Raw genomic sequence first — 133,681 nt, forward strand, 5'->3', positions numbered from 1 at the left:
TCTGTCTATGACAAGCTCTTATGCTATGCCGATCACCATGGTGTCTGAGTGCCTCTGTGGTGTCTGACATGCTTAGTCTGACATGTTTAGCAAAGTTCTTCTATATGGGTTCACTTTGTGGTTCCTAAAATTTGTAATATAGGATTGTGTCATATGAAATATTTTCAGGGTTGCCTACAGCAGCTGTGTATCTACAGATGGCAAAACTCCCATTGATTTCAAAGGAGCCATGGCTTCACCCATTATGATTTGAGCTTCTATATGTTTGACCCCTCTGAGCTCCTGTACTCACAAAGTTCCTAAATAGTCTTTGGGTTGTATATTTCTCTAGATTTGTTCCTCTGCAATGTCAGATGTGCACTTACTAATGAATTCCAGAGGGTCAGCTGCTTTCGCCCTTTGGATCTTGCACTGTGACAGAACTTTTGATTTGGACATAACATTTCTTAGAAAATTCCCTGTCTCCATCATTAGCTCTGACTTGCACAGCTGGATGTTAGAGAAATGAGAGGATCTGTATCTCATTGCTGATCCCCCTAAACTAGCCAGTCTTTTGTGGCAAGAGGGCTGAGGCTGGCCTAAAGGGGAGAGAGGAACTTGTGGATGGCCTGTCACTTCCAGTGGCTGCACTGGGAAAGTAAGTCTGTTCCTTATGAGGTTCAACTGATGACGTTTCTATGATGCTTCCATAGAGGGTCAAATGGAGGGTGCTTGTATTAACAGTGGACCGTGGCTTTGGCAGATGAAAGTGAAAAGGGTGAGGCTGCACAGGGCCTTTTTCTGCACTACTATAATAGAATCATAGAAGTGTAGGGCTGGAAAGGATCTTGAAAAGTCATCTGGGCCAGCCCCCTGCACTGTGGCAGGCCCAAGTAAACCTAGACCATCCCTGACAGGTGTTTGTCCAGCTTGTTTTTAAAAGTTTCCAATAGGGGGGATTCCACAACTTCCCTTGGAAGCCTGTTTCAGAGCTTAGCAACCCTTACAGTTAAAGTTTTTCATAATATCTAACCTAAATCTCCCTTGCTGCAGATTAAACCCATTACTCCTTGTCCTACTTTCAATGGACATGACTTGTTCCTTAAGTACCCTACTATGAATGTCATCTCGCCCTGCTGACTTAAATAACTCTAACTTATCTAAATATTCTTTAACCTGTTCTTCTCTGCCTTGTACACAGGGAGAAGGTCTGCTACCAATAAATATTGATCAATGTCAGAGTGAATAATCCCCATTGTAGGCCTCACTTTCCCTTGCCATTCATTTTCCTGCTTATGCTGCCAGGAAGCCTTTCAAAATCCTTCCATTTAGGTACAATTAGATTTGTCTCCCTCTCTCCTTGCTTATATTCTCTGTTTTTCTCTCTTCCTCTTGATTACTGGTATATTTGCATGAAAACAGGGACCGTGTTTCCTTAACAGCCAGTCCACTCCTGCGATGTATTTCCCTACTGAAGTTTCACAGATTTTTTCCTATGAAATCATTAGTTCACCAGTGGACCCCAAACCTGACCTGAAGGGACCAGCGACCAACCCCTCCTCCTGAAGTGTGAAAAGAATCCAGGGCTAGAGAATGTTCTTATTGTAATCAATGGGAGTTTTGGCATTGGCTTCAGTGGGAATGAGGTTAAGCCTTCTGTCTCTGAATTTTGTTCAGTTCTAGCCTTACATACATATACGCTGCTCCTAGGGTGACCAGATGTCCCAATTTTATAGGGACAGTCCCGATTTTGGGGTCTTTTTCTTATATAAGCTCCTATTACCCCCCCACCCCCGTCCCGATTTTTCACGTATTCTGTCTGGTCACCCTAGCTGCTCCCTCAGTGAGGCCCCATCCTTGTGCCTTCTACTCAAAGCAGTTCCTGACCTCAAGATAATTCCACATCCCATTCACAAACCTCTGCCAACAATGGGCAAATGGCTTTTCCTTCTTTGCTGTTACTAGCTCTGCAATTCAGACATTAGCTCACCCTTGTCTGCAGCCTCCCCAAGCCGTTCTGCACGACACCTGGTTCTGGAATTTGCTTCCAGGATTGCATGTGTCTATGTGCTTGTGGGTGGATGTGTGCGGAAGGGCAGGTGTTTATGGAGGATTTGGTCAGAAGGGTAGGGGCTAGGAGTGGCTATGACAGGTGGATTTCTATGGGGTATTGGTCTGTATGTGGGTGGAGGGATTAGGTACATGTATGGGTGTGAAAGAGCAGGCAGATGGGGTTGTGCAGGGAGGTGTGCAAAGCTGGGTAGTCTGGGGTGGAAGCATAAGGAGGATTAGAGATGTGTGGGGTTCATGGCATGTGCTTTGTTTGTGCAACAGTGTGGGGAGGGTTAAATGTGCTGGTGGGAGTGAGGGAAGTGTTCTCCCCGATTGTCTTCACGAGTCCCATGCAATAAATCCGTGTGTGTGCCTCAGTAAGGATACTTTAGTTAGTCTGGCTGGAGTGACTTAGCAGCAGCCTGCCCTCTGTTAGAGCTAATGGGTTACATGCATTGATTTCTTTCCTATTCCTATTGATTAGGCAGTTGCTGAACATACAACACCCACCACAGCATGGAAAGAGGGAGAGAGGTAAAACAGTTCACATCCCAGAAAGCCAGCGCTGTGGAGAATTTGCCATGGAAACCCTGTCCATCTCCACTGCCTGTCTCACCCAGAGGAGGGACAGGATTTCCCTGTTGGAAGAAATCCACCCACAAGGTCCAAGAGGTGACATTTAGCAGCATGTAATTAAAAAGGGGTTAGAATGAATACAACACAGAAAGGTCTATTGGGGGAGCAGCGTGTGTGCACTTCGGGAAATTCCAGGACTGAGGGACCATTTAGACCAATTTTTTTTTTAAATCTCATCCCAAGAAAAGTGGAGAATCCACCAAAGAAAGGAATGTGTGTGTTTGCATGTATTTGTTTGTGTGTATTGAGGGGATACTGGCATTAATTTAACTTGGAGACTGAATTCCCCTCTTACTCTGGGAAAATACAGGACAGGGCGGGGTTGACTGGAAAGAATCAGGTGGAGGCAAAAAAATCAAGATTTAATGGTCATGGAGAAGAGGGACAATGACTAGGAGAGGACAAGGGAGGTGAAATGAGGGCGAAGATGAGAGGGAGGAGGTGATTAGATAAAGGGAGGAAGACAGTACAGCCTTTATCCCATCCAGAAGTCCTAGGTGCTGTTTGTGCACCATAGAACTCATGCATCTGAAGAAGTGAGGTTTTTTACCACTTTTTTTTATGAAAGCTTATGCCCAAATAAATCTGTTAGACTTTAAGGTGCCACCAGACTCATTGTTGTTTTCATAATACTCATCTTTTCCTTGGAGATTTATTTTGTTCTGTGATCCGGTAGAACAAACAGAGAATAGAATCCTAAAATCACAGATCAGTGAGGGTTTCAAAAGTCCCCACTTAAACTTTGGAGAGCAAGGATGGTCTTGGAGTTAAAGCATGGAAGTTGGGGTTCAGGAGATTGGCAGCTGGTCTGCACGACAAAGTTAGGACGGCTTACCTACATTGCTCAGAGCTATGAAAAATATCATGCCCTGCAATGTAATTAAGTCAACCTAAGCCCCGGGGTAGACACTGTGGGGTCGCCAGAAGAATTCAGATGAATTTACTACAGCAACACTTTCTGTCACTGTCTACACTACAGAGCAGCTACAGCACTGCAGCTGTGCCACTGTAAAATTTCTAGTGTAGACATGCTCCTAGTTTCAGTTCCAGCTCTGCCACGGACTTCCTGTGTGACCTTGAGCTAGTCACTTAGAACCTCATCCAAATCCCACTGAAATCAATGGAAAGACTCCCATTGACTTCAATGGGCTTTGCATCAGGCCCCTATCTGCAAAATGTGGATAATAATACTTTATAAGAGTGGTATGAGCATAAATGCATTAATGTGTGTGGGGTACTTAGATACTATGGTGATGGACCTAGTGAGGGAGCGGGTTATCTACGCCACCTTCCTTTGCTGAGATACCTAGTTGCCTCTGTCATGGTTCCACTCCTTCCTAACAAATTACCTTTTCCTCTGCCTCTGGAGATGGCTCTTCTTCTGCACCAACATCACTCCGCTATGGAGCCCTACAAGTTTTAATTCTTGACCTCTTTCCTACCCACCTTCTTCTTCCAGGTCATATTGGCCCATGGAGTTACACTACAGACAAATTTGGCCTTTTATATGTATGTTTAATCTTAAGTCACTTTTATGGTTAGACAAGGAGACTGGGAGTCAGGAATCGTGGGTTCTCCCAGCTGTACTAGTGATTCACTGTGTGGTCTTGGCAAAAGCACACTTAACTTTTCTTTCCTCAGCTCACTCATTTGTAAAATGTGTATAACAGTCCCAACCTCATTTAGATGTTGTGAGACTGATGGTTGTAAAACACTGTGAGATCTTCAGATGAAAGACATTAATGAAGTGTTGTTACTTATGGACTGTACATAGCTTTTGATACTGTTACTAACTGCTCTGTTCACCCTCTCTGCTGGTCTCACCCATATCCTTTTATGGCTTTTTTCCTAACCTCCAGCTAAATATCTCAGACTGCAGTGCATCTTTTGGATAAAAGGAGCCCTCTTAAGAACTCATCCCCTTCCACAACTCAGATCTCCCTCTTGTCTCCGCTGTCCACTTGGCATCATCCATGACTCTGAATTCTACTTTTCCCACATCTCCTATATCTGTGCTGCTGCCTACTACCATCTCCACGTTGCCTATGAATACAACTGCCTCAGCTCCATCACAACTCCAAGTTTACATCTCCTCTCAACTTTGACTATTGCAACTCCTCCCTCTATGGCTTTCCCGGATCCTTAGATTCCAGCATATGCAGAATATCACTGTCTGCCTTCTCACACCTACCAAAAAGCTCCACTGCATCACCCAGTCCTCAAGCACCTCCTCATCCCTTTCGTAATCTAATTCAGAGTTGCACTCTCTGCTTTTAATGCTCTCCTGTGAACTTGCTTCAGCCCACTTCATCTCTTTCTTTACACTTTCCCCACATCCTTCACTAACAAAGTATGATCCCTTTCTCTCTCCTCCCCAAATCACATCACTTCTGGCGCAAGAACCTTCTTGTCTTCTGCTTCTGCCACCTTAAACAGATTTCCTATATCTTTCTGTTTTATCACTCTCCATTTCATTTCAAATAGCATTCAGATCTCCTTTTTCTCCCATAGCCTATTGCTTTCTCTCCCACTGCTCTGTAGTTGTATTGCATAGTTCTGTTTAAAGCATATAGTAGTATCTTATTGTAGCTCTGTTATAAAAATCTGCGACTGTTGTTAGTCTGTAATGCATTTTGTATAAAAATGATTCTTTGTATAAAAGATGAACTCTACACTGTATCTCACCCAGCAGCTGCATGCACATTGAAGATTTTGAGTGATTATGTGATTTTGTTTCCTTTGCCTCTTTGCTGTAAATGGTTCCATTTCTCTATCACATCACTGCGGATGGTAGAGGAATTATTCAGAATTGTCCAAAGGCATATTACTAGGATAGTGGGAAAGGAAAATTGTGTCTGAATTTCAGGAAAAAGTTGGTAAGAAGCTATATTAGGTCCCGAGCACACTTAATTCCCATTGCAGTCCATGGGAATTTAGGCTGCTTGTCATCGTGCAGGAGTGGGCTCTAGTAAATTGTGGAATAGTCTCCCTGGGGAAGGATCTCCTATTGCTTGTGTAATTTGAAACTATACTGGTCAAAGCTCTAGAAAATGCAATGAAGGGAACAATCCTTTGCTGATGTAGGGAATTGCCTAGATGACCTGGTAGGTCTCTTCTGTCTCTGACTTCTATGATTCTTCTAATATCAATATAATTAGAAACATAATTCTGTTGTTTCAACTGCATTGTTCTTGTTTCAGTTTAAATCTATGTTTTGAGTTTGTTTGGTTTTGGGGGAGAGGGGGTGGTTCTGTTTTGTTGTTGTTGTTTTTTCTGGTCCTCTAGTTATATACTATGGTCCCAGTTGTGCAACACTTACAATGGTTAGCACTTAGCCAAGTAGTCCCATTGGAGTCAAATGCTCACTTGTATGAACAGGGCCCAGATCCCATTGAAATCAGTAGAAGTTAGGTACCTAAATACCTTTGAGGATCTGGGCCTAAGCTCCTTGGGGTGGGGCCTGTCTTTTTGTTCTGTATGTATAGTACCTAGCATGATGGGGTCCTAGTCCATGAGTAGGGCTGCTAGGGCTTGTCATACAAATAATAAGGGTTGTACAACTGGGCCCTAAAAAACAATCATAGCACCAGACTATCTTTTCCGCTCCTCATTAAACCACCCCTTTCTGTAATGAGAGCCTAATTTGCAGAGGTGCTGACAGCTGCAGCTCCCATTGACTTCATCTGGAGCTAGAAGTGCTCAGCATTTCTAAAGCACAGAAGTAAAATTTTCAAAAGCACCAAGTGACATAGGCACTTAAGTCTCATTGAAAGTCAATGACATTTAAGGCTCCTAAGTGACTATAATTTTTGAAAATATGACTTAGGATACAAAGTCATTTTAGGTGCTTTTTAAATTTTACCTAATTTCCCTAATATTCCAGAATCACATCCCCATGGATTTTCAGTGTTGTTGTAACCAAGTTGGTCCCAGGATATGAGAGAGAGAAGGTGGGTGAAGTAATGTCTCTTATAGACCAGCTGCTCTTGGTGGAAGAGACAAGCTTTCAAGCTTCACTGAGTCCTTCTTCAGATCTGGAAAAGGTAGCCAGAGTGTCACAGCTGAGTACAAGGTGGGACAGATTGTTAAGCATAAAGGGTTGCAAGAAACCACTTCAAATGAAGTAGACAATTAAAACCCATCCAATTATAGGACAAAGAAGGTTTACTAGGTTACAAAATGTTGTAATGAGTCATAAAACCAGAGTCTGTGTTGCAACCATGATTTTTAGTGTCTAGCAGAGTTATAAATTTAAGTTCCCTAGCTCATTTTTTGAAGGCATGTGGGTTTCCTTTGAGGACGAGGACTGATATGTCAGATATAGAGTGATAGCTTTGTGAAAAGTGTTCTTCCACAGGTGATAGGGTGTTTTTTCTCTTTTATCATTTTTCTGTGTGAGTTCATTTGAGAGCATAGTGATTGGCTGGCTTCACCCACATAGCTGTTGTTGGGGCATTTGATGCACAGGATGAGGTACAGCACATGTTGTGATAGGCATGCGTAGGATCCATGGATCTTAAAAGGTGTGTTGTGGAGGGTATTGATCATTGTATCAGTAGAGATATATCCGCAGGTTTTGCATCTGTTGTTCTGGCAGGGTCTGGTGCTGCTTTGAGTTAGTGTGTCCTGGCCTGAGGGGAGCTTACTTCTGATGATGAGCTTGGAGAGGCTGGGGGGTTGTTTGAAGGCTAGAAGAGAGGGTTCAGTAAAGATTTCTTTCAGGATGTGGTCCCCATCAAACATGGGTTGTAACTGTTTGATGATGCCCTGTATAGGTTCCAGTGTGGGATGGTAGTGACACATAGGGGGTGTGATCAGTGGGGTTTTCCCCCATATTGAAGCAGGTTCTCTCAGGGTATCTGCATGGCCTGTTCCATTACACAGTCTACTCTGATGGAGTGTCCTTGCTTGGTGAAGGCAGGTTTAAGTGTGTTAAGTGTGTAGGACCTTCTCCTCTGAGCATATCCTGTGGTATCTGAGTGCCCCAGGGATTATGTGTTAAACTACACCTTTAACTTTAGTCATCTTTCTTCATCAGAGCTCCTGCCTCAGAGCCCTTTGTACAGCCAGCTGCTCTGTTCTCTCCTACCTCCTGTACAGCGCGATTGAGGATTCTGGGTGTAACTGAACAGTCCATGATGGGCTGAGATCCCCAGAGGAGAAAGGAATTAAAAATGAATGCACTGACAGAGAGGAAATGGGTCAGAGCCACCACCATCCTCCCTCTCCTAGAACCTCTCCCTGTCACAGTAATGGAACCACCTTGGGGGAAGGGAAAAAACCTCGTTGATAATCCCACCAACACTAGTTCCTAAGTAGTCTTAGTCTTGGAGCTTCAAGCCCCCCAGGACTTTCCTCACAGTTATAGCCCCTCTCCAAAGATCCCTTTCTGGCAGACGCAATCTCTCTGGAGGGATCCCCCTCCTGTATAATTCTAGTGACTCCCCTGGACTCGAGGTTGGAGGAAGGGGTCTCTGAGGCTATTGGCCTTTCCAGTATCTATTTAGTAATAGAACAAGAGAAAACCAAGGGGGAGGGGAACAGCCCCATCCATCCCCTGCTGAAGACAGTGCAGAAAAAGCATCCGGGGGGGTGGTACCACCTGTAGCCAGCAAAACACGCTCTTTGCTCAGGGGAACCCCCCTTTGTGCAGAAAGAAACCCCCAATTCCCCTCCCCCCAGTAGGGAGAGAGCAGGGTCACCAGTTCCGTCGCTGAGACTAAGAACTGAGCAGAGAACACTCTCTGGCTCGTCTCCTTCGCTTTACGGTGTCATTCCCAACCTCCAACAAGCAAACCCAACACGCCCTGGTTAATACATCCCACATCAAGCACGTGTATTCCAGACAGATGCCCGCTGCGCCCAGCTGTGCGTGGAACCGCTGCAGCCCATGCCGCGTGTCAGGCACGGGACCGATCCGGGCAGGCTGGGGAGGGGGGGGTCTCACTGAACAGGCGAAGGGGTCCAAAACGAAGTCATGAAACCACACTCGGTCCTCCGATCCTCCCCCTCGCCCCCGCCAGAAGGAACGGCGGCTGCTGCGGAACAGAGCAACTGCTGCTATGGCCAGACATCAGCATTCAGTTGTTGACAAACAAAACCTCCTGAGGGTGTTTGCCATTTTACTCCGTCTTGGGTTACAGTTCTGTGCTCTGAGGGGCAGGGCCAGGTGGGAATTCGGGGGCGAGACAGCGAGGGCTGCTCTGCTGTGGCTGGGTTAGCAATTTACAGGGATAAATAGGATTGGGGCGGGGTGGGATCATAAAGACTCTTGGAGGAGGGCTGGGAAAAGCTGGGGTTTGGGCGTTCTCCTGCCCAGCCCGAAGGAGCTTGCCCTGCACACGTTTTGTTGTGCTGCGAGACACTAGCTTTTTGGTAGGGAAAATGGGAGTCTCCTGGTCCCACCCATACCCCAATGTAGCCACGTGGCTGCCCCGTCAATAAACTTTGTTTCCCTGCTTGGCCAGGCTGTTTAGTGCACTGAAAGTCGTTTGTAGACTTTCCTGGGTTTAAATGTGCTTATTGGGACCAAGAAGACAATTAGAGGTCGTGGGCAAGGAAGCCACACTGTTAAGAGGGAAAGAAGAAAAAGAAAAAAAGCAGACGACAAAGGAAGAGAGAATGTGTAATCTTCACACTACAGCAAACCTGTCATTGCCCGTGTGGGCAGAAATGGTTAGTCTAGAAAATTAGGCTAAAACCCAGGTAGTTTGGTAATTGACTTGCAAAGCTGAGAAGCGGGTGTTTTATTGTAGGTCAGTCAATTCGATAGCAGAAGGCAACCTTTAGAGATGAATTTATACCTGGTGCAAAGTGGTTTGTAATTCACTTTTTTTTTTTTTTTTTTTTACAAACTCTTTAGCGTTCAGCAGACCTCTGAGAGTTTGTCTTCTAAGCATGAGCTCAGCGGGGAAGGGGGGGCAGGGGGGAGTTATGAAATTGCAACGTGTCTCAAACGCTCCAACTGATTCAACTTCCCTGCACCCCCCTCTGGCAGAAAAACAGTGAACCCAAAGCAGCCCTTCTGGTCTCTTGTTCTCTGAACTATGAAGCTGATCAGAGATAAATTAAATCTGTAGCATCAGGAATTAGATGAAGTCATTTTTCTCTTTACTGGCGTTAGATTAAAGAACAGCTACACATGTAGAATGACGAGCGAGGTGAATAATGTAATTAACCGAGTGTAATGATACTGCTCGGAAAGGGGGAGAGGATTATGACATGATTTGATGTCAGCAATGTACAATGTTATATACATGATTTCGGATTCGGTACTAACGAGTTATGTCTGACACAGGAAACTTTAAATACAATTAACTATTCCGACTTTGATTCGAATGGATTCAATCAACGCTCTTTTCGGTTTCAAGTGTAGACATGAAAGGAGCATTATTTTTTGAGCGGAGAGAATTTAATTTGCAGCAACTCTTTTTTTAAAAAAAAAAACCCTTTTCATTACTAATCTTTTCAAAATGTCTGCTTGTTGGAGCAGCATTTGGGATTTCAAGGAAAGCTACAAAGAGAGAGAAAGACACCCAGAGATTCATACACTATTGGATAGGAAGAGACAAAGAAATGAGAGGAGAGAGGGGGGAAACCCCACTATGTAACTTGTAGCCAGCCCGAGAATAATGGAGATCAAGTGCTTTTTAAAATATATATATATATATATATTTTTTTTAATTACCCTTCCACGTTACATTTCCCCCGTCTCCCGGGAAGAGAAACGGCTGATTGAAGTTTTGTGCTGGTCTAATTGTGATGTGAGGGTTGTATTTGGAGCTCTGGGCACGTATAGCTGGAATGCGAAGGAGGCTGGGCTGAGAGCGAGCGAGCGAGATCCAGCTACGCCTTTCTCTCAGCTCCTGAAGCCTAGGGGAGTTATCGTTTCAGGGTTTGGAAGAAGAGGGGTAAAAACAGGAAAGGACAAGTGGGAAGGCTAATCAACCCCCTCCCCAGCCCTCCCTGCTCCTCCGAGCAGAGCAGGGTCACTCGCATTTGTAGACGCTGGGGGAAAGAGGATATAGGAAGACGAAGCGCTTGCCCCCCAGTTTCCCGTCAGCATCCCGGGCAAGAGGCACAGGAGCTGTTCTTCAGCACCGCGGAGAAATAGGTGCAGGGGAGCTGTCCAGATCAGCACCACCACGTTAATGCAGTAGGTGGGAAAGGAACTAACAAGGGAAGAGAGACAGAGGCAGCAAATCCTGCAGCAAGGCACCGGTTCCCTTCTTTTCAGAAGCTTTGCCAAGAGGAGGAGGGAAATCCGTCTCGAGTCTCTGGGAGAAACCCCCCCTCCCTTGCCCACTTTACCAACAACAACAACTGCTGCTGCTGCTGTGGGGAAAGCCATGGAAGGCAAGACCTCAGCACCTGTGCCGCTGAAATCAAGGGCTCACAGTATACTGGGAAGTCTGGTTTGGTGGTAGGAAAAAAGAAAGGACGAAAAGGAAGGAAGAATTTGAACCCCCCCAAAAAGCCAACCCCCCAAATCCCAGGAAGATCACCGAGAAGAAAAAGGATTTTCATGGCGCAGGCTGCAGAGCTAAGCAAGACGCCTGAAGGTTGCATCTCTGCTCTTACAATCTCTAACTGTCTAGGTCCAGAGAATGAGAGATTGTGCTGAGGATGCCGCTGCTCCCCTGTTCACTGTGGAAGCCATCTCCAAATTAGCCATTACATATGGAAACTGGAGACCAGAATTTTAGAAAAAGGGATTAAGGCATCTCATTTTGGGGGGGGGTTCTCGCTTTAGTCTTTTTTGTTCTTTTCTTTTGCTTTTCTTTTTCTTTCTTTTTTATATTACAACCGGAACGTTTCTGATTTAAAAGGCAAGCCTCTTCCCGTGTGGTCTTTATAATTTACACTGTTTTCCGTGGGCTTTCTTACCTCCCTTTTTGATATCTCTCTCTCTATATATATACCCATTATATTAGTAGTGGAATTATTATTTTATTAACACATACACCCCAAGAATCAGAAGGCGGTTGGGTATTTGTATAATGAAGAATTATGGGGCTCTTTGACAGAGGTGTTCAGATGCTTTTAACCACCGTTGGTGCTTTCGCTGCCTTCAGCCTGATGACCATAGCTGTGGGGACCGACTACTGGCTTTACTCCAGAGGGGTTTGCAAGACTAAAAGTGTCAGTGAGAACGAAACCAGCAAAAAGAACGAGGAAGTCATGACCCATTCTGGATTATGGAGAACCTGCTGCCTGGAAGGTATTTGATTCCGGATCTCCTCACCCCTCCCCAAAATAAATCTCTCCACATTCCACCATTTTCTCACTTCCACCATGGAACAAGGGTGGTTGGGTTAGTTGCTGAGGAAAGAAAAGGCAATAAGAGGGGTAAAATATGCTTTCTAATATGTTCCTTTATCCTTTCCTTTTTTCCCCTTCCAAAAAAACCCCTCCTAATTGGAGTAATCTATGCATTGTGTAAACATCCAGAGATCCTGTTAAAAGCAATTGTGTGATCCGCCTCTTTCCGGATCATTATTGCCTGGGAAAGCAAGCGAAATGCTACATAACTGGTGCACGGTTGGCTATAATAACAGAGTAAAATAAGTGCTCTCCTTTGCAAATTGCTTTGATGATCATAAGTCTGGAAACTGAGAAAAACGGCAAAACACTTCATATGTAAATATCAAGTTCCCTTTATGGGGGGGGGAACACACCTAACCCCCAATCTTGTTCTGTCTAAGCAGCCTTATTTGGAAAATCCGAATGATTCCAGTCAGCTCAAGCAGAGTTCAAGAGCATTTCGTAATGTCTCTGAGCAACCACACGCTGCTGGGGTGGGTTTTGTTTTTGCGGGTTCCCCCACCCCTTCTGAGTGTTTGTTCTCTTTAAAGGGTTACTGCAAAGTCTAAAAATAAATAAGTCTTTGAACAGAAAACCAGCGTAGGTATAATGTGGTGAAACTGAGCAGCAACTCAGCTCCCACCTACAGTGACATGTCTGATGGCCACTGGAGAACCAGCGATGCAGCCAGCCACTGGACTCAGACGTTGGGGGGAGAGAGGGCCGGCAATTTGCTTTTAAATCTGTGTTGTTTAGTATTGCTATTGCTGTATGTGTGCATGGGGTGGGGGGGTGGTCTTCAAATCACGTCCTGGAAGGAGAGGGCACGGATGCAAATGTCTGGTTTATGGAGACACACACACACACAGCATTTCCGCGGATCGTAAAATCGGTGTTCAAGACGAGATTCTAAGCAGGAGGGTCGATTGGGGGTGGGGTGGGGACATTCACAGATAATGTGCATGTATGTCCATGTCTCCATGGGGCCACCTTAACCGAATTAGCCTTGATCGCTCTGATGAGGAGGAACGGGAAGTGGATACCGCAGAATTGGTTTTCTAAAACCAGCCCTGGAGGTTTGGGGGTGGGGTGGAGGCGGGGAGGGAATAAACTGTGTTCTGTCCTAACGTCTCTCACCAAAGCAGGCTGTTTGGAAATGGTTGTGGTCCGGGAAGAAGCGCGAATTGTCCCCCCACCCCACCCCACCCCCTCCTCCCCAGTTCTTGGTGCAAACGGTTGAGTGATGGCTGAACATGTTTTGAATAGCTAAGTGACTTCATTGAGCGATGGTCTGTTTGACGCATACTGCATTTGGTGCCCTTTCTCTATCCAAACCGCTGCCTTTTTCACATATTCTGCAGAGGAGCTCTCCGCTGAATACTCGATGCTAGCTCCAAGCCAGAAAATCAATATCAGTAAATTAAGCGGGGAGGTTTTAAACACACACCTTCCACACACAAAAACCAACCCCACCACCCCAGCATGAAGAGCCTCTCAGGCAGCTTTCAGCCGACTCGGGGAACGAGACAGCGACTTCATTAAACATTGATAAGAGCCCTTCATGGGAAAAGCAAAGCAAAGCGAAATGAGTAGGGGAGCTTTGGGGGCAAACAGCCTCTCGGTGAGCTGTGTCCCTAGGCTTGGAGACCTAGCGGGGAGATGAAGGCGAGAGATAAGAAGGGGGAAAGGACATTAATGTAGGGAATATTGTGCATTCCGATTGTGGGTCTACCCACAGGCACGTAGCTATGGCTACAATGGGGCGGCGGGGGGGGGAGAGGTTGCATTCCTTCTCCCCCACATTGGACCGGCCCCTAAAAGCACAGGGACTGACATGGCCTCAGCTGGGACCACCCCTAGATTCCAAGCGCTGGAATATTTACATTAAAAGGTCAGAATTGCCCCCCTCTAGCGTAACCAGAGCTGCGGCTATTAGGGGCTTTGTCTTGTATAAGCAACTACCCCCCACCCGGAAAAGCTTCCCGATTTTTCACACTTGCTATCCGGTCCCCCTCCCCCAAGGAGCCATCAGCCTCTTGCACTCCCTTGCTAACGCGCTCCGGGGCTCTCTCCCTCGCTCCGGGAATGAGCTCCAAGGGTTGGGAATAGCAGCCCTGAGATGCAGACAGACAGCTGACTTGCCCCTGCAGGACCCTCTCCCCCTCAGCCTGCGCTGGAAGGGCTCAGCGGCTCCCCCCTCCCACCTCCTTTGTTTAATTGCTCTGCCGCCAAGCCGTGTGAACCTTCCGCGGGAGATGAGGCTTCCCATCCCACTACGGGGGAATGCGGAGGCAAGAGGGAGGAGGGTGGAGGGCACAGCTACTGCTCTGCTGCTAATTAACTAGCCCAGCTGCTAAAATCGGCCTCTCCCGAGCGGCAAGGCCAGGTAGAGTTTGCACTAAAACTTTGACGGTGGGCTGGTGAAGGAGTTTTCGCGTGGCAGCACAGCTTGCTGGCCAAGGGTGTGTGCAAGGGGGGGATTTTAGGGCATTAATACTAAGCGGGATTGGCCTTTGTTGCTGGGACAAGTCAGCATTGCCTCATGCTTCCCTGGCACGGGCCTTCCCAGCAGGGATTTCTGTGGGGTTGGATTTCTTTTCATTCCCCTTCCCTAGCTGACCATATTTCAAATCTCTTTGTCAAGCTGCTGTCTAATGGTTGCAAATGAAAAGCAACTTTGTGTTTGCATCTCATCTCTCTGGGGTTTTTAGTAGTGCGTTTGGCTTCCCTCCCTCCCCCCAGTCCTTTCTGGAGAGAGAATCAGAAACACTTATCTCAGGCACCCTATTTGAAAGCTGGCTGCTTGGGGGCCAGGACCTGTTCCTCCCTTCCCCACAGAGTTCACCAGTGGCCTGGCACCTGGAAGGACAGAAGGCTGAGATCTCACCTGGGGGCTCGGCTAGATGACCCCCTTGCAGTCCCTTCTAACCTCATGATTCTGTGAAGTGCACAATGAGTGGAAATGGCAAAGAGGGCCCTCCACCTGAAATCCCCCACGTCTGCAGGGTGGCGATAGGTTGGAGTTTTTCCATCAACTTCAGTGGGCTTTGGGTCAGGCCTGTGAGGTGAGGAGGGGCCATTGGTGTGTGAGAAGCTATACTGCTGGAAAATTGCTGAGGAAGTAGTCAATGTTTGTTCTCGGCCTATTGGTAGGAAGACACTGTCCAGGCCACTAGCATGGGGGGTTGCCTTGGTCCTCCAAGGACTCAGTGAAATCTGGGCTGGTGCTGGAGAGTGGTGGATGAGTAATGTAGTAATCATTTGAAATTGGGTTTTTCTTTTAGAAATATTTTTGTAGTTATTTACCTTTATATAGGCCAGGTGTGGCTGGGCACCCTGATAGATGCCTCTATTCAGGGTTCCTTCTGCTTCACCAATCAGTCTCAGTTATCACCTAGAGCTCTCTCCTTCCCTGGCCCCATCTATCTCTCAGGTACTTATCTGGCCCCAGTTACCATCCTGTCAGCCTCCATGTTTATTCTGCTTTTGGCTCTCTCCACCCATTCTGTTCCCTGCGGTGATCCACCTCCTCAGTCCCCCTCCTGCAGTAAGAGGGAAATTTAGTATCTCAGCCAAGATTTCCAAAAGTGATTAGTTATATGGGGGAAGGGGGAGCATGTTTTTCAGGGGCACTTTCTGAAAATCAGGTCCCTTTAAGGTGTCTCAAGTTAGGCACCAATACATTCAAGCACTCAAAGTCACTAGTCCCTTTTGGAAATCTGGGCCCCCTGTTCCTTCTTTGTGAGGGTTCCACTTCTTTCAGACAGTAGCTTGGCTCCCCACAGTGGACTTCCAACCTTATACTGGAGGACCTTCTGTACTGAAGTGAATAAGGATTCCAATCTCAATGCTCTTTCTTGGCAGAGGGTCCTTTTCCCTCTTCCTCCAGCCCACCAATGAGCTCCAGTCCTACACTAGGGTAAGAGGAGAAATGTAGTCTCTCTGCTCATGTTAAGTACCAAACTAGCAATGTTTTCTGATCTGCCTCCAGGTACCTCTCTCTCATCGAGCTGCACTGTCTAAGCAATTTCTCATGTCACTCAAGAATCTTTGTGCCATTTTTCTTAAAAGGGCAGAGACTGGCTCTTTTAATATAAAAACCGGCACTCTTTTTTAATTGCTCACCCACCCACCAAACAGCTCAGATCTGTAAACTCACTGCACCCATGGATCTGCTACTCTGCGCCTTTTCTGCCTTTAAGAAAGTTGCTGATCCTCCAAACCATTTCCCTCTTTGTATGGAACCTTTTGTATATTTATTATTATGAATGATACTTCTGGTCTAACTGTAGATTTCCATTACTAGGGACTAAGTTGAATCTCCTCTTATAGAATCTTAAAAACTGAAAGACAGTCGTTTATTGGGGCCTTATGAAGGCTAACAGTATGTTAAGAACTATTAGGAAAGAGCTAGAAAATAAGACAGAAATATCACAATGCCACTGTATAAATCCAGACTGTACCCACACCTTGAATACTGTGTGCAGGTCTGGTCACCCCATCTCAAAAAGGATATAGTGGAACTGGAAAAGGTTCAGATAAGGGCTGTGGAATGGCTTCCATATCAGGAGAGACTTAAAAAAATTAGGGTTGTTCAGCTTAGAAAAGAGAGAACTGGGGGATATGATAGAGGCCTACAAAGTCCTGAATGATGTGGAAAAAGTGAATTGAGAAGTGTTATTTACCCTTTCACACAATACAAAAAACAGAGGTCACCTGATGAAATTAAGAGGTAGCAGGTTTAATACAAACCAGAGGAAGTACTTTTTCACACAATGCACAACTCACCTGTGGAACTCATCATCTTGGGATGTTGTGATAACTAAAAGTATAACTGGATTCACAAAAGAACAAGATAAATACATGGAAAATAGGTTTATCAATGGCCATTCGCCAAGATGGTCAACAATGTAATCCCATGCTCGGACTGACCCTAAGCCTCTGATTATCAGAAGCCAGAAGTGGAAGATGGATGGATCATAATTGCCCTGTTCTGTGCAGTCCCCCTGAAGCTCTAGTACAGATACTGGGTAAGATGGACCCTGGTCTGACCCAGTCTGACAGCTCTTATGTTCTTAAATAGAAATGAACTGTATTTTGTATTTCTGTATTGTTATTGGCTCTGTCATGTCATTATTATTAGAAAAGGGACAGCTCTAAGAGGCTTTTTATACTGGAGAGGAGGGAGAAAATAGTCCAGTGAGAGAAGGCATGAGTGATGTGTGCAGGGTTAGACATCCCTGTAGATCTCACTGGTGTGAAGCAAGTAATTGAATGGATGTTGGTGCAGAAAATAATTCCTGCCTAGAGACCCTTCCTGAGGAAAATTAATGAGCTGAGCTGTTTCTCTTTCCAGCTTGTTATATCTGAACAGTGCATAGGAGTTTAGTGCAATTTCAGCGTTCGTGAAAAGGAAGGGTTGACAGCAAAATAAAGCAGGGTGCAGGCAGACATTGGGTAAGCTTTCTCCACACAGTTCTGGCAACATACCTCATCCTTGACCTGCATAGACCCCCTGTTGTTTCAGTCTCGCAGCTTTGTCATTGTACCTTGATCATGATCGGCCCCTCAATCTCCTGTTCTGGTCCTGGTCCCAGTACCGCCCCCCACAGCTCTGCCAATGCACTTCAGTTCAGCCCTGCAGAACTGCCTGTTACTCTAGTCCTTGGCTCACACAGCTTTGCCAGTGCCCCCCAGTCCTGACTAGTAGTACCCCTGGCTGTTCTACTCCTGGACCTCCTCTGAGCACATGTTGTAAGCAGCAACAAATTAACTCAGGGTCCTTGTACCTTCAAGGTCCAGGATCACAGAAGGCCTAGATGCAGTGCTTAGCCTGAATCAGAGCACCAGGCGATGGCCCAGCGCATAGCTGATTGCAGCTGGCTTTCCACCTGCTAAGGGGAGGGAGGGTCTGGGCTGGCTGGCTGCTTCTTCATCGTGAAAAAGATCAAGGACTCAAAAGTGAGGGAAAGCTCACATTTCATTAGTGTGAGGGACAGCAGATAGGAAGTTTGCCTATGGAGCCCTGAAGCTTTGGTGGTTTCAGTCCTCCTCTAGGCTTAATTCATAGCTGTCTGTAAATCATGGCAAGTTGTGCAGAGCTTTTATGATGTGGGTGAATATCCAACAGGCTGAGACCAGCAAACTCATTTCATTTGTGAGCTATGACAGATTTAGTGCAAATCTACAATGGTGAACAGCTGGGAACGGACTTCTAAATAGCTCTAAAAGAGCAAATATGAATCCTCCTACAGAGAGAGAGGGAGCAATGAGTTAATATTGTCCTGAAATGCACTAGGAATTGCCTTGTTGAAGGGAGTGGGTGGGAAATGTAGTGGGAGGGACACAAAGATGTAGTATGGCAGCAGTAACGCATAAAGAAATTACATGGGGGATATGATAAATGTTCTCTTTTCCAGGGAGACAGAGAGCTATTTCTGTTTGATGTTTCCATTTTAACCCATGCATTTCTCCGTGCACCCCTTTACCCATTCCAGTTTGGTATAGTCTAATCCAGAGTTCTTTAGTGGGGAGTGGGGACAGTAGGCAGGGGTGTTGGTGAGGTTTTACATCAGCACCATCCTATTCTAAAACAGAACCCAAAAGCAATGGTAAGCCTGGGAGCAGGGAACCCTTCAGAATCTCCGATCACTGCCCCTGTTTTAAGAACAGATTCCCAACTGAACATGCCCTTTTCATCCCTGGGGGAAGCCATCACGCCTCCATTCTGTGCCATTTCTGCCCTCCAGATTGCGCTAGTTGACAGGAACTGTGCTCCCGCACATCACACATGAGGTCCTGCCCATTCCAAAGGGGTCACAGAAGAAAGTGTGTTTCGCTAGAGAATTCAGCTCCTGCCCACCCCTTTCCTTCCCCCAAACATTCAGCAATTTAGGGTGTGTCAGGGGGATCATAGAACTGACATTACAGAAAATTCACCTCAAAGTTAGGGGTTTTTCCTTGCGTATGTGACCTTACCTCTACATCTCTGTTCCCAGCTTTTTCCTCTCTCTCCATCTTTGATTCATTCTAGCCATCCCCATTTTATTTTGTTCTCATTTCTCTCCATTATTTTCCCTTTTTATTTTCTTTTTCATCTTCATCTCCCTTCTGTTCTTTCTTTCAAAAGCAGCTGTCCTTTCCCTTCGTTGCTTCTCTCATCTTCACTCCCGGTTCTCTGTTGTCCATCCCCCTTGCCCCCTCTCTTGTTACATGATCTTGTCCTCTTGCTTTCTTTGCTCTGTTCTTCATCCCCTTTGCTCCTGCATTTTCCTCTTTCTGTCCTCTCTCCTCTCCTCTATTCCATTATCCCCCATCTCTGGCTCTTCTCTATCTCTCCTCACTGAAGGATCCCAACCCTTTTGAAATCTGTTCCTCCTTTTCCACTTCTGAATTGTCCCAGCTCCCCCCAGCTTTATAAACTGTCTCTTTTTTCCCTCTCCCCTCCCTCTTCCTTTCACCCTCATCAGCTCTGGCTATCCTCCCTTCCTCCACTAAGGAATTTGACAGCTGTTGCTGTTGTGAAGGGGAAGCCAGAGTCCACGCTTTCCTGCCCTCCTTCCCCCATTGCCTCCTCTTCTTCCCTCAGGGGGAATGCTGCCGCCACTGGGGCTGTCTGAGACATGAGTCCCCCCTTCTGCTCTCTTCTGATAGTTGCCTGCAGTTGAGCCAGTTCCTCCACTTTGCTGCCTCCAGCCCTTTGTGACTGGAGGCCTCATTGGCAGCTCAGCAGAGGATCGGGCTCAGCTGCAGGCAGCCAGCCAGTGGGCCAGAAGGAGCTCACGGCAGCCTTCCGACATGAGTTAGTCCAGGGTCCTACCAAAAAATAAAGGGTGCTGTGGCCACAGCCCTGGGCAACTGTTGTGCTGTGACTAATCTGTGACTGTCAGGGAGAAGTGCCATGGCAAACATTCATTCCCGGCAATCTGTTTATATTGGGGAGGTTTTCTTTGCAAGAAAGGAAATGAAAGCTGAGATTAGCACTGACATTTAAAGGATTTGGGGGCAGGGGCATAGGGTGACCAGATGTCCTGATTTTATAGGGACAGTCCCGATATTTGGGACTTTTTCTTATATAGGCTCCTTTTACCCCCCATCCAAGTCCCGATTTTTCACATTTGCTGTCTGGTTACCCTACAGGGGCAATGCCTGCAGGCTGCTGCTTGAGCCCCAAATGAATAGCTAAATGAAAGGACAATTGATAACAAATGAAATTCAGTGAGGATAAATGCAAAGTAATGCACATTTTGGGGGGAAAGAAACAGGACCACTCGTACACCTTTACAGTGTTCTAAATTAACAGCATCAGCTCAGGAAAGGGACTGGGTAGTCATGGTAGATAGCTCAATGAAAACCTCTGCTCAGTGCGCAGTTGCAGGCAAAAAAAAGCAAACAAGATGTTAAGATGCATAAAGTACAGGTTGGAGAATAATATGGAAATGATAATGCTTTTATATAAATCAATGGGGTGGACTTCTCTGGAATACTGTGCAGTGCTGGTCACCTCATCTCACTAAGGTTATTGCAGAACTAGACGGGATTTAGAGAAGGGTGACAAATATTATTAGGGGCATGAAAAAAACTCCCATATGAAGAGAGTTTGAAAAGATTGGGATTGTTCACCTTAGAAAGGAGATGGATGAGAGGGGATATGATTAAAGTACATGAAATAATGATTTGTCTAGATAAGATAGGTCGGGAGCGTCTGTTCTCCCTGTTGTGACACAACAAGGGACCATGCAATGAAATTGAAAGGTAGCAAAATGAAAATAGATAACAGGAAATACTTTTTCACTCAGTGTGTAATTAGACTGTGGAACTCACTGCCACAGGAAGTTGTTGAAGAACTTGTAAGATTCAATGAGTGAATGGACATTAATGCGGATAACGGGAATATCCAGAGTTGTCATAATTAATTATGATAACCATTTTCCATGGGGTCTAAAACCTCTTGCTTCAAGTCTTAAGCCAATCTCTCACTGTTGGAAACTAGAATGAGGTCTTTATGAGGAGAGATTATGCCACATTTTCTTGCCATGGTGTTCTTACACCTTCCTCTGAAGCATTGGTGCTGCTCGCTGTCAGAGACAGGATACTAGACTAGGTGGGCCACAGGTCTATTTCAGTCTGGAAATTCCTATGTTTCTAAATGCTGGCCCTGCTCAATTGCACCCATAGGCTTTGAAGTAGCCTCTGTTTCTGCTACTGTCAATGATTGCCCTAATTTCACAAACTAATAGTGAGACTAGGTCATTTTTATCATATTTCCCTGGGTAGGATCCAGGGATCGAGGGCAATTGAGAGTATATGGAATTAAGGCGAGTCTTTTCCTTTGTACCCTATTGAATAAAATGAGTAGTCAGCAACGAAGATGTTAGATATGTGCAAAGAATTATTCCTATCAGACTCCTGGCTGCAAGAGAAAGCAGTAGGCTTTGGGCCTCTTTGATGCCATCATGACTGAACAAGAAATGAGGTTGTCTCCTTTCTCTTGCCTCAGTGAGAATGATTACTGAACTGGCATTCGATGCCGTACAACGCCATACTGGGCCTGATTCTCCTCTCACTTACCCTGAAGTAACTCTGGAGTAACTCCACTGAACTTAGTGGAGTTGTATTGCTTTTTACACCAGATGCAAGTGGCAGGAGAATCAGGCTCATACAATGCAGTACTTGTGTTTAGTGAGTGAAACGGGGATCTCCGCCACTGTCTTTCTGTGCCCTTCCCTTTCCAGCACACCTTAGGGACCCAGAGCTAATTTCGATGCGGGTGTAAGTGGCTGCAACACCAGTAAAGTCAATGGAGTTGCACAGCCCCTTATACCAGCAGTAAATTGGACTTCCACTACCACTTTCTGGGAGCTACTTCTATTTTTATGCCCATCACCCTGTCTAGAGAATTCAGAAGGAGACTAGAACAAACTGGCTTCTCTCAGGCGCAGATTCCTTCACTAGATTAGCAGCTTGATTTTGAGAATATGCAAAATGGCAGATGGGACAGTCTGGCTTTGAGTCTCTGACCACGAACGCTCCACCATTCTGTCTGTCTCCTTCCTTCCTTTGGAGCCTTCTGTGTTTCATTCTCCTTTCTTCACTGCCATCCCTCCCCATCTCCTGTTACACTCTTTCTCTTAAGAGCACAGTCTCCTCTCATTTTCCACCCCATGCACACAGAGCCCTCACACGGCACGTGTTTTCACAACAGGGCCCGGCTTAGGAGAGGCAGGAATCAGAATCAGTAGAATATGCTGACTGAAGTTCATACCCCAGCCCCCCACCAAATCTGTAAGCAAATACCCCTCAGAAGCATTATGGACTTTATCCTGAACCTCACAACCCTGAGGCCGTATACTGATACCTGCCAGCTTTTCAAAACACAAAATGAGGATGATCTTTGGACTGCGGTATCCAAAAGGGGTCAGATTTGGGCCCACAGTGTCACCTCTTTCCTGTCCAAAGCTAGGGATTTGTTTGTTTTTGCTAGAAGCAGCCAAACCACCAATAAATCAAAGATTCAAAATGTTGTATAAAGCAAACACTCTGTCAAATAAAAAAATAACACTAGCTGGCTACCTCCCCTGGATGGTTTTTTCCTTTCATTTTTCTCTTCCCATTCGTCACTTTCTCTTCTCCATACCCATGTGCCTTTTTTCAGTGTCTGTGTTTCCTTCCTACCAATTTGTCTCCACATTTTCATTCTTCCTAAACTTGCTCTTTCTCAGAGACCCTTTCTCTTTCTAAGGCCTTGTTTGCGCTTGTAGCAGTTTAGCTGCACTGGGATTGATCACAGTTTAACTGTGAATGTAGACAAGGACACACCCTGAGCAGCACCAGTTCAGCTAAACCAGGGGTAAACCACAGCTTGCTAAGCCCAGTGCAGCTAAATCAATTGCTGAGACCCAGCGGTTGAAACGGGCTATTTCCGACTGAAGACAGTGCCTAAGACTTGTTCTTTTCTGAATCAACTTTTCTCTACTCCCACCACCACAACCACCAATCCACAACTCATTTAAATTTAACTAGTTTCAGAGTAACAGCCGTGTTAGTCTGTATCCGCAAAAAGAAGAACAGGAGTACTTGTGGCACCTTAGAGACTAACAAATTTATTAGAGCATAAGCTTTCGTGGACTACCGAAGAAGTGGGCTGTAGTCCACGAAAGCTTATGCTCTAATAAATTTGTTAGTCTCTAAGGTGCCACAAGTACTCCTGTTCTTCTTTTTAAATTTAACTGTTTGTTCTCTCTGTCCCACTCTCTCCCCCCCATCTCTGATACATACCCTCCCACACACACACACAACTTTGGTCCTCTTGACCCAACATTTCTAACCCTTTGGTCCTTTTAGGGTGGGGGTCAGAGCTAGGTCCTGTTCACCCTCCAAATGCAGCTGATTAGAATGAGTGGGTGACAGCGTGTATTGGGGGGGGGAGTCCTCTTCCAAAATGCAAATGAGTTGACTGCCCTGCTATTAAGGTGGAGGGTTTGGGGGCTGAGGATTGCCCTCATTTCTTAGTGCACACGCCCCCCAAGAACTGCACCCAGCATGGGTGGGTTCTAAGAAGTCAGTCAGAAATAATTACCGCTGCTTCATTTAGATCCCGAGCATTACCTTTTCCCTTAGTCCAAGGAGAAACTGTTTGGGCATTAGTACCGTCATGGCTTTTTGAAGGTCAATAGCAGAGGGAGGGTGGGAGACATTTTTTCTCCATGCTTATTTCTGAGCGGGAGAGTGAATGAACTGTGATAAATGTTCAGCCGGGTTCTGTACATCGCCAGAGCTGCGTGGGAAGGTGGCAGGGAAAAGAGAGGCAGTCGTCTTCTACGGGCAGCTGCCTCTGTCCCTTAAGGTGTCACCAACTCCAGCACAAAGACAGGTGTTGGAATGGGGATGCTGGAGGTCAGGGGATCTCGGCAAAAAGAATGTATAAATAATGGTCCCCCTGGGCAAAGAGAGAGAGAAAAGGGGGAAAGAAGAAGGGGCGGCAGAACTGGAAGAAGCTAGGGACAGGAGGAGTGGTTTAGAGAGAGGATATATTGTAATGGGAAGTGGCTAAAACAGCCTGGCAGTGCCTCATTAGATGACGGCCCCCTTAAAAGGCAGATGCAATGGTGGGACTGGAAGGTTCCCTTGCCTTTGGGAAGTGACTTTGGCTCTCAGAAGAAACAGCTAAGTCGGGGGTGTGAGGCAAGGATTGTACCTGAGGCTCAGCCCACAGGGATGTGGAGAGGAAGCAGCTGAGTGAGGGAAAGACCCCCTCCCCCCCAAAAAAAAAACTGCTCTGGAAACACAGCCTGAGAAAGGGGGAAATTCAGGAGAGACCAAGGGGCTCTGGCCACAGGACCGTCCCAGTCATGTCACCTCCTGTCTTTGATGCACCCCAGCCTATTCCAGCCAGCTGCAGAAGACCCTAGTGCTTCTGAGGAAACAGCACAGCTTGGCACAGAAGTACCTGTCCAGTGGCCCTCCTGTATCTGCACAATTAGCCCAAGGGAGCCAGGCATAGGGCACTTGCGAGGTAGGCCCCAAACTGTCAGAGATGGAGAGATGTACCTCTTCCCACAACAACCTACTAGAGCCAGCCACTTGCATGTCTGCCAGACACGACAGGGTTTAACAGCATCCCAGTCCCCCAAGTCCCCCTCTTGCTCTGCCACTGTCTTCCAGAGAGGGAAGCATTTATCCCTTTAAATGAAGAGGAATTTCACAGGCTAGATCAGTGAGAGTTCAGAGTAAAGACTGTGATTAAACTGAGGGAAGGCAAAGACAGCGAGGGTGTGTGTCTGGGAGATCAAGGGTTCGGGATCATGTAATAGATCCGGGTGGGATTTGAAGATTAGAGTAGCTGAAAGAAGGGCCATTTGTTCTATCTACCAGGCGTATTGCTATGGCCTCCTTCTGTAGTATCTGACCACCTCACAGCTCTTAATGGATTTCTCCTCACAACAGCCCTGTGAGGTAGGGCAATGCTATTAGCCCCATTTTACAGATGGAGAACTGAGGCACAGGGAGACTGAATGACATGTCCAAGGTCACCCAGGAAGTCGGTGGTGGAGCAGGGACTTAAACTCAGGGCTTCTAAGTCATAGCCTCATGCCCTGACCGTTGAACCCTCCCCGTTCTACTGTATGAACTGCCACTTTGTTCCTGTAGCAACAGGAATATGTGATTGTGGAAGGACAGACATGGTTTTCCAGGAGTTAATCTCAGGAGCTGGAGTGAGATCACAGGACAGGTGTGTTTCTTTGTGCAGCGTGATTATAAGTAGGTGCACATGACAAGGACAGCAAGGGGAAAAAGTTACGAGAGAACCACTGTATGTATGGAGAAGCAAGCCCAGACATGGAGAGAGTTTCCCCCAACTCCCCACCCACTGAGTAGATCAGGCTTTTCTAGAGCTGGATTGGCTGAAACAGCAGGGGGAAACCTTGGCAGAGTGATGGTCCCTTTAGGAGGCAGGTGGCATAATGGGACAGGAAGACACCATGATCAGAGAGAAACAATGGGAAGGAGGCTGTGCCCCAGGTCCAGTTCACTGTGGGAGAGAGGAGAGGCACTTCATTTAGACACATAAAACATGCCCAAGGCAGCAGGATCTACCCTCTTACTGGAGTCTGCCATGGGCAAGGAGATTTTGGAGATTGTGCTCTAATAGGTGGGGCTGTCATTGCCCCTAGGTGCCTATTACAAGAACAGGAAAGACCAGAGAGTGGCAGAGAGGAAAAGTAAATCACAGGAGTTGAAGTTAAAATATTTAGGTCCTATCTTTTTCCTAGAGGACATTTACCAGACACATCCCCAGCCTCAGAACCTGGAGTATAAAGCGGCAAACTCTTTATTTCTCATCCCTTCCCTTTTGTAAAGGAGAAATAGTCCAAGTGGGGAGGGAGAGTGTGAAGGGAGAGGAAAGAGAGGAGATCAGAGTGGAGCAGACAGGGAAATGGGGGACAGGGACATTTGCAGGAACCATAGATTCCAAGGCCAGAAGGGACCCCTTAGATCATTTAGTCTGACTTCCTGTATAACACAGGCCATAGAACTGCCCCCAAATCATTCCTTTTGCATACATGTCCATGTAAGCAAACTTCATACAAACATAGCCACCTCTTGCCTGGGCTCTCCCCTGATTCGTTCTGGTGTCATTCTGTATAGTTTTGTGCTGGGAGACTGGGATGTAACTTCAGTGGCAGCTACTTAGGACTTTGATCATGCCGTGTCAATTAAACAGGGGAAGCAAAGCTTGATGTTCCCCTTCATGTGCTGCTCCTTAAGGACCAGAGGGCTCATTATTATGATTATAGTATCATTATTATTGCTACTTTTATCTCTATTGCAGCATGCCCCAAACGCGGTCGGCACACCTTTGTACTAGGTGTTGTACAAACATACAGAGAGACATGGACCCTACCCCAAAGAGGTTACAATCTAAGATAACAAGCACCATACCACAGGTGTCAAAGCAGGATACAACCAACATATGTACAACTCTGATAGACACCATATACATATTTATATACACTGTTGTTTTCTACATCAATAAAAAGAGTATTTCAACAACAACTGACTACCCCTCTTCCTGTGGGGTAGTGGGGAACGAGATGCAGAATCTTTTCCTACCTTAAATCTGAGAAAATAATCATAGGTCACTAGTTACTCTCTGATCCCTTTCCCAAGATTGATTGTGCTTAAAGTTGTTCCCATTTGACAGCTGTTTGGTGCCCTGTGTGAAATGAATTGACAGATCTCATTTTAGTTCCTAATGGACAGGTCTCTTAGTGAGGAGCCTAAGAGGGAGCTGAGCGCTTTTGAAAATCTGTCCCCACTCGTGAGTGCTGAGCACTTGGAAAATTGGGCCCCATGGGATGTTAATCCACCATCACAACTGGATCTCTCATTTGCCGTCTCAGCAGAGAGAGGCCAAGGACTGAATGAGCCAGAGAGCCCAGGCTCCCATATCGCCTCTAGACATTGTCCCTCTGGGTCAGGGCCGAGGGTCATTGGAGAGGCAGCGCTGCAGTGCTGCTGCCCGGGCTGTTGCTGCTGTGGGGATAAATTGAGAACTGCAGTCTCTAGGGCTGTCAATACAGCACGATTGACCTGTGTAAACTCATTCCGTTTATGAAAACTAAACAGCGCAGGAGTTACTGGCAAAGAAATGCTTTTCTGTGAAAAGAAACAAAACTCTGAGCCGGACACAGCCGCCTGTTCAGCTGTTCACGACATCGGTTATTCTGGGTCTCCTTGCTCATTCTCATTGAGCATGCTGGATCTACCGTGGCTCTTCATGCCACGGCACTGACATCATTGTTTCCTTGAGGAAAGGGTGGAATTAGACTCATGAGCCAGTTGGCCCCTCTCCAGTGATAAATCCAGGGAAGGGGCTCAAAGAGAGGAAATCCCCAGGGCGAACCCCTCATGGAGATGCCACCACATCGTTCCATCAGGGAGGGTGCTGCACTCACCCAGAGAATGGGCCGTGGGTTCCAGCCCGGCCGGCTCTTCCTCTGGACTTGGCGTGAGGAACTGGGCCTCCACTGCAGTAGCTTTTCCCAAGTAATGTACTCATCAGAAATACTAAAAATAGGTGGCAATGGAGTATCAGGTCAGCCATTTGGAAGGAACAGTGAAGGGCACTGCTTGTGTTTTATGAACTGAACCATAAAGTGAGAATGTCTTGGTTGGTAATCATTGGGAGAGTGATAAACACTTGATAGGTGATCAACAGGGAACTTTGCCTTCAATGTTGTGACTTTTTCTATCTGCCAACACTCCCTGGAGCGACCCTTGATCTTCCACTTGTGACAGGATGGGACCTCCTGTTCTTTTCAGGACCTAACTTAAGAATATTGTAATATCTCCTTTTCCCAGACTACTGATTTGCAGTGCCTGGGTCACTCATCAACTTTTCATGAGTTACTGGCTGAGGCCACACTAACCTAGGTCTTAATAACTGGGTTGTGTATATATAGGAGAAGAGGGCGAGATCAAAGAGGAGTTGGTTCAGATATGTGTGGGGGTGTATGAGAATGAGGGAGGGAGTTCAGGTGTGTGTCAGGGAGAGGATAATGGGGAAATTAAGATTAGAGCACATAGGAGCAGGAATGATGGGGGGTTAGGATTGGGTTAAAGAAAGCACAAGGGCAGAAAATGGGCAAGACCATGGGGATAAAGGGAGGTTTAGGTTATATGTGAGAGGACGGATGAGCAGAGTATTGGGGCATGGAAGGGAAGGTAGCAGAATTTGGGAAGGGAGTGTCAGGAGTGGCTGGAGGAGGAGTAACTAGATCAGGTGTACGGGTTGGAATTGTGGGATTGAGATAGGTTTGTTCACAACAGATCCCGTTAGTTTGCTGAGTCCCTTCACCGTATGGACTCTGGTCTAGCAGAGTTGCACTTGATCCAGGACCAAAAAGGAGGAGCAGAAATGGCTTTAAGCTACCTTTATGTTCCTCTGATCCTGAAGTTGGCTGGGGGGTAACCTAGCTGCCTCTGGGCACCAAGGAACTATTCTGGTGGCCAGGGGATCATTGTTTTTTCCTTTTCCTTGACCATCTCCTCTGCAGTGGGGGGTGGCACACGGAGTTGCTAGGATGGCTTAAGCCATTTAGGGATTCCCCCATACTGGAGGAATCCTCAGGTTGCAAGTTATACAAGTTTTATGGCTGCTCTGGGCCACTTGTAATCGTTTAAATAGCTGCAGTAATTCTCCATTGTACCAAGTGGCCCAGAGCAACTGGAGTGAACCAGAAGATTTGGCCCTAAATTTGAGTATCAGCTGGTTTACATTAATATCTGTGGGATTCTAATGGGGGGGTTGCCAAATTGTCTCATGACAATTTTTGAGTGTCTGTCCTATGTTCTGCAGAACATTATAAAGAAGGTCCCTATAACCTCACACTACCCTGTTACAACTGTTGTCTTATCAGACAGCCCTCTTAAAAGTGTCAACTTAAATTATAACTGAAACACCCAACCTGTAGTCAGCCAGTCCAGTTGCTGGATGATAGAACATTTATATCCTGATTAAAAAAAAATCAAGGAAACTAGGAAAAAGCTATTTTCTAATAAAACTGCAGCTCACCAAAGAGCAGCCAATCTACCAAGAATGATATGCTCATACACCAGGGTGATGAGTGCAGTGGAAAAATGTAAATGGGTTGACAGAAAATGCTACAATAAAATAGAGATTATTTAATTATACTTTGGTGGATTAGCTGCTCTCTAATTGGCTGAATCACTTAATGGGTGTCTTCCAGAAGCCAATCACAGAGGGACAGTTCAATAAAGCTATAGTGAGCAACACTCTGCTGCGTCATTCAGCATCCTCTGGTGAGAATGATTAACTCTGTATCATAGGCAATAATCGTTGTCACGGGGTCATTCTAATGGGTCACGCTGGGTTATACTGGTAATTTTGCCCTGATTATATCAGGTACTGTTGTGTCATGTCTTGGTTTATGCTGGGTCATTTGGTCATGCTAGGTTATCTAGATGGTCTATTCATATTCCCCTGAGATACTACTTCTTCAGGGTTGAACTGAAAATGTCAGGAATTTTGTTGGACTATCTCAAGGGGATAATGATAATGGTATGTTGTGTAGCATGTCTAGCTCAAACCGGTTGCTGCTTCCTACCCTGGATGCGGTAGCTTTTCAGGGATGTGTGGCCCTATGTCTGTTGCGTACCCTTACAAATGTGCATTTACCTCATTTAATCGTTTAAATAGCTGCAGTAATTCTCCATTGTACATATAGCGAATCCTGTCAGTGCTCTAAAAATGATAAATGTAGGAAACAGCATGGTCCTAAGGGCATCCGCTGTGTGTGCATCGCACACATGAAGATGATATCCATGTGATAAATTATGTAGCTGTGTGCTGACTGAACAGCAATGTGATAAATGAAGTTATCATGCACCTTTGACTGTTTCATCCGGCCTCTGCCCGCTCACTCACTACATCTCTCATTCGAACACTCTAAATCCCTGGGCAGCATCAAATAGCCACCATTTAAAAAAAAAAAACCTTAACCAGCCAAATAGATATTTTCTCCTTCCTCTTCAAAGAGTAAATTTGTCCCCCGTCCCCCCCCCCTCGTAAATTAAATTTGCCCAAGGTCCAGGATGGGTAAAATACAGTCCTGGGCCAGTGACCTTCTTATAACTAAAAAGGGCATGAGTTTAAAGTTCATTACATTGCCATGTGACTCCACAGAGTTAAAAACAGGGGCCGAGAATCTGTCCCCTGATAAGGCTGCTCTACATTGTTAGTTTAACTGGCTACCTGGAGATTGCCGTGGTGTAGAGGAATTCCTGGGTGGCATAGAGGTGCATAACCACACCCACTTGGCTTCCCCTAGTTTAGGAGACATGAGCAAGGGAAGAGTGTTGCCAGAGTGCCATAGTTCTACAATGATCCCTAGCAGCTGCAACAGCTTGTTCGGGCCATAAGTAACCTGGCCCAATTTAGAGCAGCCCTGTGGTTACTCTAAGTTGAACTATGGACCAAACCAGCCCCTGCTTTTCCAATGATCAGAAAAACACAAAGGCAGCATAAAGATACCTTTAAACCACCACACAATCAGTGCTGTTCCAAGTACAGCTCAGCCACACCTGACAATTAGGGCCAGGTGCTTTATACCATTGAGAGGCTGGAGGTTCCTAGTTTCCTCATAGGACCCAGCACCCACTTAAGATGATGGAATTTAAAATTGTGACATTTATATGTATATGAAAGTGAGGTCACGTCACTTTTAGAGGTATTTATGGCTTCCTCTGAAGCCTGTATGGTTGGATTCAGAGGAACTAAGATACCCAGTTTGGAGGGATACAAAAAGAGTTCCAATAACATTCTTAAAACTCTGATAAAACAGTTTTTTTTCCCCTGCAAAACGCATGAATAGAGAATGACAAAGGGGGGGGCGGGAGTATAAAGGTTTCACTGGCACCAATCAGGATGATCCCTCTAATACACCTGGTCAGAACAAGGAAAAACAAAGACTGAAATATGATTTTCTGAAATAAATGGCCCATTTGACATCACAAATGTCATTGAAAATGTTTTAGCTAATTATCTCTGTGAATGCTGCAGCTGCCTGCCACTCATGCTCATACAGCCATCTTCTTATATGGCCCTCCTTACCATGGTATCTGCGCACCTCACCATTTTTAGTTATTTACCTCTCTGAGATAGGGAAGTTTTATCAGCCTCATCTTATAGACGTGTCACAGAGAGACTAAAAGTGACTTACACAGGAAGTCAGTGATAGAACAAGGACTTGAACCCAGGTTGCCCAAGTCTCAAGCTAACACTCTGATCAGCGCACCAGCCTTCCTAACATGCTATGCTGCATTATGTCACCTGGTTCTGCAGTTTATCAATGTATTGCCTGCCTATCAACACGATATATGAGATGTATATAGATAGTCTATAAAGTGCTCCAGGAATGTCACGGATCACAATCATTCGCTTATTAGATCTCATTTGGGTTTTACAGTACTTCTCGCAAGGGCCTAGACTGTCTGAACATAGAAGGGCTCTGTAGGAACCGCAGCAGATACTGCTGGCCTTCTCTAGGAAACAGCCAGAAAGAAGTTATTCCCTCTGTGATTCAAATCAAACCCACATTTTCTTCAGCAGAGCTATTTTAAGTCATTCATTATCTTTTTGCTCTCCAAAGCAAAGACTGTTTGATACTCAGAGGTTGCTAGAACCAAAGCGGGAAGAGAGGACACTGGGGTATTATTCTTCCTGCAAATTCAGACATATTTGGGGCTGGGAAAAGATTTTATGTCTTGTAATAAAAACACCAAACATTTCACATTAGAAGAAGCCAAAAAGAAAAGAGAGAAAGAGAGAGAGAGAATCCTTCCCCTTGAAGTCTAAGGTAGTGGGGTTTTCTAGCACTAGCAGAGAAGTTAAACCTGCAATTGACAGAATGGGTCAGATCCTCAGATAGCATAAATGTGTGTTGTGACATTGCACTCCATATGTTTATGGAAATATGGTTAGAAGTGTAAATATAATGTAACTGGAATATGCTTTATGTAAAAGGTCTCTTGTAAGGTATCATTACAAATCTTATAATCTACTGAGTGTGGTCATCCTATCTTGTATCTAAAACTAGAAATATGAAGTTAACTCAGAGGTCCTACTGTAATTATGCAAAGTGTGGGCCATTAATGGTGGTTTAGAATCTTGATGGCACCCATTGACTAGGACAATTGGCTGTAGATGGTTTATTTACCTGCAAGCCTTCTTGTGGATGTGGGGGCCAATCTGTGGGTAACGAAGAATGAGGTCTTACAGTGACCTGTGACCATATCACCTAAGACTGGAATCTATTTTTAACCTGGTGCTTTTCCATTTAGAAGGAGAAGTGGGAACCCAGAGAGACAAAGGGTTCCCACCTTGTGCCAAAGCTATAAAAGGGAGTGGAACAGAACAAAGGGGCTGCAGTCATGAGAAATCCCCTAGTTATCACCTGAGCTGGAACAAGAACTGTACCAGGGGAAAGGATTGGGCCCAGACTAGAAAGGAGTCTAGTCTGTGAAAGAAGCGTATTGGACCATCTCTGAGGGTGAGATTTACCTGTATTCAGTTTCTTAAATGTTTTAGGCTTAGACTTGCCTGTTTTGTTTTATTTTGCTTGGTAACTTAATTTGTTCTGTCTGTTATTACTTAAAACCACTTAAATCCTACTTTTTATACTTAATAACATCACTTTTGCTTATTAATGAACCCAGAGTAAGTAATTAATACCTGGGGGAGAAACAGCTGTGCATCTCTCTCTATCAGTGTTCTAGAGGGCAGACAATTTATGAGTTTACCCTGTATAAGCTTTATACATAGTAAAACGGATTTATTTGGGGTTTAGGTTCCCAGAAAGACTGACTACTGGGTGCTGGGAAAGTCCCTGTTAACTGAGAAGTCCCTGGGCTAAATGAATCTTAGTTTCTCTGAACTGCGGGGGCCTGGCCCAACCTCTTGGTCTGTGCTGGAGCCAACTGGTGTGTCTAGCTCAGCAAGACAGGAGTGGAGGGAAGCCTTTTCTGACAGGAGGGTTTGTTCTCAGTGGTATCCCAGCACATCTAGTGACAGTCTTGAGGGAGTTTCTGTGACCCAACCCATCACAAGTGTAACGCTGGGGACTTTACTGGCGCTACTCCTGTTTACACCAGTTGAGGATCTGATCCAGTAGCTCTCGTTTGGCCTTTGTGATGTGAGCAGGATTTGGCTTGCAGGTATTGCCAGGATAAATGGGTGACAGTGCCAGGGTGAATTGGGGGGGTTTGGCTTGACTGGCAACACAAAACTACACCACTCTTCGGTGACTCAGCTTGTCTTTTCTGCAGGGTCTGGTAAGAACAGTTACCAGAGGTGTACCTTTGCATGAAATGTTAGGCCCAATTTTCCACCTCACTCTTCTCACAGGAGTATTGAACTTCATAAGGAGGCTTCCACATGTGATCTTCTGCTGCACCAGCAAGACACAAAAGGGCATCAAGATTATCTGGCCACAAAGGTCTGGCTGTAGGTGCATTGCACAGCTTAGATGAAGACAGGATTTGGCATCTCCGATCACCGCTCTCTTTCTCCCACACACTGAACCAACAACCCACCTGGTCCCTTGTCTATGTAATTTCTCTCTCTGTCTGCATGTCTTCTCATTCTACTCATTCATGCACCGTGGGTGCCTTTAGTTCTCAAGCATATCCCAGATCGTTTCCATTGTCAGCTGTAGAGCTAAAAAGGCACCTACTGAATATGACTGAACAGAATATGACTGCGCAGCATCAGGACCAAGTGATCAAAAGCGCCACACCTGGAAAAGAGCCATATAGGACTGGCCTATGCACCATGCCAGTCCAAACACTATAATAGTCATTGTGTAGGTCTAACAGCTATAGTGCCCAGGGAAGCGACCTGTAGCCCCATTACTACACTAGTAGTTGTTGGCTACTTGGCTAGCATTGCCTATTGGAACTTAGAGTAGCAGCCGTGTTAGTCTGTATCCGCAAAAAGAACAGGAGTACTTGTGGCACCTTAGAGACTAACAAATTTATTAGAGCATAAGCTTTCGTGGACTACAGCCCACTTCTTCGGATGCATATATTCTATATTCTATATATTCTATATGCATCCGAAGGAGTGGGCTGTAGTCCACGAAAGCTTATGCTCTAATAAATTTGTTAGTCTCTAAGGTGCCACAAGTACTCCTGTTCTTTTCACTGGAACTTATGCTACTTTTAGAGGTCAGCACTTGTCTGCCTGAAATTCTTCTACCAGCTCCAACTCTTTCGGAGTGGCGTTGGTAATGGGGAAGGGTGGGGCGAAGACACAGACTGGATTCTATTCTGGCAAAGAGGCAAGGAAACAAGGGGGGTATAGGATCCGGGAGGACAGTGTAACATGCAAATTTAAAAAAAGGAAATATGAAGACTTTACTGTCAGCAGATGTTGTGGCTTAGTTAATGTTCCATTCGCTTACTCCAGTTTCTGAGGCACTGTGAAAGCTTGACTTAGGTGCTGAAGAATAGAGGGCTGGGGGTCTATCAGAGACATAGGAGGCAGGGGGGGGCTTCTGGTGTCAAGTTTAAGCTACCAGACAAAACTCCACCTCACAAATACGCACATGAAATACACTCTTGGAAGGTGGACAGTTTGAGTGTGGTTTTATTATAAACAATCCTTGGTTCGCAATGGCGAGCAAAGTTTTTGTAATTTTTTCTGCCCTTCTGGATAAACTTTTGTGGGTTGAATCCTCTGTAAAGTCCTCCCCTCTGTTCTTGGGGTAGTGGTGTGAATCCAAGAACACTCTGGCTCTTAATATGGTGAAGTTTAGCAAGTGAAGAATAACTCTGAACCAAAAATTCAAGCTCCCCTAGTTAAACAGCGGGTTGTTGCAGGAAGTGATGGCACACTAACAGGAAGTAAACACTGTACTGTGGTATATAAGGCTGTAATGACGTGTCATTTACACAGCTGAGTCAATCACACGGTGATTATAAAGCAAGAAACTCTGTGAAGATGTAACTATTTAAAATCAGCTTAGGAGAAGGGAGTGTGGTTCAGTTTGGAAGGAAAATGGAGGGAAGGCTGTGTGGCAGGACTTCTATTGCTAAATGGATGTCTGCTCCATGGTGGCATTCCCCACCCCCACCCCTTTCTTGTCAGGACAGTGCCCAGTCAATGGAACTTCCTGGGGTGGGTGGAAGACATCTGGCTAATGAGGAACAGATGGACACCCACATGCTATAGCTGCTCTTTCCTCAGCTCCTTCCTCATTTGCTGAGTTTCTGATTCCTGTATTCTCCCCCATTGCTGAGCTTTGCCCTCTTTTTGCTTTTAAATACCGAAACCCACTTTTTTCAGAATGTTCATTCAGTTGGAAAAGTTGGAAACAGTTTGTTTCAGCTATTTTTTAATAAAAGCAAATGGAGTGAAGGGCTAGAGTGACAAAATGGAGGAGGAAGAGAAGCTCCTGTTTGCCCTTTGGTCCAGTGGTTGGGCACTCCCCTGTGATGTGGGAGACTTACCAGTTCATATCGCTGCTCTGGAGCAGGCACTTGAATTCAGATCTCTCCCCCATTCCCCCTTCAAGGCAAATGCCCTAACCCCAAGGCTATTAGGTATTCCAGGATGGGCCTCTCTCAATCTCTGCCATTGAAATTGTTCCACTTTGTGTGAAATACTTGAATAGTCCTTGGGCAGGGATTCAAACTTGGGTCTCCCACACCCCATGTGAGCGCACTAACCAAGCGGTTAAATGTTATGAGGGGAGCACAGCCACCTCCTCCCTGTTTGGGGGTGTGAATTTATCCCTAAAAGCAAAAGGAGACATTTTGGAAAGATCAAAAAGGTTTGCTTCCATTTTTCCACTTTCTTTATTTTTTTTTACACTGAAACAATTTGCCCAAATCATCACCAATGCACAAAACGTTTCAGTCAACCCAAATCTGCATTTTTTGGCGGAAAAAAAGTTTCAGGTGAAAAAATGTAGAGTAGGCATAGCGCCCCCTACTCTCCCAGTTCCAGAGCACCTACCCAGCTCTGACAATGCATGTCTTTTCTGCTCTGCAGGGGAACAAGGGGCATACGATGTACAATTAATAAAGAGTGTGCCCCAGGGTAGAGGAGTAGGCCGTGTGTAATGGAGATTATTATACTCTAGGGTGCTGTTTATTTAGTGCGACCTGTTTTAATGATTTGGGAAGGACTTTCCCCAGGATTTTCTTGATGCTGTCCTCTGGACTAGGCAGTTTATCCCATTGTGAGAATTTCCATGTCCATCCTCCCCACACTCTCTGTAGTACACTGGTGACTTGGTTAGAATAGGTGCATGTGATTAGGGCTGGTGACCTGAATTTTCCTTCCACTTCTCTGGCTCCCTTGCTGCCTGAGGATAAGATCGGTGTCAGTGTTCTTTTGTTCTTGTCCAGTACACAACAGATTCCAGTAATATGGGCTTGCTGGTCTTCCAATAATGGCCTTCAGCAATCTGAGAAGCCAAGTGCACGCTGGGCCCTGAGAGAAGCATGAATCCTCAAAAGATGTGTGCATGTCACAGCTCATAGGAGGGAGGCCAATGCCCCTAGAGGTGCTTATGCAGATGGCGTATTTCCATAAGTCCCTGCCTTCCAAACCATGATGAAGAGAGAAGAGTTACCTTCCTATCAGGCTCCAGTTGGTTTTTATTAATACAGTTGATTTTCCCCGAGATCTTCTCCCTGAGAGATTTGATGAGAAGGTCAGTCCCTGAGACTTTTCTCACTCCTTCTGATGACAGCTTTACTTCATCACTTCAATGCTTGCTCACAGGCACGGGGGTGGAACTGACCCCCGGGTTTAAGTTTGGGAAGGAATCTGTTCACCCTGAGACATTTGGACAAGGACCTTGGGGTCTTTTATTTTCCCATCAAGCACAGAGCAGAGACTGTAATTGTGGTTCAGAAGGGTATATTCCCCAGGATCAGTCCCTTTCAGTTGCAGTGGGCAAATGAGCAATCACTCAGTCCATCCCATCTTCTTCTGTCTGTCTAATTCTGAAGCTGTCGCTGTGTCCTGAACAGGGATTAGCTTTCTTCGCCGCTCTGGTTTGGATGAAAGGCCGCCACAGCTCCTTTGTGCTCTCCCCGCCAGCTCCATTTGTGACATTTCCTGATGATTATGTAGGGCACAGCTTCTCCTCATCACAAACCGCATGGATGAGGGAGGCTGGCTTCAGAGGTGGTTGATTTAGAGACCTTACACGGGGTGGGGAGGAACCAAGTGAATCCATTTGATTTAATTTAACCTTTTCAATGATATAAATAAGCTGGGTCCCTACTGCATCCTCACCAGAGCACACAGACCTTTGGCTAGCGCTCAAACCCAGACCCTTCCTGGGGTCTGGCTTTATTGGCAACTCAAAACTATGACACAGTGTAAATCTCGCTTAAGCCCCCTCCCTGATCTTGGCTATTCCTAGAGTTTCCCTCCAAGACTTTCTGTATGTCTCTTCTCTAGTGTCCCTTTCCCAGAGGAGCACTCCCAGCTCCCTTATATCCAGGGTCAAGTTAACAAGCTGCCCCTGCCACAACGAGTCAGCAGTGCTTTCACAGCTGTACGCAGGATTCTAACCCCTACTGGCAGTGGTGGGAGGGGGTGTCAGCTGGAGAACCTGGTACATCCCTTTTCCTCCCCACCAATCAACACCTACCTGCTTTTTTCCCTGTGCAACCCACTCAGCTCCTAAAGTATCATATAACTCCTAGGAGACCTAGTCTCCTTGCTGCCTGCAGCTTTTCCAAGGCTACAGCACAGGGTTAGGTCCATGACCAAACTTTGGAATCTAGGATGGTGGGAAGTGCTCTCAGTCTCTTCCCTCACCAGGTAATGAGCCTGACCCTCCTCCCATGTGGAGCTGGCATACATTTCCCCTTGCTCACTGGAAGATTGCAGCCCAGGGATAAGTCCAGGAATCCTCACGGACATAGGTTACCAGAATAAGATTTGGCATCTGTAGCAGCTCATCTCTAACTTAACATTCCCATACTAATATGTGGGTGTATCCCAAGTCTACTAGGCTGGACACAGTCTCCACTTTCTAGCTGCCTGGGCACAGTACACTTCTTGGTCTCTGAGTCTTGAACCAGACCCATGTCTCTCCTTAGTCACAATTATTATTGGAGCAAAATTTCTTCTTGTACCTCAGTTTTTCCACACAAGAAAGACACAAAAGAGCTGGTGATTTCCCCATAAATTTGGGACCAGGGTCTATTTTTGGCTTCTTCTCTTGTCCATTAATGTTTTTTGATCACTCCCCTGCCTGTCTAATGGAGCGTCCCTCTGATTTAGAATGCAGCTATGGCCATGATGACATCGTCAGTGGCTCCATCACCAGATATTCCTCCCTTTGCTGTACAGCCTCCACCAGTGTGGCAGGACAGTGCCAGTGCACCCCAGTCTGCACCCTCCCAGGGAGACTTTCTGTGTACTGCTCCAATATTATGAAGGCCATTCGTTCCCCTCCTGTGAAGGTCTTGGATTTGAGACAAGTGATCTAGTAAATCAAGGTGAAGGTGTGCAGCCACATTCCTGAGAGCCAAGGGCTGACCTCCAAACCATCCAAACCAAGATGTTACTTTCATGGCCTGTAGTAACATCTTCACTGAGGGACTGGAATGCAGTTTGTGCCTCTGCCATCAGAAAAGGTACTAAACCAATAAGCCAGGCCCACTGATCTGCAGGAGCTACCTGCTTGTGGGACAGCTTCTGATCACAGCGAGGACAGGGAAGGGCTGGGACTTACTGGCAGCCTAGGAAGTGCTACCAGATTAATAAGTTTCTGAATCAGCTGGTTTTTGAACTGTTGCTGCCCATCCTGTTGAACCGCAAGTAGGGCTTGCTTCTTCTTTATAAATTGCTGCAAGGTCTAGTGGGTTATAGCCTTGCCTGCTTGCTGCTGCTGGAGAACGGCAGTCTGCTCTGCTGTAAATATTGTTCCACCAGCCTTTTCAGGAATTCCATTTTCCTCCTTTGTCACACTGAAAGATCTGGCTTCTGGCACCAGCCAGAGTCCCCACCCTGTCTTCAACAGAGCATATGGACCCTGAGTTAATGCTCTAACTCACCCCCTTCCTGTGCTATGGCTCTGTTGGTAACTCAAAAACAGTAACACTTCATAAACCTCAGTCCAAGCTTGGCTGTGCCTTGGGTTTCTCTCCAAGAGCTTCCATCTTGGCTCCCCAGTCCTCTCTCCCCAGAAAACCACCTTCTCTCCATTATAATGTGCTATTGCTGCCATAACATAGCATGGCATGGCAGCAAGACCTCCGCAGCTTTATGCAAGGCTCTGTCCACTGCCTCCGGGGTGGATCAACACCAGCGTTATGTCACCTTATTACATGAGCATTTGGGCTAATCTGGATGATTTTCTTTATTGGTAAGGAAAGCATTTGTAATGCTCCAACAACCAATCTCTAGCTGTGGAAAGTCACAAGATATTTGCCCCTAGATTTGTCTCATTCTGATTACTATCTTCCCTTTTTTCATTTTAGCTGCAACATGAATTTAGCAGCTGATGTATCCTGAATTTGTAAAGTTGTTTGTTTTATAACTATCGGTGGTATTTATGGTCTACTCATCATCCTGGGATATACTTTTCAAGTTTGCTTTCTAAGCTTTCTGAGGGCAGAGTATTGACTTCTAGCTCCAGTTGTGCTCAGACTGAAACAGAGAAGTTGACGTTGGGAAAGAAACAAGAGAAACAACAGAATGTTGTGCTAGTAAGGTCTGATATGTCCCTTCAGAACTAGAAATGAATGCTCTATGTCACTGGAGAGCAAAGATTCCCGAATTTCCACAGCTTACACAAAATTCGTTTTTTAGTTTTGGTGGTTTGAGCATCAGGCCTTTAAAACTTCCTCTGGTTCCTCATATTAGCAGTGTTTAGCAGGTACTGACCCGTGACTGAAGCTAGCAAGTCCTAGATCTCAGACGAGTATAATTTTCAAACACTGCACAGGCTGTATATATGTAACAAGCAAGCCACAGTAAGCGGCATTATTGAAAGCAGCATAATGGAGCAAAGAGAAAGTGGAAGAGGCTGAGTCCAGAGAGAGCCCTGGGGTGTGTACAGTGCTCGAGAGATGACCTCTCAGTTCTGGGCTTTAGGAGTAAGGTCAGGGGGGCAGCACAGCAGCCTTATCACATGTGGCAGAGAGCAGCCAGTGGGGCTGGAACATAGGAAAATGGGGGGAGGCAGCGTGAATTGAAGCAGCAGGGTGTTTTGGGCTGCAATGTACGTACAAAGCACTTTCCCAGGGGAACCACCTCTTGCATGCTGCTCTCAGCTACTTGTGTGACAACGCCAACCAGCGTGCCTCTGGTTCCTGCCACCAAGTGTACATGGGGGTCTCCCTCTTCCATAGAGGGGGAGGGATAGCTCAGTGGTTTGAGAATTGGCCTGCTAAACCCAGGGTTGTGAGTTCAGCCCTTGAGGGGGGCCATCTAGGGATCTGTGGCCAAAAAAAAACAAAAACAAAAACAACCATCTGTCAGGGGTAGTACTTGGTCCTGCTAGTGAAGGCAGGGGACTGGACTCGATGACCTTTCAAAAATCCATGTCTTCCTGTAGGACAGATTCTTCATGGTTAGGTTGGAGGGATCACCATGCCCTTTAAAAAAAACCTAGGAAGGGTTGGAATGGAAAAAGCAACACCTAGTCTTGAGTCAGCTCAGATATTGGTTTGGAATTCCTGCATCTGCATGTAGTTCCATGGTGATTTCAGAGAGAGGGAGAGATCTATGCTGTCAGATCTGATTGGCTCCCATTGGACAACGGGGATTGGAAATTGTTAGTCCCATCATGCAATACACGTCTGCACCAGTTTCCAAACCAAGAGAGTGCAGGCATAATAGTAGCAATACTCAGGTTGTGCAGGAAGCGATAAAAAGGTATAAATGTAAATGTTAACTGTTTCTGAGCTAGAAAGGGTTAACAACAGCAACATGCTTAGATATCTCAGATAAAAGGGTCTTTTTGCCCTAACTGTGCTATGGCATCAGAGTTACCATGTGCTAAGGATCTGTTGCTGTACGTCACAGGGACATGTGACGGTCTCAGCCAATGTAGGTCAATAGTCCATTGGCCAGCTAGGGGAGCGATAGCAATAGTACTAAATGATTTGAGGTCACATGACCCTGTATCAACCAATTGGATTGTGTTGGGTAATCTAAGGGTGTAATTATATACAATAAATATTTCATAAAGTAATCTCTCCCATCGGGGCTTGTGTTAGATAAACACGGCTCAGGCCAGCCCAGACAGTGCTGCCAAAACCTGCTGCTGCAGTTCGCCTCTGGGTCATTGGTTCCCCCTTCTCCAGGGACAGGCTGAACTTCTGGTGTGAGCTTTACAGCTGACGCTCCAGAGCCATGTGTTGTGGAGTGCAAATGGCTTCATGCTAACCGAGCTCTCTGGGGGTAGCTAGGGCGTCCTGGAGGCTCAAGATTTCTCCCCCTTTGCAGCCCTGCCTAGGTGCACATCACTGTTTCCTATACTCCCTTCACAAACACATACCAGTTCTCTGTTAACTTGTTCCACTCTGATGGAGCTGAGTACCCGCTCCAGCTGGCATGGCATAGGAATTTCCGGCATGCTGAAGGAGGGTAATACTGTACTCTGAAGCTTGAGCTTTGCAGCCAGGAGCCCAGTCAAATGGCTTTGCAGATGGCCCCAAAGTTGCCTGAACCAGACCCAATGCAATGCACACTGGGCAGACTAAGCAGCACTCTCATATTCTCTATTATGCCCCCTGGCAGAACATAGTTGCTTTGTTACATATGGCAGATTATGTAACATTTATGGATTTAATATGATTTTTAAGTGTGTGTAGGATCCTAGGGGTCCATTACTGGTTCTCAGGGTTTTCCCCGTTTCATGGCTGGTTTCTGATCTGTGTACTAATTATTTCATTGCATACGGTAGTTTGATTGATCTGTAACTAGTTGTGTTGACAGTGTCTTCTCTTGCTATTAAAGGGTTCTCCCAGAAGTTTGCAAGATAGGCTTCATTACCATTGCAATAATCCCCGGCCATGTCTCTACACAGTGGTCATGTTTATCACACACATGTCATCAGGGAATCAAACTTCAGCATTTTCTCCTCTAGAAACCCAGGCCTTTAGCTGAGGAGATAAAAGAGCAGCTTCACTGTCTCTGACAGGAGAGAGGGAACTTTATATTTGATGTTAATACCAATAGGTCTTACATATCAGGCTGAATTAGGAGGTGAGTCTAAGTGAACCAAAGGCAATCTGAGCAGGTGTCATTTGCACCTTTCTTTATTCTGTCAGCATGCAATTCACATCAGAGAGGCACTTAAACTCCCATCTGAATCTGGTTCATGTTACCCTGTATAGGATAGTGGTGCACATGCTCAGATACACCACACACAGGGCCGGCTCTGGCTTTTTTGCCGCCCTAGGCAAAAAAGCCACCCGCCGTCCCCCAGCACGGCAGGGGAGGGCGCCGAGCCCGGCCGCGGGCCCGCAATCCCCGACCGGCCGGAGCGCCAGGAGGAGGGCGGAGAGCCCGGCCGGGGTTCTCCGCTCTCCCCGGGGGCCAGAGTGCCGGGAGCAGGGCGGAGAGCCCAACCGGGGCTCTCCGCTCTCCCCGGCGGCCAGAGCGCTAGGAGAAGGGCGGCGAGCCCCGCCGGTGCTCTCCGCTCTCCCCGGCGACTAGAGTGCTAGGAGGAGGGAAGAGAGCCCCCGGCGGCCAGAGCGCCGGGGGGAGAGCGGCGAGCCCGCTGCGGCTCCGCTCTCCCCCGCAGCTGGAGCGCTGCGGGGAGGGCGGTGAGCCCAGTCGCAGCCCCGCTCTCGGGCCGGAGCGCCCCGCCGCGCCGCCCCCCTCCAGGCGCCGCCCCAAGCACATGCTTGGTGGGCTGGTGCCTGGAGCCGGCCCTGACCACACACACAAGACTATCCCATACCTAAAAGTGTAGCATGCCTAGATCAGCCAGGAGAGGAAAATCATACACAAACTGAGAAGTGAGCCAGAGCTGATATATTCCCTTCAGTAGAGGGCAGTGATTCACACCCTGTACCCTGTTATACTGACGTAATGATTCTCCAGACACTTATTTTCTAGTTTGAAAGGGTTGCTTCATCAGAGGAACATTCTGTGGTTGCGCTCAAACTAGGGCAGAATTTCTGCACCTTTTTTTGGAGTGAAATGTGTTAGGGTTAAATTTTGGAGTAGTTCTGAAGAGTGAAGACAACTTCTTTAATCATAGCATCATAGAAATGTAGGGCTGGTAGGGACCTCAAGAGGTCATATAGTTCAGCCCCCTGTGGTGTGGCAGGACCAACTAAACCTAGACCATCCCATTAGGTGTTTGTCCAGCCTGTTCTTAAAAACCTCACATGATGGGGATTTCACAACCTCCCTTATAATCAAAGTTTTTTTCTAATATCTAACCTAAATCTTCCTTGCTGAAGATTAAGCTGATTATTTAGTGGCCATGGAGAACAATTTATTACTGCCGTCCTCTTTATTACAGCGCTTAGCAGGGGCCTGGACTAGATGATCTCTCGAGGTCTCTTCCAGTCCTATGAGTCTATGATATTTGAAAACTATCAGGTCCCCCTCAGTCTTTTTTTTCTCAAAACTAAACATGCCCATTTAAAAAAAATCTTTCCTCCTGTATTGGCCAGGGCATAAGCAGCCAAACCAGTAGTGTCTGCTGGGTTGGGGGTCAAAGGCAGTAGTTGAGACTAGTTAGCAAGCTGTGTCAGAAAACAGGTACCAAGGTCAAGCCGGGCCAGGTCAAAGGCAAGAATCAGGAGCAAGCCAGAGTCAGCATCGTTGCTCAGAGGCTTCCTGGGATAACTTCCTGGTTTAAATGGTTGGCATGTGGTTCTGCCACTCTGGCCTCTTCAGGTGATACTTCCTGTGATGCCGAACACTTCAGTAGTTTTTGGGTGCTGGTTCCTCAGTGGTAATGTAGAGTTATTGGTCAACCAGGACCCTCCCCACCCCAGGTTCTAGATCCAGAGATCTTTGTTACTCTTAGGTCGAGTTTTTTAAACCTTATAATTTGTGTTGCTCTCCTCTGGATTCTCTACAACTTCTCCATGTCTTTCTCAAAGTGTGGTGCACAAAACTGGACACAGTACTCCAGCTGAGGCCTCACCAGTGCTGAGTAGAGTGGGACAATTACCTCCAATCTCTGACATACGACACTCCTGTCAATACACCCCAGAATAACATTTGCCTTTTTAGCAACTGGATGATATTGTTGACTCATATTCAATTTGTGCCCCACTATAGCTTCAGCTTCTTTTCAGCAGTAATACCACCTAGCCAGTTATTCTCCACTTCGTATCTGTGCATTTGATTTTTTTTCCTTCGTAAGTGAAGTACTTTGCACTTGTCTTAATTTAATTTCATCTTGTAAGTTTCAGACCAGTTCTCCAATTTATCATGATCCCTTTGAATTCTAATCCTGCCCTCCAAAGTATTTGCAACCCCTCCCAGCTTGGTGTAATCCGCAAATTTTATGAGTCTACTCTCCACCTCATTATCCATGTCATTAATGAAAATATTGAATAGTAGCGGACCCAGGAAAGACCCCTGCAGGACCCCACTAGAAACATCCTCCCAGTTTGACAGCGAATCATTGATCACTACTCTTTGAGTATGTTTTTTCAACCATTTGTATACCACTTTATAGTAATTTCATTTAGACCACATTTGCCCAGTTTGCTGATGAGAGGGTCATGTGGGTCTGTGTCAAAAGCCTTATTAAAATCAAGACATATCACATCTACTGCCTCCCCCAATCCACTAGGCCAGTAACCCTGCATACTTGTCATGTTAAACCCCATCCTTCCCATTCTACCATTTGAAGAGTGGGGTCCCAGCGAGATGGGGTGGGTGTCAGGATGCGGTATCAGGCTTTGCGAGAAAAGTGAGCTGTTGTTACTGAATGTGCAAGGGGGTAAAATCCAGAAAATATGACATCAAATATTCAACAAACTTTTCAACAAATTTACTTCAGTTGTGTTCAGACCCCATTTCTGTTTGCTTTTTGTGAATATTCTAGCAAACAAACTTACTGGCAGGAATTTTCACTGAAACAGAAGATTTACAGTGTATATATTTGCAGAGAGCTAAGGTTGAATTAATAATCACAGATATTTCCTTGGGAAATCTGATACTAACAGTTATGATTAGAGCGGATTGAAAATTTTCACTCAAAACTTTTTTTCTCGATGAAAAACTAGGTTTTTAAAATATTGAAAATTTTTGTGGAAAGTTTTCCTCAAATATTTTCAGAATTTCATTGGAAGATCAAAATGTTTCAGGAAACTGAACATTTTCAGTTTTCGGTTGCTGAAAATAGAAAAAAAAAATGGTTTTCAGAATTTTTTTTCAACAAAATGTCAACATTTTCCATATAAAAATAAACATTTTTCTGACCAGTTCCAGTACCATTTGGCCTATGTGTCCAATCAAATCAGAACTGAATTTCCAGTCTCAAACACTTAAAACAATACTATCAGCAAATGGTTTGAAAACAATTCATATGCTCAACTATGTTTGCATAAAACGTTCTTAGAACAATTTTAACCAATTTGAGGAGATTGCGATTTTTCTTTGTAGACAATTTGAAAACAGAAGGGAATAAAGGTTAAATATGGCGAATAAATTTCTTATGGTGGACAATTCCCTCATCTCTAGCTGAAAGTATCCAGAAAATTTATTTTCTGTTGATCTTAGACAATAGTGTGTTTCTGTGTTGCTCAACATTTTAATTCCTGTAATCTCTTGCCTGGGGTATTTGATGCATCTCTATTTGAAGAACCCAGATTGGACTGACAGAAAATACAATACAACTGTATTTTGTATAGAAGCTCTAAAGCAACCTGTAGCTCAAAGCACAACAGAGAAAACAGTGCAGGAACAAAGTCAACATTTTAAATAAAAAGATAGCAGTTGAGATAAATTAAGGGGCATTGATTGGTAAAACGGATGTTTTCAGATAAGATTTGAAAAGATCTGGGGAGTCAAAGAAGAAGAGAGTTACAGGGAAATTATTCTGAGCCTGGGAAGCTGCCGAGGAGAAGGGTCTCCTGTCACCTGTGGCAATGTTATGAGAGGGGATAGTAAGGAGACTGGTGCAAGTTGGACTCTCTGAACGATGAGCTGAAGTAAAATCTGTAATGCAGGCTGGAACAAGTTCATGTAAGGTTTTAAAAATGAAAGAGGGGAATTTGAAACTTGACCTTGAAATGCATGGGAAGCCAGGAGAGGTGTCTGAGAATGGAGGTGGAGTGGGTGATATTGTCATGTTTTGTTGTATGTGTGAGAAGATGGCCATCATGTGAGTCTGGAGAGCTGGGATTTGGGAGGCTGTAAAAGGAAGTGGCAAAGGTCAAGGTAAGAGGAAAGAAAGGGAGGGATGAGGAGTTCATCAGAGGGAACGCCAGAACAGCTGCATTCATAGGCAATTGTGCAGAAGCGGTGATAGGCAGATTTGGAGTCACAGGAGATGAGGGAGGAGAAGGAAAATGTACAGTCAAGGATGAGGCTCAGGTTACAGATAGAGGAGGCAAAAGAGGTCTTTGTCGGGGATGGACATAGAAGGGATACAGATATATTTGATTAAGAATGCCTTTGAAGCATCCAACTGAATAAAGTTGAGACAAAGCCACAAATTTACATGGGCAAGAGAGACAGAAGGTGAGCAGGGAAGAGCCAATAAAGGTGTTAAAAATATTTACACTTGAGGATTATCGACATAAAGGTGGTAGCTAAGGTTTAAGGTAGGAAGAAGATGGGGACGAGGGGACACGTGTGGTTTAGTGGACTAAGCATGAGCAGGCCTTGATTCTGTTCCCAGTTATGGTACTGACTCACTGTGCCCGGCCTTGGGCAGGTCACATACAGCCAAATTTTCAAAAGTGCTCTCTAGCTTTGTGTGGCTTCATTGTTGGGTGCCCAACTTGAGATACCTTGCATCTGACTTGCAAGGGTGCTGAAGACCCAACTGAAGTCAGACTGAAAATCAAGCCCCTCAGGTTTGGCACCCAAAAATTAGTGAACATTCTGAAAATGCTGACCTTACTCTTCCTCTGACTCAGTTTTCCCATCCATACAATGGGGATAATAATACTTACCCACTCCTGTAAGATGCTCTGAGCTCTGTGGATGAAAAGAACCATACAAGTGCTATGTGTGATTATTATTTTTATTAGAAAAAAATCAGAAAGACCTTTACTCCATGGAGGTGGGCTCTTGGCACAGAGGAGGAGTCTCCACCATAAGAACTGTTAGACAGGTGAAAGGTTGTTAAGAAACCAAAGATACCTTCATAACTATTGATACACCCCAGAAGGATGGAATGGTCCACATCCACTGTGTCAAAGGCTTCCATCATGAAGCTCAGGAGAATGTAGGGAGGCTTCATAGAAGGAGATTATGAGATTTCAGTACTGTGGTCAGGGTGAACCCAGACTCAAAAGTGGCAAAGATAACATTTGTGAGCAAGCTAGATAAAAATGGATGACTTTAAAATTTGCTTTTATTGAAATTGTAGTTTTTTTATATAAATTAAATACAGGTTTATTTTTAAAAAATAAACCCATTTAAAATTAAATTTGAAATTGACAACCTATGTTAAGGCCTAAACTTATTATAAGCTATCAAAGTTTTTTCACTTAAATACAAAATAAATATTAAGTAGTACATATTTACTACCAACATTTTAAAGAAAGTCAGACAACAGAACTGGTGGAAGTCACTGGCTAAGCACTGGAACCAAAGTTGGTTGATGTGCTAAACCAGTTTTCGATAACAGTAGCCTCTTCTACAGGCGGGGAAACTATTTTTTTCAATTCAGTTTATTCAACTAGTACAGTTCAATCAATACTTTATTCAAAGTTAAAAAAACCAACTGGAAACTGAAGAAGCAGGATAGCTTGTTTTCCTCTTCCAATCTCTGAATAAAAACTAGGTGTGAGATCTACTAGTTTAATCTTGAAGGGATATGGTGACCAGAAATAATCAGTTCATTTCACTAACTACAAATAATACTTCCTTTGTTCAATTAATCCGTTTCAAATGCAAAACCTGTTTTGATACATTTTTTTCCTTCTACTTTCCAACACATTTAAGGTAGTTTTGCTTAATTTTAAAAATGCTGGATTTGTGCATTTTAAATTGAATTTGAATTTCTATCCAAATGGAATTTGACAGAAATCACAAGTAAAAAATGAATCATTTAGTAAATAAATGCATCAGTCACCATTTTATAAAATATTTTAAAAATGTAAAAATTAAGAATCTGAACAAATGTAAGTTAAGCTATATAATTGCTTAAATAAATGGGTATAGATATAGTGTATCCTCTTGGTTAGCACAAAGAAGCATTAAATTTAGTGTAAAGGCTGTATTTAGTTGCAAATCAATATGTTTTAATGATTACCAACCAATGAGAATCAACTTCTTTTTAGAAAAATAACTAAAAAGTACAAATACAAAACTTGATCAGAATCAATTATTTAAATCAAGGGTTTCTGTGTTTGATTATTTAAATCGGTAATTTAAATTGCTTCAATTTAAATCAATCCACCCGGTGTGTGAGAGAGAAGTTGTGAGAGGAGACTTATGTCAGAAGCTTTCAAAGATCTTAAAGTGAGTGGGAGGAGAGATATGAGGAAGGACCAGTGGAGGGAGGTGTTGAGCCTACACAAACTATTATCATATATTGGGTCCATTTTACATTGAAAAAAGGAAGCAAGTTTCTCGTGCTTGTCTGGAGAAAGACCAGAAGGCAAAGATAATCTGGGTGTGCTGGAAGAGAATTAATGGTATAGAAAAAGGGAGCAAAGATTACTAGGACCTTTCAAAATAAGAGTATCTCTGTTAGAGTAGCTGAAAGCTTCCCAGATCTCATAGTGGACATGGAGATGGGACATGCACCACTGTTTTTTGAAGTGACGATGAAATGTTAACCTGTGTGATTGAGGATCTGTAGCTGGTCTGTATATAAGAAAAGCTTGAAATGATGGAAATAGGGTAGATTTTTGTGTGGGAGAATAAAGGAAGTTAGCTAAGAGTGGGGAATAAGACAGCATTGTGGGTATCATAGATGGGGCAATGGAGAGAATGTTCCTACAACCAAAGAATGGTCAGTGGAGGTGAGATCATGAGAAGAATCGGAAAGAGGAAAGGGGGATTATAAAATCAAGTGGTGTAGCCATGGGTATGGATGAGAAAAGGGGAACATTAGACAGCATTAGAGGAGTCAAGGAAGTTAAAGGAGACAAAATTAAGGAGGACATCAAGGTGCACAGCGAAGTCAAAGGAGAAGAGATTAATCAGGGGAGAGTCACACTTGAAGTGGAGAAGTGGCAAAAAACCACAGACCGTAAAAGACTGACAGAATAGGGGAGGTGAAGGAGGAGAAATTCAGATGTACTCTAAGGAGAGAGAAGAGAATTTGAAAGAAGGATCCAGTCACAATTCCAGTATCTGGGTCCATCTTGTTTCATATCCTAAGAGTTCTGATGCCATCTTGAAAAAATGACTTCCCTCGCACAATGAGATAATTGTGCATAGAAATAAATTTCAAACATATATGTCCGAGTCAGGCTCTTTCCCTGCATTGATCTCATGTGACTATAATCTCCATTCCTGCCTTCCCTGGAGCCACTCCTGCAGCTGGCTGTCACCTTCTCTGCACCAGGGAGAGGCTCTCTGTTGGTTCAGGCATTAGATCTGTAATTTCGTCTCTTTCCATATCTAAAAACAGCTGTGAGTTGTTCAGTGCTGCTTATCCATGCAGCAGATCTAGAGTTTTCTCTCAGTGGCAGAGAGTGAGGAAGGATGAAGGGACTCTTTGTGGGGAATAGATCACCAAGCTAGCTGGGTTTCTTTCTCAGTTTGGCAGCCAGCACTAGCCCCGGGCTGACGGAGGGTTCCTTTGGAAGGACATAGCCCCAGTAACACTACAGATAGTAGCATAATCTGCTCAGGAATCAGCAGAGTTTGGAGGACAGCCTGTGTCTGTGACAATGCCTTCCTTATGCCTTTATGGGGATGCGCTGGGACAGCAGGGGCTCCACCACTGTTTGCCGCTACTATAGGGAGGATCTGTGACAGAGCGCCTGTGTCTGGGACGGTGAGAAGCCGTCACCCTCTCAGTGTGGTGTTCCTGTACCAGTGGAACCTGTACTACAGTCACTGACTGGTAAGGTGGGCCGCTCCCTGGGGCAGGGCCCTGTTGTATAAAATGAAGTCTCCTCATGTGTTATTGATTTCTTGCAATATAGACTAGATCACACAAGCAATGCTCAGGAATAGAGAATCCCAGTGGGACTCTGGAGTATGCTTAATGCTTGCATGAATATATCCAACACGCTGCAGCAAAATTATCTTCCGTGTCTACTGTTCCACTGGTGTCATCATCTCTCCTTGAATCCCTGCACTGGCTTCCGATCTCTTTCTACATCAATGTCCAACTCCTCATTTTCATCTTCAAGGCCTTGCACTGCTCTGTTAGTCCCTACAGCTCCTCTCTAAGCTCCTATCCTTTACTGTGCTAACTTAGCATGCCTCAGCACGTCCCTGAGCGCCTTCTCCCTCCAGCCATGACTCTGCACCATCTCCCATGCCACCCTCTCTTTCTGGAATGGCCTCCTTGTGCACCCCTTTGTGCACTCACATATTTCAGCTGGCTTTCCTATCCTAACGTCCCTCCGCCACGCCTCTGCTCTTGACAGACTTTGCTCTTCAGTGAATTTAGTATATTGTATTTTTAGAATGAGAAACAATGCCAGAAAAGATACACAACTCAAACCAGGAACAAACAAGATGTGAACATACAATAGCTCATCTCAAGATGCTTTTCCGTCACAACCTCTATCCGTTCCTTACTCTAGCCCCCAACCTCTTGGTCCCAATCCTGCTCCTCTTAAAGTTAATTGGTGTTTTCCCACTGACTTTAATAGCAGCAAGATCCAAACTTCTATTTCTCATCATTTGCTGTTCTATGGCTAACTAAGGTCCTGATTCTGCAAGAGGCTGAGTGCCTCATGCAAAATGCAAAACACCCTCAATTCTTACTGAGTTCCAGGTACTCAGCACCTCACAATTTGGGGTCCTAATATTGTAAGAGCCCTGTGGTAAGCTCCTGTCTTTGTAATTGCCTTTAAAGTGCCATGCACACACCTGTCATTGTAGAAATGCATAATAATGCTTCACTTTCTGAGGATACAGCATTAGCAGGGAAAGTCTCTCCCACTCTCCCCTCCTACTCTCCCTTTGTGTATCTGCCTCTCTCCCATTGTCAAAATTTAGCATCCTCCACAGTGCGGCTCAGTTTTGCTTTGACATTTTGGACTGTATCCAGTCTCTGCTCTCTGTCTCTCTCTGCCTGTCTTGGCAGGTATTCTACACACAGCACTCCCAGCGAAGCAACCAACGCGCTCTCCTTTGCCCCCTGCAGGAGATCTTCCAGTGCTGGGTTTGTTACAGAATCCCGGTGGTTTAAGCAAAGTCTCTCATTGTTCAGCTGAGGTGTTTAACTGCCTCTGTGCTGCTGCATTTATAGCATTTCACTGAAACAGGAGCACTTCAGTAGGGACAGGAGCCAGCCCTGAAGATTCATTTGCACCATGAATCTGTTATGGCAGCTGGGAGGAGAGGTGAACAAAGTGGTTTTGGTTCTAGTTTGGCCAAATTTCACTTGGGGTTTTTACTAGAGATTGACCCAAGATGCAAAGTTTGGTGCTGGATTCAAACCTTCCCAAAGATAGGGATGATTGAATCTGGAGGTTTGGTTGGAGACTGTCTAGTTGTGGCTGTCCAAAATCAAACCCAGCAGTGGTCAAGGCTATGTTAACCAAGAGGCCCCTGCGGTCCGGACTGCAGGGTGCAGTGATTCTATAAGTTCCATTTTGAAGAAACAGACAGACAGAGAAGCAGCAGCAGCTGAGAGAGCTGAGCGAAGAAGTCCCTGAGGAGCAGCTGGCCAGCTGTGTGCTTAGCCTCCACAGCTGTGCTGGCAGGCCTAGAAGACGATGGATCAAGCCACGTGAGGAAAACTATGCTCTAGACTAGTGTCTCATGTAAACTTCACCCCAGTATGTGCAGCCTCATCCCCATGAGTAACCCTACAGTAACAAACCAGTGCATAGAGCAGCAAACAACCCTGTTGTGATTAGCTTTTCCACATAGTCCAAGCCTCTGGACCCACTCTATAATATCAAACCAATGTGCTCAATGGATGGAAAAAATACTGGAAAGATAAAATATTTTAGAATCAAACTTCCAAGGGGTTATTATTACCCAACTGCAGTAATCAGCCTCCCCTCTATTCCAAGTAATATCCTTCCTCCTCCTGTGCACCAGGAAACCTCAGACCTCTGTCCTCCAAATCTCATTCCCTTTGGCCAGCCTTCCATCACTGACCTTGACCTTTTCTCGTAGGCACCATCCAGAAACCCAAACGTTCCCATCTGGAACAGCTGTTACCTTAGTCATACTGTTCCATCCAGGGAGTACACTGGTGATTATCCTTTGGTCCTGGGCTGTGGGCAAAAGCTTACTGCAGTCCAATTGCTTGTGAGCACTGGGGCTGCACACACTGATTTGCTGAACAGTGGGTCAGTACCTGCAGTTTGTTATTCTAGGGTCTCTCCTGAGGACCGGTGTTGCATGCTGACATTAGTGTGGGGACATTCAGGAGTCCTGGGCTTGTTTAGTGTGTTAATGTAATCGAGTTCTGGAGTGCTGGTTTGGTGTAGAGTTCTTGCTGAGTACTGGCTATGGCACAGAATGAGATGTGTCAGGAGTTGCTAGACGTAACTGCAAAATTAAAGCAATAAATCCATACCATTGCATTTTAAATAATGTTATTGTGCATAGCCCACTCCACGTGGTCCAACTCGGGTATTCAGTGGGCACTAAGAGAGAACAGTGTAGCAAGCACCATTCTTGTCTCTGGGCCAGTGCACTGTGGATTAAAGTTCAACCCGAGGAGTTGTGCTCATCTGCAATGCTGCACTGTTGGCGGAGCATCCTGTCAAAAAAATACTAAACCGAGTTCCCCTCTGGCCATCTGTGGTGGGCTGCCAAGGGGGTTGTTAAAGCTCCCAGAGCGCTTTTGGAACAGAGTAAGGGATAACCAATATTCCCTGTCTCAGTAAACCTGGGTCTGTTCTCAGAGGGGGTGTGCGTGAGTGATCACTGAGCACATAATGGCTGCCATGTTCATCTGTGGAGTTGCTGCACCAGGGGACCTTTCTTAGCGTAGCATGAAGGGCCTTGAGTTCCCTGGAGTATGAAAAGTGCTCAAGGAATCCCAACTCTGATTCTTCCCAAAATAAAGTCCAGACACAGACGTGCTGTATGAAATAGCAAGACCAGCTTCGGAGTCTCTGTGAGGAGAGCCACCTCATCTCACTCTGCTCCTTACCTGCAGCCACTCCCACCACACCCACCCAGAAAACATTAGAGCAGCCAGGCAATCCCTAGCTGCTTTGTCCTTTTCCCCAGGACATGAGGGCAATGAGATGAAAGGGGCCAGCATCTGCTGTGGGAAGGGTCATCTTGGAGTGGAGGGGAGAGGAAATTAGGAATTCAAATGCCCTGATGTTCCCAAATTGTGTCGACCCCACCATCATGCTGACAGTCCTGCGTAATCATAGATCGTGCACCCAAGATCAGTAGATACCACTGAGCAGGATCTCTTCATACTGTGACTGGATGGAGGGAGGAGCGGTAAGGTGGCTCAGAAGAGGACGGGAGGACTGGATTGAATGATGCTTGTATAATTGGCTTGCTCCACTCTCTGGATTATTTCCCATGGGCTCTGGGGTATTTTTTTAATTATTAATAACAAATAACTTTAATATAGCACCTTCTATCCTGAAGGACCCCAAAGCACTTTACATAATTTATAAACTAATTACTATGGGCCCAATTCTGCTGTGGGTTACCCCGATGTAAATGTAAAGGAATTCCACAGACGAAGTTACACCAGAATGGTGCCAGTATAACTAAGGCCAGAATCTCTCTCTCTAGACCCAAAAGGATATGTCAGAGTCAGGGCCAGCTCCAGGCACCAGCCGAGCAAGCTGGTGCTTGGGGCAGCAGATTGTTCGAGGCGGCATTCCGCCCAATCCTAGGGCAGCACGGCTGCTTTATTTTTTGTTTCGCTCCGGCCGCCCTGTAGGGGGCGGTGGCGCAGAGAACCAGAGCGCCCTGCAGCAAGCCTGGCAGGGCAGTCCTCTTCCTTCCCTCCCCGCCGACCGGAGCGGAGCCCTCGCGGCAGGAGGCGGCGCAGCGAGAGGGGCCGCGTGGCAGCGCCCCTGCTGTAGCCCTGGCCGTCCCCTTCTCTCTCTCTCCTGCCCGCTCCCTTCCCCTTCCCTCCCCCTCCCCCCCCCAGCCAGTCCCCCTGCACCTGCGCTCCGGCCGCGCTGCAGGTTTTTTTTTTTTTGCTTTGCCGTTCTGGCTGCCCCGGTTTTTTTTTGCTTGGGGCGGCCAAAAAGCCAGAGCCGGCCCTGGTCAGAGAGAAAGAGAGAGAGAGAGATGCAGATGTGGGACTGGATGGAGGAGATGAGCATTTTAATCTCCTTTTCCCTGTCTAATTTAAAAAACAATCAAGGAGATTTCATATGAAAAGTGACAAGAACATAATGTTAGGGTTGCAAATTTAAACCCTCAAAAGTTGGGAAACAGAAAAGCTAAAGTTCTCACAGCAACCTTCAGTCACCCATAGTGACATGAAGTCCTTCAAATACTCCCTGTTCTATAGAGTGGGTCCAATTCTGTTCTCAAATATACCCCAGATGAGTTGCACAGATAGATCTGAGGAGAAAATTTAGTCTAATATGGTGAGTTAAGGTATAAACTCTTTGGGGGTCTCTAACTCGCATTTTTCCAGAGCCTAGCACAGCTCTATTCATTGGGGCTTTTGAGAACTATCATAGTATGGATGAATAATAACTAAGGCTACGTTTTAGTCACAGGTATTTTTAGTAAAAATCATGGACAGGTCATGGGCAGTAAACAAAAATTCACCACCAGTGACCTATTCATGACTTTTACTATATACCCCTAACTAAAACTTGGGCGGGGGGGGCCGTAGTGTTCTGGAGGGGCAGTGTGGGGTGCTGCGGTTGCTGGGGGATGGCCAGAGACCCTGCTGGTGCTGGAGGAGAGGTGGGTGGCACACAGCCCGGGACCCCCGCTGTTGCTGGGGTGGGGGGCGGGAGGTGGTGCGTGGCCTGGGATCCCCACTGGTGCTGGGGGGGAAGGGTTGGCGGGCCTGGCAAGCTCCCTACCCGACTCCACATGTCCCTGCAGCTCCTGGGGGAGAGGCGCCATGGGGATCTCCGTGTGCTGCTCCCACCACAAGCACTGGCTCCACAGTCCCATTGGCCAGGAACCACAGCAATGGGAGCTGCAGGGGCGGGGCCTGTGCGCACGGGCAGCAGGCAGAGCCACCCGGCCCCTCCGCCTAGGAGCTGAAGGGACATGCCGCCGGTAGGAGCTGGGAAGCCTCCCACCCTGAGGTAGGTGCCACCTTACACCCCAACCCCCTGCCCCTAGCCCTGAGCCCCCTCCCACACACCCAAACTGCTGCTGCTGCTGTTGGCCCATGAGATGCCCGGCTGTGGCAGCCCTGAGCCAGCACCGGCCGCTGCAGAAGTCACAGAGCCTTAATAATAACCATATGAGAATTTTTGCATTTCCTAACTTTTGAGGGTTGAATATTGTAACCTTAACATGGTTACATGAATATGATTTCCTTGATTGTATTATTGTTTTTAATTAAAAAAGAAGAAAAAGAAAAGCATTTAAATACTAACTCTTGCCCTCCAGTCTGCCATCTGCATTTCCCCGCCCCCAGATATCTGTTCCTGGAAGTCCAGCCACCAACTCAAACTACACATGGTGGAAATAGCACTGCTTATCTCCTCCCCACACCCTACCCACTTCATTTCTCTCACTACAGATAATTACACCACCCTTCCAGTTACTAGCCTCACAGTTTTGGTGTCACATTTGATTCCCCTCCCACACATACGAAGGCTGTTGCTAAATCTTGCGTGTACTTCCTCTGTAATATCTCTGAAATTCTTCATTTACTCTATCTATACTGCTGAAACTTTTCTCCGTGCCCTGGTCATCTTTTGCCTTAACTACTGCAAGCTGCTCCCTGACCTCCCCAGCTCTCATGTTGTTTCCCTGGAATCTATTCAACATGCTGCTGTTAAAATCCTCCTTACACTCCATCTAGCTATGCCACCCCACTTCTTGAATATTTGGCCTGGTTCCAGTCTCACCTTCAAGGCCTTGCATAGCTTTGCCCCTGCTTACATCTTCTGTCTAGTTGCCCTTGTTTTCTCCCATGTACCCTATCTTTTCAAAACCCACCTTGATGTCTGCTTCTCTCGTCTTCTCACAAACCACTCCAGGACCTTCCCTTTTATGTCTGTAAAAAGCCGAGAACATTATAATGCTGTAGAAATAATAGCTAAGTTCTCTGCTGATTTTTCCCTGAGTACCTCCACAATTGCATAGTCACAACTTTGAAATTCCATAGTGAAATAGCAGCAGAAAACCAGACCTACCTATCTAATAGCTCTTCTCTCCTTCTTTGAAATCTACCTCTAATTCCAGTATGCCCATCACCGTTGTGTCAATGCACCATATACAGAATGAAGGGCAACAGTCCTACATGTCTTTTGGTGAACCTACTAATCCTTTTGGTTCTACACTGCTTTTTCAAATGAGATTCATCTCCAGGCTTGATGAATAATGCTCCAGAAAGAGTGTCATGACCCTACACAGAGCCGAAAGTTTGTCCTGTTCATGTGTAACATGGATTTTTCTGTTGCTTCTATTGTCATGCTACTTGTTAATATTTTAAATCAGACTGAAGACTAGCAATTGTAAAGTTCAAACATTTCTGAGTTAAATTATTTTTAGAGTTAAAACATCAGAAACGGATGTACAGATTTTGTGCAACTTTTCTAGACAAATCTATCTGTTGGCTGAGACAAATGATGGGAAATTTCAAGCAAAGACGTTTTTGTTTTAGAAAGTTATGATCCTATGAAAGAGGGTGTTTTTATATGAAAATTTCCATCTATATGTTAATGATAGGTTTTGCTACCAGGGATACTATATGTGTACATACAGAAATAACTGTAGCCAGTTCTGAGGTAGAATGCATCACCTATTTAACAACTCACAGCAACATTACTGTACAGTTTAGGATAGGAAGTAAAGAAGAATACCATATCCAATGAATGACTGAATTTTAGGGTGGTGGAATGTTATTAGTCCAGCTGTAATGTGGCAAGGAGAATCAGGCTAATGGTCCTACCGGGGATGGGGTGCACTTAATAATCACAAGTTCTATTTTTATCCTTTATAGGTTTTTATATTGCACTAACCATTGTTGTATCTGAGCCCCTTCCAGTATGGCATTTAGCGATGTGACTAATATCTGTCACATTTGGTTCATTCCTTCTTTCATCCTATCCCTGGAGGGAGAATTTGTGTGTGCAGTGTATTGCCTGGTTTGGTAGGGTTTAGTTTTGTTTTGAATGTCTACACTACTGTGTGTTTATGTTAGAGAAGGTCAGGTTGAAGAAGTGCACCTTGCACTGGAAGTGGAAGGCGGTGAGATTTGTCGCAGGCCTTGGTTCCTGTCAGAGCTTGTTTCTCAGTCTTGGCTCATCCCCCTACCCACTCCCAAGCTTTGTCTCCTGTCCAGATGAGCTTTTCCTTATGACAGAAAGTTCCATTGTGCCTGAGGAGCAGAGTTGTGGACTACATGGGCAGCATCTCACCTACCTTTCACCTAAAAGGTGGTACCTCCGCTAGTATAGCAACCCTTTGCACCGTGCTGGAACATTGGTTCTCACTCAGATGTTCGAGCCGCAACTGCTGAATCCCCAACATTACTTCTTGCAGCTAAGCCCCCTCTAGCACCAGGGCCAAGACCTTCCACAATAGGACCCTAAAGTTAGGCTTCTAAATCCATATTGAAACAGCTAAATAAGTGGCCTAATTTTCAAAAGTGCACAGCACCCAACAGCTCCCATAAAGGTCAATGAGAGCTAATGGACAGTCAACACTTGAAAATCCAGCCACTCATTTAGGTGACTGAATATTAATTTAGGAACTGAAGCCAAGATTTTCAAAAGTGACTAGCGGCTTTGAGTGCCTCATTCTGAGCTGCCCAATTTGAGACGCCTTAAAGGGGCCTGATTTTCAGAAAGCAGATTTAGACTTTGGCTCCGAGCCTCGCTTCGCCAGCTGGTCCCAAACAGACTCAGCTCTGAGATGGGGACTTGGAACAGACAGAAATGTGTATGTCTCTCTCTCTCACAACATGATTTACCTACCCCTTTCACACTTTGTTTCTGGCAGCTTTCTCGTGGGTAAATATTAAATACCAATTTCATCAGAGATCAGGATTACTAATAAAACAGGAAGTCTAAACCTGGTTGGTTTTATTTATTTTGCTTCTATGTCCTCTGCTACCATAGTATCTGAGATTCTCACAATGTATTTATCCTCACAACACCCCTGTGAGGTAGGACAGGGCTGTTATCTCCATTTTACAGATAAGGAACTGAGGCATAGAGAATAAATTACTTGCCCAACATCACACAGAGCATCTGTTGCAGAACAGGGAAGTGAACCACGACTGGCATCCTAACCACTTCATCCATCCTTCCTCTCTGGTGAAGAAAGCAGTCTCATCCAGCTCCCTTTGTACATCTCCCCGGAAGCCCTCTTCCCCAAAACCTGTGCTGAGAAGGAAATATCCAAAAGCATTCTGGGAAAGGAGGCTTTTCATCCCTGGCTCCACCTCTGTCTGCTTGTTGCTCTCAGATGTCTTTCCCTCTACCTCAGGCTCTCTGTCTCCAGATGTATAGTCTTGGCCACTCAAAATTCCTCCTCCCCTGCAGGAAAGGGGCGTTTCTTTCCCAGGAACTCACTGTTATTCAATGGAGCTCCTCCTGCAGCCACGGAGGACTTTTAAACAGACATGGCCATACAAAGTGGTACAGAAGTAAACTGTGTTACTAACACCATAGGGCCAGCTTCTCAGTTGGTGTAAACCAGTGTAGCTCCACTGATTTCATACCATATAGTAAGGGTAGAATATTTCAAACCATCAGGGGTGGGGGGTTGGCTGCCCAGTTCCCATTCATTTCAATGTGAATTGGCCATCCAAAACCCTTAGGCAGCATTGCAAATCTCAGCCTCACGTACTATCTCCACCCTGCCTGTCCCAACTGGAAAATATTATCCCTTTGGTCCGTGCGTTTTGGGGGTGCCCTGGAGTGCTAGTCTTAGTTCTTCAGGCCGCCATTTTCAGAAGCTTGAGCAGGTGCAAAGTAGCCATTTGCGTGGCTGTGGGGACCCAGGTGATATTCCAAGCTGGTGTTTGGTTGTGCCCAAGCTGTATGAGAGCCCAGTCACTTGAATCCTGTAAGGGGACAGGGATGGGGGCATGGTCTGGGCCAAGGAGCGTTTCCAGAAAGGCCCAGGAGCAATCCAGGCCTGCTCCAGGGGCTCCAGAGTAAGTCAAATCAGAAGTTTGACTAGCCCAGGATGGGCGGGTTTAGGTGTTGAAGGAGCCCCTCATTGGCTGTGCCACAGCCTGTGCACCTGAAGGCAGGCAGTGCAGAATAAAGATCCCCACACTTATCTCTTAGGGACAAGACCTTGGCTGGAGAAGGGAGACAGACAGGATATATTGACGGTGTATAGGATTCACATTAGAAAGGAAGAGGAGAGGCAGGATTGGGACAGGACCAATAGGAAATGGGGGGGGGCATGGAAAGTGTTGGGGCTCACACAGCACGGCTTCAGAAGGGGCAGGTGACTGGGGGGTTGGGGAACAGGGAGACAGCACTGAAGACAGGAGGCAGTACAGAACCGGCCCACTTTAGGGTTGCTTCTCATGCAACAACTCAGGGAAGGGAAGTGGTAGGCAAGGGAATGCCAGGCTCAGAGGAGAAGTTGCCTTTGTCCTTCTAACAGGGTCTTGGGCCCACAGATAGGCACCCAAATGGCTATTTGTACCTTCAGAAAGTGTTGGCCACAGGGTTGAGAAATGGTCCCTTCACTGCTTCGCATCCCACTCCTGCAGCCCCTAAGTGCAGAATGGGGAAGGCTGTTTGAACAGCACTCGGGAAGACTGGTGACCAATTCCCTCCCCCACCCCACGTGTACTGGAGGCTTTGCTATCAATGCAGGTGCAGGGGAGGTCATTCTCCTGTCTCAGCAGGCCACAGGTGCCCCATTAGAGAATCGCTGAGTGACCTTGGAGCAATGGAGAGGACATATACGCCTTCTCCATACCAGGCTTTTTTTGAAAGATTTCCCACCATTGCTAGTCCATCTCAGGCACCCATCTGGCCCCCATTCCAATCGTTCTGAGCACCTCACAGTCTGTAATGTGTTGATCCTTGCAATGCCCCCAGTCAGAGAGGGCAGAGCACATTTTACCGATGGGACCTAAGGCACAGAGGGACTAAGGGAGGGATTTGCACAGTTATGTCGGCACCTCGCTCTTAGTGAAACCAATGGGAGTTAGGCACCTACGTGTCTTTGTGACTCTCACCGCAAGGGTGTGTCTGTACTGTGTTGTAAACCCAGGTCTGTGGGACCTGACTTGTGTCATGGCTGTTTCCAAGCCCATGCTTGAGCATCCAAACTGCATTGTAAACCTGGGCTTACAACTGCTGGATCCAGGTCTCACAGCTGTGCTAACACATCCATACTGCACTACGCAGACCTTCTGACTCGGGTCTGTGGCTTGAGCTGTGTGTATCCACATTACAAAATGACAGGGCTTGGACCCGAGTCACAGCAGGACTGGCCTCTGATCAACCCCCTAGCAGGGTCCTAGGACTCCGGACCAGAGTGCTTGCTGACCCAAGTCAGACTGATTTGTGTGTGGACAGAAGGGGAGCTTGGACTCAAACCTGAGTCAGAGCTGGGCTTAGTGGGCCTATGTGAATGTCTAAACTGCAATATAAGTACAGAGTTAGTAGAACTCGAGTTAGCAAACCCTGGGTTTGTTACCTAGGGCTTGAGCATCTACACCAGGGATCGACAACCTTTGGCACGCAGCCTGCCAGGGTAAGTCCCCTGGCGGACCGGGCTGGTTTGTTTACCTGCCGCGTCTGCAGGTTCAGCCAATCACAGCTACCACTGGTCGTAGTTCGCCACTCCAGGCCAATGGGGGCTGCGGGAAGCGGCGTGGGCCGAGGGATGTGCTGGCCGCCGCTTCCCACAGCCCCCATTGGCCTGGAGCTGCGAGCCGTGGCCAGTGGGAGCTGTGAGGTAAACAAATTGTCCCGGCAGGGGGCTTACCCTGGCAGACCGCATGCCAAAGGTTGCCGATCCCTGATCTACACTCATTTGTAACCTCATGTTAGGCATTATTGAACCCTGGGTCCCAACCTGGAGATCCAACATCTATACTGCACTATGCAGGCCTGCGTCCAACCACCCGTAGACCACACTTCTTAGCACCCTTCCAAAATGTAGTTGCTATAGCCCTTTGTGGTGCAGTGTGGAAAAACTTGACTGTCCACCAAACTTGACTGTCCAGAGAACTAAGAAAATCAGCCCATGGGATTGTTGGAATACTTGGAGCACGAGTCCAGTAAGGCTGCATCTACACTGCAAAGCAATAGGGCGTGAACCCTGGATTCCAGTTTGACTCAGGCGTGGCCCCTCCACCCTTGTGGGGTTCTGAGACCCTGGGTTCAAGCTCTAGGTTAGCACAATTTTTTTGTAGAGAGAAGGGGGATTAGGTTTGAGCCTGAGTTCAAATCCTGGGTTTACATTGCATTATAGACGTACCCTAGGGTCATGGACCTCCGCAAGGGGTGAGGGTCCCAGAGCCCAGGCACCAGCCCAAGTCTGAATGTCTACATTTAAATTTTATAGCCCCGCAGCCCAAGCCAGCTGACCCAGGCCAGCCGCAGGTGTTTTACTGCAGTGTAGGCAAACCCTAAGTGACTTGGTCGCACAGGAAGTCTGTAGCAGAGCAGGAAATTGAACCTGGGTCTCCTGACTCCAGGTTTGTGCCCTGACCATGGCAGAATCCTTCCTTTCATCTGGCTGGGCTCCAGATGTGTTAGCAGCTGGGGTGCTGGGCAGTGGCGGATTAATGATTTTGCCGCCCCTAGGCCCTGAAATAATTGCCGCCCTGTCCGCCCCTGGCCCCGCCTCCATTCCAACCCCTTCCCCAAAGTCCCTCCCCAACTCCGCCCTCTCCCTGTCCCTATTGGATCCCTTCCCCAAATTCCCGCCCCGGCCCTGCCTCTTCCCCCAGCGCACCACGTTCTCCCTCCTCCCTCCCTGCCCTGCGAAACAGCTGTTTCGCGGTGCAAGCACTGGGAGGGAGGGGAGGGGAGAGAAACAGGACACGGCAGCGCGCTCGTGGAGGAGGCGAGCTGGAGCAGGGGAGCTTCTCCATGGGTGCTCAAATTTGCGGCCCCTGCAAATTTGCCGCCCTAGGCCTTGTCGGCCTAGGCGATAATACGTCGCCGGTGCTAGGGAAGACAAAGTTGTGATGGCCAGCAACGTTCTTACCACCTTGGCATGTCGATATGCTCTGAGCAGGGTTAGACAGCACAGTGGTTAAAATGACAGCAAACACCTGGAGCCCTGTGTGCACCAGCACTCCCAGCTTTGCTGCCAGTGGTGGAGCTAGACCAATGGCAGCAGTCATAGGCATTTTTCAGACTAAAGCCTGGTGCAGACACAGCGTGAACAGCAATGCCTGGAGGGGGCATAGTGTCATTCAGCAGGGAAGGTTTGAAAATCCCAGTGGCTGGGCACCTGCTGACCCTGAGCACCCAGACACCTTGGGCACCCATTACTGGAAGTGGATTTTCAAAGAATAAGCATTGCCCCATGTGGTGCACTGAAGTTTGCCCTTGTTGTCTGAGGGTATGTCTACACTGCAATTAAAAACCTATGGCTGACTCGGTCTCGTGAGACTCAGGCTAAGGGGCTGTTTAATTGAGATGTAGACGTTTGGGCTTGGACTGGAGCCCAAACTCTAGGACCCTGCAAGGTGGGAGGGTCCCAGAGCTCAGGCTGCAGCTGGAGCCCGAACATCTACACCACAATTAAACAGCCCCTGAGCCCGAGCTCTGCGAGCCCGAATCAGCTGGCGTGGGCCAGCCACAGGTGTCTAATTGTAGTGTGTAGACAGACTCTGAGTGCCCAGAATCTCTGTGGGGTATCCAAAGGAGGTCATATGAAAACTGTCATGCACAAGATGCAGCATCAGTCACAAGCAGCCTGATTTTCACACAGGGATTAACCAAGCTAAAAGAAAGGAAGGTGTTATGGAGTGGGGAGGAGGGGCAGGGAATCATAACTGCTTAAGTGTGCCAGGAAGCATAGGGTTCTCTCCGCACACACACATACACACACACACACACACACACACCCCACACACAAGCACACAGTGTCTCGGGCTCATTCCTGGCCATCTGTTATTCCTCATCTGCTGGGGCACTGACTCTGACTGCTGTCCCCACCGCATGTGGTGGGAGGGGGCATTCCCTGTCGAGGAGGCGGTTCCATCCCAGGTGGGAAATGTGAAAGCTACGGCTGGAGGCTTTTCTGGTGCCACCAAGTGAAAGGGGACGGCCAGCTGAGGTGCCACTGAGCATGGCCATGCTAAAGGGTTTAGAGCTGCAAGCTAACGAGAGGTGGAAGGTGGGCAATTTAAGACCAAGGGAAATGGAAAGGGGTAGAGACATAACTATAGTGGGGACAACATAGTCTTGGTCTCCTGCAATTCCTTGGGCAAAATGATGTCACTTGTGGTGGGTGAGAGTTGCTTTTCTGGAGTTTGGGAAAACAGGGGAGATTGGGGCTGTAGAGAGGTCAGCCCCAGCCACGGGCCCAACAGACAGGTTCTAGGCCAGAGGTGCTCCTCTTTCATAGACTGCTGGCTATCACAAGCAGTCAGGAGCAAGGAGAGGAAAGGACGCCCCTCCCATGGCAAACGGGAGCACATCACATGGAGAGAAGTAAAGGGTGAATCAGCGGAACCTGGCCATTCACGGACTATGTCCAGGCATCCATAAAAACAAGAGGGAAGGGTTTGTGCCACACCTGGGCAAAGGCATCTCAAGAGCCTTAAGCTTTACCTGCCTTCCATGCAGATGATGTGTGTGCAGGTAGTGGTGTGGGGAGGGAGATACAGCAGATTTTCTTGTCTGTGAGGCATTCTTTCTAGGAGAACCGGGGCTGCAGAGCAGGTACTTCCTGAATGTGGGGCTCGGTGTGGTGAGAGGGGCTTAGTGGCTCCCCCCTGCAGAAGGAAATCAACTGCTGTGAATATGGATTCGTGAGGCTTGAAAACTTCAGAGGCACCCAAAGATATTTTGTTCCTACCTCCTAATATTCTCAGGTCTTAGACTCACCTCTGCTGTGTCCCAGCTCCTTAATGGGAGCTTCTTGAATTGGTTGTTAGATACCATGGTGCCTTAAAAAATACCAAAGATCAGCAGATCAGATAGATAGGGTCAAAGCCGGGAGATTTGATAGTGAGGAGTATAACTATCAGTACTGCATGGACAGTTACAGGGTAATAACTTGCATTAAACACCCTAAGTTCTGCTCAGGCAGAGTCTGGGCTCAGAGTAAAACCTGGGATGGATTCTTTGTGCTTGGTCTCTTCTTCAAATGTCCCAAAGTCCTGTCCAGGAATACGAGAGAATCTTCCTAGGACATTCCTCTAACCAGGACACCTGCGTTGTTCCTTGCATGGCCTCCTGATGGAAAAGGCTGGGGCTGAAGTGTGCTGGGTGCTCCTCACAAGCAACACCATTCCCTCTGTGCAACAGCTAGGACTGCGGTGGCCGTAGAGACCCCGCATCCTCCATTCCTGACGCTGTGTTCTGGGCATTGTTAGGATTGTTCCTTGTAAGGCAGTGTAGTTCCCCAGCTTCTCCCAGGATTCCTCACTCTCCACGATCACTGTGAAAGCTCTCCTCCCTTCAGCCCATCCCAATTTGGGGGTGCCAATGCCAGGAGCGTAACCCCCAAGAGCATCTAATCCATAAAGTCAAAGAATCTGGGCCCAGGTCTCCTACACAAACGCCTCTGCAGTGGCTGAACTCCTGCTCTGGAGCCCTAGGGACAGGTGCCCCCAAACCCAATTGCCTCAGTCTCTGTGCAGACATAGCAACTTCCCTTCTGGGCTAGTCAAGGGCAGTTAGTTTTACCTGGATGATACCACTGTAAGGGTAAATTCCAGGAAAAGAGAGGGACACTGCATTGGGGGGTGGGGAACCCATGGAGATTAATGAGATTGTTTTCTGCATGGTCTTGTTTTGCAATCGGGTGAATGTCCTGATACCAGAAGATAGGGGCTGAGTGATCCCAATTCTGTGTTGTAACCACGGTTCTTCTAGTCTGCCCCAGCCTTCACTCTGTTCCAAGGTGTCAGCAGGGGTCAGGGAGCTGGACTGCCACGGCCACCTACCGAAATGTAGTGTGTGTGGTTGGAAGTACGAGGATATGCTGATAGCTGTGTGTGCATGTGCATGTTGTAATGTATTGGCCAGGGCTTACTTGTACCACTGCTGCTTCATGGCTGGCCTAGTGAGGGTAAGAGCCCTACTATTATTGACAGTAAAGGGTGGATCTCCTTTAGCTCAAATCCTGAGGTTTTTGAAGCTGAAGGTCACATGCTGTACACCCCAAAGCTGCATGTGTGCAGTTTAACCAATGCCCGTTAGATCTGGATGTAGCTCCCAGATTCCTTTCCATTTATGTGTAATTGGGTGCTATTGAAGAATTAGAGGGGGGTCAGAGAAGATTGACAAGAATGACTAAAGGCCTGGAAAAACTCTCCTATAACCAGAGATTGAAAAGACTGGGATCGTTCAGCTTAGAAAAGGGACAAATGGGAGCAGACATGATAGAAATACATTAAATAATGTATGATCTAGAGAAGGTGGAGCTGGAATGTCCATTCTCCCTGTCTTGTAACACAAGAACAAGGGGATATAAAATGGCAAACTCAAAACTGATAACAGGAAATACTTTTTCACACAATGTGTACATAAACTGTGGAACTCACTGCCACAGGAAGTCACTGAGGCCAGACTTTAGCAAGATTCAGAAAGGGAGTGGACATTTATATGATACCAAGAATATCCACAGTTAGCATAGTTAATGCTAACAAAAAATTTTGAAAGGGTCTATAACCTCATGCTTCAAGGTTTCAGCCAGGCTCTGTAAGGGACCAGGATGAGACCTAATGTGAGGGGAAGATTATCCCACACCCGCCTACTTTGTAGTTCTGACCCTTTCCTCTGAAGCATCTGGTGCTGGCCACTGCCTCAGACAGGATACTGAGCTAGATGGATCTTAGGTCTGACACAGCAATTCCTATGTTCCCATGTGCATATGGGGATGTGAAGGTGTGTGTGTATAGGATAGGAGAGAATGCCCAAGAGCTTAACGTGAGGGTATGTGTTGCCTGCGAAGGAGGCAGAGAGGGCAGAAAGAATGACCCAGAGGGGAGTTGTTTGTCTCGGCTGGTTTCTGATGTTCTCATTTGTTCTTTCTTCTCTTGTTTTGCAGGGAATTTTAAAGGTCTGTGTAAGCAAATCGATCACTTCCCTGAGGATACAGATTATGAAGCTGACACAGCAGAATATTTCCTCCGTAAGTCTGCAGGCTCTTTTCCTTGGAACTGATTGTGGGTGCGAGCGCTGGGTGCCCTTTGCTTCCTGTAGATGACACTGTTCAAAGTCTGGTTCCCTTGAGGATTAACATGCCAGATGAGGCAAAATCTGGAAGAATTGACTGGGGGCATCCCTAAGACCTTCTGAATATCTGTCTCAGTGGGTCCCCTGCCTTCCACTAACGAATCCACTCCCACCTCCACAAGACCAAATCTACCGGATCCTGCTAGAGTCAAACTTGCACTGGCAATTAAAGGGTTTTTTAATTAAAGGTATTTAATTATGATAAAATTCTGTAGCCCCTCAGCCTCACCCCCAACTCTAAATACATTGGAAGAATATTGATAAGGAGAAGGAAGCATTTCCAAGATGCAAAGAGAGTGTCCCGTTAGCTCTCAGATAAAGCAAAACAGATGATAGGCTTCCAGTGAAAATTACTCTAAGGAGAAAGGGAAACGACAGAAGCACTGACTGTGTCACCAGTTGCAATCATCTCTCAGGTGGGAGGGACTGAGTAACCCTGTGGATAGAGGGTATGTTAGAGAGACTTGCAGAGAAACTGCAGGTCATTTGTTCCATCTGATCCCCAGGCAAGGAGATTAGAGGGTTTGAGTATGGGGTCGCAAGCCTTTCACTTCTGAGTCACTGGATCTAATGCATGCCAGGTCATTTGTGACCAGGAGTCACTACCCTCTGATAATTGTCAATCCACATAAAATGAGTCAGTGGTCTTAGTCTATTTCTGGAGCAAGTAGTCACCTCACAGAAACCATCACCATGAGAGACACTAATTAGTAGCCTTGGTAGCAGTCTCAGCAGAGCAACCGAGGACTGAATGGGCCATAAAGACTGACCTCCCTTAGATGTAGTAGCCCCTCCATGAGGGGCGGAAGGCACACTAGTGGGGAGAGTGTGTGTGTGTGTGTGTGTGTGTGTGTGTGTGTGCACTGGGGGAGAGGGGCACAAAAGTTTACACCTCTTCTGCTTCTGCTGTCCCTGTTGGGCTGCATATATTGAATTCTTATACTGTGATCATATCCGATTTCAAAAACTGAGTAGGTTTGTGCTGGTCAGTGCTTAGATGGGCAAGCTCTGAGGAGCTCCTGCTTCTGTCACCAGAGTTGTTGATCAGACACCTTTGGCTGACAGAACATTCACTGAAGTGGGCTGTGGATAAGAGATGGAGAGCGGGTGGTACAGGGAACTGCATGGGAAGAACAGAGCCTGTTGGAGCTAACACTTCTCTTTGGAGCACAGAAAAGACTGAAGAGCATGTACCAAGTCCACTTGCTGCACTTAGAGCATGGTGTGTCTCTGGAAGGGGCACACAAGTGGAAAGCAGAGACAGCAGAGATCAGAGCCCTACTTGGGACATGAGGGCAGAGTTCACAACTCCCATGTACGGGTAGATGGAGCCAGCCTGGAAAACTGTGCAGTTCTGTGTGGTCCGTAAAACCTTCACTGATGAAAAGAGACCACTTTTGTTCAGTGCAAAAGCGGAGGCTCGGTCTTCCTTTACAACAGATGCATAGGTCCCAGCAGCTAATCTCTACCTCTATGTCCTGTTGTCACTCCTTGAGCACAGTTCCTGTTGACATCATGAGAGGAGATCTTTGCTCTAAAGGAGCCCAAAAGAAGTGGCTTTTAATTGTGTGGGCTAAGCATCAGGGATCTGCTAGGGCTGGGGATCTCTAGGAGTCATCAACTACGACTCGTGCATGTTTGGAGCATGCTGGAGGCCCAGCAGCACCGTGGAGTTAGAAAGATTTGGGATTCTTTCAAGATCATTTATGTGGATGAAAGAGGGAAACTGTGATAGGATTTAATCATCAATTCTAAAATATTTGCCCACCTGCTGTGGTTTTAAATAATCCCCTGGAGAAGGTTTCCTTAAAATGTATTTCTGTTGCATTGCTTGCCACACAGCTTGTGGGCCAGGGCTGTAAATGCGGGTGACACTCATCAGCAGAGGGATGGGCACACTGGTTTGTTGCTGTAGAGTTACCTCTGAGCACAGGTTTGCTAGTGAAGACTTGTTTGCTGGCATTGGTCTCTTTTTAGCAAACAGAGCTTTGGAGCATTTGTTTTGGGGAAGAGCCCACAGAGGGCTCCAGATCACTGTCTCCTCCAAGAGGAGACAAGTGTAGGTCAAATGGTAGGTCTATTATCCTTGACAATGTTCCCTTCAAAGCAAATCCCCAAGGTGGAATCCCTTAGGAAAGAGCAGTGTTCAATGAACTGAAGCGGGATATTGGGGTTTGGGCAGACTTAATGAGATCCTTGCTGGGTCATGTCTGGTAGAAGGAGCCTCATGCTGAGCTAGGCCTGACTGGAGATGACCTGACTTGGACAGGTTCTCCCAGGACTCCTGCCAAATTGGAGCTTGTTGAGGCTTCACCTGAGCTGGGGCTGGTAGTGTTGGCATGACTGTCTAGGAGGTTGTTTCTGATCTTTAGATTAGATTGTTGCCTGGATCAGAGTGGGCAGGAGATTGGGATGGCAGGGAGCCTGATTAGAACTCAGTTTGGTTTTGCTGACCATTCAGATAAGATGGCTCGGGTTCCTTGCAATCAAATGGCCAGTGTCAGGAGGAAGGGGGGGAATGTCAGTGTGTTTCTTTGCCACAAGACTCTGAGGCTGGGTAGAAGCCATTCCGAACACATTGCCAGCTCTCCTTCCCTTCAGACGGCATGGTCTGCACAGGGCCGGCCAACAACATTTTGGCACCTGAGGCAGGGAGCTCAAATGATGCCCCCATGCCCCCTCGCTGGGACCAAAACTTTGAAAGGTCTCAATTCTGCCTTCTTCCTGTTCTACTCCTCTCATGGTACTGCTCTGCTACCTACCCCAATAAAGGAGAACTAACAACTTAAAATGCCTTGTTCAAAAATTTTAAGTAACACAACTTTCAAAGGCCTGAACAGCAAATGTAACTTTTCTTGTCTGGCATTTTTATCTGTTTGAATAATCAAAGTGATAAGTGATGCTTTCCATGCCTTCTTGGTTGCAAAGATTTGAACTGCTTCCTGAAGGTCCACAGTCTGGGCCAACTCCTGTTCTATGGAGATGGTTGCAAGGCCGACCAGCCTCTCCTGTGTCATTGTGGAGCGTAGATGTGTTTTTATTAACTCCAGCTTGGAGAAGCTGCGTTCTCCACTGGCAACTGTTACAGGAAGTGTTAGAAGTATGCGCAGAGCAACAAAAGCATTTGGAAAGAGGGTGGTCTTCTTATTTGTGCACATATATTCCAGAACAGCCTTTGGAGTTGATTCTGCTGAAATGTATCTTGAAAGGGCTTTCAATTCATCACCTAAATCACTCGCATCAATATTGCGCATGGCATCATGTGTCAACACTGTCTCTAGTGCCCTGCATTGCTGGTGTAGGTCTTCTTCAGGTACAGTGAGAAGTTTTGGAATATCACACAACATCCCAAATATATTGCTGCGTTCCTTGAGCTGCATGAAACGTTCTTCAACTGACTGTATTGCACAATCTAGCACCTGGTTAAAGAATTCAACTTTGAATTGTTGTTTGGGGTCTCTTATGGGATTATCCTGTGCCTTGTAATCAGAATGTCTTCTTCTTTGGTGACTCTTGTATTCTTGAATGGGTAGGAAAATAGCTTCAGTGTGAAGTTCCTCTGCCAACTTCTATGCACTCTTCAAAACGTTTTGAAATTCCTCATCTGGCCGGTAAGACTGTAGGTATGACTTTGTCCAGTTGTTCCATTGTTCCAAATATATCAAGGTCAACACCTTGGAGTCTTTTGCTTACAACATTTATTTCAAACAGTATGTCATGCCACAACACTAAGCCAAACACAAATTTGAAGTTATGTATGTTTCTGGTGATTCCATTTCCCTCTGCCACTGTTCTCCCATGAACAGTTCCTATCATAGTATTATCCTCCATAATGGCAACTATGGCATTGTTTGGCACATACAAATGATCTGAAGTGCCACGCAGTGCTAGGTTTTGGGTAGCAAGCATTCTCACAATGGCAATGAGCCTTTTCAGAACATTTTGCTAGTAAAGAGACTCTGATGCAATCTTCTTTTGATGCTGATCATCTATGGTGGCCTTTAACCTTAGTCTCATCTCAAGTTCTTTCCACTTATGGAATGCTCTCTGGTGATTTGCTGTCTTCTCATGGCATGCCAGATTTCTAGCCAGATTTTTCCAGTCCTTTGTTCCTGTAGAACCCAATGTGGCTGGAACATTAGACTGGAAGAGTTTGCAACAAAAGCAATATGCAGCATTCTGGGTTTTTGAGTACATAAGCCATGGCCTCTCCACTTCGTCACCATTGGGGATTTCACAACAGTAATGTGTTAGATGGAAACTTCTATTTTCATTGTCTTTGGGGAACATGAAGTTTTTCACTTGCTGTGGCCCATGCAGTACAAGGAAGTTCCTCAGGCTACTGCTCAAGTGGGTCCACAGTCCTGGATCATCTAGACTTAAGGAACTAAACTTAGCAGCAGCTGTTTCTTGCGCCCCCACCACACTCTTCTCTGATCTACACTTTTCTTCAGAAATGTGCATGGAGATGGAGATATGGATGCTGCAGTAGCTGCCAGGTCACCTGCACTCTGACTAACTGGAAGATCAGGCATCTCCTCACCACTCACATCCTCACTGGGGCCGGAAGGCTCACCATGAACATTTTTGTCTATGTATCTCAGGAGAGCTCCTTCCTGCTTAGATAGAAAAGCTTCCTTTGCTTTCTTTCTTTTTCTGCACGCTGCCCCAGAGGGGCATTTTCTTCTTTCACTCATGACTGCTGTTCTGTGCCAGCTATAGTGGCTCTCAACACTCAGTTGAAGGGGACAAATAAGCAGGCTGGTAGCAGGGCCTGAGTGAGGGAAGATATCAGCGTCTTAAGGGCCTAACTGGCTCCTACTACTTCAGTTGGCTGCCTGTTCTCCTCAAGTGGGTTCAGGGAAGCAGCAGGAAACAGAAAGCTCCCTGAGAAGCTGGTGTTAATCAGTCCAGGCTCCTGGGGGTGCTAGAGAGGTACATAAGAGGCTCCTCCTCCTCTCTCTCCCTGCAGCTCCAGCTGCTTTCTGTTATTCCCTCTCACCTTTTCTCCTGCCTGCCTGTTATGTCTCTTGTGCCCTCCTTCCTCCAGCACAGCACTCCACCATCTCTGTGCATCTAGAGCAGAGAGAATACATATGCACCAGCAGCAGACACAGTTTTCTGCACTCTGGGTCCTAGTGGCGCCCCTCTCCCCCTGCACACAGACACACACACACACACACACACAGTCTGGCACCTGAGGCGGCCGCCTCAGTTCACCTCATGGTAAGGCCAGCCCTGGGTCTGCACTGGACTCCTGAAGGGTACGGTGGGTTCAGTGACAGCCCCTCTCTTCCATGGTCATTTGACTCTGTGGAACTTCTGAAATGAATAAGGCAACGGAGCTGAGATTAAGGCCAGAGAATCCTGGTTTCACCCCTTGAAGTGTCCTCTGCTCCCAATTTCACACTGTGACCTTGTGTTCTCCCCAGCATGTGATGCTAACAATTTCCATGGGGCCCCTCCATACAGCGGGCATCCACTTGGCATTTGCTTGCTGTCATCTGGCTCCCCACTGTTCAATCTTCCCTACTTTCCCCAAACCATTAGCACGGTTATTCCCATCCCATTCCCTGAAGTAGAACTACATAGGACTGGAGAACAGGCAAGAGGTTCCTCACACCCCTTTGGGTTTATAGCAAGCAGGGATTGTGCTAGAGTCAGCACCAGCAAGAATTCAGTGCCTGATACGAGGGATAGATTCTCCCCCAGGGCCTGTGAACCAATCATCCCTGCTTTCTAGGGAAACCCCCTTTGTTTGCTTTATTCAGGATGATTCTCCCACCTTTGCGCTGAAAGAAGATTTGCATTGGGCTGTTCTTGCATTGAGGCATGTTCTTTCTCAGCCATGTGTTTGTTTCACTCTGTAGCATCTTCTTTCTGCTGGGAAGAGAGGACAGGCCTCTCTCATAAAAATACTGACTGTACCTGCTGTGATGTATTGTGCAGCATGTGCCAGTCCACAACACTGCTCTCTGCTGGACAGAATATGGAGGGAAGGGGTGAGGGCGGCACAAACGCACACCACCACCATCTGGTGGCTGAAATAAGTGAGAGCTCCTCCCAGTGTGTGTGTGTGTTTGCACACGCATGTGCACTGCTCTCTGCTGGATGGAATATGCATGAGGTTGTGAAGTTGCACCTTTAGCTCGCCTGTGCTTCTGGAGGATTAGATTGTGAGTTTTATTTCCCAATGCCAGTGAGGGCTGCAGCCTCAGCCTATAGCCACAGACTGTCACCCTGCCTCAGTAGCTGCTTTCCAACTCTCTACAAATCTCTCCTTAGGAGGCGAGTTCACTTTCCAAATGATGTGCAATTGACTGACTCTTTGGGTGAAACGTTTGGGACGCTGGCACTGCTCTTTAAAAACCAAACTGCATTGCATTATAGATGGGAATAATAGCTGAAGGGCCCTACTCAGGCACACGGCATGAACAAAAGCAGGAGTGAGAGGTTTGCAGCGGGTTCAGCCAGGTTATGAAAGAGTCCCAGGTAAACTTCTGCCACCAGGCCCCCTGAGTATGCCAATGGCTTCTGATAGTCTCAATGACAATCCAACACATGGGTGATCCATTTGTGACCACTCTCTCCTTCTGTTTCCTCTCGCCCTCCCCTTCTTTCTCTTTATTCCTCCCTGAATCACTCTGCCCTCTCCATGTTTCTCTCCCTTCTCTGTTTCCTCTCCTTCTCCCCCACACAATACATGCTATTGTTTTCCTTCTGAATCTGTTCCCTCCCCTCCCCATCTCTTTGTCTCCTGTGTTGTTTTCTCTTCTCCCTTTCCTCTGTCTCCTACCTGTGCTGTTATTTCTCCCCCTCTCCCTCTCTTTTTCACAGGGGCTGTAAGGGCCTCTAGTATTTTCCCGATCCTGAGTGTGATTCTGCTTTTCATGGGTGGACTCTGCATTGCAGCCAGCGAGTTCTACAAAACCCGACACAACATCATCCTTAGTGCCGGCATCTTCTTCGTGTCTGCAGGTAAAGGGATGAGGGACAAATGGGCTGGGGAGATGGAAGACTAAGAGCAATAGTGAGGAAGATGCCATCAGGGAACGAGAGTGACAGGCTGTCCAGGTGATGGAGCAGCAGGGGCAGAAGGGAAAGGAGGTGGTATGTTTTCACAGGCAAAAAGGGCAACATATATTTTTCAGTCTAGATGAGCTTTATTTCAGATGAATGAAAACATTCAACCAGAAAGAGTAAATATAAAGTCTCTCTGTGTGTGAGAAAGAGAGAGAGAGAGAGCACACAGTGACTCACTCTGACATTCTGCATCTGAAGTGACACACAAATGGCAGCTTCTCCCTGCAGAGAGATTCCTCTACATGTACAAACGCAGTAAACAGAAAACAGAATCCCAGCTCCCTTCAGTTACATGGCTACGTCCACCACTGGACAGACTCTGACATCAGACAGATGGAGCCATGGGGTCCCTGGACTACTTCTCAACAGGGTGCAACCACCTTGGGTGGAGGAAATATAGGAAATCAATTTCTCCAGGACAAGGTTAGAGCAGTGTTGGGGTGCAGGGCTGGGAAGGCAGGATCTCAGAATTGGATGTACATGGAGACTGAGCGCCTCTCTACATCTGCTGAGGGAGCGGGTCTCACAGAGACAGGCAGGACTGACTGGGGTGCCAGTAGCAGGGTGAAGTTTAGGATTCAGTGAACATGTGGAATGAATTGCTCTCTCACCTGAGAATCCCCAGAGAGGGCTCCAAGCAGGGCAGGGTTGGAGGCTAGTTTGGGGAGCTGTGAGCAGACAGGCAGTCGGGCCCTCACCAGCACTGGACTACTCTTGGGAAGACCGGTGGGATCCTAGGCTTTAACCTTGCACCTCCTGCTGTCCTTTCCCTCTAGGATACTCTAATGTTTTCCTCTCTCTCTCTTATCATCGCCCACAGGTCTGAGTAATATAATTGGCATCATTGTGTACATATCAGCCAACGCTGGAGACCCCTCCAAGAGCGACTCCAAGAAGAACAGTTACTCCTATGGTTGGTCCTTCTACTTTGGGGCCCTGTCCTTCATTATAGCTGAGATGGTTGGAGTTCTGGCCGTCCACATGTTTATTGACCGGCACAAACAGCTGCGTGCCAACGCTCGTGCCACGGACTACCTCCAGTCCTCCGCCATCACCCGCATCCCCAGCTACCGCTACCGCTATCAGAGACGCAGTCGCTCCAGCTCCCGTTCCACTGAGCCTTCACACTCCAGGGATGCCTCGCCCGTCGGGATCAAAGGGTTCAATACCCTCCCATCAACGGAGATCTCAATGTATACCCTGACCAGGGACCCCCTGAAGGCTGCTACCACCCCCACCGCCACCTACAATTCCGACAGGGATAACAGTTTCCTCCAGGTTCACAACTGTATCCAGAAAGAGAACAAGGACTCTATCCACACTAACACAGCCAACCGCCGGACCACCCCGGTATGAAGCCACCGCCAGGAGCTGAAAATGGGGAAGGAGCAGGCGGGAGGTGGGGAGGAAACAGAAGAGGAGGAGCAGGGGCACCAGGGCGGGCAGGGGAGGGAGAAGAGAAAGCAACCATGGGGGAAACCTTCCAAAAGCAAAAAACAAAAACAAAACAACAACAACAAGAAAAGAAACAAAAGAAAAGAAACGACAATGACAAAAAAAGTATAAAAAAAATAAGAAAAAAGAAAAAAAAGAAAAAACTTTAAAAACCAAGAGAGATTTAAAAAAAATAGAAAATAAATTCAAAAGAAAATGCATGATTTCCCATGTACCATTATTTTAACATTTAATAAAAACAAATTTAAAAAAGGGAACCAAGAAACAACAACAACAAACAACAAAAAATTAAGTGGGAGGAGGAGGAGGAGGCAGCTCTTTGGATTTTTTCAGGTTTCATTCTTTCATTTTTTTGGTTTGTTTTCTGTTCAGTTTTAACCCGACGTGGACTCACAGGCTCCGGGGGTGGGGAGTCTCCAGGAAGTGTGGGGGGATGGATTAGCAGTGATGAGTGTATCTGTGGGAGTTCTAGGGGTTCGTGATGACCCTGGAGATCTTGGGGTTACTTGTGACCTGCTCAGACTTGCCAAGACCCTGAGATCAAAGGTGATTCATGTGTCTCTTGTGGGCCCTTGAAGGGTTAACATTGACTTTCCTGTCCTTGGGAATCCCAGGGGTTAATGCTGATTCCCTGGTCCCCAGGGCTCCCAGGGAGTTAATGGTGACCAACCTGGACTCACTAGTCCCTGGGGATCCTGTGGTTAACAGCAACATTGCAAAAAAAAAAAAGTTTCTAAAAAATAAGTGGCAATTTTTTAATAAAACAAAACCAACTATAAATAAATGTAAATACAGTAAGTGGATTTACTTGCAAGAAAACCAGATAGTATTTTTCTTTTCATTTTTGTTTTCTCCAGCTTTAAACTGTGAAAACGTGGGAGTTGGGGGGAGGGAGGGAGGGAAATGCAAATTAGCAGGGGGGGGGGCTTGTAAAGAGAAAACGGAAATTGAATCCCTTTAACAAAATGAAAATCGCTGAGAGGCCGGAGCTCACCTGGCTGGCAGGAGGGGAGAGGCTCCCCGCTGGTCACAGGGCTTTGTGCTAGACACACATCTCTCCCTGAGGAGAGGAAGATGCTGCTATTGGGGGGATGGGTGACAGACAGCATAAGGACTATATGCTAATAAGGAGACTAGCATTCACATGCGCACTCCCATCATGCATGCAGTGGATGCTCCCCGGCGTAGGCAGACATGGGATGCCTACTGCTGTATATATCTTCAAATGTCAGTTTTGCCTAGTCACCAAGAGCCTGACCCCCACCCCCACTAAAACCAACGAGAGTCTGTCCATTGACCTCAATGGGCATCGGATTGGGCCCCAAGGCTTGGACGGACCTCGTCGTGTACAAGGCCTGATTCCCTACTGCCTTGCCCCTGCGTAGTCGTTTACATCCAGCAGGGTAGGTGCAAAGTGCTACCAGATTGGAGGTCCCCATTTGCTTGCCCCAGTGGTAGTGTTTTACTCTCATTCTGTCCCGGGGCAGTGACTAAAACAGGTGCAAGGCAGTGAGGCCCTTGAACTCCTACATACATGCTTTCCTCTTCCTGCTCATACACACTCTGGGCCTGATTCTCCTCTCCCGCTGGTTTGACCCCAGTTAACTCCCCTGCAGTTACTCCTGGTTTACACTGGTGCGCATGAGAGGAGAATCAGGTCTACAGTCTCCCATTCATACGCGCACTCGTCCCACCACATCATTGCAGACATCTACCCTCCCTTCCCTGCTTCCTTCAAGAATGTAAATCCTGCAAACCTCCTCACCATGCCTGCAGCACCCATCCATCCCAGGAATTATCACACGCACCGGGCACTTGGCCTAACATTTAGCGCCAAGGCTTTGTGCTGAGGAGAATCAATGTGCCAAGGAGGTCCTAGAAACCACTTGTAATTCAGCTCCCTTTATAATGCTGCTACCAGGACACAGAGAGGGATGGCGGGGAGAGTGGGCAAAGCAAACAGAAGGAGAGCATTATCAATATGCCGCCGTGTGTCACTCAGTCAGCTACAGACCAGCCCAGGGCCAGCACAGATTGAGAGAATTCTCCGTGGATGTATGGACAACAGAATCCCTTCTGTTGCATCCAGGGGCAGGTCAAGGGCTGCGGGTTTATTGAGTGGGTCAGTTGACCCTTTCAGCTGCTCAGCCCCACCCTTGACTCTGTTCCAATTCCTGCTGTTCCAGTTTTAAAGGTTGTTAAGTCCCATGGTTCAGCTCCCACTGGAGTGTAGACACTGTTCCTAAAACGATTCCTGGCCCCAGATATTGCTGCTTTATCCTACTTTCCCTCTCAGCACAGGAAAGTGGGGTCCCTTCCAGGGCAGGGTTGGGGAGCAGCATGTGGGAAATTTAAGTCCAAGGTTAAACGAATTCTCTCTAGGTCTTGAGGGGAAGGTCTGGCGCTGATGGAGAAGCACAGAGAAAGGTTAGATGAAACTGATCATCTAGGTGGCATGCCTCAGTCTGTACCTGGTGTCTGGGATTCCTGCTGAATTCCAGTCACCTCCCAGCCTGCCATCCCCACCTGGTCCCCAGGCCTTTGAAAATATAAAAGAATAGATGAAAAATAACCCCCTCCCTCCACCTCCAAGCACTGAATTAAAATTGGTTTCCCAAACTCCGGCATAGACAGAGTACGGTGTTTTGGGTTAAATCCAAAGCTGCTTTCGAGAACTTGATGCCCACAAAGTTCTTGAGCATTCGCAGAGTGGAACGAGAAGATGAGTGAGCACCTGGGTGTGAGAGAGGGGGAGAGAAGAGGGAGGACTAGGACTGGCGGGGAAGCTTTTTCTAAGGATATTGCTCATGTCCAGCTCAAACCAGTTCAAGAAACCAACCTCCATTTTCTTTATTTTGTGGGGTTTTTTTCAGACTGTTAAAAAGAAAAAAATTTTAAAAACAGAAAATTACAAAAAAAAAAAATCCTGGTACATGAAATAAAGATTTTTTTTTTTATAACTTGGTCCTTGTTTATGTGGCTTTATTGGGAAGTCTTGAAGAAAAGAATTTTTGGCCTGCCAGAGGAGTCCGTCGGGGGAACAGTGACACAGAGTAGTTTGGAGGGAAGCGTTGGTCTGGTTAGGAGTTCTAGCTGATGTTGCCACTTTGTCTGGTCTTCCCACATGTTTGCGGCCCAGGAAGAAAGGATGACGTGGGGGGCTTGAGGGGGAATAGGTTTTGCCATCCTTATGTTTGAACTAAATGCAATTAAACTGGAGTTGTTGTTGTGTTTGTTTTCTGGAATAGCAGCCATGAGACAAGGTGCATTGTGGGCTTTTCCCCCCTTCTTCTGAAGCATCCCGATGACAGGCCAGTTATCTGTCAATGTTGCCAATTCTCGCAATGTTAGTAATAAGCAACAGAGGGTCCTGTGGCACCTTTAAGACTAACAGAAGTATTGGGAGCATAAGCTTTCGTGGGTAAGAACCTCACTTCTTCAAGTCTTAAAGGTGCCACAGGACCCTCTGTTGCTTTTTACAGATTCAGACTAACACGGCTACCCGTCTGATACTTGAATGTTAGTAATGTATTTTAAAGCCCCAGCTCCTGGAGTCCAGGGGAGAATCTCAGGTTTCATTTCAAAATAAAAAGTTTCTAGCTCTTGTAGCTATGGAGAAAAGTCTGCAAATATGAAGCTAATGCAGCCCCAAAACCAGAAGGCAAATTAAAAAAACCACAACTTTTTTAAACATCTCATGTATTTTAAACCATTCATTATTTTTGGGGTGCTTGACTCATAATCTTTGAATGCTTGAAGCTGGCAATACTAGGCTGGCAGAGAGGCAGTAGGGTTCAGGCTGCTGCAAGCAGGCTCAAGGAATTAGGAAATGGGGCTGGGACCAGACCTCAAGGGGAGCCTCCTCAGATATACACCCTTTGTATTAATTGTCTGGGTCTGTTACATCCTGGCACCTTTGGATGTCCAAAGCATGACTGAAAAATTTGGGGCAGAGATGGGGATAGATATTTGTGGGCAATTTGGGAGGAGGGAGGATCCCCATGTGAGTGGAATCAGCTGCCTTTGGCAGTCAGTGTCTATAGAGAAGAAACTCCACGCTGGAGGGGAGTGAGGCAGAGGAACAAGGATGGGGTGAACTGGCTCACCAGAAATGTAACTGAGTTACCAAGTCTTTGCCCAAAATTCAAACTCACCCCATCCCCGCTCCCTGATGTGCAGCCAGAACTCAAACTGGATCCTCAAACTTTTGTCCTAAACTCAAAGGAACCCCCAATATCATCAACATCTCCCTCCCCCTGCCACACACACACACAAAACTTTGATGGGGCTAGTTAGTTGTCATTTGTTTTCAATTTCACTTTTGCAGGCTGTTTTGCTTCCTGGTTCCAGCCAAAAGCAACACTGCTTAAAACCCTGCACGGAAAGGTTGTTGTCCGTGGAACAGGGGCCTGGCTGGAACCAGGAAGTAATGGAGAGGGGACATGGCCTGACAAGAGGGCTCCGGACTTGACACAGCCAGGAGAGTAGGAGGTGCTTTGAGTGACTGAACTACCACCAAGCCTTCTGGAGCTTTGCCTGATGCTGAGTAGGGGCTGCCAGGGAACGAGGTGACACACAGCTGAACAGGAAGGAAGAATCTCTGCATTAAGCAAATAGAGAGCAGCTGGATGGAAGCAAAAGGTAGTGGGGAGTTATACCAGATTATACCAGAGCTGGGAAAAAAACCCAGTAAAGGGCAGAATCCAGTCAGAGAAATTAAACAGACAGTGATGAGAAGTGTGAGGAGGAGACACAGGGTTCCCGCTCTTCCAACACAACGGGCAGAGTGGGTAAAGCAAAGTCAGTGGAGGGCAGATCCGGCACATCCATCGGCATGAAAAAGGCACGGTGGTGTGAAGGAGATGCTGGGTTAGGGCAGGCTTGAGAGGCCATGCAGGCGGGGGGCAAGCCCACATCCCTGCTGTTTGCTGTTCATGGGATAATGATGGTGCTGGTGGCTCAGAAGGAGCAGCAGTGAAAACCCCTCAGGTACGTGAATAGCACCAATGGGGAAGGGAGGGAGTGTGCGTCCAGAGCCCGGCTAATATTAAACTGATGATGCTGGGTACGAACACTTTGCATTTCTCGGGCCCCTTCCATCTGAAGACATGAAAACACTTTGCAAACAGTAACACCTACAGACTCCCAGCCTCCCTGTGCCATAGTCTCTCTAGGTCAGGATCCTTATCAGAGAAGAAACCACAGGCACATGAGGAAAGTGACTTGCTCAAGGTCACACAGTGAAGCAGTGGCAGACCCTGAAATAGAGCCCAGCTCTCCTGACTCCCAGTCCCCTGTTCTAACCACTAGGCCATACTGTGTGGAAGAGCCCAACCAGGAGGAGCGGAACTGAACCCCTGACTCACAGACACAGGATGGCAGCATATGAACAAAGGGGAAGCCTTTGCAGGGGGTTCAGAATCCCACAGGGAGTGGGGGGGAAATGTTCTTGCAAGGAGGAGTGGGGGGGCTGCAGACACCTGTGGTGGGAGAGGTGAGGAACAGTACTCTGGGAGGAACAGATCCTGACAGCAACATGTGTGTGCTGTGGGGGGGAAGGGTAGCAAGGCAGGCAGGCAGGCAGGGGAAATAGCAGAAAAAGTGATAGTAAGAAAAACCCAGAGATGATCTCATAGGTGAAGGGGCTATTAAATTTGCTCCTAGTCCTAGCCTTAACGCTGGGGGGGCAGAGGGGACTTGTCATGGCTCATACCTGGAGGCTCATGGATTCGGGGCTGGATGGCCAAGACACTGCAGAGCTTCGGTGCCCGCAACCTGGCGGCACAGGAGTTAATGTGCTGGCGTCGCCGGTGCACTGTGCCTGACAGTGTAGGTGCCACCAGGGTGACTAATTCCTGGTTTCTGCAGGGAATATTACACTTCCCTCCAGCCCCAAAAAAAGAAGACACTTGCTGCTGCAGTACTTCTATTTTGTAGCTGCCACGTTCTGGATTGAAGGGGGAGCTGGTAACCAACTGTCTTTGAATCTGTTGGAAAGGTCACAGCAAAAGCCACTGCTCCTCCTCGGCCTGAGTGAACAGCCTCAGCAGCTAACCCAGCACGGAGGAGACAGATTGTGACGGCTCCCGGGTCTCCTGCATTGGCAGCGCAGGGCACTAACCACTGGCGCTCCTAACCCACCTGCTCCCACGGGACAGCAGTCCGGACAGGAAAACCTGGCTAGCTTGTGTGGCAGCGTTCGCCAGAAGGCCGGGTTGGAACCTTCCACTCCAGATAGGCTAGAATCCCACCCCTCCTCTGCAGACGGAGATGCTTTGAACTGATGTGTGGGAGCAGCAGGGTTAATTCTGCTGTGCGACTGGGCCAAAGGCAGAATGGCTCTCTGGGAATGAAGGGGTTGAAGCAGCAGGTTGGCTCTCCCAGGGCTGACACTGATGGATTACAGTATGTCCTCTGTATTAATAGCACTGCAGTTCTCTCCTCTGACTCTCGCACCCGCCTGCTGCATCTTGCACTGATCAATACTGGGGCCTTGCATTAAAATTCCACAGTTATCTCCTCTGGTCACTTGTAAACACCCTCTCTGCCCCAGTGCTCTCTTCTCTCCTCCTGTTCGCTAGCTATCTGTCTCCCTCCCCCCAGTTCTCTGACACTCCTTTTCTTCCCTCCTCCAGTCTTCCTAATTAGCATCCACTTCCCATTCCTGGCGCCAAGCTTTCCCCCAACCTGCCGCATATAAGTCACTTACTCCCATTAAGTACAAAGGGCATGGCTTGTATCTCCCCAGGGAGCACCACACACACAAAGCCACGGTGTGATGCAGCATGGCTGTGTTAGAAAGGCTACAGCACCACAACCCTCTTCCTTCCCCCTATTGCTGCATTGGGGTGCTGGGAGACTGAACATGACCAAGCTATAGAATATGGCCCCTTCATTCAACGTTGAGTCACAGCTGTTGTATCAAGCTGGGGTTGCTGAGCTTCCGTTGCCATTTCTCTAGTTTACCCTCTCTGGGTTCACCCCCAGGGCAGTGAGATCTGTCCCCTCTCCCTTACTCTTTTCCCTTTAACTCTTTTCGCTTTCCCTCCTGCTCTGGACATCACTCAATCCATGCCTGTCCCGTTCCTCCTCCCATCTTTCCACCTCCTCACATCTGCTTCTCAACAGACACGCAGCAGTCCATCAAAGTTGTCCGCCTAGCTCCTTCCACTTGCCCTGTCCTTTCATCCCAGCAAGGATCCTTCTGCTGAATAACTATCCTCCAGATTTCCAGAGCCTGCCTAGCCATTGCCCTGCAGGCATTTCTGTGTAAGGCGCTACCAAGTCCAAATGGGATTCACCTAGCAACAGGTGGCAATGTCAGCCCATGGTGTGAAGAAGCAGGCTCCTGGAGCCTGGGAGTATGACCGAGTGCTGCTCCTCACCCCATGCCCTGAGCAGAGGACACTGCTGGAATAGCAGAGAACTTACCCCTTGGTTCCCAGTGTGGGGGACGGAGCCAGCAGATGCAGCTGTCTGGGGGAGTCAACGCTGTCTACTCCTTAGTTAGCAATGGGAGATAGGTGCTCACTTCCTTCTGTGCCCTCTGCTGTCTCCATAACACTCCCGGCCCCCACCAGCCCAGAGGACAAGAGGCTGGGTCTGGAGATCTAAACCTAGATCTCCCAAGTCCCACATGGCAGGGCAGGAGCATTAATCTCACAGCTCATTCAGCTTGTGTTGGACCCTGGCATTGGATGGGGCCAGGGATTTGAAATGGCCTGGCAGTGCAGTGAGCTGATTGCAGGGCACCAGGACCTCATCCTTCCTCTTTTCCTTTTTTCTTCCTTTCTCTCTCGGCTGCTGCTCTTCTCCCTTTTTTTTGCTCCTTGCTGGCATGGTGCACAGCGGGCACTGCTGCCTCCTGCAGGCTGGTATCAAAGCTCAGAGGAAGCCTGCACTGGTCCTTTGATCTGCATGTTTCAAGCTGCCAGAACAAGCCAGTGGGACGCCTCATCCCAGAGATAATTACAGACGCCTGGTGTTCCATTTCCACTCATCCTCCAGGGACCCCTTCCACAAGCAGCAGCAATGGGCCTGCCTGGAGAATGAGGGCACGAGGAAGGGATGGAGCTCCAGAGCAGGTCAGGAGCCCATTCAGCAGAGAACAGGCTCAGAGCTGAGGGCCCTGTTACTACAATGGGCATCACACACACACATGTACCAGGAACAAGGCAGCCATGCACATGGGCCTGCTCTTCTGGGGCATAACCATCCTCCCATTCTACTCTCCCCTCCACCTGCTTCTCCTCTAGGGTGAGACATGGTCCCCCTCCCCCTTCTGGTTCCTGCCAGCCTCACCAGGACACAGAGGCCTGAGCTCCCCAGTACTGAAGAATGCGACTGGGAGGTGCCGAAGGAGCCAGTGGTCTCTCCATCCCCACTGCATTGTTGCCCCGTCCCTGGGCAGCTCTCGGAAGTTGCTGGCCTCTCCTTCATGGCTGTGCATGGCCAGGTCTGAGACAGACTGGGAGAAGGATGGGGTGAATTCTCCCTGGCTGGAAAAGCCATCATCCGAGCTAGGGACTTGTAAGGTCCTCATCACCAGAGTAGCGGAGCACCTTGCAATGCTCCTGGAGCAAGAGAACAGAAGAAGGCAATTATGCAAAGCACTAGCAGGTAGGAGCTAGGTATTAATAATAGTGTCATATGAAAGTAGAGTCAGGAGTGAAATAGCCCCTGGACCAGCTCCCAGAGGGGACAATCATGGCAAGAAAGGATGGATCAGTGAATAGGGCTCTGGATGGGGACCCACGAGACCTGCGTTCAGTTCCTGGCTCGGCCACAGACTCCTTGCGTGGTCTTGGGCAGGCCGATCTACCCTTTGCCTCAAGTCCCCATCTATAAAATGGGGATAATCTTTCCCTACCTCCCAAGGTGTTGGGAGGCTAAAATCCATTCCAGCGTGTGATGCACTCATGCTATGGTGGTGGGAGGCCACATCATTACCGAACTGTGGAGAAAGTGATTCCTCCTTGGGATGTGGCCTGTCCAGCAGGGATACGTGATTCTCTACCAGGGAGAGATCTCCGTGCCTGGGGTCGGTGGATCAGTGGTTCCCTCCTAGGACTCTGGAGTGGGATGCTTATTCTGCCCAAACCCCAGAGGTGTTTTTAAGGTACAGGGGATTGAGAGTGAGAGACAGGGAAGGGATAAGGTTCTGGGGCCAAACACTGTGAATTCAGTTCAGGCCTCAAGGGGTGCAGACAGGGGCAGGCTCTATATAATAATAAATAACTGAGCACTTACACTGCACTGTTCATTTTCAAAGCACTTCCAAACATTAACTAATGAATCTGTCGTAGTAAGGAATGTTTTAAAAGGGCAGAGCTGAAAGCAAATGGCTCATGGGTGGCTGGGAGCACATTTCCCCTGTTTTCAGGGGTGGATTAAGACTATATTGGACTTGATCCCTCAAAACCACCCTCCCCAAGGCCCCCCCCCACCACATTCTTGAGTCACTGGCACTGTGTGCTACCCTTGCCACCCTAATCAGAGTCACACTTCCCAGATGCTGCCTGCCTGCCCCCGCTGTCCCTCAGGTCATGTTGTGAAGTGATCTGTGGAGTGGAGTGGAGGAGGGAGCACCATGGATTTAGGATGCATGTCCTCTCTAGGTCCTGTGCTGGCAGCAGATGGCCAGCTGGCAGCAATCAGCTGTGCTTTACCCTGTGTGCTGCTCACTGACTCACACTATGCAGGGTCCTGACCCTGCAGCCTCTCCCAAAGGGTTAATGGTGCCCAAGCTGAGGGGACAGCATTGCCCTGGGGGAGATGACTGGTGGCTGCTCATGTGGGTCTGGAAGTCCACAGCTTTACTCTTCCTCTTTATTTTTCTGTCTAAGCATTGGCCTCATCTACCCGGCTTTCCTTACCTCTTCCCGTGGTAGCTTCCATCTGCAGGCTTGGTGCAGTCCCTTCTGAGGATACATGCCTGGCCTAGCAAGGCAGGGATAAATCTGCCTGGCTCCTTACTATGAGATCAATCAATGTACTGTAGTATCAGCTGGTGAGCCCAGCAGGTCTCAAGGCCCACCCCCACAGGGAGTCAAGAGCTAGCAGACCATTCATAACTCAGGAGGAGTGGAGCTGTGATATGCTAACCCTGACCCCAATAGGACATAGTCATGGGGAGCTCCCATGCCCCCAGCACTGCAATATGAAAGGTTTGTCAGGGGGGGATTTCTTTTCCTCAGTTTTAGGTGCCATGGGCCATACAGGCCCTTTAACAGGAGGAACTCTGGGAACCACCTGAGTGCCTCCAGGCCGCACTTGCCCAGTACAATCACGTGGGCAGAGGAATTTGAGGAAGTGGGAAGGGCTCTGAATTGGGGTAGGGGAGGGAAGAGGAGCTGGAACTATGTCACTGGGGCACTGCCCCACTCAAAACCATGAGAAAACAAAATCCATGTAAAACGAATGTGCCCTTGTCCCAGTGCTGTGCACCATTCCTAGCTGGTCATGGACCAGGATGGACCTTCCAGCTGAAGGACTCACATAAAGGCAGCCACTCCAATGCCCCAAGTTATATAGGGCAAGTTCTAGTAGGGGGTGCAAATGGAAGAAGAAGCAGCAATCGCCTTCCCTGAATAGCCAAGCCACTGCAGCTGAGAACTGAGGGTCACATTCAATATGAGCATGCACAACTAAGGCAAGTTAGTGTGAGCAGCTGTAGACCTGCCCCTGGGTGGTGCCTGAGTTTGCTTCTGGCTACAAAGGGTCTGATGTTAATGTTAACTCTCCTCATCCTCAGATGTCCCTCTGTGTGAATGTTCCATAGTGTGGTCCTGTTAGCCTGGAGCACTGTTTGTTCTCATTTCTGTGTGATCTACACTAACGGCCATGCATGTGGGAAACCTGGGGACTTTGATATTAAAATATTCCAGGGCATTAAACACCACTGTGCTGAGTATGTCTGATGTTGGATCACAGAGAGAGGGAACTCATTCTTCCAGAGGTGAGCAACAAAGGCCAACCCCACAGCTATTGGTGCAGTACTTCCTAAAGCCTGTTTTGATGCTGCTTCAGGCAGTGCATTTATAATCTACTCGCTAAACATGGGGTCAGGTTGCCCTCTAGTGACTGCCTCACATAGCATCGTAAGAACTCCGCTGCTGTTGTCAGTGAATGCGGATTCTCTTTCACCAAGAGACAGTGAACTCTGGTTTTGAAGTAGAATGATGGGTCTGGAATCTGGCCCCCATGCTGGGGAACATGATGTCTGTGTGTCTGCAGCATGGGCTTTTGTCGCATGCTCATCAGGGCTAGCTCTGCCTTTGACGTTGGACCTGTATCAGCTTGAACTGAGGTCTTTTAATCATGAGGCCAGCGCTCTCGCCAAGCCTGTGTTTAGGGTGGAGCCCAGCTATTTCCTGACGCTAGCAGAGTTGATACTAGTTAACTTTTTGAGAGATCTGTCATCCTGCTGGCAGGTCTCACTCTTAGGCCAACGGGAGGAGCTGGTCTCTTTCCTGGGTACCAAAGGGTATGTGACCCCAGACTGAGCCTGCTGGTCTTTATTAATACACGTGCTGTGCCCAGCAGTGCTGGGGTGGCAGGGGAGTGGGAATGGAGGGCAGAGCCTTCAGCGTCTAGGTCCCCAGTCCCAGTGAGGCCCAGTCCCAGTTGTATCACAGTGAGAACTGTTATGGAAAATGAGGGTGGGGAGGTCTCAGTGCACTCTGGACTGATTGGGTGCTGGTGGTTTGGAAAGTCCTACGGCCACTGGGGCTAAGTAGCCCTGTCACTGGTAGTTTCAGGACAGAGGCTGAGGATTAAGGTGGCTGTGGAGATGAGCTCACCCCTAGGGGTGGATCCTCAAGGACAGTAGCAAGGGGTTGGCAAGGGAGACTGTGTGTAGGAAGCTTGCTCTGTGGCTGGTCCTACCCCTTCTGTACCAGTCTTGGAAATAAAGTACAGGGCTTCACTCTCCAGGGACCAGTCAAGCGGAACCTTTCACCACCATTTCATTCTCTTAATTCTTTTTTAATTCTCTAAATGTATTTATTGATTGCTTTAAAGAGTGTTGGGCGCTGGGTCTTTTCATTCCTTAGGAGGCAGTGCCATCCAGTGGAATAAGCTCAGCATAGCAGGAAGAGGCTTCCCTTCTCCAATCCTTCTCTTACCCGAATAACACCTAGTTCTTACAGCATTTCAACAATGGATCTCAAAGCGCTTTACCAAGCAGGGCAGTGCCATCATCCCTATTTTACAGGTGGGGAAACTGAGGCACAGAGAAGGGATTTGTCTTACCCAAGGTCACCCAGGAGGCCTGTGGCAGAGCTGTGAATAGAACCCAGGCCTCCTGACTCCCATCCCAATATTTCACTAGCACCCACCATGTGCCAGGTGCTAGCGATACAGCCCTGAAGAGCTTCCAATCTAAGATGACCCTTAGGTCATTAAGAGGAGAAGTAAATAACTGAAATGCAAGAAATAGATTTTATTAAAATTATTATTACAGTAGCACCTAAAGGCACCAACTGAGTTCAGTGCCCCTATCGTGCCAGGCACCATACAAACACAGTCAGAGTCAGTCCCTGCCTCAGACAGCTTACAATCTAAATAGACAAGACAGACAAAGGGGAAGGGAAACTGAGGCACAGAGCGGGGAAGCCTCTTGCCCAGTGTCACAATGCAGGTCAGTGTCAGAGCTGGGAATATACCAAGATCTCCTGACTCCCAGTCCAGTGCCTGTTCACTGACTAGACCACACTATCTCATATGAAGGAGGGAAGCCTGTATTTGCCATCAGATTTGCAAAGAATGTTTTCCAGTTAAGCACGGCTCCCAGCTCTCCCTTCCAGCTTTTCCCAGTGGAGCTGCTCGCTGTTGGCATTCTCCCTTCCCCTCAGCAAGAGGTCTCATCATGGACACAATTAATATTATTTATTTACGTATGTGTTGTGCTCACTGCTGTACAAGACACAATACAGGCAGCCTGTGAGCGTGTACAGCTTTAGCAATGGAGGCCAGGTGTTTAGCAGGGGCACTCTGATGAGTAATTAAAGTTTGCTGTTTGGCCAGCCAGCAGTGCAGCCGACACAAAACTGTTATGCTAAACTCAGTGGGGGAATTGTTGGGTGGCAGGTGTAACCTAAGAAGCAGAGTCAAGCACAACAGCAAGCCAGCTCACCCTCCACTAAGGGCTGTAGCTGCTCCAATCCCCAGCAGATGTTGAGCTTGTTAGGCCAAAGGGGGTGGCTAGGAGGGAGGGGTTTGTTCAGGAGGCACAGCACAGTCTGGGGACGTTTCAAGTATGCTAATAAAATCCCGCTCGCCAGTTCTGCTGGTTAGAAGCTATGTGGGATCACGTGCCTTTCCCCACCCCTGATGCTCTCTCACAATGTTTCACAATTGCAGTGTTCTGCTGTAGTCGTCAGGGAGTTCAGGAAACCTCCCCTTTCCATCATCCCAGACTAATTTATCCCCTCTATATTAAAGCCCATCGACACCCCCTCTGCGCTGTCCTGCGTGGTGCTGTCTGTACAGTCCAGGGAGCAAGTAGTCTCAATTCAGAGGCAAAGCTCAGATCTGACCTCTATCTAGTATCAGCTGCGACCTTGGGAAGTGCGTTAGTCCAGACGGGGGCTGTGTCTTGGGCTGCTGCAGTGCAAGGCTGAGAATGTGTCTCCTCTTTTCCTGCTACCTCAGGGTGTGTGAGGCCTAATGGAGGACATATGTAGTCAGGCTTTGCCAGAAGAGACAAAAGCACATGGGTGACTCCTCCAAAGACGGAACTGAGCAGATGGTGCTGAAATCTGCTCAAGAGGAGAGAAGGGACCCTGAAGCTCAGAACGCTGTAGGCCCTGAGAACCACATGCATTGAAGCCTTAGTACACCCCCAGGCCCAAAGCAGCAGGCTACTCCTTCCACTAACTTCTCAGGGCAGGGTTCTGGGCCCCATTGGCTGGTATGGGTCTATGCACCCTCTTTCCACTTTTTCCTCGCTCAGGCCAACAAGCTTGTTGCACCACCAGCTGAGATGAGCAATGGTGGGCAGGGTTAGAGTTAAATGGAGGGCCCCCCCTCACCCTCCCCCAGACAGACTCTTGAACCCACCTCTGGCTTAGCCAGTGCTGCAGTAGCTGTGCGTTCTCAGGCGAACGATGAGACTGGGCAGCAGGGAAGGTATTCAGAAGGTGGGACGGGGTGGGGGAGAGGAGGAGGATGACACCACTGTTGAAACAAATTGGACTACGCAGCAGAGGATAAGTATTGCAACTAATGTTATAGCCTGCACCTGTGTTTGTGTAATTATCCTGGAGAGAGAGCTGTACAGAAAGCAGGTTCATGCACTGGCCTGGGACTTAGGAGATATGGATTCAATCCTTGGCTTTGCCACAGACTCCCTCTGTGACCTGAGGTAAAAAATGTCATCTCCCGCTGCCTCCGTTTCCAATCTTCTGCTTGGATGTTGTTCCCTTTATGCCACCCTTTGTCTGTCTCATCTATTTAAAGAGTAAGCTCTTTGTGGCAGGGGCTGTCTCGTACCATGTGTTTGTACAGCACCTAGCACAACGGGACTCGGCTTTTGACTGGGGCCTCTAGGTGCTACTGTTAATACTACTGAGATTAATGCTAAGGTATAAAGGGAAAAAATGTGTGTGGTCAGTTGAATGCTTCTGTGACAGGTGGCGTTTCAGTCAGGAAAGTCTGTGTCTTACAAGTATTGCCTGCAGTCATATTACATCATGCTGTGATCCCATCAGCACTCACAAGCTAGGCAGGGTCAAGACATCACTTGATGTAAACTTGTGTATTGAAGAACCACAGAGCACCAGGTTGGATTCCCACAGCAAAAGGGCCAACTTCTATTAAAACAGAGACAATATTGCAAGGATCACATCACCAGCCTTTCCACCACTCTCCTCTCTATACAGCTCTGTCTCCAGAGTACTTAATGATACACAGGTACAGGCTAGAACATTAGTTAGAGCACTTACTATCTTGTGCCTCTTACATAATTATGTGCCATCCAATTACCACAGCACCACTTTTGATGTAGTTCTCCTCCCAATGCCTCTGTGAGGTAGGGGAGTGCTATTATCCCCAATTCACAGATGGGGAACTGAGGCATATAGAGGATATGGCCCACATCCTCAAAGATATTTAGGCTCCTAACACCCACTGAAATCAACTTACTCAAGGTCGCACAGGAACTCTGTGGCAGAGCAGGGAATTAAACCTGGGTTTCCTGAGTCCCAAGCTAGGGCCCTAACCACTGCACCATCCCTCCTAGTTTCTCAGAGGTGCCTAGCCAATAGAAGCACTGCAGGTACCTGGGCTCAGCTCACTAAAGTACTTGGCACCTAAATCCCAGTTTTGGCTGCACTGCGATCCCCAAAACTCCGGTTGAACCCTGCAGACAGTGGACCTACCTATCTCACTAGAAGTAATCGGCTCTGAGAAAGTACCTGAGGCCCTATATCAACTGAAGAGTAGTAAAGCACCAGGCTATGATAAAATAGATACTGAACTGTTAAAAGCTTGAGTGGAAGTGCTGGTGAATTACATGTGCAGATTGTACAAAAAGGTTTGGGAAAAGGAGATTTGTCCTAAAGATTGGAGAGAAGGTGTCATCTGTAAAATTCCTAAAAAGGGGGACCAGCATATTTGTAAAAAGAACGAGGAGTACTTGTGGCACCTTAGAGACTGTACTCCTCGTTCTTTTTGCTGATACAGACTAACATGGTTACCACTCTGAAAACTGTCAGCATATTTGTGATAACCAGAGAGGCATGACACTCCTATCTGTACCTGGAAAAATGTTTTGCATTATAATTGTGAATAGGATGAAAACTGCTGCTGATAAAGTACTCAAGGAAGAACAAACTGGTTCAGGTTGTGTTCAGACCAGATTTTCACCTCAAGAAAACTTATTGAGAAAGACTCCCAGGAGAAGACAGCTTTTCACGTCCTTGATTTTATGAAAGTATTTGATAGTATCCACAGAGAAACCCTCTGGAAAATTCTGAGACACTATGAAATTCCGGCAAAGATTTTTAATTTGATAAAAGCTTTGTATGACAAGTCTGCGTGCTGCATCAAGACAGAGAAAGGAGACACAGAATGGTTAAAGATTATTACTGGCACACGGCAAGGTTGTGTACTATTCCCCACTTCTCTGCTACGTTGTCATAGACTTTGTGATGAGATGAGTGGCAACTGCTGCCGAGGACACTGGTATTGTTTGGGCAAGAGATAAGCTGCAAGACTTTTACAGATGCTATAGTCATAATGGATATAAACTTGGATTGAATAAAAAGACACATTTTTCTGTGGGGAAGCAAAGAAATCTGTGGGGGACATGAATTCTGTGCCCTCACAGTGGTGCAGAATTCCCCCAGGAGTAATAATATAACCCAAATGAGAGAACATGGAACTGAAAGAGTCCATTATACATGATGAATGTAGCTTGGGCTCTGCTACAACCTACGCATTTCCTGCTGCCAAGTCATTGTGGTTACATATCTTGCAGTACTAAGGAAATCTAAAGCCTCATCTGTTCTTGAAGAAGGTATGACTCCACCACCATCACCACATTTGGTGACCTGTTTACCCAGTACTCCATTTCTCCAAATGATTTGGGAACTCCTGAATGTCAACATCCTCATTCAGTTTCTTTAGTCCCCTTGCAGGCCATCTCATTAGTACCATGTCAATGACATCTCAGGGTTATTCAAACTCCAGAGTCACTTTCAACCGACACCAAAGCACACATGAGAAGAGCTGACATCATTTGACCCTTAGTTCCAAGTATGGCCCCTGTGACAGGTTGGGTCACAGAAATCCTCTTGGGACTGCCACCCGATGTGCTGAGACTACTTCTGAGTCCATTTTCCCTACCAGCTTGGGACTTCAGAACCCTGCCTTGTTGAGCCAGACACACTAGCCTGCTGCAAACACAGACCCAGGTCTGAACCACGTCTCCAAAGCTGCAGACTTAATTGAAAACAGCTTAAGAAGTGTTCCTGTCTCTAGCACCCAGACCCCAATGGGATCCAAACCCCAAATAAATCCCTTTTACTCTGTACAAAGCTTATACAGGGTAAACTCATAAATTGTCCGCCCTCTATAACATTGATAGAGATATATGCACAGCTGTTTGCTCCCCCAGGTATTAATTACTAACTCTGGGTTCAATAATAAGCAAAAGTGATTTTATTAAGTATAAAAAGTAGGATTTAAGTGGTTTTAAGTAATAACAGACAGAACAAAGTAAGTTACCAAGCAAAATAAAACAAAACACGCAAGTCTAAGCCTAATACATTTAAGAAACTGAATACAGGTAAATCTCACCCTCAGAGATGGTCCAATAAGCTTTTTTCACAGACTAGACTCTTTTCTAGTCTAGGCCCAATCCTTTCCCTTGGTACAGTCCTTGTTCCAGCTCAGGTGGTAACTAGGGTATTTCTCATGACTGCAGCCCCCTTTGTTCTGTTCCACCCCCTTTTATAGCTTTGGCACAAGGCGGGAATCTTTTGTCTCTCTGGCAGTACTGGATTTACCATGGCACCACTGGCGCCATGGCGCCGGGCCCACAGTCGAAAGGTGCTGCCACTGCTGGGGCTCCGTGACAGGCTCTGCCGGCAGCCAAGCTCCTCCCCCGCCTCTTTCCCCAGCGTGCTACATTCCCTCCCCCCCTCCCTGCCGCCGATCAGCTGGATCAGCTGCTTGCCGGCAGGAGGAGGAGGAGCAGAGCCACAGCACACTCGCCACTCTGGGGAGGAGGAGGAGGAGGAGGAGAGGTGGGGGCGAGGCCTTGGGGAAGGGGCTGGAATTGTGGCATACCCCTTCCAGCCCCCTGCGTGAGCACCCCCACGACCCCAGACCACACCCACAGCCCTCTGCCCACCCTGACCCCTGCACCCCCTCACACACTGCCAGCCCCTTGCACCCCCTCACATACCCTGAGCCCCCTGCCCTGACTCCTGCACCCCCACACACACCCTGAGCCCCCTGCCCTGAACCCTGCACCCACTCACACCTCCCCAGCCCCCTGCACCCCTCAGCCCCCCACACCTCCCCAGCTCCTGCCCTGATGCCTGCATCGCCCTCACATCTCCCCATCCCCCTGCACCCCCTCTCACCCTCCTCACACACACCCAGCCCACAGCCCTGACCCCTGCATCCCCCACACCTCCCCAGCCCCAGCCCTGACTCCTGCATCCCCCCTCACCCCCCCCAGCCCCTGCCCTGACTCCTGCACCCCCTCACACATACCCAGCCCCCTGCCCTGACTCCTGCACCCCCCACATCCCCACCGCCATCCTAAGAACCAAACAGGAGCTGCCCCAGGTAAGCACTCCACACCCCAACCTCCTGCCCCAATCCTGAGCCCCTTCCCTCACCCTAGATCCTGGCCAGACCCCGCACCCCAACATTTTTTTACAATATTTGGAAAGATCATTAAGTGGTCCGTCGAGACTCTCTATGATTTTCAAGTGGTCTGTGGAAAAATAAGTTAGACTACAAAAACAATCAAGGTACCTCACTTTATTTTCATTTACTTGCTATTACTTATAGGAGGAGGATGAAGAAAAAAAGAATGAAAAACGGGGCAGGGGGAGATAAGAGAGAATGTTCTTTTTCTTGGCTGGGTCCCAAGGAGGAGCCCCAAAAATGAAGCTGAGCACAGGGCTTGGGGGCCCCACTAACTATAAATCTACCACTGGCTGTCACGTCACCTGGGCTGGGGATACTGTCAGGGCCGGTGTAACCACTAGGCAAACTAGGTGGCCGCCTAGGGCACCAAGATTTGGGGGCGCCAAAAAGCGGTGCCCAAAAAATTTTTATTACACTACAGTGGAGTCACATCTTATGTGGGGGTTAGGTTCTAAAGTCACCGTGTAAGAGGAAAATCGTGTATGTGAAAATTACCATAGAGTACAGTATACACAGTATACACCAGAACAGGGGTCCTCAACCTACGGCACCCATGCCAAAGGTGGCACGTGAGCCGATTTTTTTTTTTTTTTTTTAATGGCAGGCTACAGGTCCGGGCTGCCACGGAGCCTGCTGCCGACCTCGGATTCCATTCACTCAGTCAGCAGCAGGCTGAGCAGGGCCGGCAATGGGCCGGCTCCTGCCAGCTGGGGTCCCAGCCACCAGCCCCGCTCAGCCCGCTGGGATCCCAGCCAGCTCCGCTCAGCCTCTGCCGGCCTGGGGTTCCGTTCACCCAGGGTTCCGTTCACGCAGGCCAGCAGGAGGCTGAGCGGAGCCGGCAACTGGGACCCCGGCTGGCAACGGGCTGAGGTGCCAGCCGCCGGCCCCGCTCAGCCCACTGCCGGTCTGGGATCCCGGCCACTGGCCCTGCTCACCCCGCTGATGATCTGGGGTCTCAGCTGTCAGCCCCTTGCCAGCCAGGGTCTCGGCCACCAGCCCCGCTCAGTCTCCTGCTGGCCTGGGTGAATGGCAGGAGGCTGAGCAGAGCCGCCGGCGGGGACCTCGGCTGGCAGCTTAGTGAACAGAACCCCAGGCCAGCTGCAGGCTCAGCGGTGGCCGGGACCCGCAGCCTGCCATTAAAAAAAAAAAAATCAGCTTGCATGCCACCTTTGGCACGCGTGCTGTAGGTTGAGGACCCCTGTTCTAGTGCATACAGTGTATACTGTGTGTACTGTACTTTATGGTAATTTTCACTATACGCGATTTTCCTCTTACGCGCTGACCTTAGAACCTAACCCCCGCCTAAGATGTGACTCCACTGTATTCATTTTTGAAAATGTATAATAAGCGATGCTCTGGGGGGGGGGGGGGGCGCAAGATGGAAATTTCGCCTAGTGTGCAAAATATCCTTGCACCGGCCCTGGATACTGTGTCAGCTGATCCCCACAGTCTCCAACCTACCTGGGCAGTACAGTAGGCATGGCCCTGCCCACTAGCTCCTCTCCACTCCCTAGCCCATCCATCACTACCCCGCCACTTTAAGGCTTAGCCCTCTTACTTTTAAAAATGATTGTTTGCCCCTCTCCCCCCTCAGGGTTTTCTGGCAGCCCTGTTGCCAGGTATCCAGTTTTAGACTGGAAACTCCGTTAGAAAACGGGACCTGAATGTCTGGTTAGCTGTGCTGACTGGAAACTAAATGTCCGGTTATAGGAGTAACCACATTAGCCTCTGCTCCTCCCACTCCCAACACCCACCCCAGAGGGCTGGCAGAGACCCTGTCCTGCTGCTGTGGGAGGAGGGGCAGCTCAGTGCAGAGAGAGACAAAGAGAATGGGCTAGAACCAGGTAGGTACCCGCTCTATGTGGGCAGGGGCGGTGGGGATCCTGTTTACCTCCTCCCCAGCTCTGCTGGGCTTGCAGTTTACCCCGACCCCTCCCTTGCTCCAGAGACCAACCCTAGCTCCTGCTCCACTGTGCTTTTACCCCCGGCCCCTTTTACAATCATTCCCCAGGGGGGCCCACAAATATGTTTGGCGCTGGGCCCACAAAAAGTTAATCCGGCCCTGCTCTCGGGTTCCCACCCCTCCTTCTAAATGGAAAAGCACCAGTTTAAAGATGGATTCCAGTACCAGGTGACATGGTCACACGTCCTGTGAGACCCCAAGCCTTCATTCTTCCTGGCCTGACTCACAGGAAGACTTGCAAGTAAACAGAGCCCTTTACAACCAATTGTCCTAGTTGATGGGAGCCATCAAGATTCCAAACCACCATTAATGGCCCAGAGTTATATTTCATCTTTCTAGTTTCAGATACAAGAATGATACATTTATACAAATAGGATGACCACACTCAATAGATTATAAGCTTTGTAATGATCCCTTACAAGAGACCTTTTGCATGAAGCATATTCCAGTTACATTATAGTCACCCATTAGCATATTTTCATAAAATCATATGGAGTGCAAACATCACAGCCCCATTGTTTCTTCCTATGCTAAAGGGGACTTCGCATGAGTATGCAGAAGATCAAGATAATGGAGGTAGGAGTGAATGCTGTCAACCCTGGCAGATGTACGATGGAGAAGAGTACAAAAGAGTTGATGACTTCATTTATCTTGGAAATTAGATATCCGCTAATGGCCAGCTCACTAAAGAAGTGAAGGCAAGAATAAGCCAGTGGATTATTTTCCCGTTTGCGAAACATCTGGAAGAGTAAGACGACCCAGCTACAAAGTTAAATGATATTGTACAATGCTATTGTCCTTCCACCCTAGTGTATGCCTCAGAAACATGGCAGCTGGTGGAAATACCTAGGAAGGAGCTGGATGCACCACTAGCATTTAAGAAGACTCTTGGGAATTCTTTGGAGAGATTGCATAACAAATGTGAAAATGCTGTGCCATATGGGTCAGCAGACTGCAGACTCAATAAGTAGCCAGAGACGGCTATAGTGGTTTGGCCATGTCATCGGGTTACCCAGTGGCAGAAGCACAAGCTATGTCCTAGATTGGATTTCACCTGGAGGGAAGAGAAAGCATGGAGGACAAAGAATGACCAATTGCAGGACGATCAAAAAGGATGCTACCATCTTGGAGACAACTTACAATGGAATCAAACATGTTGCTCTGGACAGACAGCAGTGGGGAAAATGGCTTGCCTTGAGCCCCTAGGCACACGACATTCTACGTAAGTAAGTCTGGGATGTGGGAGACCCAGGTTCAATCCTCCCCTCTTTGCCAGAGGGGGAGAAAGAATTTGAACAGGGGTTTCCCACCTCTCAGCTGAATGATGTAATGAGGGACGAGAACTAGGCAGTTGCTTAGGACCCTGAGCAGCTCAAGGTGGCCCCCGTTCACTTTTTGTTGTGTGGAAGGCCCCAAAAATATTCTTGCCCCCAATGGTCTAGAAGCAATTCTGGCTGTAACCACTGAGCAATGGGATAGTCTCATGTGGGACTCCCTCAGTCTGTCCTGTTGAAACTGTTTCTCTGTGGATAAATAATGAAAGAGTGACTGGAGCAGAAGAAATGGAACTGGCTCTCCCATCTGCCAGGTGGCTGCCCTCACCACTGGAGTACAGAGTCATTCCCACTCTCTTGCCCTCTCTGGCCCAGTGATTGGGTCTCTCACAGCACAGATGAGCGCTCTAGCCTCTGGGCTACAAGTGGACACCTCCTCCGGCTGTTTTATGTGGAGTGAGGCAGGCGCCTAACTCATTCCCTCAAGCATCTAAGCTGCCTGGCTCCAAGAGACTGATTCCCATTCGTGGATCACTAAGCAGAGATATGCACCTTATTTCCAAGAGAGGGGTGGGGCCTAGCACACAACCCTGACGTTGGTGTCTCCCATTGGCTAGCTTAGATGGCCAATTCTAAGATGCCTGTCTCTCCCCATTCATTGTATAGGAGCCTGGGCACCTAACTCAGGCTTTGTGGGTTGCAGTGTTTTCCCTGTGATTTTCTAGGCCTCTAAAAGTTAGAGATGCATCAGCATTTCAACACCTAAGTCGCTTCATGGATCCCTATCTTGGTTTTCTAATTTAACCATGTGCTATAAACTTGGGTAATTAGCCTGCTGGTTGCTGGAATAAAATACAGTGCATAGTACAGATTGAAAATAATGATCCTCCTGGTAGCTAGCAAGGAGTCTGCGGGCAGTGAGTTGTGAATGAGTTCAGACCCTGTTCCCTGATGAAGGCTCTGGAAATCTGCGGGGAATTCAGCAGCTGAGGAACAAAGGAGTTTAGATAAGCTTTGTCTGAATAATGTACATTGTCTGGACTCTTACCTCTTAGGTTAAAGATCCCCATGAGAGATCTTACGTGGTGCCCACTGTAAATAAAAATAGGTAAGGGGAAGGGAAGTGGAGAGCACTAATTCTGGAGGAGATAAGTTTTGTTGGGTTGACACATGTCCCAGCCCATATGGAGCCTGGACCTTCCTGCCCACCTTTTTTCTAGCTGGTGTGACGCGGGGGATGGTGTACAGGCCAAGGTAAGGAAGATATTTTAAGCCTAGGATGTCAGGAGGAGCTCAAGTCTGTGAGATAAGCAGCAGGAGAAACCTGTACACTGCACAGGGCTATATATCCTCGGGAAGGGCGACCCCTTGTCCTAGCAGCGCTGGGGAGGCAGCCAGTAGAGCTAAACTTTGGAGCTGGAAGCTGGTGCCTCAAGGAGCTGGAGGATGATCAGCAGCCATCCAGGCAGCTCCAGGATGGTGTAGGAAAAGGTGGCCCCATGCAGCAGTGGAGATCAGAGTGCAGTGGAAGCATGTAGCACAGACAGAACATCCTGAGTAGCCAGTTAGTGGCTGGAACCAGAGGGATGTGGCAGGGAAGGCACTGGTTTGCGAAGCCGGTGGAGGGTAGCTTCGGCCCATGAACAGCAGAGCGAAGAGGCATTGAATGCAGAGCACTTTTTATGGATTATAATGCTTGTGGACAGCTGAGCAGCCAGATGGCTCATGGCCTGTGGCATGAGAGTATATTGCAGAGAGTGGCTGGACTGGGAACATGGGAGGCAGCAGTTTTGTTTTTAAGAGAGCTGGGAGGAAATATGACCCGGGTAACTTTGTAAATACTATGGTTATGGGACTTGGGGTGGGTTGTGGTGAGGTGAGGAGTTAAGATAGAGATTATTTTTCTTGGTTTCTGGGTCTTGTAGAGAGGCGCAGAGGAATGAGAGGTTAGACATGAGCAGCATTACAGTACCTATGGGCGGAAAATGTTCAGCAGGAGGAAGGAGGGTTGTCTACTTTTTTTAAAATCAGCTATTAATGTAGTTCTTAAAATAGGAGGGGAAGGACCTGTTGGAACATGGTTGTGTAATGTGATGGCTAGTCTTCCAACTCCATCCCATCTGTCAGATCAGCATTCCCCCATGAAGGGAAAGAGTACACGGAGAACTAGTGGCCCTCAAGGCTGAAACAGGTCCTCACCCAAAACTTTCCAGGTGGTCTCCAATCAGGTCAAGGGAAATGAATGATTCTTCGATACAAGAGCCGTACAGGCACGGCAAGGTTAAGCCTGATTCGTCAGGCTGAATTCCGTTCCCTCTGTTCAAGCCTGATTCTCAGCAGCATTGTACATCCACAATGATGGGAGAAACTACCAGAGAGTGAGAAAAGGCACAAAGGAAAGAGTCTTTCTCTGATAGTTGGGATGCGGCTGCTCAGGCATTTACATTGCTTACGTTGTGGTTGTCGGCCATGGAACTTTATGGGGGCCCTCTTTTGTGGATGATGAATCCCAGTGTGGTTTCTCTGCTGTGGTCCAGAGTTGACTTCCTGGGATGAAGAGCTGACATTTGCCTCCCAACAGCGGTGATTGGGTGCTGTAAGGAGCCTGAAAAGATGTCCGGGATCAGGTGAATGAGATGAGTCATTGCCTACAACTTCAAGAGGCTGTTACAAAATCAAAGTAACCTTCTAATGGTTACTGCCTTATTCTACTTAGCTCAGCAAGACCACCGGCCCTGATGGTGTACGCCCTCTTGGCATATAGTCCGTTTGGCAGAACGGTTGCTCTTGTACAAGCCCTGGAATTGTCATGGAGGACTGAGAGCCTTTCAAAGAGAATAACAGACTATGACCACAAGGATATCATTGGGCAGCAGTGCCCAGAGTGCTGGAGCAAAACTTTTTACTTTCACTGACTTTGCCAGTGCCATTGTAGCCCCAAAAATGGAGAAACAGGGACCAGAGAAGTATAGGATGCATTCCACAAGGAGGCAAACAAACCCCTTGAGTAGTTTAATCTTGCTGAATTTATAAGCAACTTCTAGGAAGAAACAATGGGGCCATACTTGGAGCTAAGGGTCAAATGATGTCCGCTCTTTTCATGTGTGCTTTGATGTCAGTTGAAAGTGACTCTGTAGTCTGAATAACCTTGAGATGTTATTGACATGGTACTAATGACATGGCCTGCAAGGGGACTAAAGATCCTGAATGAGGACGTTGACAATCAGGAGTTCCCAAGTCATTTGGAGAAATGGAGTACTGGGTAAACAGGTCACCAAATGTGGTGATGGTGGTGGAGTCATACCTTCTTCAAGAACAGATGAGGCTTTAGATTTCCTTGGTACTGCAAGATATGTAACCACAATGACTTGGCAGCAGGAAACGCGTAGGTTGTAGTGGAGCCCAAGCTACATTCATCATGTATAATGGGCTCTTTCAGTTCCATGTTCTCTCATTTGGGTTATATTATTACTCCTGGGGGGATTCTGTGCCACTGTGCAGGCACAGAATTCATGTCCCCCACAGATTTCTTTGCTTCCCCACAGAAAAATGACTTTCTGACGGGGAAGCAAAGGGAAGACGCAAGAGCAGTCATGTGCCCCTCCACAGCAGTGTGGGTGCATCCTTTTGGACACCTGGAGCAGCTGGCGGAGAAGCTGGGGACGTACCAGCCGGTGTTGAGTTAGACCCATCTGGGACCAAGTCATACCCACCCCTCATCTGCCCACTCCCATGCATCCAGACCCCCCCAGACCCTCTATCAAGCCTCACCCCCCTGCATCTGGAACCCCCCCAGACCTGAATCCTGACCCCAGCAAGCCCCACCACCCATGCACCTGGACCACCCCAACAAGCCCCACACGCCTGGACACCCCACCCCACTGAGCCCCAACCAGCTCACCCAGACCCCCATCCCACCAAGCCACACTCCCGCAGCACCCAGACCTCCCTGCTGAGCCCCCCACACCCAGACCCCTCCCTGCAGAGCCCCAATCACCTTCACCTGGACCCCCCTGCAAAGTCCCATTGCACCTGCACCTGGAGCCCCCACCCAATAAGTCCCTGTGCATCCAGATCCCCCCTGCACCTCCCACTGAGCCGCCTGCACCCAGCTTGCCCCATACAGAACCCTCTCATCCCACACCTGGATCCCCCCACACTAAGCCCCTCCAAACTTGGATCCTGCCAGGCTGAGCCTACCTGCCCACACCTGGTGCACCTGGCATAGAGGGGCAGGCCCCTGGGGTGTTTCTGGGGCAGGCCTGGCCCTTGCACTGTGTAAGAGTTGGGTGCAGCCTCACTGCTGAGTCCATGTCCCGGGGGTGGGCGTGGGGGTGGGGGGGCTGAGCTGCAGGGTGATCTCCCACCTTCGTGCAGCCAGTGGCCTGTGCTCCCCACTGCCGTGCTGGACCCTCCAATGTTATTTATTGACAAGTAAAATTTGCAGAATTTTAAATATTGTGTACAGAATTTTTTAATTTTTGGCCCAGAATTCCCTCAGGAGTAAATTATGCAACCGTTCTGTTCTCATGACTGGAAGCCATTATCATTGCTTCACCCTCCTAAGCACTACACAGAGGATATTGCTGTTTCTTCTGTGCTCCTTTTTCACATTCTTCTTTTTTTGCTTTGCTCATTCTCTGCTCCTTTTCCCACCCTGTCTTTCTGCTTTGGATCTCGTCCCTTTGCTCTTTTCCCCACTCTCTCTCCTATGCAGAATGTCAACCCAATAATGTTCCACTTTAGCCCACAGTATTAAGTTAGGTAAAGTGTATTCATTCATCCTTAATAGGAATAAAAAACGTAGTTACGGGCTATATTATTATCAGGCCACTTGCATAGAGCCGTAGGGCCTGCTCCTGCTCAAGACAGTTGGCAAAACTCCCATTGACTTCATTGGGTGCATTAGCAGAGTCAAGAGAATGTATATAATTAAAGTTGCCATGGCACAGCTGAAATTGGGCTTGGTGAGACTCCCACCAAACTGTTAATGGGTTACTACTAACATACTGAAATGTGTTCCCTGGATCTGCCCGTTGCATTTGTCCTGTGAAGGCTGCTTGATTGTTGGGCTAGTACAATTACTGATTGCTTGTGTTTTATAGAATATATCTCTATAGGCATATTATCTGACGGTTGAGCAGGTGTTGTAGTAATCTCGCTGCTGGCTGGTGAGGGGATATTGTGGTTTTTATGTGGCTTCTGTTCCCTCTCCTCTGGAAGGATTTAGCAGTGATGGATTAGGTAGGGGAGAAACTTTGCATGCCTCTGGCTGAATAAAGCTGTTAGTGTGGACTCTTCTTGAATTAAGGGATCTTTTAAGTGACCTTACAGTGGAAAATCTCAAAAGAAATGGATCTTAACCTGTGGGCTGCAGCCCTGAGTGGACTGGGTCTTGCTCTATCTATATAGGTACTTGTGGCCTTTATCATTGTTCTATCTAATCACCTCACAATCATTAACAGATTTTATCCCCAAAATCTGTTGAGGCAGAGAAGTACTCTCCCCACTTTACAAATGGGCAACTGAGTCACAAGGTAGATTAAGTGACTTGCCCAAGATTCTGTAGGAAGTCTGTGGTTGAACCATGCATTGAAACCAGGTCTCTTGAGGTCAGTGTCCTATCCACTAGACCAATGTTTCTCAACCAGAGGGTCTGGAAAGGCAATCAGAGTGCCATCAGCTTTCAAAATTTTATCCTAAAGCAAAGAAAATTTTGCTTCTCCTCTTATAGACTCATAGACTCATAGACTTTAAGGTCAGAAGGGACCATTATGATCATCTAGTCTGACCTCCTGCACAACACAGGCCACAGAAGCTCACCCACCCACTCCTGTAACAAATCCCTAACCTATGCCTGAGTTATTGAAGTCCTCAAATTGTGGTTTAAAAACCTCAAGGTGCAGAGAATCCTCCAGCAAGTGACCCGTGCCCCACGCTGCACAGGAAGGCAAAAAACCTCCAGGGCCTCTGCCAATCTGCCCTGGAGGAAAATTCCTTCCTGACCCCAAATATGGCGATCAGTTAAACCCTGAGCATGTGGGCAAGACTCACCAGCCAGACACCCAGGAAAGAATTCTCTCTAGTAACTCAGATCCCACCACATCTAACATCCCATCACAGACTATTGGGCATATTTACCTGCTAATAATCAAAGATCAATTAATTGCCAAAATTAGGCTATCCCATCATACCATCCCCTCCATAAATTTATCAAGCTTACTCTTGAAGCCAGATATGTCTTTTGCCCCACTGCTCCCCTTGGAAGGCTGTTCCAGAACTTCACTCCTCTAATGGTTAGAAACCTTTGTCTAATTTCAAGTCTAAACTTCCTAATGTCCAGTTTATATCCATTTGTTTTTGTGTCCACATTGGTACTAAGCTTAAATAATTCCTCTCCCTCCCTGATATTTATCCCTCTGCTATATTTATAAAGAGCAATCATATCTCCCCTCAGCCTTCTTTTGGTTAGGCTAAACAAGCCAAGCTCTTTGAGTCTCCTTTCAAAGACAGGTTTTCCATTCCTCGGATTGTCCTAGTAGCCCTTTTCTGTGCCTGTTCCAGTTTGAATTCATCCTTCTTAAACATGAGAGACCAGATCTGCCCACAATATTCCAGATGAGGTCTCACCAGTGCCTTGTATAACAGTACCAACACCTCCTTATCTTGACTGGAAATACCTCGCCTGATGCATCCCAAAACCTCATTAGCTTTTTTAACGGCCATATCACATTGGCGGTTCATAGTCATCCTGCGATCAACCAATACTTAGAGGTCCTTCTCCTCCTCTGTTACTTCCAACTGATGTGTCCCCAATTTATAACAATTCTTGTTGTTAATCCCTAAATGCATGACCTTGCACTTTTCACTATTAAATTTCATCCTATTACTATTACTCCAGTTTACAAGGTCATCCAGATCTTCCTGTATGATATCCCGGTCCTTCTCTGTATTAGCAATACCTCCCAGCTTTGTGTCATCCACAAACTTTATTAGCGCATTCCCACTTTTTGTGCCAAGGTCAGTAATAAAAAGATTAAATAAGATTGGTCCCAAAACCAATTCCTGAGGAACTCCACTAGTAACCTCCTTCCAGCCTGACAGTTCACCTTTCAGTATGACCCATTGTAGTCTCCCCTTTAACCAGTTCCTTATCCACCTTTCAATTTGCATATTGATCCCCATTGATTTAGCTAATAATTCTCCATGTGGAACCATATCAAATGCCTTACTGAAATCGAGGTAAATTAGATCCACTGCTTTTCCTTTGTCTAAAAAATCTGTTACCTTCTCAAAGAAGGAGATCAGGTTGGTTTGGAATGATCTACCTTTTGTAAAACCATGTTGTATTTTGTCTCAATTACCATTGACCTCAATGTCCTTAACTACTTTCTCCTTCAAAAATTTTTCCAAGACCTTGCATATTACAGATGTCAAACTAACAGGCCTATAGTTACTCGGGTCACTTTTTTTTCCTTTCTTAAAAATAGGAACTATGTTAGCAATTCTCTAGTCGTACAGTACAACCCCTGAGTTTACTGATTCATTAAAAATTCTTGCTAATGGGCTTGCAATTTCATGTGCCAGTTCCTTTAATATTCTTGGATGAAGATTATCTGGGCTTCCCAATTTAGTCCCATTAAACTGTTTGAGTTTGGCTTCTTCCTCGGATGTGGTAATATCTACCTCCATATCCTCATTCCCATTTGTCATCCTACCATTATCCCTAAACTCCTCATTAAAGACTGAGGCAAAGTATTTGTTTAGATATTGGGCCATGCCTAGATTATCCTTAACCTCCACTCCATCCTCAGTGTTTAGCAGTCCCACTTCTTCTTTGTTTTCTTCTTATTTATATGGCTATAGAACCTTTTACTATTGGTTTTAATTCCCTTTGCGAGGTCCAACTCTACATGGCTTTTGGCCTTTCTCACTTTATCCCTACATGTTCTGACCTCAATAAGGTAGCTTTCCTTGCTAATCCCTCCTATCTTCCACTCCTTGTAGGCTTTCGGCTTTTTCTTAATCACCTCTCTGAGATGCTTGCTCATCCAGCTTGGTCTACAACTCCTGCCTATGAATTTTTTGCCCGCTCTCCCGGCTGCAGCTCCAGCCGGACCACGGGAGCCCCGCAACACAGGCTGGAGCACGGCAGCCCTGTGACCCCGTGACCCTGGCTGGAGCTCCAACCAGACCACGGCAGCTCCGCCACCCCAGCTGGAGCTCCGGCTGGAGCTCCGGCCGGAGTGCGGCTGCCCCACGGCCCTGCGACCCCGGCTGGAGCTCCGGCCAGCCCCACGGCCCTGCGACCCCGGCTGGAGCTCCGGCCAGCCCCACGGCCCTACAGCCCCGGCTGGACCACAGCAGTCCTGCAGCTCCGCAGTCCTGGCCGGACCGCCGGCCAGAGCGCGGCAAGCCCCATGGCCCTGCATACCTGGCCAGAGCACTGTCCGGAGTGTGGCAGCCCTGCGGGGCCACCTCCCCTAGCTGGCAATCCGAAGTGCCACCCCAGGAACCGGGGCCCGCACTTGCTAAAGCTGGCCCTGAACCCAGGAGTCTGGACTTCTCCTGGGAAACCATTCCCCACTTCAAAATCCCTAGGCATAGCAAGGCCAGGGCCCCCTTGGTTCCCATTGATTTCCAAGCTCAGCAGCTCACTGGGTCTGGCCCAGCTCAGAGACTCTCAGCCTGGGGAACAGTCTCCCACAAGGGAAGGGCTGGGAGCCCCATTGCTGGGACCTTGCCAAACACACTAGAGATGGCTCTGGAGAAGCTCCTCCCCGGTCTGAGAGCGAGGGGCTCCTGGGAGCTGTTTGCAAATCCAATCTCCTTTGGGAGAGATTCTCTCCCCCTCTTTCTGCCTCTCCCCAGACAGACAGGGGACGCCCCCGAGGAACCCTAATGCCACTCACTTGTTCTGGTGATGGAGCGATGGATGGAGGATGTTCAGGGTCGTCCCTCGCCCTTCTCCTCACTCCCCAAGCCCGAGGCAGGCTGGAGAGGGTGGTGGTGACCTGAGGAGTTACCCTGCCCAGCAAGCAGGCAGGGTGATGGAACGGGGCGATCGTGAAAACAAGAGTCTGTCTTATTGTCAAGGGACGGAGAAATTCGGCCAGCAGCAGGGGGTGCAGAACACCGCCCTAGTGCGGGGGTGACAGCGCGTCCGGGATCCCGACATCCCAGCACTTTACACACCTTCCTGGAGCCTCCTGACCCCCCTGGGCTGTCGGGACTGCGACCCCAACCCCACTGATGAGAAACAGGCCTGGGGATGGGAAGCTACTGGCTCAGGGTCACACCAAGTGTCAGAAGTATGGATGAGACCCAGCAGGCCTTCTTTCCAGGCCCCTTCGCTAACCACTGCTGCACACTCCCTCCCACAGCTGACAATTACAAGCAGGCCACCATGTCCACTCCCCCTGTTTTGAGAGGGAGTGTGCTCCGCTGGAGTGACTGGACCGGGGGATTGGAAGTCAGGACTCCTGAGTTCCATTGCTGGGTTTCCTGTTGGTTCCACTGCTGGTTGTTCTCCTTTTCCTGTGGGACTTTGAGCAAATTGCTCCCCCCCCCCTCTGGCTCTGTCCCCAGCAGTCAAATGGGGATTTCATACTTTCCCGCTATTGGAGAGTGCTGGGAGAAGCCCCCAGCAAAAGCTGCTCTGACAGCACTAAGCAGCATCTGCCCATTGAAGGTGGCAGCGCACTGCCTAGGAGCAGGAGTGTTTGGCTCTGGGGTTTCACTTCAGCCCAGTCTATAGAGAGGGGCCCAGCCATGGATTTTGGCTCAAGAAGGCCAATTCTCCAATTTGTTAAGGGCGTTTTGAATTCCAATCCTGTGCTCCAAAGTGCTTGGTGTCATTTGCAAATTGTAGAAGCATGCTCTCCACTCCATTTTCCAAATCCTTAAGGAAAATATTGAATAGTACCAGCCCCCGGACTGATCCCTGCCGGACCCACTAGGCAAACCCTCTCCATTGGACAGCCAGACATGGAGAAGGGCTCTTGGAGTCTGGGCTTTCAACCAGCTCTGAACCCACATTACACTGATTGCATCTAGACCACATTTCCCTCGTTCGTTTGTGAGAATGTCCTATGGGACTGTGTCAAAAGCCTTAGAAACACCAAGAGAGATCACATCTACTGTTTACCCACCTCCACTAGGCCTGTAACCCTGCCAAAGAAGGAGCTAGGATTGGTTTGGAATGATTTGTTCTTGACAAATCCATGCTCACTAGTCCTAAGAACCAAATTATCCTGTAGGTGCTGACAAACGGATTGTTTAATGATGTATTCCAGTATCTTTCCAGCTATGGAAGTAAGGCTGGCTAGTCTGTAAATCCCAGGGTTCTCTTTGTTCCCCTTCTAAAGATAGGTCCTGTCTTGTTAATGGATGGGAAGATGTTCTTTTTCAGGGATCTCAGATGAGAACTGGGGCACAACACCTGGTTTGTTAAGGCCACAAAAATGGAGACAGGAACCTCTTCTCTCCTGCTGGCAAAGAACCCCAGGTACCTAAAAGACAGGGACTCACATCCCTGAATGGGCTTTTAAAAAGACAATGGTTAAAAAATTTGGCCCCGACCATTTCTTGTTTCCACAGATTAGATATTTTAGCAAACTTTAAAATTCCTTGGTACTAAACACCGAGAAATTCCCCTTTCTCTTTCACAGAGGCTTTAACGCCCCTTATCTCACTCAGGCTCATGACCGCCCAGAGTTCGAGAATTGTCCCTGTTCGCATTGGACAGATGGGGAGGAGCCTGAGGTACAGAGAAGGGAAGTGACCTACCCAAGGGTCTACACAGCAAGGAGGTGGCAGAGTCAGAAAGAGAAGCCACCAGTCCTGACTCCTGTTCTAATGGACAACAAACCCCCCAGAGTCATGGCAGAGGTGAAAGTAAGCCAGTACGGTATGGTACGGCGTAGCGGCAAGAGCCAGCACGCCGTGCCGGACTGGACCGGCTTCCGCGGTGGTGATTTAAAGGGCCGGTGCTCCAGCCGCTGCGGGGAGCCCTGGGCCCTTTAAAATGCCGCCGGAACTCCGGCAGCCGGGCTCCCACAGTGATTTAAAGGGCTGGTGCTCCGGCCACTGTGGAGAGCTCCGGGCCCTTTAAAGCGCCGCTGGAGATCCGGCAGCCAGGCTCCCGCGGTGATTTAAAGGGCCCAGAGCTCCGCGGTGGCCGGAGCCCCGGGCCCTGTAATTCACCCCTGAGCCCCGGCCGCCTCTGCAGCTGGTAGCTCCGGGGTGATTTAAAGACCCTAGGGCTCCCAGCCACAGCTGGAGCCCTAGGGCCTTTAAATCTTGAAAGGCCCCACCTCTTCCAGGTGGAGGCCACAGCCCCGCTCAGGACTCAGGCGTAACGGTAAATCCTTTAAGTTCCTTTCACCCCTGGGCAGGGATAGAGCCCAGGAATCGAGATGGTGGAGAAATTTCATTGAAACCGTTTCTGTCAGAAAATCCCATTCAGACTAAACCAGTTTGTTTCTTGAACTCATAACAAGTGGGATGAAAGTTCTTTGCAAAAATATTTTGTTGCAAAACAAAAGCATCTCCTCTTTGTCACAGTGTGTTAAATTTTCTCCTCGCACACAAAGAGGAGACACTTAGATCTTGAAAATTAGATAAGATGCCTCAGTTTGAGCTAAGTAGTTGCTGCTCTTATCAATTTCAAAATAAAAAAATACAAATAAAATTGACTATTTCAGCTATTCTATTATGTCACAATCTGATCTGAGTAAACGTGATAGGACACCTCATATTATGCTCTCCTCCTAGTGATACTCTCCAATGGATCCCCATCCTCCACCCACCGTGAGGTAGGTAGGAGCGGATCATTATTATCCCTACTTGAAAGAGGGAGAAGCTAAGGCTGAGAAAGGAGAATTGACTTGTCTTAGGTCACACAGCCAGTCAGTGGCAGAGTTGGGAATAGGACCCAAGAGCCCTGATTTTCAAACTAACCATCAGATTTTGAATTTCATACATTGAATGACCTGAATAAAGTGCTCTCAGATGAGTTCCAGACCAACAACAATGCACAGTAATTATTCAGCAGGTATTTTAGGAGAACTGCAATGTTAGAGAGAATCATGAGCTGCTCAGAGACAATTAATGCAGAGAAGCAGCATAATTCATCAAACATATAACCGCTTATGACTTATTTAATTGGTCTAAAAAGAGAACAACAAGGACCTGAGTCTCCTCCCTGTCAATAACCCCCTGCTCAGCCAATCAGGGTAGAGGCTGAGGACGGGAGGCTGAGGGTTCTCACCAGAGAGCTCAAAGGATGGCCCAGATCACTGGTGGGGATCATTGGCGTAGCCAGGTTCTAAGAGCAGGGGGAGCAAACATTAAAAAGGCGCCCCCCCCTTGGCTCCTCCTCTGGCCACGCCCCCCTTGGCTCCTCCTCCAGCCGCTCCGCGCCCTCCCCTTGGCTGGCTTCTCCGCCCATGCCACGCCACTCCCCGCATGGCTCCTCCGGCCGTGCCACCCCCGCAGCCCCCGTGGCTCCTCCGGCTGTGCCATACCGCCCCTGCGGCCCACCCCATGGCTCCTCTGGCCGCACTGCGGGCTGCCATGCTGTGCCCCCCCTCGCTCCTCCGGCCGCGCCGCCCCCCCCCCCCCCCCGCGGTCCCCGCTCATGGCTCCTCTGGCCATGCCCATGACGCCCCCATGGCTCCTCCAGCTGTGCTGCCTCCCCTTTGCCTGCAGGAGGTCAGCGCCAGCTGGGCAGGCCTCAAGCTTCAGAGTGGAGTGTGGGCCCCGCCCGCTGACGCCATAGTAACCCCTAACTAAGGCGCCGCTTTTGGAAAATGTGCTGAGAGGAAGTGGCTGCTTCTCCTGCACGCCCCCTAGCTACGCTACTGGTGGGGATCACTGTCGGAGCACTATTTCAGCCCGACATTTTTGGGTGGACCTCCCACAGTGGGAGCTGCAGAGCACTCCCCCGCGACACACAAACCCTGGTGTTGGGAGGGGAACAGGGGAAAGGACAAAAGAAGCAAGAGAAGAAGAGAAAGGAGGGAGGGATGGAGGAAAAGGGGAAACAAAAAGGACAACCCCCATGTCCCCAGTGATTCTAAGGGACAAAATCCCAGGTGCGGAATAAAATTCTGCCTCTTAAGCTCGTGTTTTCCATGCCTAGAATTCAACTGTCAACAGATGGATCAGACTGAACTGGTTTCAAACCTCGAGGAGGCTCTTACCTTCTAAACAGGGCCGTCTGCTTTCTAGTACAATCACGAAAAGGGAAGGAGAAAACTCGAAAGAGGTTCCTCCTGCCGCTCACGTACGTGAACCCAAGTATTCTCTCAGTCCTCAAAGAGAGACCTCGAGAAAGAGACGTGCTGAAACAAAGCCACAGGAGTCTCTGAGGTTTCCCGGGCCCCTCGCCCCTGTCCTGCCTAGCTGATGTCAGCATCTCTCTGTGAGGTCACCACCTTTGACCAATAGTCTGAGGTGCTGCAAAAGGCCTTTGTGATGTCACTGCCACACCCCTCCCTTGCTGTGCTAATGTCCTGCCCCTGGCCAGGCACTTTGGATGTTTGAGCTACTCCCTCTGGATCACCCCACTCAAGGAGTGTTCATTTTAGGAAGCAAGCCAACTAGACAGTAAAACCTCAGACGCTGCTCCCAGTGCTACACTCAGTTTTTCAGAAATTAGTAGACTTGATGGCCAGAAGAGACCATTAGAGCATCTAATCTGACCCCCTGCATGTCACAGGCCTCCTGTATGACACAATAGCTACTTTAGAGGCAAACACATTCCAGAAAGGCATCTAGTCTTCATTAAATGACATCAAGAGATGGAGAATCCACCACTTTCCTTGGTAGCTTGTTCCTGTGGTGAATCATTGTCGCTGTTGAATATTTGTGCTTTATTTGTAATATGAATTTGTCTCTTTTCACCTTCCAGCCACTGGATCTTGTTATGCATTTCTCTGCTAGATTAAAGAGCCCTTTAATACCCAATCTTTTCTCTCCATTAAGGCATTTCAACACTTCAATGAAGTCACCTTTCAATCTTCTTTTGATAAGCTAAACAGGTTGAGCTCTTTCAATCGCTCACTAGAAGGTATTTTTCTCCAGCCCTCAGAACATTTGGTGGCTCTTTGCTGCCCCAGCTCCAATTTCACAACATCTTTTTCGAATGAGGACACCAAAACTGGATGCAGTATTCCAATAGCAGTCTCACTGATGCCGTGTCACCTCCTGTGATGTTATTGATATAATCTGTAACTGTATAGATCACCGTTGCGACCACTGTGATATATTTGCAGCCAATATTGTATAAAGGTTGTTGTGTAAGGGGTCTATGGAGAGGTTCTGATTGGCTGATTATAATGATGCTATCTATATATGTGTATCAGTTTTGTAGTTGATGTTATGAATATTGGCTCTATACTGTCTGTATTTCAAACTTGTGCTGTGCTTCCAGGGAACACCCCAGACAAGTTGGTGTCAGTTCTGCCTAGTCTGCTTGATGGCCCACTAAGGACCATGAGCTATACAATCGACCCATTGAGAGAAGGCAGATACACCTTGTGACTCAGCAAGGCATGCAGGGACCTGCCTATGGACAGAACTCTAAGGTTTTTCTATGCAACGTGCTGGATAGAGTGTCCTTGGGACAAAGAAAGCAAAGCCCAGATGGCAAGAGACTATCTTGCCTCGTCTCCATCTTGTCTTCAATCCTGCTTCATACCTCTGGAGGATCTTTGCTACAAAGTGAAGCTCTATACAAAGCACTGCCCCATCCCAGCTGTGGATGTACTCCAGAGACTTGGGGTCCTTTGAGAGAACCTTTTGTCTTTTACTGGGGTATTGGGTTTCATAACCATTCATCCCCATAACAAGTGACACTAGCGGTGATACTGGGAAACTGCAGTGTCCACGGGAGTTGCTTGTGTGACTTGTGGTTGGCCAGTGGGGTAAAACTGATGTATTCTCTGTTTGGCCGGTTTGGTTTGCCTTAGAGGTGGAAAACCCCCAGCTTTGGACTCTAACTGTCTTGCTTGAAGCAATGTGTCCTGAATTGTCACTCTCCGTTGGGTCCCGCCAGAGCCAGCATCGTTACACCTCCCTATCCTACTCCCAGCTCTGCCCCTAGATCTAATGATGGCTTTAGCCCTGTCCACCACAGCATCACACTGGGAGCTCATCTTGACTGGCTTCTCCCCTCTGGCCCCTAAAGCCTTTCCAGAATCACTGCTTTCCTGGATGCACTTCCCCATTCTGTAGGTGTGGCCGGCATGCCTTGTTGCTAGGTATACGACCTTGCATTTGGCTCCCAGCCACTTCCCCTCCTCCAACCACTAGACCCTACCCCCCTTCCATAAGCCCCATAGCTCCCACTTCTCCTCCACTGGGTACATAAAACTGCAAGTCCCTGAACTCTTTGCTTTCCCCATCCCACCTCCTGAAGGGGCAGCCAATAGTCCAGCGCCGGTTGGTGATTGGCAGGGCACGGGCCAGTGGGGGCGAGCCTGTGCCCAGCGCTGGTGGCAGCGGGCGATGGTGGCACTGGGCTGGGAGCGGGCGCTGCGGCCCGTGCTCAGCGCACTGGGGCTGGTGCTCTCCACGTGCAGCGCTGCACGTGGAGTGCTCGCGGGAGTGGGACGCCGGGTACCGGGCCATGTGCGACCTGAGCCCCTCCGTCAGCTGCTCCAAGGTCTTCACCTCTAGGTGCGCGGGGGGGGAACCGGACCCACGGCATGACCCCTCTTCGTCCATTGCAGCCCCCCCACCCCACGGCATGACATCCCCTTCCCCCATTGCAACCTCTGGCTCCACGGCATGACCCCCGTTCCCCACTGCAACCGCGGCCCCATTGCATGACTCTCCTCCCCCACTGCAACCCCCGGCCCCACGGCATGACTCCCCCTTGCCCCACTGCAACCCCTGCTCCCCACTGCAACAGCCCAGCCCCCTTGCATGACACCCTCTCCCCCCCTTATATGATCCCCCTCTCCCCCATTGCAGCCCCAGCCCGATTGCATGAACCTCCCCTGCTCCCTACTGCAACACCCCTGTGCTATAGCTCCCTTTCCTCAGTCTCCCTGTACAGTGACAGCCGTGCTCATGCCCTCCCTGTGCACTAGTCCCCCAACTGCCCCAACCCCCTGTGCAATAGCTCTGCTGCCCCAATCCCATGCACTGTGTTCCACCCTGCTGCCCCCTGTGCTGTGCCCACACCACTATGCCATGCTGCAGCCCTGTGTGCCTATCCTATGGGGCATACCCCGTGTGCCTATTCCATGGGGCATACCCCTGCCTCCTAGGCCCTATGTGCTTTCCCACTCCATGGGAGAGCCCCGTGGTTGTGCACTCTCTGCTTAGTCCTTTCCTGCTGCCTCAGCCCTGCTGATGACCTGGCATCTATGTTTCCGGCCTGTGCTCTGTGTTGCCAGCTCCCCCAGTTTGGTTGTTCCAGAGAGACCTTGAGATCATCTGGTCTGACCTGGAGAGCGCAGGCCGGTCAGTTTCACCCAGTTACCTCTGTGTTGAGCGGGATCAGGCAGAGAACAGGCATAACTGAGGGGGCCCCAATGCCTGAGGCCCTCGCGGTGCCAGGGAACGGATTAGCTGAGATGTGCTCAGGTGATCCACGCTGCAGAGGGAGATGAAGTCTGCCCCAGGGTCCCTACCAGTCTGAGCTGGGGGAATTCCTCTTCCCAAATCTGGCAACCCTCAGTGAGCCGGACCCACCAGCCAAGTGGCTAGAATGTGGTTTCACGGGAGCTCAGTGCTCTTGCTCAGCTCTCAGAGACAAGGTTTGTCATCTTGGCCCTGGTTTGTACAGCGCCTGGCGCTGTGGGCTGTTGATCCTTCTTTGGCACTTCTAGGAGTGGCTGTAAGGATACCGAAACTGGGGAGTTGAGGTGCGGGGGTGAGAAACATTTTTTTAAGAGATAGGGAAATGTGATTATAAAAAAGCAAACATTTGGCAAAGGAATTGGGGGGGGGGGGGGCACTTGAAACTACTTTTCAGTTGGAGGACAGGGGAGCACTTGAAACTACTTTTCATTTCATTTGGAGGCCCTTGAAACTTCTTTTTAAAATGTTTTGAAGAGTCTGGAGTGAATTGCTGTCCTTTTTAGTAGAGGGGGAAAATGTTCCTGGGGGAAGTGCGGTGGGTGGAGGGAAAGAACCATAGTTAAGTTTACTAAGTCTTCTGCAAACAGCGAGATCGAACACAGGGATGGAACAGAGGTGACGGATGCTTTATCACTGGCAGAGAAAGGTGGAAGGGGAATGACCCTGGCCTGTCAAAAGAGCCAGTGGGGGCTGGGCTATGTAATGAGGCACTGGATTGGGACCCAGGAGATCTTGATTTTGTTCTCAGCTCCGCCTCAGATGCTGCTTCTGGGCCTCAGTTTCCCCTTCTGTAAAATGGGGAGAACTATCCTTTGTCTGTTTAGACTGTCAGCTCTGCGGGGCAGGGACTGTCTCTCACTGTGTGTCTGCCCAGCATCTGGAACAACGGTAGGCCCTAATCTTGGTCGGGGAGGGGGGGTCTGTGCAGCACCTGGAGCAGTGGGGGATCTGGTTTTGGCTGGGGGGGTCCATGCAGTGTCTGGCATGACGGGGGTCCCAGTCTCAGTCAGGGAAGGGCAAATCGGGTCCATGCAGTACTGGGCACGCGGGGGGCACTGATTTCACTCGAGGAGGGCGGAGGAGGTTTGCCCAGCATGACGGGGGCCCTGATCTCAGTGAAAAACACCCACGCAGGAATCTGGGGCGTGGGTGAAACACCAGTTCTGATACCGTCAGGACTCGTGTTTGGCTGTGTACGGGCCTGATTGCGTGCACCTCAGACGCATACACGTTCATTCTGCCTGTGCTCCCCCCTCCCCTCGTAGTGGAAAACACCCTGAAACATCTGGCTTCAGGATAAACTGCTGGCTTCCCTCCTGTGGGGGGAGTGGGGGGAAGAGGGGAGCTTTTATCAATGAAAGCGTTTCCTAGGCTACCAGTCCCGCTTGCCACGCTGTGATGGGTGGGGGCCGTTGTCAGTCATTCCCAGGGTGTTCTATTTCTGCCATCATTGTAGGGGTTCCGTAGCGGCTGGCAATTGCTGGGCCCACGGGAGCTGCAATGTAACCCGGTTCTGGTCCCTATTAGGTAGGGTTACCATATTTCAGCGAGCAAAAAAGAGGACGGGAGAAGCCCCGCCCTAGCCCCGCCCCTGCCCCTCCCACTTCCCGCCCCCCCTGACCTCCCAACCCTCCCCCCGTTCCTTGTCCCCTGACTACCCCCTCCTGGGACCCCTGCCCCTAACTGCCCCCCAGGACTATCTAAGCCTCCCTGCCTCTTGTCCCCTGACTGCCCCAACCTTTATCCACACCCCCACCCCCAGACAGACCCCTGGGACTCCCACGCCCCATCCAACCACTCCCCACCCCCTGACAGCCCCCCCCAGAACTCCCAACCCATCTAAACCCCTCTGCTCCCTGTCCCGACTGCTCCGATCCCTCTCCCCACTCCTGCCCCCTGACAGTTCCCCCCCAGAACTCCCAACCCATCTAAACCCCTCTGCTCCCTGTCCCGACTGCTCCGATCCCTCTCCCCACTCCTGCCCCCTGACAGTTCCCCCCCAGAACTCCCAACCCATCTAAACCCCTCTGCTCCCTGTCCCCTGACTGCTCCGATCCCTCTCCGCACTCCTGCCCCCTGACAGCCCCCCCCAGAACTCCCAACCCATCTAAACCCCTCTGCTCCCTGTCCCCTGACTGCTCCGATCCCTCTCCCCACTCCTGCCCCCTGACAGCCCCCCCAGAACTCCCAACCCATCTAAACCCCTCTGCTCCCTGTCCCCTGACTGCTCCGATCCCTCTCCCCACTCCTGCCCCCTGACAGCTCCCCCCCAGAACTCCCAGCCCCCTACCCCCCCGCTCCTTGTCCCCTGACTGCCCCCTCCTGGGACCCCTGCTCCTAACTTCCCTCCAGAACCCCACCCCCTACCTAAGACTCCCTGTTCCTTGTCCCCTAACTGCCCCCTCCTAAGACCCCCCCCCAACTGCCCACCAGGACCCTACCCCCTACCTGTACCCTGACTGCCCAAAACTTTCTCCACTCCCCCCAAAAAGCCCCCCCCGTTTCTTGACTGCCCCCTCCAGAACCTCCCTGCCCCTTCTCCTGCCCCCCTTACCCTGCTGCTCAGAACAGGGTGTTGGGCTCTGTGCGAGCCGGACACGTGGCTAAGCTCCCCAGCACAACAAAACCCGGTCCCTGGCCCTGCACAACAAAACCCGGTCCCTGGCCCGGACCGGGTTGCAGGGGAGAGCTGCCCTTGTATCAGCACAAAGTGCTCTCGCTCCCGTTTTGCTACGCTGCATGGCAGTAACCGCTCCCAGTTGCAAAAGGGGAGGGCTGCACTTTGTGCTGAGACACTTGCTCAGAATGCAGGGCGGAGCTCCTCTCCAGCTGCTCCGGAGTCCAGCCCGGGACTTTCCTGCAGCCCTCCCAGCCGCTCCGGGGGAGGGGGGAAATCCCGGACATTGTGAGTGCTTTACAAATTCCCCCCGGACGCTATTTTTAGCACAAAAAGGAGGACATGTCCGGGTAAATCCGGACGAATGGTAACCCTACTATTAGGGCCCCAGGGGCTGTTCCACTCAGCTGAGCCAGCCCACCCCTGCGGCCGCCCAGCCTCAGCTCAGTGGGGTCCTTCAGTGCCGGGGGTGTGAATTGAATTTATAGCCCCCCCCCTCCCCAGCTGGAGCAGGAGTTAGGGCTTAGGAGTCAGGACTTCTGGGTTCTATCCCCAGACTTGGGAGAGGAGTGGGGTATAGTGGTTAGAGCGGGGAGGGGGTGCTGGGAGCCCAGACTCCTGGGTTCTATCCCTGGCCTTGGGAGGGGAGTGGTGGTTAGAGCAGGGGGGCCTGGGAGTCAGGACTCCTGGGTTCTATCTACAGCCTTGAGAAGGGAGTGGGGTCTAGTGGTTAGAGCAGAGTCCACATTGTGGAAGACGAGAGCCGCTGTCTGTACGCAGAAGCCAATTCTAGTTCTCATCTATATCTTTTTCTCTTTATGAATAAACCTTTAGATTTTTAGTGTGGGGCAGGAGCAGTGACTGCGGGCGGGGGGTGAAGGGCTGTGCTGGTGGAGGGTCCCGCCGAAAAAGGGAAGGGTCTGAGGAGGAAGGGCAGGCTCAGGGAGAAGGGGGCACTAGGACTCTGAGGCGGCAGTTGATCTAGGTAGGCAGCATGGAGCTGCACAGGAGAAGCAGGGACGCTCTGCTCCGGGGCCCCGGGGAGGTGCGTGGGGGCAGCAAGGGGAAGGTGCGTGGGGGCGGCAGGTGAGGCCGGCGGGGGAGACCCTGCCCAAATATTGGTGGAGCCGGGCCCCTGGGCTCTGAATATTTCTGGAGCTTGGGCACCACCAGGGAATATAACTCGCTGTCCCGCTCTCCTCATCAGTCATTATCACTCGGCAGTATTTTGTCACCCGCCATTCTTAGCAGCAATTATACGTTATCTCCCAATTCACTGATAAAAAATGAGTCCTTGAGAGCTTCTTCAGACTCTTAGTCCCCAGGACCTGCTCCCCACAGCACAGTGAGAAAAGGCCGTCCAGCCCTGCTGGGACCTGGGAGAGAAGCACTGAAGGAAGCAGGATCTCTCCCTCAGCAACTACCTGAAGGTCCCTTGCCCCGACGGAAGGGAGGACCTGCTCCTGTTGCACCAGGGTGTGGTGTTCTGTCCCAGCTAGTGGCGCTGAGACCACCTAGAGAGAGAATTAAATGAGTCAGCTCCATAGCCTTAGCTAATAGCCAGTTGGCTTTTAGCTCATGCTGTAGAGGCTCATGCACTAAGCCCCCAGGTTCGATCCTGCCCGCTGACGACGGGGTCTATCGGTGTTCTGAGAGGGGGGTTGTGACTTTATTGACATGAACTGTGACCGTATAGATCATTGCTGCAACCAAGGTCCTAGAGTTGCACCAAATCTTGTACAAAGGAGGTCATGTACGGTGTCTATGGAAAGGTTGTAATTTGCTGGTTATGATGATGCTGTCTGTATGTGTGTATCACTTTTGTATTTGAAGTTATGAGTATTGGCTATGCACTTGTATCGCAATGTGTTTGGTTCTAAGTAGCCTTCATGAAGTATTTGGTCAGTTTCTTGAGAAAGGAATTTTCAGATTAAGTGCCCAATCAAGAATCACTTAACTCACAATGGAGCTTGGGAGACTCCAATCCACATATGAGAAGCCTTCCTGGGAACCTTCAAGGTAGCATGTGAGCAATGGCTGCTCTACCTGTAAAGATAGGGTTACCATATGTCCGGATTTCCCCGGACATGTCCGGCTTTTTGGTCCCCAAATCCCCATCCAAGGGGAATTGCCAAAAAGCTGGACATGTCCGGGGAAATAGGGAGGCTAGGATCTCCGAATCTGTGTGTGTTGGTCACCCGCTGTGACATCATCTCCGTGCGACACTCAGCTCCTGCCCAGGGCATGCTGGGGGCTGTAGTCCGGCCGGGCCTCACGCTCCAGGGAGAGCAGGAAGAGGGGAGCGGCCGAGAACTATAAGTCCCAGCGGCCCCTGTGAGGCAGCAAGCTGTCGGGGGAGGGAGGGCGCGGGCCCCTGTCCTTTGGGTGGGGGGTGTCTCTGGGCGCCGCTCAGCAGCCATCGCAGGGCTTGGGGGCGCCCCAGGGGGGGTTGTGGATGCCAGCGCGTTGCGGGGAGCCGGCACTGTCCGGATTTGCGTCCCCCTGGGGCTGGAGCTGCGCCCCCGGCCCCAGGCACCAGTCACGTAGGGTTACCATACGTCCGGTTTTTCGGCAATCAAACCCCCATCCGGTGGGAATTGCCAAAAAGCCGAACATGTCCGGGAAAAATACCGGACGGGAACTTCCTCTCCCGCGGCTCCTCTGCTCCTCCCCTGACTCAGACTTCGGCTCTGTTTAAGAGCCAAGCTGCCCGAGCCAGCGCTACCGGCTTCGGGCAGCCCCCGTGCCTCCGGACCCCAAGCCGCCGGCCGGGCACTTCCCTTCCCGGGCTCCAGCTGCTCTGCTCCGGCAGCTGGGGTCCGGAGGCACGGGGGCTGCCCGAAGCCGGTAGCGCTGGCTCGGGCAGCTTGGCTCTTAAACAGAGTCGAAGTCTGAGTCAAGGGAAGAGCAGAGCAGCTGGAGCTGGGGAGGAGAAGTGCCCGGCCGGCGGCTGGGGTCAGGAGGCAAGGGGGCTGCCGAAGCTGGAGCGCTCGGGCAGCTTGGCTCTTAAACAGAGCCGAAGAGTCAGGGGAGGAGCAGAGCAGCTGGAGCCTGGGAGGGAAAGTGCCCGGCCGGGGGCGCAGGGTCCGGAGGCATAGGGGCTGCCCAAAGCCCGAGCGCTACCGGCTTCACGGGTTTGCCGGGCAGCCTCCAGACCCTGCGCCCCCGGCTGGGCTCTTCCCCTCCCGGGCTCCAGCTGTGCTGGGGAAGCGCCGGCCAGGGGCGCAGGGTCTGGCGGCTGCCCGGCAAACCGTGAAGCCGGTAGCGCTTGGGCAGCCCTTTTCGCATGGCTGGGAGGGAGGAGGGGGAGTTAGGGCGGGGACTTTGGGGGAATGGGCGGAGTAGGGGCGGGGCCGGGGGTGGGAAACGGGCAGGGCCAGGGCCCGCGGAGTGTCCTCTTTTTTTATTTTTTAAATATGGTAACCCTAGTTTTAAATAAATAACATCCCCCCCTTCTTTTCTTCAGATGATGCTCTCTATGTCTCCTGTCCCCCTATGAAGCCCACGGCACATAGGTGGGATGAGGAATATTTGTTATGCTGACCAATGCCCTGCAGGAACAATGCATACAGGTGGCAAGGCCTAGCTCTGAGATACAAGGATGTGGTGGCACCACACTTATGGGTCCCATCATGGGGCCTTCGATTAGGCCCTCACCCCCACAGCTTGGGTCCTAGCTCAGCCTTCCAAGGGCACATGGGCCTCGAGCAGCCTCAAGCCCCTCCAGCCACCCCGCGTTGCTGGACTAGCCTGGGCGGGTGGAAGGGAAGCAATGCATTATGGGACACTGGGGGATATGCTGGGCGCCGGGCAGGGCTCGGTGCATTGTGGGAATGGATGGTGATGACACGCAGTGCACTGTGGGAAATTGGGGGACTGACTGCGCTCTCGAGACTAGGGTGGTCTTTCTAGCCTGGCTCGTAGCGAGCTCTCGGCGCTCTTTGACGTCCTACAATGACGTGTGCTCTTTTCGTTTACGACAGCCCTAGCGGGCGTTTGTGCTTTACGGTAAGACTGTCTCCCCACCGAGCGGGAGCGGAACCGCCCTGTCTGCTTTTACGACAGTTCGTCCGGGGGCGGGCGCGGAGTGATGACGTGTGTGACTGTGTGCGCGTTGCCCAAGCCCAGTCTTTCCGGCAGCCGGCACCCCCGGCCCGCTCGCATCTGCCTCCATCGGACCCGGCCGGGCCCCCGCAGGTGAGGGGGGCGCGCAGGGCTTCGGCCGGGGGGGGCGCGCGAGGCCCCACGCGCGACTCAGAGTCTGCCGGGCCCGGATCCGCCCCGGACACGGGACCCCCGGCCCAGAGGCCGCCTCCCGCGGGGAGCCCAGGCCTCGCCGGGCCTGCTGGGGCCTCAGCCCGCGGGACGGGACGGGACCGGCCCGCGCGGCTTCTGCCCTGGCTGGGACAGAGGCCCGGCCTCCCCGCTGGGCTGCTCGGCTGGACCCTGGTTCCCGGGCACGGCTCCCGCACACGCAGAGCCGGGCCCTGCCGCTCCGCTGAGCCGAGTGACCATGTGCGGTGCGGGGCTGCTGGCTCGTCGCTTGTCACTAACCAGCGGGACTCGCTGCTGCTGGACCTACCCATGACCCAACATGTAGGCCCATATCCTCAAAGGTGTTTAGGTGCTTAGCTCCCGCTGATTTGAGGGAGCGTTAGGTGCCTAAATACCTTTAAGGATCTGGGTCTTAGTGACACAGGATTAGGTGTTTCTGTGAATAAGGATAGCTGCTTCAATGACACTAGCTAGGACAATAAATAACTATAAGGACAGTAGATCCCCAAGCATAAAGTGATCTCCAGCTGTGGTCAGAAAGAAACATCCATCAGGGGAAATAATTGTGCTATTATGCACAGTAAAGAGAGAAATTAAACCTTTTTTTCTGGGGCTTTTTATATTGCTATTGGCAGAGGCAGGTTACTTGACTATTGATCAGTTTTATCTAACAGTTCAGTTCAGGTGATAAGATTCTTACACAGGGAAGTAATTATTACATTACATACTGACAATGCTGTCAGCTCCTGAGACCTTCATCTTTTCCTTGACCCAAGGAATTGTGGGCAATGACCCTAACCCTTGAAACTTTTCTGTGTGTGTGGCCTCATTAAAAATCTTATCACCTAGTCTTGTCTTTTGAATGGGCATCATTGCCCAGTCAGTGTCAGATTAAGTTTCCCAGCAGCCTCATCTTCAGTCTTGTAGGGTTAAAATGTTCCTAACACTTGACCACCCCCACCCCATTTTTTTAAAGGATTTTAGAAGATGGCTAAATTCATGACACCCGTGATCCAGGACAATCCCTCAGGCTGGGGTCCATGTGCTGTTCCAGAGCAGTTCAAAGATATGCCATATCAGCCCTTCAGCAAAGGAGATCGTCTGGGAAAGGTACCTGTGCTAATGCTGCTAAATGAATCACTGGAGCAATCAGTTAATGCCCATGGCAATTCCTGTTAGCTGTTCTTGTCATGTTGGCGGTCTGAGTCCTGTACTGTTCCTTACAGTGCCCCTACACACACACATACCATTGGTGCTCTGTCCCTTATAGCTTCATTATCCCCTATTGCAGTTGCAACAAGAAGTGGTATATGAACCGTGACCTCTTGATAGTGTCTGTAAGCAGAGTGGGGAATTTGAAAGAATATTGATGGTCATAAAATGATTGTAAGTTATGTTCTGGAACATAAAGCACTAACTGCTCTCGTTGAGTGGCATCCATCTGCATTAAGAGATTATGAGATTGTGGGGAGAGTGTTTAAAATGTTGGTTGACACACAATCATCAACTTTGTTTCCTGTTGTGGTTTTTTTTGTTTGTTTGTTTTTTAGGTTGCAGACTGGACAGGAGCCACTTATCAGGACAAGAGATACACGAGTAAGTGCTATTTTGGTGGCTGCTCTTGTCTGAGATACTTCATATGAGGTTTCTTCAGTCATCATCCCTGCTTCCCTCTCTCACCACTGTCTTTAGAGGTGTCTACGAAATCTGTGTCCTACAAATCTCCACCAAGTGAGAGAAGTTTCTTGAACTCAGAAGTGTGCCCTACCCTTGGAGAGAGGCACTTGGGGCTGTCCCCATCCTTCGGTGTTGCTCCTGGCTTTGAGCTTCCTTGTGAAAGGGAACTTGTCTGTGAGGATGGGGGACCCTCCCCCATTGGGCTGCTCTAAGAGAAAAGCCCTACCTCTGGTTTCAAGCTCGGGTGAGCCAAGTGACAGGGCGGGAGTGCTAACTCTGAGTTCTTCTCATGAAGCTTGGTTTGCAGACGGGCAGCAAGATAATTTGGGTCATTGTGTCCTCAGATAAGTACTCATCGCAGTTTGGTGGGGGAAGCCAGTATGCTTATTTTCATGAGGAGGATGAGACCAGCTTCCAGCTTGTGGACACAGCACGTACACAGAAGACAGCATACCAAAGGAATCGTATGAGATTTGCACAGGTATCTTGCACATTTCCCGAAACCTTTCTGAAACAGTGGAATTGCTGTAAAGATCTCATTTATAACCTGAACATCCGTTCCCTTCTCTTTCTCATTCTTAGAGGAATCTTCGGCGAGACAAGGACCGCCGGAACATGCTTCAGTTCAACATGCAGACCCTGCCTAAGAGTGCCAAACAGAAGGAGAGGTGAGGGCCCCAAACCTGAACTCGCTGCTGGTATTGGTGTCTATGATCAGGTGTCTAGGTTTGCTAATTGGCTTCTGTCAATTGAGTTATTGTAACTAAAACCCAAGACTTCAAGACAGGTCTTTTGCTAGGCTCTGCTGTGGTTTGAAGTGCTGGTTTCATGTGATGATTGTGGAATCAACAAGGTTTTCTAAGCCGAACTCAGGAAAAGAAATTACTGTTGTAAAAGTAGCATGTGCACCTTCTGAATGCTGTGGTGCAATCTTCAAAGGCTGGGTTGTCCCACTAAAGTTGCCATTTTCAAAGAGTCATTGAGAGCAGAGTTCCTAGTTACAGTGCCTCAGCCAGCTGTGGGGTCCAGTCATTCAGCAGATGCTCTCAGTGGCTTGGGACCTGAGAACCCAGTGGTTTCAGCAGTGACTTGGGAAGGTGGGAGTGCTGGGGATGCGCCGTTGGAACTATTTCTCATGAGGTTGTCACATTCCTCTATTTACAGAGACCGTCTACGTCTACAAAAGAAATTTCAGAAGCAGTTTGGGGTGAGGCAGAAATGGGACCAAAAATCACAGGTAAAGTAAACTGATTTTTAACTATACTGTTTGATCAGTTCCTCTGGCTGCCCCTGTTACACAGACCTCGGTGTACCCTGTTCCCTGTGGTAACATTCCTCTAACCCGCTCCTCCTGCTGCTGTTCTCACACAAATCCTGATGTGCTGTGTCTCTCTATTTCTTTGTCCATCTGCCCTTCCTCTGGCCACACAGCAGAAGCCTCGCGATTCTTCTGTTGAAGTTCGCAGTGACTGGGAGGTGAAGGAGGAGATGGATTTCCCCCGGCTGATGAAGATGCGCTATCTGGAGGTGTCAGAGCCACAGGACATGTGAGTTAAAGACAGCTAGGGCCCCTGTGGGTATTTCTTTTGGCGTAATCTGTGTGGAAAGGGATGGGTACTGGCTTGTGATCCAGTTTCATGAAGTTCCTTTTGGAGGAGGTGCAAAAAGTCAGTAGAAATACTCCTGCCAGTCACTCCGAGATGGGGTTATTTGTGCTAGTGTCTCATGACTACGCTCCCATTATGTCTTCAGAGAGTGCTGTGGTGCCTTGGAATATTATGACAAAGCCTTTGACCGCATTACCACAAGGAATGAAAAGTCCCTGCGGAGCATCAAGCGCATCTTTCACACTGTCACCACTACTGATGACCCAGTCATTCGCAAGGTATAATTGTCCTTCCTGCCCATCGGCTCACAAGATACACTAGTATGTATCTTTCTGTGTGATATTCTTTGGACCCTGCGGTTCCCAGTCTGTTCTAAGCCAAGGGGTCCAAGATGGTGATGCTTTCTGGAGCGAAAAGAGATTAACAGAAATAACCCAGGACCCAGCTCTTTAGACAACAGAAATTTGTGATCTCCATAGCAAAGGGAATGGTATTGGCCAAGGCAGGAACTCATTAACACATGGATAGATATCAGCCAAAGGAAAGCTCTGTTCTGGAAGGGCAAATAGGCAGACCTAAAGGCAAGAAGTATGATGGAGAAGAAAAATGTCAGGGTCACAGATCTCATTCCCAAGATTTCTGGTCTTGAGAGGAAAGGATAACTCTTGAGAGTGTTGATGAAGTCAGGGACAGAGGATAAAGAACTTATTCTCGTCCTTGCAGATGCAGGTCTCCCTTCTGCTCTAAGTTCTGTCTTTTCTCCCCAACTTGCTTGGGCATTTTCAGGGCTGGATTGTCTGGGCAGCATTTGGCTGCCCAACTTGTTGAATGAGTTCAGATAGGATAAGTAGCATTTGACATGTATGTGTCCAGATCTTATTGATGTGCGTCAGAGTCTTGTAACAGCCCAGCCTCCAGAGTCCAGAAGAAAGGAATCCGTGTCTGGTTTGCTAAGGGCTGCAGTTTACTTTTGGGTGGTGGGGAGAAGAATGTATGCTGTCTTCGCTCACACTCTTCCCTCTGTCTCCGTCTGCAGCTGGCGAAGACCCAGGGGAATGTGTTTGCCACAGACGCCATCCTGGCCACACTGATGAGCTGTACTCGGTCTGTGTATTCCTGGGACATCATTGTCCAGAGAGTTGGATCCAAGCTCTTCTTTGACAAGAGGGACAATTCTGACTTTGGTGAGGAGGTTGCTAGGATCAAGGTTGGGCAAGGGGACAAATTGTTCCTTGCATTTAGTGTTCCTTACCCCCTTTAAGTCAATATTACATCTCAAGTGTCCACATTGTCTGGAGCAACCTAACTGCTGCACTACCTGCATGTGCTTTGAACAGATTTGGGGCACAGTATGAGAGTTGAGTGTCCTTTTCAGAGGGGTAGCTATCCTCCTGATGATCGTTTGACCTTGGCTCTTTTTCCAGACTTGCTGACAGTGAGTGAAACTGCAAATGAACCACCACAGGATGAGGGCAACTCCTTTAATTCACCTCGCAACCTGGCCATGGAAGCAACCTACATCAACCACAACTTCTCCCAGCAGTGTCTGAGAATGGTAAGAGGCAAGTGGGCTTTAGCAAAGCCTGTTATGCAGACAGTACTGTGGAAGACTGCGTCTGCAGGTCTGGAACTTACTATTAATATCAATGCTGGGGCAGCCTCTTATTAGAGCAAGAGGCACCTTTATTGGCAAGGTTACTTTACATAGAAAACATTCCAATTTGGGGTGTGTGGATTAACTTTATGGAGATGGGGGGGGTTGTAGGGAGAACACCCCTCTTCTTCATGGAGCATTCCATGAACTGAACCAGTCAGGACTGTGACAGCATAGAGGCAAATTAAAATGCTCCGTGGAACGCTGGATGCTGATTGCCTGAGGGAAAGAGTCTTTAGTTCCAGGGGGAGAGGGGAGGGGAGTGGCTGATGGTGATGTAGGCAAATTGGAGAAAGTCCAGAGAAGAGCCACAAAAATGATTAATGGTCTGAAAAATGTGACCTATGAGGAAAGATTGGCCGGGGGCGGGAGTGGATAGAAAAGAGAGAACTGACGGGACATAGTTTTCAAGTACATAAAGGGTTGTCATAAAAAGGAGAGTGATAAATTGTTCTCCTTAACCACAGAGGACAGGATAAGAAGTAGTGCGCTTAAATTGCAGCAAGGAAGATTTAGGTTAGATGTTAAGAATAACTTCCTGTCGGGGTAGTTAAGCAGTGCAACAAATTATGTAGGGAGGTTGTGGAATCTCCATCATTGGAGGTTTTTAAGAGCAGGGTAGACAAACACCTGTCAGGAATGGTCTACTCTAGATAATACTTAGTCCTGCCTCAGAGCAGGGAACTAGACTAGGTGACCTATTGAGGTCCCTTCGGGGGTCCTATGTTTCTATGATTTTATTATTCATATCTATGATTGTGTTTCTGATCAGCTGCCTTAATTCTCTCAAGTTGTTGGGCTTCTCGTGATCTGTCCTGGCTTTCTCTGCAGGGGAAGGAAAAATACAAGTTTCCCAACCCAAACCCATTTGTGGAGGATGACATGGATAAGAACGAAGTGGCCTCTGTTGCATACCGGTGTGTTGTTTGCTTCAAGCATGCGCATAGGTTTAGGGAGGGAGGTTCAGAACAGGGGTGGAGTGTGACTTCTATTAACAGCTTGCTAGTGGTGGTGTGACTGAAGTTTTATTTTCCATGGGCATTGCCACACTCTGTGATGAGAGAGATTCTGGGACTTATGCTTCAGGCTGGTATCTCTGACCTTCATATTGGGTTTGAAGGAAGAGGGGTGAAATCCTCACTGTGGGCTGATAGGGGAGGAAGGGAATGGCTTTTGTGAGTGCTGAAGTGGATCCAGGAGTGGGGGTGGAGAATAACAGAGATTCTTTGCTTGCAGGTACCGAAGATGGAAGCTGGGAGATGACATAGACCTGATTGTACGCTGTGAACACGACGGAGTGATGACAGGAGCTGGCGGAGAAGTGTCATTCATCAACATCAAAACACTGAACGAATGGGATTCCAGGGTGAGGGAGAACCAGATACCAAACCTCTCTAGCTCCTCCATTGATGTCTGATGTACCAGGTACAGCAGGCAAGACATGAGATAAGCTGCTTGCGTTACCCCATGTATCTGTTATGTCATTACATTCCATCAGAAGAGAATGACTACAGAGGACCAGCAGTGCCAGCTAAACTGACTCCGCATCTCCCAGGTGCTGGGTAGTCTGTTTGAACCCTCTTCCAGGCTCCTGCGTTCCATGTGATAGCCAGTCCGATGGAGCTCTCTCTTGACTTTTTTCCCCAACCAGCACCCTATATACTGGCCAATACTCCAGAATCAGGAAGTCCTTTTAAGCTTCCCATCTCTTCTCTGCATAGTATCATTGGGTAGCTCACTATGTGTTTTCATCATAGTTGCAGAGATAATTGCACCCATGGTTTGTTGACTGTGGTTTGACTTCTCTTTTCAGCATTGCAATGGAGTAGACTGGCGTCAAAAGCTAGATTCTCAGAGAGGAGCTGTGATTGCCACCGAGCTGAAAAACAACAGTTACAAATTAGCCCGCTGGACATGTTGTGCGCTGCTGGCTGGATCAGAGTATCTTAAACTTGGGTGAGGCCAATATAAGATTTGCCAGTCAAGGACCTTCTAAGTGCTTTTGTTGTCATGTGTGTCTGTGTGTGAGTGAGAGAGAACTGTTTTTAGGAGCTGTGTAATCACAGAATTCCCTCCCATTTTTACTCTGTTTGGTCAAACCAAAAACTTCTTTTGAATATATTTTAGCACTGGTGACTGGGGCAGAATGGGGTACAACGCAGACTGTGATTTGGGGAAGCTGCTTCTCCACAATGTCCTGCTGACTGACCTGGAAAGACCACCTGTACATGTGATAATGGAGTTCAGTCTCCATAGCCCATTCAGTTCTTGGTTTCTCTGCTGAACGTGAGAAATAATTATAGTGATTAATGTGGTACTGATTTAGATCTTGACTGAGACCCCCAGCACATTCTCCAGTGATGTATTGGCGGGGGCCTGTGACTTGAAACTGGCAACTTAAAAGTGAATGGCTCTATGACCCATTACTGATCTCCTGAGGAATCCATTCCTGATGTTAGCTCTCCTTCTAGTCCCCAAAGCACCTTAGCCAAGTGGCTTTTTCCTTGTTTGCTTCATAATGTTGGCACGGAGTTGATGCAGTTCTCTTAATTAGAACCCCCTCTGCTGGCCAGCCGACCTAGTCAGCTGCACAACAGAAGCTGTGGGTGCTGGTTTGTACCATGTATATTTCTCTTTCATTAACATTTTAAATCAACTTTGTTGCTGCGATACACTTTCTCTTTAACTTTTTTTAATTGCTGGTGACTGGGTGTTTAAAATAAGATGCTTGATATTTTAAATCTAGCTTCTTTGCAGTCTCTGGTTTCTGTCCATGTGACATGCAGCTGCCTCAGACTATCTGTTGATTGAATCAGAACTCCCTGTTAATGACTCTTTATTGTTAAAACTCTTCAGTCTTTCCTGTTTGTGGGACCCGGGAGTCATCTCCTTTATCACCTCTTTTATCTTGGATGATGGAGGCTTAGCAACCCTCTGTTTTACTCTGACCTGGTCTACATTACAGAGTTGGGTCTACATAAGGCATCTTGTGTTGACCTAACTCTATAAGCATCTACACTACAATGTAGCTCCCACTGATGTAAATCGCCCACTATATCGCCTTAATAACTCTACCTCCGTGACAGGTGTAGTACTTAGGTTGATGTAGTTAGGATGACACAGTGTCCACATAGACACTAAGTATCAGAGGGGTAGCCGTGTTAGTCTGGATCTGTAAAAAGCAACAGAGAGTCCCGTGTCTGATGAAGTGGGTATTCACCCACAAAAGCTTATGCTCCAATACATTTGTTAGTCTTAAAGGTGCCACAGGACTCTCTGTTGCATCATATAGATACTGCGTTACTTACATTTCCTGTTGACTGTCAGCCCCGCCAGGAGCCCCCCTGCTGCTGGGGCTGACTGCCCAAGCTGTGAGCCCTGAGGTCGTGGGGGGGGGGGGGGCTCCAGCCATCAGTCAATGGAAGTGCTCCTGGTAAGGACACGCACCGCCGATAGAAGGACCATAGTGTGGTGTGAAACACTGCTTTAATTACTGCAGTGGCTGTACATTGACTTGACTTAATTTGGTAGTGTAGACAAGCCCTCAGTTACTGTCTGAGACACAGGAATGGCTCCCCACCAGGGAGTCCTGTCCATTTTCCCCTTTGAAGTGGGGAGGTTGATTCCTGCAGCTCAGCCCAGAAGTTAAAATCTAAGTGATCACCTCATTTTGGTGACTTCCCTGTGAAGTCTGGGCTGGGGCATTGAATTTCCTGACCTTTTTTCCCTTTCCTCCCCAGGTATGTGTCCCGTTACCACGTAAAGGACTCTGCGCGCCATGTGATCTTGGGCACACAGCAGTTCAAGCCTAATGAGTTCGCCAGCCAGATTAACCTCAGTATGGAGAACGCATGGGGCATCCTGCGCTGTGTCATTGACGTCTGCATGAAACTGGATGAGGGCAAATACCTCATCCTCAAAGACCCCAACAAGCAAGTGATCCGTGTTTACAGTCTCCCTGATGGTACCTTCAGCTCTGATGAGGAGGATGATGATGAAGAGGAGGAGGAGGAAGAGGAAGGTCTGTAGAATGCTCAGGGGCTCTGGTGAAAGGGGTAATGTAACTGGGGGATTAGATCTCAGAATTTCCAAGCTGCCTATCAAGGTGAGAGGTGGTGTGTGGAGAGTACAGTCACTGTGGGTCATTCGATCAGTGGTGAAAACAGAGTAAAAGTGTTAACTACTTCCAGAGAGTGGAAGGATAATGAAATAAATACAAAGGAATCTAGAGAGATCTAAAAACATGAGAAGACAGTTGCAACGAGTCTCACCATGGTGGGAGGGGAGGGAACTAATTAATCTGAGAGGAAAACATAATCTGAAACACTGAGTGGAAGGGGGAGTCACTTGGAAAGGAAAGCTCAGCTCAGTAATACCGTGACATTGGAGGGTGGTAGTGATTGATTTCAGCACAAATGGCAGGTGCTCAGTGCTACTGAGACTCAAGCCATTATCATGACATTTTAGATCAGGGGTAGGCAACCTATGGCACACGTGCCAAAGTCAGCACGAGCTGATTTTCAGTGGCACTCACACTACCCAGATCCTGGCCACCGATCCAGGGGGCTCTGCATTTTAATTTCATTTTAAATGAAGCTTCTTAAACATTTTAAAAACCTTATTTATTTTACAAGTTTAGTTATAAATTATAGACTTATAGAAAGACACCTTCTAAAAATGTTAAAATGTACTTATTGGCACACGAAACCTTAAATTAGAGTGAATAAATGAAGACTCTGCACACCACTTCTGAAAGGTTGCCGACCCCTGTTTTAGATAAAGAGGAGGAAATCCAAAGTGAGACATTAAAAATGAGTGGCTAGACCAATTAAGCTAATGAGTCCATTTCAAATGGATGACTGGAAAGCGAGTGCGGATGCACTAGTCATGCAGACTGGGAGACTTTCTGTAAGGAAGGAAGATCCAGACTCTTGCTTGGGGCAAGTGCTGGCTTACCTCTCCACTACCTGAAACAATCCCTGATATCTGGCATGTGCCCCTCATGTTCTATCTCCACTGTGGGAGGCAAGCTGACTTGAAATTCATGTTCACGGGATAGTTAAAAAGATTTTAATGCTGTTTGTAGACTTGGGCAAATCTGTTGGACTTGGATCTGTTCACTTTTTGAAGGTTTTCTGAACAGTCATAATAGCTAGAGACATTTTTTTTAATTAAAGTTTTTAAGATTCTCAAGTGAATCATGCAGCAACAAAAATCATCTGTAGCAATTTATGTAGTCATGTGATTTTATTGTAGATGTGGCCCTAATGAACAGTCTTGTACTGGGTGAAAAGGGCAGGCAAGATTGTGACATGAAGAGTAAAAGATATTACATGTCTTTTTATTATATTGTTTTTTATTATTATTATTATTATTGTGGCATTTTCTCGGGGGAGGGGGTGTCTGCTGCTGCATTGTTCCACTACAACCTCTTTTCTCTCTTTCAGAGGAAGAGAGCTAAACCCTGTGGTCAGGGAGCAGGGGCTTCAGTGACCAAATGCTCATCTCACCCTGTGTTGTTGGTGGGTGGAATCTTAGCTGACCCTTTGCACCGTGCTCATTTACAAGTATAACTAACGGAATAAAGAGTTTTGTTCTGTTTAATGAGTTTGTTGTTCATTGTCTTATGGATAAATATGCTGTACACCAATACATCTACCTTACAGATGTGGTGTGAAAAGAAATCCTGGGACAAAAGCAGCCACTGAAATGGCAAGTGAGCTGTTGTAATAAAGTATGCTGCTTTACAAAAAGTTTACCACCTCCAGCTTTTTTTTTTTTTTTTTTTTTTTTTTTTTTTTTTTGTCTTCTCTGCCACCATTTTGTGCTAGTGTTTTCCTGCTTCACTCAGTTAGGAAGAGGTGAGCATTCTTCTCTACTGCAGTAAAGGAAAGAGAGGTTAAACAGTTTTTCCTCTTCTCCGTGGTACAATGAGTAGTGAGATCAGAGACCTGAGAGCATCTGAAATATGTGTAACTATCGGTCCCCCTTTCTGACTGAGAGCATGCTGGTATAAAGCCAATATGAGTATTCGCTCCTCTGACAGCTTGTAGTTTCGGCACATCAAAAAGTGCCTTAGATTGGGGTTTCTCCCATGAAGGAATTCCCAGTCAAGCTAATATAGATGTCTCAGTTGTTCAGATGGGTTTGGTACTAATAGTTTTGGCAGGCTGAACTGGTTGGATGAGGGTACTGCAGGGTTTTCTCTATCCCACCAGTTCCCCTGTGGCCTTGTGTCTTATCTGGTGCAGGGAAAAGAACATGCTAATCTTCAGGTTGTAAGTGTGAAAAATGGGGAGTGGTTTCAGAGGGGTAGCCGTGTTAGTCTGTATCAGCAAAAACAAGGAGTCCTTGTGGCACCTTAGAGGCTAACAAATTTATTTGGGCATAGGCTTTTGTGGGCTAAAACCTACTTCATCAGATGCATGGAGTGGAAAATACAGTAAGCAGTATAAATATTACAGCACATGAAAAGATGGGAGTTGCCTTACCAAGTTGGGGGTCAATGCTAACAAGGCCAATGCAATCAAGATGGAAGTGGCCTATTCTCAATAGTTGACAAGAAGGGGTGAATATCAAGAGAGGGAAAATTACTTTTTGTAGTGACCCATCCACTCCTAGTCTTTATTCAGGCCTAATCTGATGGTGTCCAGTTTGCAAATTAATTCCAGTTCTGCAGTTTCTCATTGAAGTCTGTTTTTGAAGGGTTTTTTTGTTGAAGAATTGCCACTTTGAAGTCTGTTATTGAGTGTCCAGGGAGATTGGTCACCCTACTAGGAGAGCAAGTGTGAAAAATCGGGACGGGAGTGGGGGGTAATAGGCGCCTATATAAGACAAAGCCCCAAATATCGGGGCTGTCCCTATAAAATCGGGACATCTGGTCACCCTATCTCCTACTGGTTTTTGAATGTTACAATTCTTGATGTCTGATTTGTGCCCATTTATTCTTTTGCATAGAGACTGTCCGGTTTGGCCAATGTACATGGCAGAGGGGCATTGCCGGCACATGACGGCATATATCACATTGGTAGATGTGCAGGTGAACGAGCCCCTGATGCTGTGGCTGATGTGGTTAGGTCCATGATGGGGAGTTTAATTCCAGGCTACTGTCAATAGGTTGCTAATCCCCTGCCTCCCAATGTACTGGTGTACTAGTGGAAGGAGTCACTAAATACCATTTCACTAGCACTTTAGATTGCAAAGTGCTTTTCAATTTAATACATAGCACTCATTTTGCCTGCCACAGAGGCCTTAACTGCCTCTGCCATTCGAGAGTGCCACCCTCTTAATAATGCAGTGTATTACCAGTCCTACTTTAGTTAGTGTAATAGTGGAACCTCTTAGGGCAAACTACTTCCCCTGAATTTGCTGCCATGTATGTATACAGTACTTCCCTTGCTTTAGATCATACAGATGGAATGCTGGTCTGCTCTTCTCTCCCTGCACCAACCTCTTCCAGCAAGAGTTACTTCTCAGCCTCCTGCAAAGAGATTTCACACAGGCCTGAAATTCAGCTCCCTTCCAGATGCATCAGGCTGTGCCCCCTCTCCATGAGTTACCCTAGACTCCTCTTCGTCCTGGAAAGAAGCATTTGCCCCCTTAGCCTTATTGGTTGCGGGCAGTGCTATGCAGAGGCCTGTACTCTCAATTGTCCAAGGTATCAAAAGTCCAACTCACCCTGTTACATATAATTGTTTACAAGTCAGCAAAGTTGGACACGAATAAACTAGTACAACCTGGCTTATTTATATTAAAAGAACTGTGATACGGGGTCAAGTTGAGGTAATAAGAGAATGAGCAAAGTCTAGAAATTAGAGAAAACATTTATAGTTTAATCACTGATGTGTTTTGATTGGTTAGTGGTAATGGGAAGAGGTTGCCATTCCTTTGACATTGTTTATTTGGGGGCTCACTAAATGAGAGCAAGCAGGGGAGATACAAGTACTGGAAGAAGTGAGCTTTTTGATTGTAGATGTCATTGTCTCTTAGGCTTTACCATCACACCATGTGGCTTTCTGGAGCTTGAGGGACTTCCAAACTGGGCCAGAGAGTGGGACCTAGTTGACATGACTCCCCTCGCCCCACATACTTTGGCTAGAGTTAAATCCAAAACAACACCTGGAATGTGAGGCTAGGGATCCTGCTGTCACCCCACCACCACCACCCTTGTATCATATTCCTTACCCACTTGACTTCTCTTTCTCAGCCTTCTGTCTAAAGAGAAGCTGGTTTCGGCAGTGGAGGCAATTCCATTTTTGCAACACTGTGACTAGAAAGGCAACT

General features: G+C 48.2%; 2 protein-coding genes across 4 annotated transcripts; both read left to right on the top strand.

Annotated features, from left to right (window-relative positions):
* The first annotated feature begins 10,556 nt into the window (after positions 1 to 10,556).
* CACNG2 (calcium voltage-gated channel auxiliary subunit gamma 2) lies at positions 10,557 to 76,219 on the top strand. Of its 2 annotated transcripts, XM_054016264.1 has the most exons (5): positions 10,557 to 11,228; positions 11,742 to 11,887; positions 66,623 to 66,706; positions 73,648 to 73,788; positions 74,714 to 76,219. In XM_054016264.1, exons 2-5 carry the CDS (start codon positions 11,746 to 11,748, stop codon positions 75,247 to 75,249), a joined length of 903 nt encoding a protein of 300 aa, XP_053872239.1. In that variant the 5' UTR covers positions 10,557 to 11,228; positions 11,742 to 11,745; the 3' UTR covers positions 75,250 to 76,219. The 2 variants fall into 2 exon arrangements, with proteins under 2 accessions (XP_053872239.1, XP_053872238.1); XM_054016263.1 differs by having other exon boundaries at positions 10,557 to 11,887.
* A 44,054-nt stretch (positions 76,220 to 120,273) lies between these two features.
* Positions 120,274 to 131,002, top strand: EIF3D (eukaryotic translation initiation factor 3 subunit D). Of its 2 annotated transcripts, none has more exons than XM_054032220.1 (15): positions 120,274 to 120,382; positions 121,437 to 121,570; positions 122,011 to 122,056; positions 122,482 to 122,618; positions 122,720 to 122,805; positions 123,302 to 123,374; positions 123,569 to 123,684; positions 123,890 to 124,022; positions 124,781 to 124,928; positions 125,169 to 125,299; positions 126,230 to 126,315; positions 126,635 to 126,764; positions 127,212 to 127,354; positions 129,139 to 129,419; positions 130,846 to 131,002. In XM_054032220.1, the coding sequence occupies exons 2-15, from the start codon at positions 121,448 to 121,450 to the stop codon at positions 130,857 to 130,859; spliced, it is 1,647 nt and encodes a 548-aa protein (XP_053888195.1). In that variant the 5' UTR covers positions 120,274 to 120,382; positions 121,437 to 121,447; the 3' UTR covers positions 130,860 to 131,002. The 2 variants fall into 2 exon arrangements, with proteins under 2 accessions (XP_053888195.1, XP_053888201.1); XM_054032226.1 differs by having other exon boundaries at positions 123,572 to 123,684.
* The last annotated feature ends 2,679 nt before the right edge of the window (positions 131,003 to 133,681 follow it).

The sequence above is a fragment of the Malaclemys terrapin genome, chromosome 1 (assembly GCF_027887155.1).
Source record: "Malaclemys terrapin pileata isolate rMalTer1 chromosome 1, rMalTer1.hap1, whole genome shotgun sequence".
Lineage (NCBI taxonomy): Eukaryota > Metazoa > Chordata > Testudines > Emydidae > Malaclemys > Malaclemys terrapin.

Bases quoted from the DNA above. Each gene is read 5' to 3' on its own strand.
- EIF3D (XM_054032220.1), top strand. From the start codon at position 121,448: ATGGCTAAATTCATGACACCCGTGATCCAGGACAATCCCTCAGGCTGG. The intron at 122,806-123,301 runs GTGAGGGCCCCA...CTCTATTTACAG, and splicing joins AGTGCCAAACAGAAGGAGAG to AGACCGTCTACGTCTACAAA. The intron at 123,685-123,889 runs GTGAGTTAAAGA...TTATGTCTTCAG, and splicing joins GTGTCAGAGCCACAGGACAT to AGAGTGCTGTGGTGCCTTGG.
- CACNG2 (XM_054016263.1), top strand. From the start codon at position 11,677: ATGGGGCTCTTTGACAGAGGTGTTCAGATGCTTTTAACCACCGTTGGT. The intron at 11,888-66,622 runs GTATTTGATTCC...CTTGTTTTGCAG, and splicing joins GAGAACCTGCTGCCTGGAAG to GGAATTTTAAAGGTCTGTGT. The intron at 73,789-74,713 runs GTAAAGGGATGA...CATCGCCCACAG, and splicing joins CATCTTCTTCGTGTCTGCAG to GTCTGAGTAATATAATTGGC.